Consider the following 144,179-nt stretch of genomic DNA (forward strand, 5'->3'; position numbering starts at 1 on the left):
AGATTACCTGGACTTAATTTCCTGTGGTTTTTAAATAATTGACAAACAGCATGGGCGTGCTGAAATAAGTTGCACATTATGCGCACAGCTGAACGTGTCATCGTTTGATCTCTATGCTTTATTTTACATCTTTTTTACTTTTAAGTTCTCTGTCATTTTTTTTTCCTCCCTTCTTTTCCTTCGGCTGGCTGCGCCATAGTTAACACTTATTAAATCAGCAGTCATCCAGCGATCAAACAACAACAACCCTCCTCCATTGAGCCAACTTGAGCGACGGTGGAGGTCTCCTCGGCATCTGGTTGGGTTTTGTTGCGGGGAAACGCAGAAAACCCTGCTAATTACGGTTTTACAATTCCAGGAGAAAACCGATTCATCTACGGCTTGTACAGTTTGGAATTTGTTGCGAGCGGCGACAAAGAGAGACACGATGCTGGATTCAAGATGCCCTGCTTCCTCTGCAGCTTCCCGACCTGTCATTTATCCTCTCACCTATGTGGATTGGGTCTGGTTTAAAAACGGAGGAACGGCGGAGACGGAGGGAGTAGAGGGAGAGGCGGTCGGAGGGCGTGGGGGGGGTGAGAATGAAGGATTATATAAAGAAGAAGCTGCACTTGACGGTAACTGGTTGAGATTAGCGCCTTAGGGGTACAGCAGTGGCTGTGATTTTGATACTGCGCCCCCAGCTAAACGCTGAAGGCCGCCTTGCCTAGAGGAGTCTGCCTTCACCCACAGGCAGTCAAAGCTTGTTTTTTTTTCTTACCCGGCATCTCTTCCTTTTTCTTCCTCCTCCTCCTCCTCCTCCACTCCACAGACACCTGTCATCTCCAATGTCAAAACTCCACACAGAGAGGAAAAGACAATGCAAAGAATAAACAAAAGAAACATGTTTTTTTTTTTTTAAAGGCACACTCTGCATACAGATCTAAAATGTTTAGGCCCAGGCTTCCCCTGCAGCAGTCTGGATTGAACCCATTCAAATCTGCGTAAGTTAGCAGTGTTTAAGCTGTTTCTTGTGAGTTTTATCATTAAAACGGCGACATCACCAGCTGGTGGGTGCACAGGTTCCTGTCAGAAGTTCACATACACAGATAAATGGTCCGAAATGTCAGAGAATCTCTTTGAGTCATTTGAGCTATGGTTTATATTATCGGTTAGTTGAATTAAACAGAATGCATCTCCAGTTAAATTTAAAAGCAAGATTTGGATACACAAGTTTGAATGAAGGTTTTATTTTTCTATTTCTGTCCATATTGTGCTGATATAATTTCAAACCACTGAACAATGTATGAACAGTCAAGCATGGTGATAGGAGCATCATGCTATGGGACACCCAGCACTGGTGAATTAAACAGCGGATGTCTATCTTTGATCACAAACGGCAAACATTAACTTAAACACTTAGCTTAACAGGTCTGATCTTTCTCCTGTTGGAACACCAAATTGTGTCAAAATGTCATTGATAACACTCCCGACGGTTGAGCCAGTTTAGTTCCAAATATGACCCAGATGACGTTGACAAAAAATAAATAAAAAATAGTCAAACGACTTAAGGGTGAAGGAAGTACAGCAACTTAAATGTTCACGAGACGTTATTAGGACTGTGCTTCCTCCTGTGGCGTCAGTTTCGAAATGATTCCCAACATCACCATCAAATTTGTCTCAATCAGCCATTTTGTGTGTGCAAACTGAAACAATGACTGGTGTTTGACAGGGGATTGTCACTGGATGTGTGTTAAAGTTGTTACCAGACCTCTTCTATTTACATAGAACAGGGGGGTTGCTTCAATCAGCCTGATTAGACAATCAAAACCAAATTGTCATTTCATTAAAAAAAAAAAAAAAACTGTTTGGCTGTTAGTCATAGCTCTGAAACCAGGCAATAGTAAAAATGGTTTCAACAATTTTTGCGGTATTTTCTTTGTTTTCGTCTCCGCGAAGACAAAACAAATGACTAAATCTAATTTGAGCTCACGCTGGCTTAGGAAAACGCATTTTTTATTAAATCTACTGCGAATGACCTTTCCCACCTTGAACAGACGCTGCCGCCTGAAGAGCACGAAGCGCTGAACCGATCCCGGTGTGAAATGGCCCTCATTGTCCATGTAGTTAAGCGGAAATATGAGATGATGTGACAGTGGCAGCCGTGCCAGGAGGTGTTGTTGCGACCAATGGGGGGCAGAGGACACCACAGAGAGTAATGGCTGCTACAAGCCATCAGGGCTTAAAAAAACACGCCGCCACATTTCATCTGGTCTGTTTTCTCTCCGTTTTAATTCCTTCTGTTTGTTTGTTTGTTTGTTTGTTTCTCGACCTTGCCATGTCACCTGACCTTCCGCTGTCCAAGACCCTGACGTGGAAAGGAGAAGGGGGGAGAAGAAAAATAGAAACAAGAATAAGCAAGACGTTTTTGTTTCGAGAGAGAACAAACAGTACACACAACCCCCCACTCCCCCCCCCCCCGCTACCTTAAGACAAATTTACTCAAAAAAAAAAAAAAAAGCGTGTGGTGTCTTCGCCGTCTGAGGCTGTCTGGCCACCACTGCCAAGGAAGTGTCATGGTGTCGTGACAACTTCAGCGACTGCGGTGCGATGCGTGACCCTCGGCCAGGCGGAAGGGGGAGGGGGAGCACGTTGAATCCCCACACCCACACTGGATCTGACAGATGTCACATACCTCCTCCATGGGCACCTTCTGTTTCCTGTTCACCTTTCTCCATCCTGCAGCGTTAGGGCTCCTGTCTCCAGCCCATCAAAGCACACACACACACACACACCCCCACACCCACACACACACACCCACACACCCCAACAGGCAAACAAATAGACAGCGGAGGGCAGACACCAGTGCCTCTACTATAGATGCACACCTTTCAGACATAGCATTATGGCCACCTGCTTAAATTTTCATGTGATGGACTCCACTGGAGTCCTGAAGGTATGCAGTGATATCTGGTACAAAGATATAGGCAGGAGACACTTTACTTTCTGTAAGTTGGAGGTGGAGCCTCTAAGGTGTAAATTTGTCTGTCCCACAGAAGATGCTCTACCGGACTGAAATATGGGGAATATGAAATGTAAGACGGACTCTATTGTGCTCTTCAAGCTAATCCCGAACCCCCAGAAAACATTTGAATCGTCAAATCACTTGCAAATGTGAGTTTTGTCATTTTTTTATTTAAATAGTCCTGTTTCGCTTTCTGGCATCCTGCTGAAAGTGGCCTGAACAACATTCCTCTGGTAAGTGTCAAAGTCCATGAACCCAACCTGTTCCAGTGCTGAACAGTGACAGTGATTGCTTATAGTAGTTCTTTGTATTTCCTGACCCAAAGTTCTAGCTCCAACTTTGAGCTTGGCCAAAGGAAATTTTCTTGTAATTTTTGGTGGGTTTTACAGAGCTGCATCTAATGTGTACCTTATGTACTATGTATTCTAAGACCTATCAGAACTGGCATTAACTTCATCTATCTGAGCTTTTCGAACTCATCCCTTGGACTGGATCAAACAGTATTGCCACATTTATCACTGAACATTGACCCAGTCATCAGGACATTACGATTTGGATCTTGCCAAATCTTTTTTGTTGTTGATTCTAACAGATTCACTTTAAGACTTTTTTTTCCCCTTTCACTGCCTAACATATCCCACCCACTAACAGGTGGCATGATTGGGAGATAATCAGTGTTATTCACTTCCTGTGTGATTATGTCTGATGGGTTCATAAAGATGCATCAGTCATTAGTCTTGATCTCAAGCTTAATTCTTTAGCATCTACTTATTCTTTTTAGTTTAAATATGGTCTCCCTTCATAAACAGCAAATGAGCATTCTGCGCTTTCTGGCATTGATGTCACCTTCTCCAAGGATGTTTCCTGTTATTTATCTAAGACTTTTCTCCAAGAACGGTTGGTATTTTAGTCTTAGCACACCCCACTCAAAACCTGTTTGCACAGATTTTCCCCATCATCCTTCAGACCACAGTTTGACGGAAGCGCTTCAACAAAATGAGATTCTGCCTTGTTAGATTGTCTTACGCTGTTATATCAGAAGTGTCACCAGCCCACTCTGCGAATAACAAGTCTAACAAACCAAAAAAGCCTTATGATATTAGATTTCCACAAACCTTCTGCCGGCTCGCCTCATCCACTCAGAAAGCTCTCCCGGATGGAAATGCGTGGACTAAATCTGATCATGGCACTAGATAATGTTCACTTCTCACTCCTGAAAAACACACTTGTGTGTGTGTGCGTGGGTGCGTGTGTGTGTGTGTGTGGGGGGGGGGATGGAGGGATCCTGTGACTAACCCATCAATCATGTCGACGTTTCGCTCAAGTGATGGATATTCTAATTTCCCTTTTATATACAGGTGAGCAGGGATGGATGGCTGACGATTAATGGACGGGCCGGTCTGTTTCCACAAAACAAAGAGAGACGGAGGGAGGCCGAACCTGCGGAGGCCACGGAGCTGCGTTTTCCCATGTTTTGAGCAGGATGGCTTTCATTTGTGGAAAAGACGTTCCTGTAAACATGCGAAGACGGTGCATACATCCTGAGGTGATAAAGGTGCTGCCAACACGACAATCGTCTCGTCTCCGCAGGGACCTCCAACAGGTTCTGCAGTTGACTCTGCGACAACCCCCGACACCCTCACCTCTACTTTTTCACACAACCTGTTTCGCACTTTCTGTCATTGCTGTCACTTCCACAATTATGAACTAACTTTTACCGACACAGAGTTCTTATGGGGTGTTTTATTTTTAGCATGTCTTTCGACGTTGTGTGCTAGTCTGTTGAGATATTGGAAGTGGAAATAAAGACATTTTCTGTTGGTGACGCAGATTTAAGTCCTCGTCTACCCTGATCGTCGTATTTGAAATTTTACGCACGTTGTCATGTTACAACCAAATCAAATCAAATACAGTGTAACAAGATCTTGCGACATTGAAGCTTCACAATGTTTCTTGTTGAGGTGACTGCTGTCTCTCAAGCTCTAGACAGTTGCGGTCGTCATGACTTTATCTGATGAAGTTGAAATAGAAGATACCCCTATTACTCCTAAATCATCTGTTTGGCAGACTTTTGGGCTCCCAGTAGGAATAATAAATGGCAACAGAGTGAAAGAGGAGACGCGAACAATATGTTAGCATGGAGGTAGAAAGCATGGCTATAATGACCAATGGCTGACCCAAACTAATAAGCCTTTTTAAAGCATAAATTTGAACTTTGAAGTTTTCCTGAAAATGACATTAAAATCTTGTCTCGTTCTTGTGAACTCAATATCGTGTCTCATCTTGTGAGTTTTAGGTATCGCCTCACCCTATGCAAACAAAGTTTGCCTTTACCCATAGGAGACGATGGCAAATGCGGGGAAGAATGTGTACGTCAGCCTGAACACACCATCCATACTTTTACCATGCTTTTCTTTAGCAGGGACATGGAAGCTGGTCCTAATTTAATTAACTGAGCCAAATTCAAAGAAATTCCATTCATCTATTGTCTATACCTCTCGTCCGTACAGGGTGTCTATTTCCAGTGGTCATAGGGAGAAAGGCACGACACAGTTCGGACAGGTCACCAGTCCATCACAGGCCAACACAGTACACACAGGTCAAACAACACACAAACATCAAACCTAGGACCGTCTTTCTGCAAGGCAACAATGGTACCAACAGTTTCACTGTTCAGTCCTAAATTCAAGGCAGTTCTGTAAGAAAACCTGTTTGGTAGAGACACAATCCAAAAGACTTGTAACTCGTTCTATGAGTATTGACTCAGAGGGCTAAATATAAACGCATGCCACAAACATAAATGTTGCACGTTGGTTAGTTCATTTCGCAAAACCACAATAAAATGCATAAAAGTCTGAGACTGTAATGAAATGAAGTGTTTAAAACCTCTGAGAGCATGAACACATTTGCGAGGCTGTGTGTCTTTTCTATCCTAACTATCTCTGTTTAGGCGAGTGGATCTTTCATGTTGGATCTTCAGTTTAACTGTGCAGCAGGATGCTGAAGGTTAAAAGGTTTAACTTCACTAATTGGCCACAGTCGCTGATGAAAGGTAGTTAACAAACAGGGATGCTGGAAAATGAAGAAATTAGGAGAGCTGGAAATGAAAACTTTGCTTAAGAAGGACAACAGATCATGTATAATTTGAACCAGTTGAGTCTTTTTTTTAACAAGGCCTGGTGTTTTATTTGGAGAAGACATGCATGGCTGAATATATTTTCACTGGAATACGAAAAAAAACCAAACATCATTTGCATTCATCTTTCCAGTTCAACTGATTTAATTATGCTATTTTCGCTGACTTTAGTCTTCTAGGACTGTTTTTTCCCCCTCCTTTTTTTGGACATCAGCCACAGAGGAATTCCCTAGCGATCTTCCGGTTTTTCCCTTTCCGCTCTCTTTTCACTCTCAGCTGACATTGAACACGTACCTCCATAAACCACCCGGTGCTTAAGACTTTTGCCAAAGACTTTAACAATCCCGGCTGAGATCTCTCTGTCCGCCGCAGTCCCCCTCTCTCTATCTCACTTTACCTCTCGCTTTTCATCCCTCCCTCCCTGTCCGAAGCTGTCCTCAAGGCCATCTGTCATGTTATGTTTATGGGCCCTTTTGCTTTTGTGTCCTGATGACCACTGTCACAGAGAGCTCCCCATTACCGATGCGGCCTGATGAACGATGTTACCCAGACGCGCTGCTGACACCCCCGTGTCCTTGGCCGCAGAGACACTGCCTCTGTAGCAAGCTGGGGCCGGTAAAGAATGAGGACAGAAGGGGGCCTGAGGGAGCCGGACTGAGGACCTGTCCGTCATCCTGCCGACGGGACGCTCATATTTCCTCCTCTGTTCTTTCCGCCATTTTTCTTCGTCCTTATCCAGCCAATTGAAGGCAGCCTTGGTAAGCATGGTGACAATGCTGTCATTAATCCTGAGCTGGTGAGTGGTGCCCTTGCCTTTCACCTGAATATGTATCTACATCCGCACAGATGCACCGAGGGATCCCCCTTCAAAAGTCCAAATAATGTCCCAAAGTCCGAGACAGCCGACAGAGAGATGATAAATGACACGGAATATGATTTCTATCTGTCAAGTTGAAATGTTTTTATCTTAGATTCAACATATTCAAAGGTAAAATGTTATTTCTTACCATATTTGTTTAGTCGGGGGTTTTTTTTACATTTTTAAATTTCACTTTTATTAAGAACTTGTACACATGCAGCCGTGTTGTTATAAAACGCATATCTCCACCGCATTGTTTAAAATAATATTGTACACGTTATTTTCAGAAAAGTTTTCGTCCACACGAACCCGCACAAATCCACCTCTAAGCCTTGTTTTGAACATGCCGAACCCATAGGGGGCAGTGTAGCGCGAAGCTAAAACCTATGTCAGCCAATCAGAATCCTTCAAAACAACTGTGACTTCCTGTTAGGAATTTAACATGGCGCTAGGAGGTTTATTTGTGTGGACAGATTGATAGAGGTAGCTACTTTTAAATTGCGTATTAGAACGTATAGATATTCAAACACAAGATGATATCGATTGGGAATCGTGTCAAAGCAGGTATGTGGATATTTTGACACATTATTTGTCACAGACTCCGACGCGGGAGATCCCAAGTCTCCGTTTTTCCCATGTACACATGCAAACGCGTATTTACGTGATTTCTACAAATCTTGCAGCAATCAGCAGCATAGGGCTAGTGAAACTGAACTCAGCTTTAAAAAAAATGCAGTTATTTTTTTATTTTTTAAGCTTTTAAAGAGTCCGTAACTTTTTAACACTTTGGTTTGGACAGCTTTTGTTTTCTAAAATTCAATTAAGTCACTATTTCAAAGTTGCTTTTTACATTGATTCAAGACCTTTGGTTGACAAAAACACATGCCCGACGATCTGAAGCTTATGTGTGTGCCAGAAGAAGCAGAAGTAAATCTGCACTGTGTTACACATACAGTAGAAGGCCAGCCTCTCGAGTTGCATGAGCTCAGTGTTCTTAGGACGACGTGAAATAAAACAGATATTTAACAGAGGAAGTTTTATTTTTACAGCTTTGTAGCATAATGTGAGCAATCTGTTGGACAAAAATAAAAACCTCATTTAATCAGCGAGGCCCACAGCCCCACCGCAGCCCCTCCACCCTCCCACCATCCCTTGCTGTCTCTTTGCGAACGTCTTTACTGGCCGGTAAAGCTGCTGATGAATTCTTAAGCAGATCACACTGATAATTGTATTTCATAACTGTCAGTTGTGCGAAGGCTGCCACTGTGCCCAGGAGCTATTTGTGTCTCCACAAACCTCCTCCCCCTCCTCCTCCACCCGGCTTTGTCCAACCCTCCCCAATCACCGGGGACGGGCCCACCGTCTCCAGCCCCGAATTACTCAATCAGGAGGACACATTTACAGATGACACCTTTATTACAATTAATCAGGGGAACTTGATTAAGAAAGTTATTCCTCCCCCTTCGTTGAGACTCACACAAGTGGCGCACGTCGCATATTGTAATTTAGGTCCCACTGAGCTCTCGCGCCGCTGACGGACAGAAGAGACGTCAGACTGCCAGGACGCACGGAGACACGCGGGGGATGTTTGCGTGCGGCGCGTGCGGCCGCAAACAAGCACGTTTCCTGTCTCGTTCTGTCACGCGCGTCTCAGGTTTTGTTAAAAAAAACAACAACAAAAAAAAACTGTTTAATAAATGACTTTAATTGGATGTAGAGATGTGCTTGCAAAAGGAGGCATGAATATTCTGCTCCCTTTCTTCTTTTTACACACACACTAACACACACACATACATACACCGTCCTGAATGAAGCCATCTCTTTACCTTTACTCACAGCTCCTGGGTCTGCTGTGGCTAATTAGTTGAGTGGGGTTTTAGGTTTGGTAATTAGGCAGGGGTAGGAGTGATGGGGGCTCGGGGAGTTGGAGAGCTGAGAGGGGTCTTGACTGACTTGCGGAGGGAAAGAAACTGGACTGTCTGGATGCTGGCAGCACCAGGCAGCAAGCTGGTGTCCCTGAGGCGCCTGGGAGGTAGACTACCGTGCCACACTACGGGGGTGATGTCTTTGTTAGGTGACACATACAAAAGCGAAGGGGGCGGAGGAGGAGATATTGGAATAAAAAGGAGAAAAAGGGGGAATCTTTCAAAAACTTCCCTGCAATTTGAATAAGAAAAAGCATAGAAGTTACTGATAATTTGAGAACCAGGAAACGTCACTCCAGTTACATAAACATATTCATGTTGTGGTTTTACTAGTTGAACTCTGGGCTCACCGAACGATACAAAGAGATGCCAACACCCAAGGGAAAGTTGAATGCCAAACTGTTCACACCCCTTCGATTATTTCCCATTTTGTCATATCAGAATACACAAATGTTTATGTGTCTCATTGGGATTTTAAGTAAAAAGTCGTGAAAATTTCTCAAATTAAAGGAAACTACATGCATTTAACATTTAAGAAAAAAATTCTGAACAGTGTGGCATACATCGATACATGGAACCACATTTTGCTGAAATTATGGCTGCACATCTTTTTGGTACATCATCAGTTTTGCAAACTGACATTTTTTCCACATTCTTTTTTGCAGATTGACCTTGAGAATTTATGCTGCCAATCAGGTAGGAAGAAAAGCTTTCCCGCAGCATCATACTGCCACCATGTCCCATGTGAGTTCAGGTTAATGTGTAATGTTTGTTGTTTGCCACAGAAAGCATTTTCTCACAGCCTTTCATTTAAGTTTTTCTGTTGACTTGTCAGCTGTTTTTTTTTCAGTCGTCTTGATGCTCATTCACTGAATTTATTTTAATGTGTCAGAGGAAAGGCTATTCAAATTTTTAAATGGAGGAACTGTGAAAAACACTTTCTATCCTTTCACTTCACAAATATTTTATAGCATACAAAATATATATTTATATGATGTATAAAAAAAATATATATTTGCATATGTATGCATCATATCTGTTGAGGTTTTGGTTGTAATATGACAAAATGTTAAAAGGCTCAAAGGATGTGTAATGTTGCAAGACATTGAGGTCATTTCACAGTAAAAATGTAGCAGTGGTGTAAGTCTTAAAATTCCACTTTTCTTTTATTTTAAACTTAAAGTTCACAACTTTTCTTCCCCTTTAAAAGTAAATCTCAACATATCTTTATTGGGAGCAATGCAAATCCCCTCCCCCCCTCGCACCACACACACATTTAAGCGCAATAGATTGAACTAAGCGTTACAGCCTGCTTGTTATCTTGAAACGATTCATATTTGCATATAATAGGCATAGATCTCTCCACCTGTTCCACCGTCGCAGTCTGCAGCAACACCTTCAGAAGGCCCCTCTCTATCTTTAATGTCTTGTTTACGCTCGGCGGCTCCACGCTGATTCGGTGCAATGCCAGTTAGCAGCCGAACGCGGCAACACAATCCAATTAAATAAAGAGTGTTGCCTCTTCAGGTTGCTGTGTGTTCTCTAATTGGGGCTGTGACTGCTCACTAATCAGCGGAGGTACAGGTAGGCCCCCTGAGGACGCCGAGACGAGGCCTCTCCTGTTAATTGTGGAAGACGCAGAACTTGGCCTCCTCCTCCTCTTCTCTCCTTTGCAGTCCAGCTCTCGGATGCGGGCTGAACCCGTCCAAACATCTGCGCGCATTGTCACCTCTGTCACCTCTCGGAGCGGCTGGCGTGTAGGAGCTTGCTTTTGTGTTCCAACACCTGAACAAACAGGGGTGTTGCAGAGGGAACCTGTTGTGCGCAGTCAGAGTGATTCCCAGTGCTTCCATTTAATTATAGTCTTAAGGCTGTAGTTTAATTATCATTTTAGTCCCAAAAGTTGCTCGAAGCCTGGTTTGTTCTATAGTCGAGAGAACCAGTATTTCATGGCAAAAAAATAAATAAAAGTATGCTAATTTGAGGTGTTTCTGAAGGTGGATGTTTGCAGGATGGTCTAAAAAATGGACAAAATAAGCAAAAGCACTTTTTTCATATTTTCCGTCGTGAACCAACTCCAGCTTTAAAGACATCCCAGCTGTTTATTGCTGCTGTATGAAGCTATAAAATGTCGTTGCACTGATTATTATTTACATGGAAAGCAGCGGTTGAAGGTAGTGCGCCAAAAACGATCTTCCTATGTGAAACGTACTAATACATGTAAAGTGTGTTGATGTTGGCATCTAATAGAAAAATAAAGTAATCCAAAAATCTATTCCATCTATTCTATCATCCATCTGTTTTTAACATATAAAAATACCACAGCAACAGCGATTTCATTAACATTTTTGTTTCAGCTTAGTGTATTTATATCGTGCTAAACATTTGCATTTACTACTTTGGTGTTATCTTGGTCTATTAGTTATATAGAAGCCAGTGATTGTTTGCACGGCAAAATGAGGTCAGAGGATTCGCGTCATCATTGATCGTCCACAGTGAAACAATTGCAGAACACGTGAAGCATTTTCAGTCACAGTAACTCCCTCATATAAAAGTACACAAAAAATTATGGAGGTTTCCATATAATGATTAAAAAAAGCCTTATTTTTTTAATTGGGAAAAGAATTCAATTTTTCTCAGTGGAAACACTTTACACGGTCTGTCTCAGAACGTCATTTCTCATAGCGAACAGTGGCGTAAATCCTCCTACCTCCATTTCCTGTTGAATAAACACCACCAGGCTAACAGCTGATTCAAAGGGGACCCAAAACCAAATATCCTGAAACAGTTTCCATAAAATGTGGCTTGCATTTGTTATTTACAGAGAAGTCATTTGCTATTCATACCAGACATTTTAACCTGGGCCTTTCTCTGACTAGCCGTTAGCTCCAACATCCAGGACCAGCATCTGGATTTACACCGTCACTTTACAGCTGAACGAAGACACCAAGAGTGTTTTCTACCGCAGGTAAGATATTAACTACTGGAAAGCTTTTATGGGTTATACACTGTGGAAATTCTGGACGGTCCATTTCAACAGTGTTTTGACTTTCTCCAAACCAAAATGGCTCCGTCCTAGTGTGCTGCAGCATTTTGTTTTCTCCTTCTCCCATCTCTTTGAAAGTGGCAGCTTTTGCATGCTGGGGTCACACCTGTAACGCGTTTCACACTGAGTTGTATTTTTGAGCAGCCACCTGGATGAGGAAATAACGGGATCACAGAGCATGAAGACGACAGGGCCTTCCTGCCAAGAAAGAACAGGTGTTTGTTTTTCGACGGAACACATTAACACGAAACAGACTGCTCTGACATTCGAAGACTAATGTCACTATATAGCTTTAAAAATGTCCAATCAGATGAAACGTTTGAAAGCTTTCGTTTGAGTGAAATGGACCGTTGTCGTTTCGTGATCAACGGCGTGTGAATAACCTTGATAAGTAATTTTGTGCGCCTTCGGGGTTTTTTTCTCTCCCAAAAAACAAAACAAAACAAAAAATAATGATAAAGAAAGAAACCAAAATGTGTCAGGGGGCCTTTTCTAAAACATTCACCTTAAGTGATTTGTTTTCCCACTCAGTTTGAGGGAGAAAATAATGACATTTTCTAGTCCAACTACTGCTTAGCTGGACTAATTTATCCTTTTTTTTTTTTTTTTTTTTTTTTTGCTGTTATTACGAGCGGCTTCGGGGGCATGTGAATGAAAAGATTGATTGTGCGAACGCCGTTTCTGTCAGCCACAAACATGGCAATGAAATGCCGAGCGCACCTGGAGCGGCACTTGCTTTTGACAAGCTCGCACTGATGCCAACCCCCCGCACTCTCCACCATTACAAAAACAGTGAAGTCCATCATAAAATATTTATGGCAGATAAAGTAGTTGGGAGTGCTAAAAGCAAGCGCATTACGGCAGCAGGTATAACATAATTCCAGAGGTAGCACTGTGGGGGAGGGTCTGTAACATGGAAATGTTTTGAGAGGCCGAACGTGAGGGCTTTTGTTTCAGGACCTTGTTTCAAAAAGCTACAGGTGAAACTGGATACAGTGTAGAAAAAGACAATTCTCACTGCCAGACTTGAACTCTTGACTCAACGTTTCAAGTTTTAGTTCATCTGGGATTAGTAAAATTATTTCTGTTGGCTAAATGCAAGAATATTGAATTGACAATTTCTCAAATTCAGCTTTCATGTCTTTAGTATTTGCATTTAAACTGTATGACTTCAGTTGAACATTTTTGATTTCCTTCCACAAGTTTCTCACAACCATTTTGACCAATTTCTCTTGACAGAACCAGTGAGCAAAGTCGGGTTTGTAGACCGCCTCGCTCGGATCCAAAATATTGACCTGGTTGTTCTTGAGATGCTTTTTTAAAATTTTAGATTGTTTAGATGTATGTTTGGGGTCCTTTTCCACTTGAAAGACCCATTTCAAATGGGTCTTCTGGACCCATTTGAAATGGGTCTTTCAAGTATTATCTTGGGTCTTTCAAGATAATACTTGAAAGACCCATTTCAAATGGGTCTTTCAAGTATTATCTTCCTGGCTGATGCTGGTCAAATAACGTTGCATAAAATAATTTCCAAATGATGTAATCTAATTACATCATTTGTGAAGTGCACCAGTCCCTCTTGTTGCAAAACCCCCACACAAGATGCCACCACATATACTCCACAGTCAGGACAACTTTCTCAGCCATAATCCCACTTTCTTCAAAATCTAAAAATATGTGTGTCTACAAAGTTAAGGTCTTTGTCTCTGAGGACAATTGCAGAGCTGGAGTTTCACCACCTTTCAACCAGCATCTTCTCAAGGTCTTTTGCTATTGTTTTGGGGTTAACATGTTTATTTTAAATATGTTTACCTCTGAGGCACAGAACCCATCTCCTTTCAGGCGGTATGATGACTGGACATTCCTGTGGTTCATGCTTGTGCAGAATTGTTTCAATCAATTAATATAGAACTTTCAGGCATCTGGACATCGTCACCCAAGGACAGAACAAACCTGTGGAGGTCCAACCTTCTATTCCTTTAACTTGGTTGAGTTTTTTTTTTAGATTTTTCTGTTATGTCACACAAGGAATGTGTTTCTTCAAAATATCCAGATGTATACCTCTATGTAATTTTGGTAAATCTGACTGTTAAACATGTTGTATAATTTAATATCTAAGAAAAAAGAGGTTGTCTTTTTACACAGCTGTTAGCTTTATACAAAATGATACAGGAATTTAGATTGAACACTGTTCAAATCTTACAATCAGGAAAAGAAAAACTTTTTAAATGCTTAATATCTGTTTATCAATCATTCTTTATTGAGCTTTATCAAAGATCTTATGAAAATAGAATCTAAATTTTGAGGCCACATAAAGTTGTTCAGTTTAATTGGATTTTAGTGCATCAAGGTAAATCACAGCTTGCTATCTCCAACATTTGGAGGTGCGACCTCTACCACGACCTTGCCCAGGTTTTTCCCAGCATACATGTAGTCCACTGCCCTGAAAACTGATTCCAGCCCCACAAATCTTCCCTCCTGCGCCATATCCCCACAATCCACCTCACACACCAGCTCCCCTTTGGCAAACATCTTCATCATGCTGGTCAGGGCCTCCCTGTAGTCCCCGAGGAAGTGGGGTAGGAAGAACCCCCGGACGCTGGCCGACTTCTGGAGCAGCTTGACCGGCAGCGTCCCTCCCTTGAAAGGTGGGATGCCCGACGCGGTCTGGTAGCCCGAAATGAAGCCGATCACTATCAGTCTGCCCTTAGTGGCCAAGCTGTTCACAGCGAGCTCCAGGACGCTTCCCCCGACGGACTCGTACACCACGTCTACGCCTTGCGGGTACTCCTTCCTCAGTGTCTTGGCGAGGTCTTCCTTGGCATAGTTGATTGGTCTGTCGCAGCCGATGGATTTGAGGAAGCCTGCTTTCTCGTCGGACGAACACGTCCCAATCACGTGGCAGCCGGCCCGTTTGGCGAACTGCACGGCGAACTGTCCCGTTCCTCCGGCAGCTGCTGTGACCAGGACGGTCTCGCTCTTAGCCAGGTCGCCAAGGCGCTTCAGGGCGATGTAGGCTGTGGCGCCACTCACCAGCAGGGTGAGAAACTCCGGCTTCGCCGAGGGAACGGGCACGCTCTCCTTGGCAGGGACTACTGTGTACTCCGCGAATGCGCCGCTGCCGAAGTAGGCCACTGTGTCCCCGACGGTGTAACGGGAGCTGGCGCTGAGGCCGAGGCCTACGACCTCGCCGATTCCCTCGAAGCCGGCGTCAAAGGGGGGCTTCACCGAAGGGTCATAGCGGCCTGCAGAGTAGTTGATATCAGAGGCGTTGATTCCCACAAAGCTGAAACACAGAGATGCAAAAGTTTATTGTGTAAAAGGTGAGAGGAAAAGACAGCTGCAGCCTGATGTGGCAAGTTAAAAGCTTGACCTAAAATGCCTCATTGGATCATACATGTGGGATATAATTCCTGAAATCCTGCGTGAAGGTTAAGACTCGAGCCTTGTTCTGTTGGGTAAAACACTCAGGTTTGTTTAGGCAATACCGCAACGTTTATTTTTCTTCCCTTAGAAAAGAGCAGTCCTGTACCGACAGGACAATGCTCATATCATAAAACACATGAAATGATGTCATAATTTATTGTCTTCAGAGACACCCACAACAAAACTGAAACTGTGCTGTTTTTGTTTTTTTGTTGGTTTTTGTGTTCAATCAGAACACAGTCGCTTCATGCCTCAACACGAAAAGGCGGTGGTTTTCATCTTACTTTTTGTAGCGACGCTGGGAACAAATCTGGGAGAAAAGGAATGTATAAATAAATCATTTACTGTCTTTTAGAGCGGCGGCGCATGCTGGGCCTCATTACTGTGCATGTCACATGTGTACTTTGAGCTTGTAGATAATGCTCCTGTGGTTTATAGATGGGTAAAGATGATATAACAAAACGCCTTGATTCGACTGCTTTTTTTTAATATCTGTGGGATCAGCTGCCTCACAGACATAATGTGGTTTTATTAAAGAGGAACAATTATTTGGACTTACACAGATAGAAAATACTGAAGCTTTTTAAGTTCCCATTGATATAAATATAGAGATTATTTTGGAAATGAAGCCCGAATCTGTTAAGCCTGCAGCCTTTGAAATTGTGTGGAAAGCTCAACGGCATTCGGCAAGATAATGTGCTCGAAAATTCTTTCTTTCTGTGGCAAACGTGATAGCGTTCATGTAGAGGTTTGCTGACGAGAACAAAAACACAAAATGTTCTAAAACATCATTTACACGTTAAAATTACGGTTTTAAAACCGCAAAACTTCTGTCAAGCCATTTCTAGGATTTAAAGGCTTCTGAATGGGATGCCCCAGGCAGTAATGGAGTGAGCATGGAGGAAGACAGTGCTGCCCCTCCCTCACCTGCTGCTGCACGCTGGTAGACGGCTGTCAAATAGACTAGTGTATTTGTGAGATATGTTCAGAAATATTTTCAGTTGCAAAAAAACCACTGTCGTGGTGTGGGGACTAAAAAGTCGAGCAAAAATCACTTTTATTGTGATATCGCACGTTTTAATACAGATTTTTAGTTTGATTCTTTGCGCTGATAAAGTGAAACTGTGGCGGTTTTTTTTAATCAAAGGTAATGGTATCCACAGAATCTTACACCTAAAATGTGTGAAACAACCAAAGCTAGATGTTTAGATGCACTGAAAACTGAACTTTCTAAAAATATCTTTTATATATTACAATAAAACTAATAATACCGTTACACATCAGACATAACATGTCATCAGAAAAAAAAAACTGATGACAGTGAACTCTGTAATAATGTCTTTCAGGAACAGTTTCGGTATAAACGTGTGTTTTGGGGGGCAAAATCAAAACCTAAAGAATACAGATGCAACGATGCTTTTTGCAGGCCAATAACACCTTTCAACTTTACTTTTAGGTCTGATTTGTATTTTGTGCAATTCCATTTATGTGTTGTTTTTTTTTTACGGCTGTAAGACATGAATAGGATTTCATGGCACTTGATTGCGATTGTGGTTTTAAATGCAACAGAGGCTAAAGAAATATGATTCAAAACGTGTCATTTTTGCTGACTTACTGGTTAGCTGAAAATCTGTTGCAGCTTAGTCCGAGACAGACTTGCTTACTCTGTTTGATGGGCAAACATGATTTGTTCTGATGCAAATCAGTTAATAAGTAAAACTGAAAAAAACTAAATAAAAATGGCCAGAGTTGTTATCTCCGAGAACTGTATCCCGATCTTTCTGCATTGTGCACAGAAACCAGAACAGTGCGACACTATTGAGAACTGCCTCTGAATGAAAAGTGCACTTCAATTTTATTAGACGTTGTCACATTTACTGCTTAGATATCTTACAGAAAAAAAAAAAATCTTTCCATAAACAGAACTTTAACACAACAAAGAAAAATTAAGAAGTAAAAAGAAGTCTAATTTGTGGGGTATGTGGAATAACTTTATTCATAATCTAATATCACCTTTCTCTTTCTTGCTCATATCATTGCTTTAGGTTTGTACTCCACCAAATTGTGTGCAGAGATCGAAGACGATTCGAACACACACTCGGTAGAGATCGCTGCAGATTAAAAACATCCCGCTGCACTGGCTGTGATATTTAAGATAAAATTACTACAACTCTCTTGGAGCTTTAGCTGATTCTCCAACTCCAGTCAGAGGCAATCTATGAAAACGATGAAAGCTCTCCCTTTAAAAATTCATCACCTGCTTCAAATTTTATACAATTTCTACCTCACAAGCTGCACCGATCAATCGGCAGAAGAGTGGAATCAGCCTATTTCCCCTTGTTGATTCACAAATCTAGAGCTTTCAACCCCTACATCTGTTGAATTTAAAACTTCTATCGGCATAAAGGAAGCGACAGCAATTTTGTCTTTATAATCTTCAGAATAAAAGAGGTCAGATTGGGTCAAAAATAAAGGCAGGAAAAACCTGATCGGTGCATCTCTGCTTACAAGCTAACCAGGTTCTAATGCAGAACATTTCACACTCGTTTATGTTCAGCCTAATGTGGGAAAAAAAGGCTTTTTATGGAGAGTAAATAGAACAACAAACATTAAAAACCTAATCAGGCTCCCCGCACATTCGGTAGTGGGGTAGTAAATCAAAAAAAGAGGAAAAATACAAGAAATCAAGCACTATAAAGTATGTTTTTAGTCCTACATCAAAGTAGACAAATGCTTAGTTTAATGCTGCTTGTGCATTCAGGTGCAATCGGTGCTGGTCTGTGAGGAAACATGTGCCTGATTCCACCCAAACACACCGCTGCTGCTCTGAATGGGAGACATGATGCTGCAGCTCCAGCGCCACGTAACGCCGCATCTCCTTCTCCATCATCTCCTGATGCCAGTCTGAGCCCCCCCACCGACTTTCTGTGGTGACGTAGGGAGACAGGAGGACAGAGAGACCGAAAGAGGAGAGAGGGAGAGATGGAATGATAGACAAATGCAGGGAGGGCGGAACTTGGAGTAACTGTGTTTCTCTCTCTCTCTCTTTTTTTTTTTTCCATCTCGTGATGATGATGATAGTGCTGATGATGATCGCGGTCGCCGGATTTGAGGTAAGCGGAGAGCTTTCTGTAACTTCCCCCCCAACAACAACAGTGATAGATCAGACACCGTATCGGTCATCTCCCCCGAACCCCTCAGCCCACCTCTCCCCCCCCCCACTCCACACCCACCTCCCCCCGGCAACAACTCACCGATTCCGGACGAGGAGCTCTGCGTCTCCGGGCGTCGGAACGGCGACGGTCCGCACGCTGACGGCCTCTCTGAAATCCTGACTGAGCTTGGTGACGACCAGCTTCTTCATGCCGCTCGGTATGGAGGAGCCCTTGAAATCCATGAAGTGCGCCGAGTAGGACGTGTCGATGATGAAGCGCCTCGGAACCGTCGGGCGAACTCCGGAAAGCGCGTCGGTGGCGCGTGCAGCGCGAGCCCGGCAGACGAGCGACCCACCGGCTCTCCTCCCCAGCAGCAACAGCAGCCGCGGCGGCGACGGGCTGAGCATGGCTCCGAATTGTGGCAAAGTTCACGGAGCAAACTTGCCAGTAATGAGCCCTGCTGCCGTTAGCCTGCGCTACAGGCTTTTTTTTCTGCCCCCTCTGCGCATTGCGCGGCGCGCGCAGACCGGATCAGGCCGAGCTGAGCCGCAACAAACGCGTTTCGACGAGTAAAAAAAAAATAAAATAAACCGCTTTTGTTACGCAGTGTCTACAGCTAAAACCACGCTCTGAATGGGTATGTGTGTATTTATTGGGATTAAAACGCAGCACCGCCGCAGCTCAGTGGGGAAGAGGCGCAGCGGCGTCCCTGACTTGTCGTCGAAGTCCCTCCCCTTTCCCGGACACACACAGCATTCACTTCCTAGTACATGCAAAGGTGAAACGGATCAATCCACACAAATCCCAACGTCTCCCCTCCACACACACATCCTCCACAAATGCATTGTAACATCTAAAATAATAATAAAAGAATGTGCAATTCCAGGTTGGCCTGTCTGATCGTCAGTTTGTGTGGGTACACCTGTAACCAGAGCTTTCTCACTGGCGATTCGTGGAATTTGCATGTTTTCATTTTGCTGTCATCTGATCTTTTTTTTTTCTGGAAGCAACGGGGTTGTTGTTTTCTCTCTCTCTCTCTCTTTCTCTCTGTCTCTCTCTCTCTCTCTCTCTCTCTCTCTGTCTCTTTCTCTCTCTCTCTCTCTCGGAAGTCCGCCCGACATTTGTAAGGGGTGGCAAAATGATGGTGGGATGTGTATGTAAGAAGAAGGAACAATGAAATTGCAGAAGTGCTATCAATATGTTACGACAAATATTAAAGTGTAACCACCCTCCCATGTGAAACCATAGACTCTGCTCCAACAAATGTAGAAAAAAATTCCAGAAAGTGGGCGGAGCTAAATGAGACTGAGGGGCAAGGTCGAGGGTAAGTGCAGTTAGCACTGGTGCTAATTTATAAACTTTGTCACTATTTTGTGACTTTCCAGACACCTCTAGTGACTATTTAATCAAAGACCAACAAGTGACAAATCTAGTGACTTTTTCTGTGTTAAAGACTTTTATGGACAACGTTCTGCAATTCAGCTGCAACTCTTCTTTGTGGAGAATAAGCGGCATGAGCTAGCATGAGCACTGGTTTAAACAAATGGTAGAATTAAACTTATTAGCCACTGTCTGACCTCAGGAGGCCACTCCTGAGACGGTTTTAGACAAAAATAATGCAGAATTAAACATGAAAATGTCAACATTTGCACAGTAACAAAACCTGTTACTGTGCAAAAACGTGGAAAACTAAATGACCTCTTTAGACTGTGCTGAAAAACATGGTTGATTTAGGGCTACACTTTAAAGTAAAACCCAATACATTTAGCTACGTTTTTAACTCTATATAACAAAAATCAGATGTTTTGATGTGTTAGCATATGCTTTCTCAACCCCTTAAATGTTTTGTGACGAGGATTTCGGAGCTAGCTCAAATCTCATATTTCACCCACAAAATTGAAGCATCTTTTTAAAACATTAACAACTAAATATTATTTGTGTTAACCATAGATGTAAACCACTAGGACTGCTAATAGCTGATTCATTGCTCCAACTTTCTTAGTGTTTTATAGCCTCCATATTGGATACTGTTTGACCTAAAAAATCCTTATAAATGATCTGGCAGTCATTCTCCAGACCGTCTTTTACGCATAGTAAATTTTCTAAATGTGAATTTAAACTAGGAAAAGACATGTTTGAAATAGTTGTAGCATATTTATTCTCGCGGTTATCGCAGCAGAGCGTTATCTAAATTGTATTACTGTTTTAGATTTTTAGGGGTTCCATCTCATCCCCCTTACCTTATCAAAACTTCCCAGTGATACAGAAGAATTTAGCAATCCGAAATTTCTTAGAACAATTTAAAACAAAGAAAAAAAACCCCCAAAACAACACAGTTTATAAGCATAAGTCAGACGATGACACAGCTGGCAGGACAAGATGAGAACACTTCCACGAATCTCCGGTAGCGCCCCCCTCTCCCCGCCCCCCAAGCACAATAAAGTTGTTCACCCCCCTGTCCAGACAGTGTTGTTGCGTTTGTTTGCGTCTATGGTTTTAAGAGAGAAGTTTGAATGAGTTGCAACATTTATATATATATATATATATATATATATATATATATATATATATATATATATATATATATATATATATTTTGCAGCAGCAGCACAATAAAATTCCTATTTTTTCGGGTGCCCCCCCTCCCCCCCCCTTCTGTCTGCCCCTTTTCCAAACTTTCTGGACGCACCCCTGCCTGGATGTAAGTTTGGGTACCAAAAGACTTCCATTTGTCTCTAAAACGGAGGTTTAGTGTTTTTAAAGCAAGAGGAGACAGAGAAAGAGAGAGGGAGGGAAAGAGAGAGAGAGAGAGAGAAAACAAGACAATTAAAAAGATTGACAGGTAGGCTCCTCTGTCAGGGGTGACGCTTGCGGAGAGGGGAGGAGTAAAAACTGTAGCAGGAAAAGCCACTCGATGCGTCTGTCTATCAGTTGAGACTGTCTGAAACAGCTTCCAGATCCACCGCGTTTCCCCCATTTTTTCCCACCTCCTCTCCTTTCGGGAGAGCGACCTCGGATCAGTCCCTTGGAGTTTCCTTCTTCTTCTTCTTCTTCTTTCTAAAAGACGCATACGGTTTTTTTTTCTCTCCTGTCGATGTGATCCGATCAGATCGGATCTGATCCGAGTGGTTTATTTTTTACATATATATATATATATACATATATATATTTTTTTGGGGGGGAGGGGGGCGGGGGGAGCGAAGCTCGGATGCGTCTCTTCACCGCATGAAGCTGAGATCCTTAAAATAAAGAAAAACCACACCGACTCTGTCCGAGATGAGGCGTGGAAATTATTCGCACCACTCTTAAAAGCGTAAGTACGAGAGAAACGAGAGTGCATGTCTCAGTTTATTGTTCCCCTGTTTCTCTTTTCCCTTCTTCTTCTTCTTCTCTCTGATGGGAGAGGAGGGGAAGGGAAAAGTCTCCGCCGGACGGCTGACGCTGGATCCGGGCTGAGGTGGTGTGCAGGGGTCGGGGTTGACATGAACCCATCTTAACGCCTTGCTCTCTGTCTGTTTTCTTCCTTTCTTTTTAGGTGTCTGGGTAAAGAAAAGAAGGAAACGGGAGCAGGAGTGGAGACTGCTCCCTCACATCGGACCTTATTTGTTTGGTGAAATCACCTTTTTTTTTAAAAAAAAAAATATATATATATATATAGTTTTGGCGTGCGTAAAAAGGCGCAGCAAAACTATCTCTCTCCCCCTCCTCTTCAACCGGGACTAGAGATTATTATAGGGGGATTTATTTTTTGCACACACAAAAAAAAGGAGTGAACTGAAAACTTATTTTTATTTTTTTTATTTTTTGGTGCTTTATTTTTGTTTCTTATTATTAACACTGTAATTGTTAAATTTTTTTTATTGCCGGCCAAGGAGAGAAATGAAGGAAGATGATATTTGATGGACACGGAGGTTTCGGGAGCTGGCCGAACCCTCAGTTTCGCTGAAGCCGACCACCAGCCATCATCCACATCCAGCAGAGAAACGAGAAGCCTGGCGCTCTTTTTTTTTTTTTTTTTTTTTTTTTTTTGAGCTTCAGAGAAGGGATGATTCCTCAAATCTGATCAGACTTTGACTCCTCTTTTTTTTTTTTTTAAATACATAAATTAAATAAATATACCTGCATGAGAAGCTCCGTGGAAGGTGACGGTCACTATGCCGAGGAGAAAGCAGCAAGAGCCGCGGCGATCAGCAGGTACAGCCCGCTCCTTCCCTTCTAAACGTTTCCTCTTTCTGAAACATGTCACATTTCATTTTTGTTTCCACGTTTTAGTAGGTTATTAGTCGTTTTAAAAAAAAACAACAAAAAAAACCAACACATTTCTAATCCTTCCGTCTTGTCACCCGTGACTCACATTAGTTTGGATAAAGTGACCCAAACTGCGCAAAAGACGCACGGATCCGGCCACTTTTTCTCCCGACTGGAAACTTTTAAGAATAGTGAGATAAACTAAATGGTATGTTGTTGTGGGGGTAAAAGCGGGGGAGGAGAGTTTAGAGGTTTTGAGAGTGAGTGAGTAATGATGAATAATTGACACAGAGAGTCGGTTTTTGCCCCCTCTCTCTCTCTCTCTTTTTGGTTTTATTAGAAGATTGCCATCCTTGATTTGATGCGTGATTGATCGCCTGTCATGTGGCACTCTTTGATCTGTTCATCCCCGATAAACATCAATAAATCCCCTCCGTGAAGGCTGCAGCGTTGGCCAACCAGACCCACGTGAAGCCCTTCTGTTTTATCGTCATCATTATTATTATTGCATGCATTTTTCATTATTATTATTTTTTTATTTAGGTCAAAACAATTCGATAAAGTTGGGAATTTAGTATAAAAAAAAGAGGGCCAGAAGCATCAGCTTCGTTTATTTTGACGTGCATGTGTAAGTGTAGGACTACTAACTGAACCACAGAGTGAAATAATTTTGCTACAGTCGCTCTGTTCATGTGAATATTTGTAATTTGGGGGACAAAAACAACAACAAAAAAATTAAAATAGAAAAACAGTAGAAAAAGAATCAGTATAAATCACTGAGGTGCAATCTCAGTTAACGCAACATTAGATGAATCTGAAGGTGGCACGTGTGTACAAAAATTAAAAGAAAATAACATTGGAGTCTGTTGTGGTCGTGGTTCTGCACTTTGATGGCCACAGGTAGGAAAGAACTCCTGTGGCGTTGTGTTGGTGCTTCTAAGTGGAATCATTCTTTCTCTCCTGTGATTGGCCAGCACATTGTACAGTAGGGTGTATGCACTACGTCTATTTTTTTTTTTTTTTCTTTCCAGACACAAATAAGAAATTTCTCTTCCGGATTTATCCCACGCTCCCCTCTAGAGCAGATATACCCGTAAGCTGTGATGTTTAGCAAAGTGACCAGCTGACAGAAGCAGTTATTGGGGGAAAAAAGGACCCCACAAGGTTGACATGTACTAGTTTGGATTTGGATCTGAACCCCCCACCACCAACTATCACCCCCCACCCACCCCCTCTGCAGCCTTTAAACAAATGTAAATGAGTGACAGGGGCTTTTCTACCTCTGTGCTAATGAGGCTGAGCCTTTGAAGTTAGGCATTAACAACTGCAGCGAACAAAAGACAGTTACAGAATTTTAAAGAGATTTTTTATTTTTTTTAATATGAGGTGCAGAGCAGGTCGAACGGGAGGCCCGGCTGCCGAGGACTTTGAACTCAGCGGGTTTTATCATTGTGATGATGTTGACGAGGAGGAGGAGGAGGAGGAGGAAGAGAGGGACTGTGAGATGGAGACGATTCTCCAACCGAACAGTCTTCCTGGAATCGCCGGGCCACACTGGGAAGCCGGGGGATTCGGATTTCCACTTCCAGGGCTCGCTGTGCTTTTCCGTGCGTTTTTTTTCGAGGGTTATGAAGAGGGAGGCGTACGTGACATGACACTGTGGTGACCTCCCCGCCCTCTTCTTTTCCTCACATCGAAAACGCACACACAAACGCCACCGATCCAGCTGAGCGTCCGCCGGGAGCCGCGAACATCACGGCTCGTGACGGTCGATCAAACGGAGGGTCTTCTTCCATTCTCCCAGGAAAACGAGAGTCCAGATAAGGACTTCCACTTGTACTTCACACACACACCCCGACACTCCCGCACACACACACACACACTGTAGTTTGGCCTGATGCTCTACTGGGAGCTGCCACTGACATGTAGCTTCCTCCCTGTGTGCCACATCTCAAACTGCTATCGGTGGCAAAAATCAGACGTCACATGATTTAAAGAAAGAAACAAACAAAAAAAGAGTTTTGGTGCAGATTTCTATAAATTTCACACCCACCTAAATAATATTATGTTGGTATTTACATACAGAAAAGATTTTTAACGTTTTACTGTCAAGTTGATGAAACTTTTATGAGTAGATACATTTACTACTCTATGTTTTTCTGCGTTTTCTCTACAACTCAAATATAGTTTCTTACTAAATATCAAATGACAAGAAATTTGCATCACTTTTTTTTTTTGAAGAAATCTATATTTTTTACAAAAGTTTTTGCAACATTCAGGGTTTGTGTCTCAACGCTTTGGAGTTAAAGGAAGGCGACACAAACGAACATGTGGGCCCTTTCGTTTTCGCCGGGGCAGAGCCGAATCCAGTCGCAGGTTTTTACCGAACGCATTCCGTTACCTCTGTGACCCTCCGATCCCGGAAGTGTCGTCCTCCTGCTCCGCGTGACACCTTGCGGCCGTCCCTCCTTCCCCTCCCCTCCGTCTTTCCCTCCCTCTCCGGCGAACCACTTTGTCTTTGAGGCGGCGAAGACGAGGGACAAGCGGAGGACGGAAAAAGGAGTGGCTCTGCCTTTCATCCGAGGCGGTTCTCGGATCGGCTCGGATCAGATAGTCGCTGCTTCGTCTTTTGAAACACGCTGGTTAATTATAAGACAGACAAGCGTGTGTGTAGGGGTGTGTGTTCAGCTTGGAGGGTGGATAAGGGGTGCTTGTGGTGCTGCTGAGACGGAGGGAAGTAGAGGGATCTGTGTGTGTGTGTTTGGAGGGGGGGGGTGTTGTTGGATGTAAGGTTGCTTCCTGTTGGCTTCATTAGAGAGAGCCCTAATTATCTGCGGAGCTGATGGATTTGTGACAGGCCCTAACGATTAATGCTGACAAATTCAGTAAGGTGTCAAGTCCGCAGCTGCCTTGATGTAATCAAGTTGATATTATACAGTCCCCATAGCCCCTAGTGCAGCACCGACTCAATTTACCAGTGCAGGTGACAAATGGACTTTGCTACCTGACTAATCACGTCAGGAGACAATGCCAGTTAATGACCTCGGCGTGCCCCCCACCCGTCTTTTACTCCCACCGTTCTCATAAGGTCGTAATAAGAGAACCCGGACCTGCTCCGACATGTCCCGACCCTTTTTCCTGTTTGCACGTTAGATACGATTTTGTTTTTTTCTTTCTTTAAATGCCGCGTCGATTTCCACAAAAATTCCCCCCTCGAAAAGTTCCTCTAAATCGCCATCGTGGACTTTTTCCATATTTATTGATATTATTATTTGTCAATGACCCGGTACAGGCCGCTCGGTGCATCAACTCGCCAAAGCGATCCTAAGAGTTGTGTTTTATGTTGTTGTTGTTTTTTTCTTAAAGTTCTAGACATCCTGTGGGGGAGCGTTTACGTTTTTCACATGTGTTGCTTGTAAATCAAAACAGTTTCCATGTTCTTCAGCTGAACACACACACGCACAAGCTCCCTCTCTCCAGCCAGCTCGCTGAAGGCCTCCGGTTTATTCCGACCCGGAGAATCGCAGTGCCCAGGGATTAATGATTTTGCATGTTCGGGGCGGATCAGATTACATGGCGACCTTTGTGCTCCCGGTTGACGACGCTGTTATGCGATAGTCCTCCCCTCAAAATAATCAGCAGGTAGAGATTTATGCCCACCCACCCTATACACACACACACCACCTTTCTGATTTAATCCCTCTAAATACCTGTTTTTGTTTAGCTTTTTTTTTTATTTGACCAACTACTTCCTGTAACCATCTGAAAAGGAATCTGCAGGGACTTACAATTTCAAAGGCTTCACAGTGTCTAAGTCAACTGTTGGTGTTTGAGCTTTGCCAAAATAAAAAAAAAGAGGGGAAAAGTGTGCGCATATGTGGGGGTGTGTGTGAAAGAAGCAGAAACAGCCGAGACCACGAGTGTGTGTGCCTCAGTGCTGACCGGTGTCAGCTTTCCTGGAATGAATAACTCAAACGAGCGCAGCGGTGACCACGCCAACTTAGTCATCCTCTTTAGCACGGCCAGCCTTCGCTTCTCATCCCCGCCCTCCCCCCTCCTGCCTCCAACCACCACTACCACCGCCGCCGCCGCCACCGCCTCATTGGAGCAGGAAAACGAGCTGGAACAGGGTCAGGGTTTTTTTCTCGTCTAGCATATTTTTAGCCATTTCCAATCAAAAGCCTTGAAAAAACTGGGACCACCTATTGATCCCCCCACTGCCTGTTCGGTTTGCAGGCTTCCGGTACCCTCTGAGTGCGTGCGGGCGTGGGCGTGTGTGTGTGTGTGTGTGTTTGGCACAGCAAGAGCTTGCGGCGCTGTAGTTAGCAGGTGGGCTTCAGCTGACCTGGTCAATAGCCTTTTTTTTTGCTCCTGCACCGGCCTCTGAAAACGATAGTTTAAATTTACATCTGGGATTCTGGGAGGTCGGAGGTCAAACACGCTCAGCTTGCTCCTTTTTAATGCCTCAAGTAACCACATGTGCCTTTGCAAGCCGTGGACTAGAATGAGATCATGGCTGTGTGTCAACCTTGAGTAAAAATATCACAGTATCACAGCACTTGCACAAAGATTTTATTTGAAGCAAATTGTTTTTACACCTGCTTAAATAATATAACATAGTGCTTATTAAAGTCATAATATAATGCACTCATAGTGGATAGTTACCTTGATGATTAAAGACCACAGGCCTGCTTTACAGATATGTAGCTCGTGTCTTGTCGGATGTTAGCAGAAGTGACAAACGACGGATTCTTTTCCACCAAATATGGTTCCGTTGTCGCCTCCTTTCGACAACGGAAAGGAGGCGATTACTGCTCCGTCCAGTTTGAGGAAAACTTCACGCTGACATCTCATTAGCAGGATTTTGAACTTTAGGAATGACGTAATGGAAAAATCAAAGCTAACTTTCTAGAACCTCGCTTTTAGTTGATAACAGGCCACTTCAGTTAACATTTGTCAGAGCTTTTCTTGTTAGCAAACCTCTAAATTAAGGCTATTACATGCAACGCGATTACTAGCGGAAGATTTCAAGAACATTGCCTTGGCGAATGGCGATCAGCTTTCAGATGTATCTCAGAGGCGGCATTTATAGCAAATGTGTGGCCTTCATTGCCACAAAGTTCACCCTGTTTTTGTGTAATTACACTTAAATAATGCATTGTTCTTTAGTCCTTCCAATCCCTATTGTTGCAGATAAAATGTCATATAACGTGTGACATTTTATCACATTTTTCTGTGGGGCAGCTGATCCTGTAGATTCAAAGAAAAAAAAAAAAGGGGGGAGTCAACTATGCAGTTTTGTTGCTATCTTCACCCGTCCCAAGCTTTTAAACCTCAGAGCACTTTTCAATTCATCATCCAAAGATGGAGGATGACACAACTGGAAACCTACAGAGACAGGGAGAAAACTCCTGCACTTCCTCCTCGAAGTTATGGCATGTTGAAAAATGTTTGTGATTTTTCACAAACTTTATTTTATCGGTAATCGGCCCGTGCCTCACTCTAAGGCTTGCTTTTTTCATTCTAACCCAAAGTCAGCATAGATAAATAATCAAACGGGAAAAACAGCTAATCTTGAGGTTTCTCCGTTCACGTTAGTTTTCACTTTTTCATCTTAACACCAGATTTTGTCTTTTTTTCTTTTTCTATTTCTTTACAATTCTTTTTCGGGGTGTTCTCACTAAAAATCCTTCCCCCCCCCCCCCGGGCGGGCACGCTCCCGCCACCGCTCTCAGTCTGTTGCCCCTCGCCGCACTTTAAAACACACATGCACACCGTGAACCATAAACACCGTCAGACACTCGCACACTCACAGACACACACCTATACCTAGTGCTTAAGTGCAGCCAGCATGTCTCTGTGGGAGGTCATAATGGAGGTGGCTTAGTATGATGGGAAATCATATCATTAAAGCAGCCAGATGTGCTTTGTTGCCTGCCTTGCAGCACATAAAAACAGCAGCAAGTCATGGGATCTGAAAAGGAAAAAAGAAAAAAAAAGAAAAGAAATCCAAGTCTGAGAAAATCAAGTCTGAAACAGATAGAAAGCAGCCCTCTGGGACTGGGGTTGACAAGCAGTCTTACTGCTGACTGCCATAGAAAAACAATTTCCACCCAAATAAAGTATTTTTTTCCCTCTTTCCGTTTTTTTAAAATATTGCAGCAGCAGAAACAAACTCTTCTCTGAACTTTTTTTGTTTTTTTTTGCTGAGAAATTCCGATAAGGAGTGAAAAAAAAAGCTTTGATAAATTGCTTCCTGTCACTGTTATCAGCTCTCCACGAAGTGTGCTTAATTACGATGTAATAGTGGTGTTGTGCTGAGTAATTACATTTTGTTAAGGGTCCACAGCGGGGATGTAAGACTTAAGAGCTCATTAATAGAAAACTGTTGATATGTTTTTTGTTTTTTTTTCTTTCCTTCCTCGTCTGGCACATAGTTGGAGACATGAGGAAGATAAGAGGGGAAATGTTCGAGAGAACTAGTCATGCAACATTTAAGGCTCAAAAATTGATATCTCAAATTTTCTTAAGTAAAGTATTACATTAGCTGTGGGTAAATTTGCTTTCTTGATCAGCGCCGTGCCTCCTCAAGAGGCTGCGAGAAAGTCTGCCAGAGCCAAATTTAACATGTTACTACTATCAATAAAAGATGAGCAATTACAGAATATTTTGTCTAATAAGTATCCGAGTTCCTCGGCGCTTGAAAAAAGCCCAGAAAAAAACCACAAAAAAACATGTAGCTTACCCACTCATTACATCAGTTAGCAGGGGGAGTGAGAGGCAGCCCTTTGATGCCAACAAACAAACAAGACAAACGAGACGGGGCCCTCTACAGAAGAACCAAAGCCCTATCCAGGGACACCATACCCCTGTTTACCCCTCCCTTCCCCCACTTCTTCCTCTACTTCTTCTTCTTCTTCTACTTCGGATCCTCCTCACATCTCTGCCTCTCCATCTCTTTCACGTGTCTCCCGTTTCGTAGCGCTCCCTCTCCGCGTTCTTTCGCGCTTTCCTGCCTCTCGTGCGCCTTTCTCTTCCCTCGGAACCAAAGAGAAACTTTACTTTTGAGCTTTTCGTTTACGGCAAAAAAACTTCCCGTTCCCTCCTGTGTCTCATCAGGCAGAAGTCGAGGCGAGATAGAGAGGGAGTTTCCGCTGGGCGGTCTTTTGAGTTTTAAGCTGCTTTTCCCTGCAAATAACAGATTATCCAAGCAATGTTTTGGTAACACTAAGCGATGAGTAAAATCTGGCTTTCATGATGTCAAGGTGCTCGGGAGTACCGGCTAAATGACGATCTTGGTGTGGTGTTTTTGTTTTTGTTTTTGTTTTTGCGTGGGAAGGAGGAGTGGTGGGGTGAGGCTTTTAGGAAGGATATTTAAGCTGACAGATGAACGGGACGATGGACAAATTCTCCCACAACAGCTGCGACTGCCGCCATTATCCTGACAGGTGTCAATTAAGAATTACTGCCTGGCCGGCCGAGCGCCCCTCCGGACTCACTCACACGTCCCTCCGTCCCTCTAGTGCGCCACCCCACCCCCTTTCCTAGGTCCAGCTGTCGACTTGTGAGAGAAATAACACTCAGATTCTCAGTTTCCCCATCTCTTGATCGATGGTAGCACCCAGGATCACGATTATTGTACATCTGTTGACGACCAGGGTGCTGGTATTACTGCTTGCTAAATACTTCCTGCTTTGCAACCCAAATAGACAGAACCGGTGACCCAAGAAGCAGTACCTTGCCTTACACCAGCTATTTTGAATATAAATCTTTCAGCTCTCTCAGACATGGCGGTTTAACAAGCCTCATTTCATCTCTGGTTGTGCTTGTATGAGTTCTTGGATCCTTTTCGTGCATGATATGTGCTGCACTTGCCTTGCAAAGTACCGTCTACAGACTTACTGATTTGAGTTGTTGGTTCCCCCTCTGTTCACTGGCTTTCATCGAACGAGTTGATGGACATACTTTTGCAAACTTTTTGCACATCTTGATGGCTCACTTTGGCAAACCTACCAACTGACAAATGTGCTCTTGAGTATCGACAGCAAAGATGCTTCAATCAAGCCTTTTCCCTGCGACACCTATTGTGGTCTAACTTTGTAACCCTTAAAAGAGAAAAAATACACCACAGGTTCTTTGAAAGATGCTAATATTTTTAATCCAATAGTGAGTTAAGGTATGGTAGGTTTTTCCGCATTTGATCTGTTGATCTTCAGTCAAACAGAAAATCTGTCTGATTCCGGCGTCTGGTCGAGTGATCGGTGAATTTCTAGTCAACCGTCTCATGGTTTTACTGCAAGAAAGTGAAACGCTAATTTATTTGGCATCTGCCTACCCACTTGTCTCAGTTTATGAGGGTCTTTAGTATGCAGTTGAACTTTTTTCTTTGATTGGAAAGCTTAGCGGAAATGGTTAAGTCAGCGGGACATTGATTCCTGCAGGCATGAGGAATAAAGAGGGAGAGCCTATATTTTCTACATACAGTATGGAATTTACCATCATGTTTACTGATTCTATGGTGATGTGTCATGCCGTTGACTCTGTACTTATTGCTCAGACTCTGTAATGAATGCAGTTTTCACTGCTGCCGCAGAGTAAACACGGGGAAGGCTTCAATCGGCTGAAGGAGGAAGCAAAAACAGCAGCGCTTAAAAAGCAACATGAGAGTGAGCGAGTAAAAAAAAAAAAAAAAAAGCTCCCCAGGAACACACAGATGGATTTGCATGTTCACTTGGGAGTTAGACTTTTGGATTTTTTTTTTCTCCCTAGAAATCATTTGCCAAAAAAAATAACCGGGGAAGATAATATCACTGTTTTGTGTGGGTGTGTGTGTGTGTGTGTTTTCCTGCTTCTCCTGCTTTATTTGCATATCACTTGTTTTAAATAAGGAAAACCCTCTGAGAGATTTCTCTCTCTCTATATATATTTTTTCCTTTAGCTACGGTCGTTTTCATCATGACAAAACTATCATCTCTCTCGGCCTTTTTTTCCCCACCTCACCTCTTCTTCTCCTCTTTTTATTTCATGCCTTCCTCAGGCCTGCCTCCATTCAGTCTCACTCCAGCGTTATGCCGCTCCGAGCGATTATCAAACCTGAGAATTTTTTTTTTTTTTCCCATCCCCATGCAAACCACCTCACCGTGTTCTCTTATCTGCCCCCGCCCCACCCCAGCCAACCCCCTTCCGAACCGTTTTGTGTAATCAAAGTAAACGGCAGCTAAAGCGAAAAGGGAAACGCTCTTTGTGGAGATGGATGGAGGGATTAAATATTAACTGGATGCAGCCGACTTAAGGCGAGTGTTTTACATAGCTGCTCCCGCCACGGATGCCGCACATTGATCCCCCCTCCGCCACCTCCTCCACTCAACCCCCTCGCCCCACATTCCTTCGCCCCGGTGCCTTTACTTGTTGGACCGCCTGCCGTTAATTTTTCACCATCAACTCGCCGGCTGGGTCTGGAGAACAGAAACGGAGCGGGTGGAGGAGAGGGAGGCCAACGAATGGTTCAGCCATCATCCACCCTCGCTCCCTCCCCACCCCCACCCCCACCACCCACTCCTCTGCTTTTAACAGGGGCAGGTGAGATGGATGATAGCAATTTGAAATTTTGTTTGTGCGTGTGATCATGGAGATTGTTTTCTGTATTACCATGGTGTAACAATTCCAGTGATTAATTGAGGCGAATGCCGGGTTCTGACTGGCTGAATGGGGCTTGGGATATTTGTGTGTGCACTTGTGGAGGCGTGTGTGTGTGTGTGTGTGTGGGGGTGCGTGTGCGTGTGTGTGTGTGGTGGCTTTCAGAATGTCCACCATCCTGCAATCCTGGCTCGTGAATGTAGTGTTTATCAGCTGACCTTGGCTACTCCCGGCCAAAAAAAACAAAAAGAAATCGGCCCATACAAACAGCGGATCCAGCCTGCCACACACTGCCCCTTCTGTCATATCGCTTCCTTCATTTCCTCCTTCCTCCTCTGCTCCAGCTGTCATTAAAAGTAGCAAAATCAAACCACTCAAGTCCAACTTTTTTTACACCAAAAAAAAAAGGTGGGATGTGGGGGAAAGACTAAACAAAAACAAAATGGCCACAGTGGCTTCATTATTTGCGCTTAAAGGACATCAGAGGTAGGAATGCTCCTCCAGCGGCGGCGGCGCTGCGGGTTCGCTCTCTGTTTGTTGTTTACATGTGTACAGCAATATCCTGTGGGTTACAGAGGCAGCTTGTTAACGAAGGAGGGAGAGGGGGCTCCGACCAGACCCGGTTCATCCCACCCGGCCCCCCGCCCCCAACACTCATCTCAGGCCAAATACACAGACACTCACAAACACGTACGTACACAAAGTTGTTACACCGGTGCTGGTGACAGCACAGTGAAGGCCCTCTGGCATTTATAAATGTGTCCACCCTGCAGCAGAGAGAGACCCCCACCGCCAGCGGTCCCCTGTCCCTCCCTGCCTCTCCTGCATGCACCCTCCAGCCGGCGCACTCGTCTGACGAGGTCGTGGGCAGGTCGTGACCCCCAGGTGGCCGCAGTCTGGTCTACGCGGGTCCTTGTTTGCTCTCTTTTGTTGTTTCTCTGCCCTGCCGCAGAATTCCGGTGAAATTCCAGTTCAGACAGTCCTTCTAAAAAAAAATAATGTTAAAAAAAAATAATAATAATAACACCTGTGTTTCACAGCTGGGAGGTTTCTGCATGCTGGTAATTCAACAGTTTTCATGCCACAAAACAGTGTAGTTTTTCTCCTTTATTTCCACAGAAAGTACCACAGTGTGGCTCTTCCTTAAATGCGTTCTACCGTACGTGTAATGGGGTACCACAATATTTCTCGTCAAAGCAATACTCATCTAGTGAAGCTTTTATCTGCATGAAAGTTTAGGCTATTATTATGACACGTGTTATGTTCTGTATTTAACAACTCTTATTTTGATGTGAGAAAGGAAGGAGTTCTTGAGTTGCTCCTTTATGTTGCTAAAGGCAATAAATGATTATCGTTTTTAGACCAGTTCTTCTGATCCTTACATAATTGGCTGTTTGATCGTTTTTAAAAAGTTTGGATCACATTTGGTAATCTGTAGTTCAAAACAAATCAAATACAAAGTTTTAGTTTGATTTGAAAGGTGAAGTAAGGTTATGCTATGGCTGGATGGCTGGTGCTTTAAACCTGGGACACTTTATTTTGAAGTAAATGGCTCTATATATATACTCTGGAAAAACTGAGAAAAATCTTTGTTTACTTGTGGTGGCAGGAATGTAGTTTGTTCCGGCCAGGACATTTTATACTTCACAACAAACTCAAGGACAGAACTCCTGGGAAGACCTTCCCACGGTAAAGCGAGAATAAAAACATCACTCCTTTTTTCTTTTTTTGTACAACCAAACCCATTTGAAATTTTCTGACCAATCACAGAACAGTTCTCTGATGCCAACGGAGAAAAGCGCTCTGCCCAGCTGATGTGTCGAGAACAAGCACAACCAAGCACTAAGTTTCTCGGTCAGTTGGTTCGGCGTATGCGTTTTAAGACAGGAAGGAGTTCTTGAGTTGCCCTGTTGCATTGCTCGTCGTGAGCGGCAACACAACAGGTCAACCTTCGGAATTCTGAAGACAAAAGAATTGCTGGCAAAATGAAGAGACAAGACACAAACGAGTTGTAAGCACTGTGAGGATAGACTGGCTAATCGTTAAGTGCTAACAATGCTAAAGTTAGCATCTACATCTTAGGTGACTGTTATTGTCAGACTAAAGGGTTGTTTCCCAGTTTTTAATGGGTCTGGATTGCATATGATCATCTTTAGGTCAGTATCTGAGACATTTAACTTGAACTTGTAAATTCCACAGTAAATACAGTTTTGATTTCCTGAATGCTTTATTCAGTTTAGGAAAACACAAAAACAGAGAGTTTTCACATACATTTTTCGTCTTTTTGGCATTTGGGACTTATGAGAAAATGACACAGGCTAGTAAAAAAAGACTAATATTGTACACTGATTACAGATTCTTTAAAAGACACTTTGTTCTCACTATCATGTATTGTCCTCTACACCCCCATGTTACTAGCTACTGGTAACTCCTCCTCTGTCAGATCACAAACTTCTCCTGCCTCGCTATTCTGTATCCTTCCTAGAGCTCTCCTCCCTGTCTTTTTTTGTGTCTCTGTCTCTTTTGCACGCCTTCAGTAAAAGTAGCCCTGGTCCCCATAGCAACACATGGTGAACTCTTACTCATTACCCTGTGTATGCAAGCTGCTGAATGGCATGAATCCTGCTCCTCATTGCTGTAATTTTATGCCAATGGGACTGTCATGATTTTATTTTTCCCTTTTTTATTTTCCCCTTTTTCTCTTACTCTCTCTCTCCCACCTGACCACCTTGAGCAGAAAATGACGGAAATATTTAATCTCCAAAATGTTAGGTCAGTCGGTTTAGTGGATGCCATCCGTCCTTCGTGTTTCCTTTTCTTTCCTTCTTTTTTTCCTTTTCTTCTCTTCTTTTGACCGTTAAAGCTCCTGTGTGCTGATAACAGGTCAGCCGTTGAGGGCGAAACAAGAGGGTGAGGGAGGAGTGGTGAAAAGTGAAAGGGATACAGATGAAGGGAGGGCAGGCGAGGAGGGTGAAGAATCAGGATGTGATTATTGAGAGTAAGAAAGTGTGTAAGCAAGATGGGAGGGAGAAAAAAAAAGAAAAAGGGAAAGATTTTCTTTATGTTGGCTCACCCGTAGCGTAGGCGGTGCACGGAGTGGAAGAGGTCAATAGGATGCCGTGATAGGCTAATCTGCCAGGAAAGGGAGGGTTAGGGCAGGCCTCACGGGAGCAGCTCATTGGCTAGATTCATTTGCCCCTGTGAAATAAAATCTCACTGTGTCTTTGTGTTGCTTTCTTTCTCTCTCTTTCGCTCTCTCTCTCTCTTTCACCGCTCCAAGATTGATAGTGGAGGCATTTTGCTCTGAAAAGTTCCTTCTCGAGTGTGTGAATATTTAGCCGCTCGCGTACATATCCCGTATCTGCTCGTTTAGCTGTGTGTGTGGCATACTTTTCTCAGTCCATCCCAGTTCCTGTGGGAGCGCGAGTGTGTGTCTGTGGGCGTGTACGCTCGACATTTCCAGAGCTCTGTGAGTGTGCGTGTGTGCGTGTATGTGTGCTTCCCCTATTCCAGTCAGACACATGGATGACAGATGACCCAGTGGGAGACACCAGCCATCCTGCCCAACCGGAATCTCTCCACACTCCCTCCAGCCCCCCCTCCACCTTCTGCCCTCCTCCCTTTTGCCTATTAAAAAGTGTGCTCTTTGTTTACTTCCTCGGCTTTTTGCCATAAATCCCGGATCCACCTCCTATGTGGCGCTGCCCTCTTTTCCTCAGGTTATGGCTTTGAACGCGATCATAATGGGCTGCGTCACGGCGACTGTGTGTGCGTGCGTGCAAGAGGGAACAAACCAGCCGCAACCTGTCTACGTGCGAGCTCGTCTGTCGTTTTGTGTGTGTGTGGGTGTGTGTGTGTGTGTGTGTGGAGGGGGGCTCAGTGGACCAGAGGAAACCTAAATCCTTATATATAAAAAGGCCGTGCACTCAGCCCGGGCCGAGGGAATGGAGGGAGGGGAGAAGAAAGAAGGGGGACAGAATCCGAAGGAGAGAGGGAGAGGGAGAAGGGGAAAAAAGTTGATTTCCTTTTTCAGCAGAGCCATATATCACCGGGCCTCCCAGCTGCAGTGTCACAAGCTGACAGAATGACATGTGTCATTTATCAAAGGGGCCAGGCGGGGGCCTTGGGAAACGTGCACCACAAAGCCTGAGAGAGTTCATTCCAACACTCAACCCTCCCTTTTTCCTTCCCTCCCCTCATCTCCACTCCTTTAGCCCGCCCCCACTGTTCACTCTCCTCCTCGTTCACCCTCTCCCCCCCTCTCAACATCACCACCCACCCACTCACTTCGCCTGGTGCTGGAAAAAAAAAAAGGGCCCTGTAATATTTGCTGTCTTCACAGCAGCTGTGTCTCTGTGTGTATGCAGGGCTACCCCCACTGAGTTCAGAGCTGGGCTGCACCTTAGAGCCAAACTCTGCTCAACTTTGAGGCAGAGAAAAAGAGACGGGAAGAGGATCTTTTGTCGGTTAAGCGAGCGCTCATAAACACCTCGACCTGATGCACTAAATATCTTTCTGAAGCTGTTAAAAATAAAAGCAATTACAGTGGGTTGCAAAAGTATTTATACCCCTTAAAATTCCTAAACGTTTGTTAGATTTGTAACCAAAACAACGTGTTTTGGTGCATTTTGCTGGATTTTTTATGACAGATCAAAGTACATTAGTGCATAATTGTAGCCTGGCCATCGCCTATTCCTCCCAGTTCTAATCTCGCTTCACAGCTCGGTCTGGGCTTTTTCCCGTTGAAGTGGATTCCTCTGGTAAAATTTCTACCGGGCCAACCAGAAAACAGAAGCAGTTGTGAACGATGTTGATTTTCTGCGCTGTTTTAGAATTATAATCTGCCTGTAGTTTTAGAAATTCCAACAATGGAAGTGAATGAATATGTTCAGTCCATGTTGGCCACATTTCCAAATATTGAATTAATATCAGCAGCCATTCGTTCAGCTGGGCTCTTCTCTCCCTTCAGTGGAGGTTGGTTGTTTACAGTGCAGGCAGTTTTTGGTAAGCTTCGTAGCGTCAAACTGGCGCAGTGCATATGTCATGGGCAAATCTTAGCGATTGGGTAAGGAAATGTTTTTGAAGTCTGGCATGCATTTGTATTCGTCTATCCTCAGCCAGTGTTTTGGACCACTTGTCTCTACCAGGTCTGCACACCTAGAGATGCAAAACAGCTCAACATCAATCAGATTGGTTGGCATCCGTGAAGTTCAATGTTCAAGTCTTGCTATAGGTTCATATTTTACGTCTGGACATTGACATGAATGTGCTTTTGAATGCTTAGGTTTATTCTTCTGCTAAAAGGTGAACCTCCACCTCAGGCTCAAGTCTTCCGTGATCCAGGATTTTCCGCCCTGTTGTTAACGCTATCTCTGACCAGCTTGGGCCGCCATGTAATTTGCACAGCTATAAGTCATGTTGGCCAAAAAGTTCTGACCGGAACGTCTTCTTGCCACATGCTTTGTGGAAAACGGAACTCCTTATTTTGCTTTCTTGTTGCTGCTACTACTAGTTGTTTTGGCAACCAGATTTTTATATCTCTTCCAAAAGTTACTAAGGGCCTCTTGACTACTTCTCTCCTTAATGCTCTCCTTGCCAGTGGAAGTTGATGTCCAGGTTTTCAGACCTTGTTTTCACGATTCTGTGTTTTTCTCTGCTAAACCTGAGACCTTCAAAGAACAGCTGGACTCATACTGAGATTAAATTTCACAGAAATGTGCTCTATTTACTAACTAGTTGACTTGTAATTGGGGTAAATGGGACTGAATACAAACACAAGTTACACTAAGAAAATACTTTTTTTTCATTTCTTTCTACTCCAAAATTAAGAGCTGTTTTGTGTTTGTCTAGCACATAAATACTCCCCCCAAAATACATTGAAATTTGTGGCTTTTAACATGACAAATAGTTGATACTTTTACATGGCTGTATACCAAAGCATTGATCTTAGCGCTCTGGCTGTTTCAGTTGTGGTTTCAGACTGTTTAAAAGAATCGCCGTTTGCATCCATCAGCCAAGAGTTACACACTGCAACTTAGAACAAAGTTACAAGAGTTTTTTTTTTTCCCTGAGAGGCTACAGCTTTCATGGTGTGTTAGATACCGCAGCCCCTGATTTAACAGCCCATTACGTCAATGAGCAGAGGAATGCATTTTGTATACAATGTGCCACATACAATATAAAGCCGCGTCAGTCCAGTCGTGGCATGTCTGTCTACCAGCTATTTTTTTTTTCCTCCTCTTCTTCTTCTTCTTCTTCTTTTTTGCCGACGTCTTACCTCAGCGCACAGACTCCAAACCCGACTTCCTCTCATCCATCATCGGCTCACCTTTTATCCCGGGCCTTCATCCACCCCCACACCCGGCCTCAGCTGGGGTAGACTCCATTCTGGCCACTTCCTGAATGAATGACTTAACCTACCTGTATGCCCTTCACCACCATGAGCTCCCCCTTTGTTTGTTAATAGGCCTTGTTGTCGTTTCTGTTCTCTCTAATGTTGCTTCTTCCTTCACGGAAATATTCTTTGTGAATGTTGTCACCAGGTATGGGCATTATTTATTTATTTATTTAAAAAAAAAAAAGATTTTAAGCATTGCTCAAAGCATACATACTGTTTTGCCATCTGTCTAGACGGGCTTGTGATGCTTTCTGATTAATTTTTAACCACGCTCACATGGCGTAATGTCACAACATACACCTTTTTTCTTTTCACTGAAATTGCAACACATAGCAGACTGCGATAAATAACTAGATAATTACTTGAATAGAAAGTTCAGAAGGTGACAGTAAGATTGCAGAATCAACACCTCTACAGGCTGGCTTTGTTAATAATCTATAGGGGTGTGATAAGATTTTGTGGAACAGTAGGAAAAAAGCACCATATTTGTTGTCAAAGTAAAGACTCCCTTGCTAAGCTGCTGTTAGCATTTGTCTTTGTCTTGTGACGCAAGTTTAAACAACCATCATGTGCTTTAATCTTGTCACATTGTGTAAGTTTGAGATTCTTTTTTTGAAGGAAAAAAGGAAGCATTTGTTGATTTGGTGCCATGCTGACAGAGTCAGGTAATCAAGACGTAGTCAGGCTAGCTAGCACATAGTCTGTGCAACATTCAAAATGCTTATTTGGGAGCATTTCGAGAATTGAGTTAAAAATTGACATGGTGGCAGAATGATTGGCAAGAGATGACATAAGCACTAAGACTACCATGACTTTCTAACCCGAGCTGCTAACAATGGAAAAGTTTGTTGTTAGCTTAGAGCTTTCTGCTAGCATTCAACAAAAGGGATATTTTGCTGTTTTTATTGGGTTTGAACTACATTTAATAACTGCAAACTCAAGTAGATAGACTCGTGAAACCTGGATGATTTTTTGCACTGAAAAGAAATTCTTCAAATCGCAGTTGTAGTTTTATGTTACTTGTGTTTGTGAAAACGGATAAACAGGAATTTCAATCCACTCAGCTTTGTTTTTAATCATCCTCTGCCACATACATTTCTCCTTTATGTCGAAGATGTTGAAACTGTAATGTTCGCTTTGGCTTCTTCTTCTTTTTGCTTGACCTTCATCCATCCATTGCCTTAACATTTCCAGAATTTAGATGCTGCCTCATGTTGACATTTTTGGGGGGTTTAGCTTGTGCTTCTTTCTTATTTTTTTCAGTCTCTTGACAGCTGCTGAACTATTTTGGTTAGAGTTTGTTTGAAGTTTTGTCACTAAGTAATACATTAAAGTCTTTTCACTTGACTGAAAAAAAGCTGCACATTTGAAAGCTTAAGCCGCTTGTTACACCAAAATGGTGGAGTGACTGTTTGCACCTGTGCATTACACATACTGCAGTAATTCTCCCGAACAGAAGGGGTCGCTGTTGAGGGCCCCACTACTGCTACACATAAGTAAGTTTAGCAGAAGAAGAGTCAGTAGGACGCAATCTCTACATTAAAACATACGTCAGAAATGTAAACTTATCTTTGCACTTCCGACGTCAAATGTGAAAATCAAAATCGTTTCTACTGGGAACCTTAATCCACAATAGTACAGCTAACTTAAGCTGTTATACTTATATTTTAAATAAATCACAAGTTGTACAGCTTTTACCGGGATTATTACCACAAACATCTTGCAGCGACTTTCAGTATTGAATGCAGGGACATTTCTAAAGGTTAAGAAGAAGAACAATCAATGCAGCATGAGCAGTCAGGGTGGGGGGCTTCCGATACAAACCGTCGAGATGCAGCTTGCAGGAATTCGTCCCCCCCCCCCCCTACCCTTTTTATGCTACCTCGTGATGGCAATTGCAAACGTTTATTCATCTCTAAACAGAAAGCACATCGTTTTGCGGTGCAGACAGCCTCATCCTGGCAGACCAGACAGCCTCAAGAAAAGCACAGGAGCTCTCTCTGGGTGGAATTCTCCATTTAATTATTCAAAATCTAACACGGCGCAGATCGAGGTAGAGGAGGGGAGACGGGGAAAGTGAATGAGAGGTGAGAAAGCAGCAGAAGAAGAAGAAGAGGTGGGGGTGGGGGGCGCCCTACTGACAGTATGACGCTTCTTTGCTTTGTCTGTGGGGGTTAAAAGACATGGTTGATCATTAAGGGGAATATTCAGCGGCTGCGTCACCGAGGAGTGACCCTTCAAACAGGTCGCGGATAGTTTGCTCTTTAGACACTTCCTCCCTTCCCCCCACTGTTCCTCTTTGCGTGCTGTGGAAGGTGTTTCCACTCGCACTGTGACAGATTTTAGGTCTTCGCTCGGTAACCAGCATTCAGACTCAAGTTGATTTCATGACTCAATTCTGGTTGGACGAGCAATCACCTAAAGTCATCTGCATTAATGTAGAATCTTTGTTTTGGCTCAACATATTCATCCTCATCTCCGCTCCTCGCTTTATTTTGGACCGTCTTTATGCGATTTTTGTCTCATTCTGTGTGGGTAAACACCAGAAAAGTAGAAAGCAAAAGAGGAAAACCAGTTTTTTTTTAATCTGTCTCATATTCAGGTTTGCAGCTAAATATGAACTGACAGATGTCACTCAATCGCTCAAAAACCATCATATCCTGCCCTTTCCTCTGTCAGCACCTTTAGGCCATCAATTGCCCTACCTCCCACCCAAACCAAGAGAGCACCTGAAACATCTCCCCCACCACCAGCACCTTCTACCAATTCAGCATTTTAGGAGATGGATGCTTCTTTAAAGCAGAGATTGATTGTGGGTATCAGAGTTATGATGCCATTCATCACAGTAGATATTATTCAGATGAGCAGCAATGAGCAGGGAAGTGAGACCCTAAGCCTATTGATGAGGTGGGGAAGTGGAAGTGGGGGGTGGGGATGGATTCTAGATGAGTGCGGGTGAGTTTCTAGGGGCCAGAAATCTGAAATCTAATTTCAGATTTCTGAAATTAGTACCTCCTTTTTGGGGCCTTTATAGTTTAATTTTGGGAATAATGAGCATAAATCCTCATAAAAATGCTCAAATCTCACCTATAATCTAAATGAAGTTTGTAGTATTTTCTGAAAGACTCCGCTCAGTTTCTGATCAGGCTTTTTCTAGTCCATTTTGATTTCCAGTCTTCCTTAAGGTCAGTACTGTCGATTCTGATTCGGACCTGTTCGTTTCTTCTTAACAGAATTGCAGCACAAAATAGAAATCTGCAAGTTCCTAGATAGATGTGAAAGTACTGAATCCAGCTGAAGATAAAGAAGTATATACAGTATATACTGTATGTATACTGTATATATATATATATATATATATATATATATATATATGTATATATATATATATATATATATGCTAAATTTGGTTGCAACAATATCTTGCCTCTGGGTAAGAGTTCACTGGCAGACTGAACAAAACATCCATGATGGACCCGTCTCCTTAAGTTACCAAGCGACCAAAACTACAAAGCGACAAAATGACTAGCACCTTTTTTTAGGTGGCACATAGTTTTGCCTTTATTGTTGGTAATGTTTCTGCATCTTGCTGTTAATTATATATATATATATTCTCATCGGTGTGTGAGTGTGTCTGTCTGCATTGGTCTCCACTGATCCGATCTTTCTCCGTACCCTCTTTTCACCGGTCTCGGATTTACGGCTTCATTAGGATCCTTGCGCTACCTCCCATCCTTCCTCTCTTTTTTTGTACGCGTCTGCCTCCTTCTGTGCGGCCGCATTTGCAGACAAAACGCACAGCCAGCCGTACGGTCAACATGCCGCGCTCTCTCTTCAGGGAAAGCTGCAGCTAAAGTACTTTTCATTCTGGCACTTTGTATAGTTTGTTTCAGTTCTTGTTTGTCATCCTTATAAATAATCTGTCATTGTTCGTCAGGGCTTAGCACCTCATTGTGACTCGAGAGTTGAGGCGCTGCGGCGGTTTTTCGGAGGTGCTTCCCTGCCCCCAGGCAGCCCCACTCGGCTGAAAAGAGCCCCCTTATTGTGTGCGTCGTCTTTTATGGCGCTGTCTGAAAGAGAGGGATGCACTCCAGTCAGCATTCAAATGCACGTGGTGAAGCAGCCAGCAGAGCAGGACAAACACCACTGGTTGTAAAACGCTTTGAAAAGGAGTGTCTGCATTTGAGTGTGTGAAGGGGGTATGGATGCGTGCGTGGGGTGTGTGTGTGTGTGTGCGTGTGTGTGCGTGGGCATGAGTGAGAGGGTGCAAGCTTGGAACTGAAAGGATTTCACTCACTTTACATCCACTTTTTTAGTTTCTTGATACAGCTTGTGTCCACCTGTCTCCTGTAATCGCCTGAAATGACTTTCTTCTTGCAGGACTAAGAAAAGAACCTTAAAGTTAGGGCTTTTCAAAGTTCCCCCTCCCCATCACCAACACTATTATCAGGAGTCAAGTCATGCAGAAACGTTTAAAAAAAAAAAGAAGGTAATCACACTTTGTGCTGGTGCTTTTGTCGTCAGTCCGTGATGGAAATAGGTCTAAATATGAGATTAGAACCTGCCAGTGACTGATGCTATTAGGCAGATATGCCATAGACTTCACTATCTTCTGCGAAGGATTAACGCAAATTATACTGGGAGACGGGCTTGATTTCTCCTCTGCCTGGCTGGATGTGGGCATTTGAGGCACTCTAAGTTGACAGCGTCTGTCTCCGCTTAGTTCTCCGAGACAGGTTGTGTGACAGCTGATGCCAGCCGAGGGCTTAAAAAGTGTGTATACATGTGGGTGTCGATTTTTTTTTTGTGTGTGGGGGTGTGTGTGTGTTGGACGGCGTTTGGTCTGCTCGTGCGGCGAGTTTGTCTTTGCGTGTGTGCGTGAGCAGGAGAGTTATAAACTGACAGGCGAAAGCGTTTGAATGTGATTGCACGTCAATGACTTTTTCTCTTTCCTTGATGTTGGGAAACAGGTTCTCTTTGAGTCGGGTGACAATTGGGAAAGGCTAAATTTAAGCTTGGTGGCGTCCTCTTTATTTCTACACTTTATTTTCCAAGTGTTTGGTTAAATAACTCCAACGTCTGCAAGACTGTCCAGGTAAAGCTAGATGGGCGGTTTGGATAACTTTCATGTGATTATTTGAAGTGTAGTGCTGTTGATTCCCTTCAGGACTTCTTTAAGGTCTATGCAGATGCTCCCTGTTTTAACCTGAGGGTTTCTTCTTGGTGCACTGATTTAAAAGGGGAACACGTTCTATAATGCTGTGTAGTAAGCTGGAGGGGTGGATGTATAGTCTGAATCCCTGTTTCTCCCCTGAGTAACTCTTGCCTCATCACCCTCATGATTATAACAAAGGTTCCACCTTAAACTAAACTTGGCCAAAGATTGGGCTCGAGATTCACCTTGAATCTTTATCCTTTTGTAATATCATGAATTGGGGGTCACGTTAGCGCTGGATTTAGACATGTTGGGAATTTTTTGGAAAGAGTCTATGTTCTACAGTCAGACACTGTTGTCTCTACGGTTTGTAAAGCTAACCACAGTACTCAGTAAAAGAAGACACTTTGGTCGGTTTAAAATGTGAACTCCATAATGATTTTGTTTGTTGAAGATAATAACGAAACCCTGTTTTACCATGACTGCTCTCTTGAAAACATGCCTTGATCTCCGAATCCTGATTGCTGCACCTTTATCAATTAGTTCGACTGTCTACTTGGGTAAAACATGGAGTTGGGTGACCAGCAGGCAAGCCTCCCATGGCTTCCCAACCGTAGGGCTTTGTTTCTACACTGGAGGTTATGAGGAGATTTCCACATAACTGTCCGTGTATTTTATGACCAGAAATTTCTGATATCTTGAACTTTATGTCTTATATGCAGAGGAAAAGATCTCTACCTTTCTGTCACCCAGATGGCCATCAGAGCACAGCAACTGCTGGGAGAGAGAGGCCTTGCGGTGCTGCTTTGGTTTTACATTTACAGTAGTTGGAGGAAATTGTGGTCACATCTGTGCCTTCTGTGGCATTTCACAAAAAGTACCTCAGACCGTGGGGGAGATGTGACAGAAGCTCTTCAGTGCTTTTCTTTCCTTTGTGCGTGACTTTTTTTTAAAACCTTAGTATATGACCCATGTCTAACGTAGACCTGCGGTGGGAATTGGCCACACAGAAAGCAAACAAAGAAGTTTCTTACAACAGAGGACAGTCGTTTGGGTTAAAAATAGAGACCTCAGTCCAACTAAAGCCAAATCGGGACTTTTGAGCAAAAATGAACTAAATTCTGAAGTTCTATGGTACAAACTCTTCCTTTCTTCCGGTGTGTTTTGCTGTTTTCCTCCTTGAATTACTTGAGATTAAACTAGAGAAATCCAACCAAAACCACCTCAAACGTCTAGAAAACAATATTAACACCTTGAAGTAACTTTCAAAATATTGATCTCTACTGTGAGTCCTTCTTGTTCTAACTTCAGCTCCCTCCCCCCTGAGATTTCTGCCCCTTCCACCCAGTCATCACAGTCCTCTCTCGTCTTCACCTCTCTCCTTCGTTTGTTCTGATGTACGGCCCGAAGCCCGCGCTTTGCTGCGTCAGCAGGACCGAGCGGGTCAAAATACAGAGTGACTCACGTAAGGCTGCAAAGATATACCACATACTGTTAAGGCTGTAAGTCGGCCCACTTCTAATATAATGTCATTTTGACAGCTGCTAAGTGTGCACGGTTAGGAAGAGTTCCCTGACTGTCTGAATGTGGAGATTTCATTGTTTTCCCTTTCAAGGGTACTTTTGAAACAATCCAGCGGATGAAACTGATCCTAGAAGAAGAACAGTAAATATTTCAACATTATAGAAATGATGTTAGCTGTCACTTAGGCACCCGAGAAGCCCATATCTGTCTTCTTATATGTAGCATGTGCCAAATCAGTCTCTTCCTGTCCTAGAAGGGGTTTGACTGATCCGTCCGAGGCACAGTTTGCTGCTGCCAACATGGGACTTGATGTTTCTCTATTTATTTCCACGGCCGATGCGTTTTTCCCCATATAAAGACAGACTATGTCTGACCGTGTCACCCCGTGATGGATTGCATAGTCCTCTTCTCTCAGGAAGAAAAGGGTGGGGGGGGAGGGGAGGAGAAGGATGGAGGAGGAGAAGAAGACGACGGGAAAGAATGAGCAAGAGAGGGAGAGGGAGCGGAGTGGTGCGGTACGGCAGTGAAGGACATGGCAGCTTAGCGCTGGCCAAAAAGACTGTGCTGAACACCTGCTTCTGTCTCCAACGCCCCTTCAACCTCCTCATTACCTGTCAATCTATCACAAGGCAGCCAGATCAAATGTCTGCAGCAGCCAGGACTCTCAGAGGGAGGGAGAGCAGGGGGTGGGCAGAGGGGGGGGCTTAAAAGAAAGAAGGGAAGGACTGGGACAGATTGCGTGTGTGGGAGAGCTGAAAATGAAGATGAAGTTATTAGAGCAGCTGCATGTGCATATATTGAGTTTGTCAGGGTAAACTTTCTTTGGGGCGTGATTATTTGAAACTTCTGGAGGGAGCTTGATGTGCTGCTGCTTTGCTGGCAGAACTTCTAGAACGCTGTCGTCAAACCCCCCGACCAAGTGGGCAACGCATATTTTTAAATAGCAGCAGGACACAACTTCTCACGTTCATGAATAATTCAGTTCATGAATTAAAGGGTTAATACAGAGACCTAAAACTTGTTTAAGATTTTTTTTTAACTTTGAGCTTAAGCAGTATTTCACAAAGAAAAATACAAATAATAAAAAAGACACTGTGAGAGTACAAGGCCTCGCTTACTGTTAGCAGCTAGCTTCGCTGAAATTGCAGTTTGCTTCATATAGCTTCGTCTCCACCCAAATTTCTGACATCTGGCACTATGATTAATCAGTAGGGAATTTAAAAAAGGAATGTGAGAGATACAATACAAGTGATTACCGTAATTAAAAACTACGCTAATACAGTGACAGGCCTACTGTTAGCTGCTAACTATGGTTCGTAGCTCCCTTTTGTCGCAGAAACAAGACATTTCATAGCGTTTTTCACATTCAGCACATCAAAATTTACTCATGAAACAATAAACATTTTCACAATATTATTTTTGATAATATTGCCTACGCTTCGTCCAGATCATTATGGCAGTTCTTGAAAACTGCCATAGTAATATTAAAATAGTATTTTAATATTTACGAGCTTAGTCTCATCAAAGTGAGAAACGTTTGGACAAACCAAGTTTTAGGCAACGCTCCACCATCTCATTCAAGTATGTTCTTGTATATCAGTCATAAAGGCATACTGAACTGGTTAACAACATTATGGTGGCTAAATCCCTTGATGCAGCACCCTCCAGAACTATTACAACCCCTACTAACGACGCATATAAAGTCTCAAAATAGATTAGTTCTCACTGCAGTGGCATAATCTCCCCCCCCCCCCCCCCCCCCCCAATAAATGCTGCAGTTCTCTTAACAGTGAACTATGGAGATTTATTCCTAACCAGGCTCCTCTGTATCCTTGTTGTTGTGGGTGGTGATGGTGAGATAAACTTGACTTCCTATCCCGCCATGTTTGTCACAGTTTCAGTTGCTTTAAACATTTTGATCCTAATTCTCTAGAAACGGCTGAGGACCATTTGTATTTTCTTAAAACCACCTCCCGACTTATGAAGATCAACACACATCTACATTACCTGAATGGTGTGTTCCTTTGACTGTTCCGTTTTGACATTGTCATGTCATATTTATATCCCACAGATATAGCGGCAGATTGCTGCCGTAGTTTGGTGATTGACTTAATTTATGCGTTAAGGTTTATTAGAGTTGAAAATAATGTAAAGGTGCTGAAATCAAAGGTCTGATTTAGGTTTTCTGGCGTTTTAAGTGTGAAATTCTGTTACTCCAGCAAAATATTTTATTTTTTAGATGTTACTGCAGAGATTTTTCCAGAGACACCAATACCTGTGGGGAGTGCTGTATGTTATTCTACGTATATTGTGATGTTTTAGATGTGTTCCACAGGATCTTCCTGTTTTCTTTTCTGTGTCTTAGATTTGAATTATTTGTAAAAAAAAACCAACAAAAAAAAAAAAAGCACATCTGTTTCCAAGCGTGGCCTGTAGTCTCAGTGTGAAACGAATTGCACATATGTAAGCATGCGGTAATATGTGCATTTGTGCAGTCAACACTTAGCATCTGTGAGCTTTAAAAGACAGCTGAATTTCAGCTCATCAAAGTGCATTAGTGCACACATGACAAGTCCCAGCCCTCCATTTCTGAGCTTTTTTTTCCCTGTCTTTACTCTCTCTCTCTCTCTCTCCTTGTTTTTTAACGCTCTCTCGGCCGTCTCTTGCCTTTAGTATGTGAGCTGCGGTGATTTACGGTAATTATCCATCGTAGGGTCATCTATCAGGCTTGCTGTTGCTAGGAGATGGAAGCAGCTGCTGCTTGCTGTTGTCTCGTCGGGGACGGTGCGTGTGTGCGCGGGGGTGTACGTACCTGTGTTTATGTGTGTTTCCTGTGACCTGAGCGGGGACGTGTGCACCGGGTGGAGTGTATTTATTGGCGGCGTGCGAGTGTGTGTTTGCCTTGATGCGGGGATTTAAAAAGCACAGGTGGTAGGAGCAACACAGACCTGTTAGTCAATGGAGGTAAGGATTATCAGAAGGAGACAGACTTTGGCAAGGGCGGGGTCAGAGGTTGAAAGGGGCCAGGTGGAGTCTGAGTGTATGTTCTTTATGGGGTGGGTAGGCAGGGGTGGGAGATGGGGGGCTTAAAAGGCACAGGTGTGGTGATGGACAGAGGAGCTGGATGATAAATTCATCCGGCCATATGGAAGTTTTAAGAAGTCGAACCTTGGGGGAGTAGTTTTCGCGGCAGTGAAAATTGCAAGATTTGGTTTCTCTCCTTGTGTGTGTGTGTGTGTGTGTACGTAGAAGAGCAAGCCGCATTTCCTACGGCAGCTGATCGGCCACAGATGGATGCTGGTTCAAATCCCTGCCGAGGGGGCCCTCTCCCTCTTCACTTTGCCATTGTAATCTGGCGGTAACCCATTGTGTTGACATCGTCTCAGGTTTCGTGTTCCACAAAAACCATTAGATATCAGCGCCCACACACACACACACACACACACAAGTAAGGACACACCAAAAGGTCAGCTGCAAATATTATGTCCTTACAGCGGTGTGCTTTTACTGGGAATCAGACAGGAAGTTTCAAAGAAGAGCAGGAAATTGTCACAGGTGACCTGGTTGAGGGTTTCCAGATGTGAAAGAGAGGTGGGATCAACAACAATAAATAACTTATTTACTAGAGCCGTAACAAGACCTTATAGTATTGAAATGGCCCTGCATTTTCCATTAAGTCAAGTCTAGTTGCTGTCATCGTGTGACATCATCTGGTGAAGGAGGTTAAAGCTGTTATTCTGTTGTATTTATGTTTGAGACTCTCATCCTACAGGAAGAGAGAAAGTAAATCTTGACTTGTTTTGACAGAGTTAGCTTGCTAACGCCTGCTTGACTGACTGGGAGAGACAACAGTTATAGAAGAATTGAGGGATCCTTCACCATTCTTAAATTGTTTGGCATTTCTGGATTTTCAGCAGAAAACTGAAATTTTGACAGTGACTGACAGGTTAGGAAGAATCCGTGAGCTAGCAGCTAACAACTATAAAAGTGGCGTCTGCTTTGTGTCTTAAACTAAAAAAGCTATTTCAACGTTTTTGTCTGGATTACGTTTGATCCTCTCGCTAAGCATGTCGCAACTAGCAATAGCTCAGTTAATCGCTTGATAAATTAAAATGTGCTCGATAGTTTCCTTTATGATTATGGCAGTTTTGTTTAGAGTGATATCATAATTTATGTAAGGTTGTGTGTTGTTTTTATTTCTTTATTTTAGTTGTTGTGTTTTACTTTGAAATTTTAACGTCTTACAGTTCCAATATGGAGCATAAAATTTAATTTACCAGAAGTAGAGAGAGCGTTATAATGACATTTTTATTATATTACTGGAAAATGGCTTCAAAACAACAATATTATTATTTATCACAATAATTTGTGGGACAATTTATCGTCCAGTAAGATTTGGTATCATGACAGGCCAACCTGTCATTTTAAATCAAACCCGAACTGGACAATTCTGGTCTGACCATAGATTTTTTTTTAAAACACAGTTCTGAGATCTTAAAAAAAGTTTAGGTTTTATTTGTAAAAACAGAAAACATAAGCATTTTGAGTGCATCAAAAAGCAAACTCTGGATAAATAAAACCTGGACTTTTTTTTTTTGTTTGTTTTTTTTTTGCAAAAGTATGTGGAGCTCAAAGTTTTTCCCAAAATATTGTTAAAATCTTCTCTCGTGTTGTTGTCATGAACCTAATGTAATGTCTCATGCTAACGCCACAGAGATGTACAACAAATACTACGGGTTAGGGTTGAGTATAACAAACTTTATCAAATAAAATCCTAAAGCTTTTGTCCTGAATATGCGCCTCAACTGTTTTTTTGGGGTTTTTTTGTAGCCTGTCGGTTTACGTAGGTTTTATGTGCTTAACCTGTCAGCAGATCTGAGGGAGGGAACCGAACGCGTCCATATGAGCCACAGCAACTGTAAATACAACCTCCACTCTCTGCTCCCCATACCAGCCTAATTAGCGCCAGTTAGCATTTGTCATTGCAGTTAGGGGTGAAGATTAAGAACACCTCTCAATTAATCTGCAATCAGCCTGTTTGTTAATTAGCTAACCTGTTCTAAGTGGCCTTCGGGGCTCTCGTGTAATTAGCTAAGCTGCTGAGAAGCGGGCTCGTGTGTTGACTTTGACCTAAAACGTACACACGCACAAACAATGCACAAACACACACCCACACACCCACACACACACGCTTTTTTTTTGCTCACATATATTAAATAAGACAAACACTTCACAAGGCATCTGCAGTCGCGTTCAAGTGGGACAAGAGTCGATGTAAATTACATGCAAACACAAACACGGGTTCTGCGTGTTCAGGAGAAGAAAAAAAAAAAAACAGTGCATACTCACACATATTTATTAGAAGTGCACTCAACTCCCATCCACGTATAAATATTTTCACGTTGTCACGCCTGCGCTGATACGCTGATTATTTCCCTCCCTTCACTCCGAGGTAAAACCACATCCCTCAAAAGCATTCTTAGATAAAGCCAAAGGAGGAAAAACTATACAGTCCCCCCCCCTTTCCCTTTCCCTTCTCTTCCAGTGCCCCCCCCTCACCCCCCTCGTGCACGCACACCCTTTTGAACATTTCATCCTTTTCAAGTGCAACTACATCCCAACCAAAAATGAACAGCTTCTTCGTTGCTGTGTCGAAGCGTTTTTTTTTTGTTTTTTTTTTTTCCCTTGCTCACTTCAAAGCCATTTGTTTACTCTGCTGCCTCCTGACATTGTCTGTGGTAATTAAAGGAGCGCGCTGAAATTTATGGTTTAATTATACGGGCCTTGTTATGCAGAGAGGACCAGGATAAGGTGATATGCTCAATAAAAATAAATAAATTCCGTACGGGTTTATTGAACTTTTTTTTTTTTTTATATACGCAGAGGAGGCGTCCCTTTTAAGGCGCGTGTGTGTTCGTGTATTGCATGGTCGTGCTCGCGCGCCCTTATGTATGCAAATGCGTGTCCGTTTATTTATGCATTGCCCCGCAGGACAGCTGCAGCTCAGTGTGCAGCGCGTGAGAGTGAAATATGAAAAAATAAATAAATAAAGAGAGACAGATGAATTGCAATCGATTGGGCGCTGGTTCACTCTATTGATCCCCGAACATGTTAAAGCCTGCTGTACTCCATGAAGGCACTCTCTGTCAGAAAGCCCTCCACCCATTAACACATGCTTACACTCTGCATACCGCGCGCTGGACGCGGAGGCTGCAGCTCATACAGGGGGCTATAAGGGAGTGTGTGAGCGCGTTATTAGTGTGTGTGTTCGTGTGGGTTGTTGTGCGTGCTCGGTAATGGAGAGTGATCTTGGCTCTGGCCCACGAGCAGCTTCTCTGAACTGATCTTTGAGTTGGGTATAAATAGTGCTCACTCTATAAATAAAACAGCAGCACCTTTTAGTCACACACACACACACGCCCCCACACGCGCTCACGCCCTCTCTCTCCCTCTTTCTTTCTGACACACACACTCAGGTCAGGCCTTTGACTTAATGGTTCTCACACCTGTCCGGACGCGATCATGTAGACAAATGCTCCTGTCTATACTCTGCCATTCATCCCCACGTCATTTTTCTAAAGGTCACCGAATCGCAAGTCTTCGGATGTATTGACGTGTTTACACGAGTGCGTGACCCAGACCGACCTTGTTCTGGTTGAGCAACAGATGTCTGACACAAGATTTCAAAATATGCTTCATGCCAGACGTGTCGCATCCTAATCACAAACTTCTGTGTGTCTTACTGATAGACCCATTCAGTAAATCAGAATATTATTGAAAAGTCTATTTATTTCAGGAACTTTGTCACTAGTTGAAGCACATTATACAGATGAACTACACAAAGTCTGATGTGTGGTTGATGGATTTTCTGCTTAAAGTATTGCAAACATGACATTTAAAATTAGAATGTGACATTAGACCAATAAAAAAAAAAAAAAAGCTTAATTCCAGCTTAAGGGTTATTTTCCAAGAGGCACTTCTCATATGACAAATGAGCCTCAAAAGAAAGCACATCCAAATTTATTCAGTATGACTGAATTGGACGTGGACCTGTAGCTTAGATTTTTCAAATTTCGTACAAATGAAAATCTCAAAAGTGTGGCGGTCATTTGTATTTGGCAACTTTATTTCAAAAAAACCCCAAAACAAAATCATGTGTCATCATATCCAGCTGTTCTGCGTAAGCCTCGGCGGTGTATTTGAGGCAAACAGGTCTGCTGTCTAGAGAAGTTTAAGCGTCTCATAGACGCTTAAACCTCTACAAGATGCTTTGAACATTACGTAAAATAATGCTCCAGCCATTATTTTACATTGAATAGCGTATGGCTCAATTTACAAACCTGCCAAGAGATTGTAGTCCACCTAAAGTGACAGGAAGAGTAAAATCTGAAGAGGCAACGGTAGCTCAAGAGGTAGATGTTCGTCGTCTGTCCGTCACAGTTGTTGTGTCACCGAGCAAGGCACATCTGTCGCCTAGCCTGGTTGTCACAGGGTCATGTGGTTACGATTGTATGGCAGTCTGTTAGTCTGTCCCAGGAAATCAATGCTTGAATGGGTGTATAACTGATCCTCTGGATTGGATAAACCACTATTCAAGAATAGGCTGTGAACTGCTACCATGAACTCTCCGTTCCCACCATGAAACAAGGTGGTGGCAGAATCATGCTGAGCTAAATCCAAGACACACCTGAAACGACACTTGTTAGAAAACCTGCCTGAGCTTTTTGTGAATCATTACTTAGATGCACAAAGCTGAAATTATGGCAAAAGGGGTGCTTAACCAAGGTGTTGACTCGATGGGGCTGAATGCAAACGTATGCCACACTTTTCAGATTGAATGTGTCCTTTTTCTCCCTCTTCAGATTTATACTTCTTGTTGATCTACCATATAGTATCCCGACAAAATACACTAAAGCTTGTGTAAATTTTGCCATTAAAAGAGTTTTAACTACATACAATCTGAAACCTATCTGTGAGGGACATTTGTGAAGTTTAAGCAATGGCAACTTCTACCCTTGACTTTCGTTGAATTTGCCGCTCCAGATTTGAAGCAAACTTCTACAGGCTGCTGCTGCCGCCTCGTCACCCTACCTGCTCGCGAGGCGAAAACACACAGTCTGCTGTCGGAAGCATCTGCAGCATGATTTTTCCATAATGCCACAGGCCAAGTGTAACTCGACATGACTTGAAGCGTTTGCATAGAGCCACCAGCGCGAACGATTACCAGGAAAGCCGGCGGTTAGCTCGCTGAATATCTGCCAATAAAATAGCATTTCCACACTAATCCTGTTTGCACAGCACTTATTCACTTTCACACCACTCTTTGCATCAGTCCATAATAGCAGCTGTGTGTCTGAGGAGCAACGTGTCCCATCCGCCGCCGTCTGCCCCGGCTCAAACTCGAGCTAGGGGTGCTTTTTTTTTTTGAAACAGCGGGGAGGGGTGGTGAGATAAATTGGTACAGCGAGCTGGAATGCTGCAGTAGTTATTTAAGGCCCTGTAGGTGCTGCCTAGGCCATATGCTCCCATTATTCCGCTTGGGAGGGGCCCATGTGGGCGAATGAGTGAGGCTGAACAGAGGAGGGGAGGGGGGGTTAGTGAAAAGGAGGAAGGTAGCTGAGGAATTATTTTAAGGAGAGCTCTCCTATGAAGCACACGAGGAATTGTAGGCAGGGAGAGGCCTTCGGATGAGATTGAGAACGAATTAGCTGGGAAAGTAAATGATCACCTTCGATCTGCGTATCCGGCTCGCTCACAATGGTCTTTGCATAATTCATCCGGACATAATGAAGTCCGGATGAAATCCTTCCTTATGAACTTTGTTGATACTTGTTGATAGCCTGTGAACTTTTGTTTTCTTTTTTTCTTTTTTTTTTAGTGGCAGGGATGCACCGATCCATTTTTTTTCCACTGCCAATACCGATCAATATATCTGAGGTTTTGTATCGGCCGATACCGATCCGATACAGAAAAACATTGCTGAATTGTCATCTTTTTAAACACATAGGTAACTGTACCGAAATACAAATTTATTTGATAACTCTGCACCAGTACAACACAATTCAATATACCAATATCTTCACAAGCTCGGTCAAACATGTAAAAACAACTTTTATTTGTTCAGTCAGTGCAGTGTCAGCCAATGTAAAATAAACAATAAATATACTGAAACTGACATAAACAATAAGTTGAGTGCTTTGGTCAAACATGTAAAAAATAAACTGCAAGAAACTTTTCCAACAGTTCAGAAAGTCTGATTAGGAATTTTAAATATGATGCAAAATAAACAATAAATTATCACTCAGAGCACAAACTATAGAATTAGACTGTATAGATCTGCCCCTTAGGGTAGGATATCAATACCCAATATCCACAATTTTTGTCAATATCGGGATCGATACAAATATTACAATCGGATCAATGCATCTCCACTTGAATTCTGACTGGGACGAAACTCCTGCTCTCCTTCAGTTCTGGATCGTCAGACTAAACAGCTTCTCTGCTGCAAATAGCTCAATATTTATCCGTTCAGGAAAACAAGGCCCACACGCAGCTTTTTTGCAGTTTGATTCATATCTCTTTCTCTCCCCCTCTCTTTCTCTCACTCTCTCTTTCTCTCACTCTCTTTATTTCTTCTTCTTCCTCCTATGTGCTCTGTCTCTTGTCAGGATGGGGCCCGCGTTCCTGATCAGGGGCATTGCTCTCATGTTAGCCGCTTCACGGGAAGCACATCCCAGCATTCCCTCTGACACGCCGGCAGCGGCATTACCATAATTGGCTTTTCTACATGACGGGACAGAGGAAATAATAATGTCATTTTATTTACAGCCCTCTTGTCCCGGCCCGAGAGCTATCAGCCCACCCCGCACCCCCCTCTTCCTCCCTTGGCCCCCCTCTCTGCTCTGCACCATGCGCTGACATACACCCTCCTCCTCCACTTCCTCCTCCTTCTCCAGCCTCCGTCTCATCTCGCCCCGTGCCTGCGCCGGGCGTGGGCCTCGTTCTTCCACGGCGTGTAGGTCAAGCGATGGCTTTTTGATCAGCTCCTGTCCAAAGCCATCAGGGCTGAGAGGCACGTAATGGAGAGCGGGGTGACAAACAGAATCTGGGGAAGGAATAAGACTGCCAGTTTCCTATTAGGGGCCCGGCCTAAACGGCCTCGGCCCTCCCCAACCTGTACCCACCACCTTCCCCACTATCCCCTGCCACGGACCCACTCCTGCACTGCCTAAATCACATGAGTGAAGGGGTGCGTGATTGGACATTAGTGCCGCAAATGACTGCAGTGATTGCCCCCTCTTCCCGAACCCACATCAAATAAATAAAGAAATGTGTGTAAATAAATAGAAGGAGGGGGGGAACGTCGGGGAAACGGAGCCCCGGCGGTGGAGGAGTGGGGGGAAGCCGAATCGTTTCATCCCGTATCTCTCCCTCCTTCTCCCGTCTCATCGCCTTTCTGCCTTTCTTATCTGGTTTGTTTGGCTTTGACAGCGGCCAAATGGTGAAGCTCCTCGGGCCTGACAGAGAGTTATATTGATTTAACAACCAGCAGACTCTCAGCAAAGAAAAGGAAGAAGGCAACAGAGAAAAAATAAAGCCAAGGAGGACGGGGAGGATAGCGAAGTTTTGAAAAGGAGTGATATGTTTCTTGCCAAGAGGCTGACGTGTCTGCTGGTTCTGTTCCATTCGGGGTGTTTATAAAATTCAAGACGTCCGATGAGTTACGGCGTGCGTGAGGAGGAGTGTTGCAGACATGACCTGAACTGGATCGTGTTCCAGTGTGAGGTTCAGCCATTGGTTGAGACTCTAGGCCGTTCAGCGTCGTCAAAAACAAACCGGCGAAGACGTTGGTACCCGCTGAACCTTTCCACGTTTCGTCTCACAACCAAAAACCTGCATGTTGATAAAGTTGCATTTTATTGCAGAGTAGAAGAAAAGAGATTTTTTCAGAATTTTCAGCCATTAAAAATCTGATGATTAAATTCCAGTATGGAAAAAGAATGTTTCTTTGTCTACATGCTCATCCGTCCTTGCTTTTGGTGGAAAACTATCATCCTGCCAATGGGGCAACATGGTGGTGGCAGCATCTCAAATTGGGTTGCTTTTCTTCTGCAGAGACAGGGAACCTGGTCAGAGTTGCTAGGAAGACGAACGAAGGTAAAGACAGGGCAGTTCTGGAAGAAAAGATGTTAAGCAAAAGACTTGAGACTGGGCTGGAGGTTCCTCTTCTAGTAAAACAACAAACCTAAACATACAGCCAAAGCTACAACGGAATGGAGCATGTTTGCATCCAACTGAGAACGCATGGCAATGCTGAAAATGTCTGAATATCAATAAGAACTACGTTTTTATTTGTGAAAACAACATTGCACTTTACAATTATACACCTCCTTTGAAGTAGTCCTTCTGGAACACTTTCATTTATATAACAATAAAGACAGGACCCAAACACATACATGGATTCTTTTAAAAGTTCTTATCCAAGGTAGTAGGTGGCTGTATCGGTGTTATTCTATGTAGCTTGAGACATAGAAACCTTTGCAAGTGCAAGTCAGTGTTATTGTGTGGTAGGCTATTTTAAGACATCTCTATAGCATATTCAGCATACGTAGACCTTGACATTTTTCAAAAAGCTTCATGTGATTTATTCAGATTTTATGTAATAGACCAACACAAAGTAGAGTGTCATTGTGAAGTGGAAGGAAGATGTACGTTTGCAACATCCATTTCAGTTTTTTTCCCCCCATAGATTCTCAACTGGTATTTGACTGGGTCTCAGTAACACATAGTTCTCTGCCATGAACCATTCCTTTGCTGTTCTGGCTGGATGTTTAGGGTTGTTCTGCTGGAGGGGAGAATTGCCTTCCATTTACCTGCTTCAATCTGCCCATCAACTCTGATCAGCTTCACTGTCCCTGCTGAAGAAAGGTATCGCCACAGCACGATGCAGCCACCACCATGTTTCACTGTGGGGTTAAAGCTCCCACACACTTCCTCCGAAGTGTCGAAATGGACAAATTCATCAATTTTCAAGTGATGAATATTGTCACTTTATTCGACATCAGACCTGGGTCAAACTATTTCCACAGACCTATGTGCAAAGTGTTGTGATTGGTCAGAAGTTTGCTATTGTGTGTGTGTGTTTTTTTTTCCAGAAATACTCACGCACAGCAAAGTTCATATTTCTCTTAAACTAGTCAACTTCCACTATCCGGTTTTTGAATCTAGACATGAGTAATCTTGATGAATGTTTGTTTGACACAGTGAGCCATTTGTACGATTCTTATTTTTCACTAAATAACTACTATAATATTAAGAACGTCAAATGGCTAAAAACCCAGGATTAAAATTTACTCATCGTTGTGCTCAGAGAAGGTTGTCTGGAGAACAGTGTGGCAATACAAAAAGCAGAACAGAGGATCTAGGGAGAGACTGGGAAATCTTGTGGGTTAGGGTCGTGACTTATACTGAAACAAGGTGGAGGGTAGGGTGTCTCCTAGGTGATCTGCACTGTTGTATGAAAGCTGTGCCCAAAAACAAACATGCCAAAACCGCGTTACCGTTTGTCGGCTGTTCACCTTTGACTGAAGTACATAGGAACGTTTAGTCATTTTAGGGTAATGAACTTTGCTTTGGATGTAGACCCCAGGTCTCCAACATTGGTCCTCGAGATCTACTGTCCTGCAGGGTTTAGACGTAGCTGAATCAAATGATTGCATTACCTTGTCAGCATACCATGAAGTTTGGCCAAGGCCTTCTAACAAGCCATTAATTGATTCAGCTGTGTTGGAGCAGGGTTGCATCAAAATATGCAGTGCAGCAGATCTTGAGGACCAGGTTTGGAGGCCCCTGAGGTAGACGTCTTGTCCCGTGAGGTGGAAGAAACACCAAGGGCTGTGAGTACCTGTGCAAGAAACTCGACTACAAAATAATTTGGTGTCGTTTTGTGTTCCTCTTTGTCAATACAGCATTAGTAGTAGGTCAGTGAGAGAGGGGTGGTAATATGTATATATTTATGTATTTTCTGGGTGTGTGATGGTTCTGATCTGGCTTGGCTGGTGGCGGCCTTGATCGCTGCCGCTTCTGACAGCGATTCCGCCGTCCCGTCCTGGCCGCACTGCCGCCTGTCTACTTGACGCCGGCGTGTCCCCGAGCAAAAGTGACAGGCGCTTTGGCGCCCGTGCAGATGGCCCTGCTCACAGGCATCACCCGCTCTGCAGACCAAACCATCAGGGACGGCCTCTGCTAGCCCCGTGCCCCTTCCCTGAGCCCCATCCTCATCGCTGCCGATGCTCGCTGTGCATATGTGCGCCCAGAACCAGACAAGAAGGGGTGGGAGTGAGACGCCTAATCTGCTCACCAGTCAGAAGCATGCATCTTCCAAGTTGCAGTGATTGAGCTAATGTGCAGCTTTTGATATTCTCTCTTCATCATGTGCCGGGTTTCATCGTCCCGTCCGAACAGATGCAGATGAAGCGATCAGGCTCACGCTAACCACATTTCATCACTAATATCGCTCGCTGGTGGCATGCAAAGCCGCCCACTTTGCTGCCTGTGATTCTTACAGATGTCGGTTGCTGCCAGTCTTTTGTCTGCATGCTTTTGATATCTCCTCTCTTTGTTGTTTCCATGACAACATGGCAGGACAGGAATTGATTGACAGGGATCGTCAAAGGGTTCCCTGGTGACCTGCTCATCGCTGCAAGCCCCTCCCTGGCGCATTCTGTTTTTTTTGTCACTCACCCAGGGATATCTCTGATCCGCCGCCTCTCAACCTGCTCTCTGTGTGTGTTAAACACTGCCAAATATTGGGCTTTAGCTTCTCTTTTTTTAATTATTTCTTTTTGGCTACAGCAGACATGAGTTGCTCACGTAGGTAATTCCTATCGCATGTCTCCACTGTGCCGCCGAGCTCGTGAAGAGCGGACAGCCATTCTCCAGGATACGTTTGTGTTTTGGTTTTTTTTGTTTTGTTTTAAATGGCTAATGCGTATTGATAGCCCGCTTCTCTGGCAACGTGTTATGGGAGAGGAGAGGTGCTGGAACAGAAGACGCTCTGCAGATGTGTTGTAGGGAGAAGAGCACATAATGCTAATCTGCTGTGTTAGGGATTTTCAGGAGTTTTAGAAACTGTCTCGGTCTCAGTCTGTCAGTTGGATTGAAGCGCAGCCAGGTTCTCCTGTAGTGCTCTCATTTCACAGAAATCTTGTCAGGCGTTAGGGGAGTATGTTGCTCATTTGAGGGAGGGATGTATCACTGGGTACCCGGCGAACTCAGACTTATAGGCAACATTATGGCTGGTGGCTGCTGGGTTCGCGCTCTACAAGCAAACGTATGAAGTGTAAAAAGTGCATACACAGATATGCACGGGAAGGTAAACGTGCGGACAAACTCGCACTTACAAAGGCGCGCGCACACACACACATGCGCATCATCATCATCATGCAGTCACAGTTGATGGTGCAGCTGCTCACCTTCCCCCACCCCCTCCTCCACCCATCTCCTCTCAGGCAGCAGTAAATGGTGCCAGTGTATATATATCAGGTATTATGTCCACTTAGATTATGATGTGACAGGTTAGCGTGCCGTTTGAAGTTGACAGCACATCTGTTTCATCAGGAGAGACTGATACTGGCATCTAGGACGCACATCTCACCATGCAGGAAGGAGATAAAGGAAGAAGCTAGGGGGCTGTCTTTCCTGTCTCCCTGCTTCACTCACTTACTCCTCTCCCTATGTTTTTTTTCTCCCTTCTACAGCCCTTCCCTCCACCACCTCCTCCTGCTCACTTTTCCTTTCTTCCCCACATCTTTTCATTCACTTATCCCTTCCTTACTCGCTCACTTTCTTGCTCTGTAGCTTACAGGATGCTTAGCTAACTACCACAAGCATGTGGATGCACATGTCTTTTGCGGGGACGGGTTTTGTGGCCGATTTCCGGTTACAGAATTTACATTTTGAGCTATTTTTTAACATCTACGCTTTGCCTGATTAGCATTCACAATTCTTAGTCAGAGAAGTGTATCCTACCTTGACTCAGATGTAGGAGACTCATTCGACTCTTAAGACATTTTGAAGACTTAAAAGGATAAAACAGGACAAGTTTGTTGTTTTACTCTTACCCTTCTTGTCATCTGCTGATTAAGATGTCAGCACGTTCATTCTTACTTTTTTGTGCTTCATCTCACTTCATTTTAAAACTCCTCACTCATTCTAAAAATAACTAGTTTTGAGTCTCTTTCCCATAGTAACAGCTTCCACCCAGAGGACCGTTGTTCATTCACTTTACAACCGCAAAGCCTGACAACATGCAGGTATTCTGCATTCAGGATTAGCTTTAGAGACCAAGATTGTGTGTGCAAGCAGGGAGTTTGACCTCAGTATTCAAGCTCAGATTTACAAATCCAGACTTGTTTTCCTTGACCAGTTTTTTGTGAAACGTTAACCAGCAGATACAGATTTTAGCCAATTCTAGTTCTGGTTGTGGTAAAGGGTAGGCTAATCATTTGTGATGTCTCACCCCCTGTTTAAATCAAGATGAATTGTGAATGAGTGTATGAATTAGAAATAGCTGTCTTTCAAATGATTTCATACACATTTAACTTCTCCTGTTTTTGGTAAAAAGTAAAAGTGCGAGTCTCCACACCAGAGATTGTGCATCCTGGTAGAACTTGAGTAAAGTGCATTTACAGATCAGCAAGAAAAAAAAAAAAAAACTAGCTACGGGTCAGGGCAAATAAAGTGGAACATTTTCTAACTCACTTCTTGATACACCTGTAAAAATCAACTCAAAATTTGTGAATTACAAAAAGCTAGACTAGCTCCAAAGTAGAATTTTACTTATTTCAACTACCAATTTCTGATGGAACTTAAGTGTGTGAAGATGTGGACTTTATGAAACCTGATGAATAAAACGAAGTAAAAACATTGGAGAAGAGAGAAAGAATGGGGTGGGGGAGTGAAAGAGGAGTTGAGCATGCGAGCATGCAGCTGGGCTAACAAGGCCAAACAGCCAGTGTCTTCCTGGGGAACATGAGACACGTGTGGAAGAATAGATAGCCGAGAAGGAAAAGGACAACTGTCAGAAGCTCAGCGATTTATTTTTCCCTCGGAGGCTTTTTTCACCACTGCCTCTCAGAGCCACATGTGTGTAAAATACACACAAGCTCACGCCTGCATACAGTCACACACACACAGACACTCTGGAAGAGAATAAAAGCCTGCATTTTCCACCATTGAGTATTCATTCCTTGTTATTTTGTCAGTGGTCCTGTTAGCGTGGCGTTAATTTTTAATTTCACCGAGCTGACCTCTTTTTTTCTCTTTCTTTTCTGCATTCCAGCATACATGCCCGAGGATGAGCTTAAGGCAAGCACTCATGATGAGGAAGAGCACCTGCAGGATGATGGCCTCTCTTTAGATGGACAGGACACAGAGTTCCTGTGCAATGATGAAGAGGAGGATGCAGATGGAGGCCAGCCACCTAGCTACAGAGACTCTCCACTTAGCAATGGTACTAACCCGGACGCCGGATACGGGTCTCCACTCAGTGATGCTAGCGACAGACTTGCAGATATCAAGAGCACCTCTTCCAGGGATGGTCAGGAGAGGGAAGGCTCTGCTCCGCCCTACCGTCCCAACAACGGCCTGTCTTTCCAGGACAGCCTGGCACAGATGAAAGCCGTCTATGCAAACCTCATCTCAGATGCCTCTTGGTCTAGCATCACAATGGACATCATGAAATCAAAGCCTGCTGCAGCTGGCAGTGTCAACGCTGCCCACACGACTCCAGAGCCTGTCTCTGCTGTCTCTGTCTCGCCAACTACAACCACAAACAAGAGCAGTGTGGTGAACATGGCCAACAGTCACCACAATGGTAGAAGCTCCACCAACACTGTCAACCACACAGGCAACGCGAGTGCCAACACCAATGGTACGACAACTAGCTCTGCAAGTAGCCACAGTGCGACGAGCAGTAGTGGAAGCAGTGCCGGTGGAGCCAGCAACGGAAGTGGTGTAGCCTACGACTGGCACCAGGCAGCACTTGCCAAAACTCTTCAACAGACCCCATACCACCTTTTACCCGAGCCTAGCCTCTTCAGCACAGTGCAGCTCTACCGGCAGAACAACAAGCTCTATGGCTCTGTTTTTACTGGTGCAAGCAAGTTTCGCTGCAAAGACTGCAGTGCCGCTTATGACACGCTAGTGGGATTGACAGTCCACATGAATGAGACGGGCCACTATCGCGATGACAACAAGGACAAAGAGGAGGACCAGGGCAAGCGCTGGTCCAAACCACGTAAGCGATCCTTGATGGAAATGGAGGGGAAGGAGGATGCTCAGAAAGTACTGAAGTGTATGTACTGCGGCCACTCGTTTGAGTCCCTACAAGATCTCAGCGTACATATGATCAAGACCAAGCATTACCAGAAAGTGCCTCTCAAAGAACCCGTGCCAGCCCTGGCTACTAAGCTGGTGCCAACTTCAGCTAAAAAACGTGCTATTCAAGATGTTATAGTCTCTCCATGCTCCCCAGACTCCATCCATGCTGGTAGTGGTGGTGGTGGTTCTGTGTCTCTTGGGGATATGGGCAAAGACTCGAAAGCTACCGCTAACCCCTACGTGACGCCGAACAACCGCTATGGCTACCAAAATGGTGCCAGCTACACATGGCAGTTTGAGGCTCGCAAAGCGCAGATCCTTAAATGCATGGAGTGCGGGAGCTCGCATGACACACTCCAACAGCTGACTGCCCACATGATGGTTACAGGTCACTTTTTGAAGGTTACAAATTCTGCATCTAAGAAAGGCAAACAACTGGTCTTTGATCCAGTGGTAGAAGAAAAGATTCAGTCAATCCCACTACCACCAACCACCACCAGACTCCCTGTTCCCAGTACTGTAAAATCCCAACCAGTATCCCCTGCCCTCTCCTCTGGCTCCGAGGATAAAAGGGAGGGGTTTGAGGATGAAAAACTTGAAGGATGTGAGCCTATTGAGAAAAAAATCAAGGAGGAGAAAGATGACGCAAGTGAGAAATCAGAAACTGATACTACATCTTATAAATACCTTAGAGAAGAAGATCTGGAGGAAACGCCTAAAGAGGGTTTAGATATACTAAAGTCTCTTGAAAACACTGTATCCAGTGCCATCAGCAAGGCCCAGACGGGCACTCCCACATGGGGTGGCTATCCTAGCATTCATGCTGCCTACCAGCTGCAAGGTGCAATTAAAAGTTCAGCTACTGTTCTTCCCCCAACCGTCCAGAGCGTTCAGATGCAGCCAATGTTTAATAGTGGGCTACGAAGTCTTGTGAGTGACTCCAACTCCGTCATCCACTCCCCTCGTAGCCCTTCCTCCCCGACTCTCCTCAGGAGCAACGTCACTGCCATGGAGGAGCTTGTTGAGAAAGTGACAGGAAAAACTGCCACCGTGAAGAAAGAAAAGGAGGAAAAGCTGGTCAGTCTAGAGCGTTGTAGGCCACCGTCATTAGTAAAATCGCCCTCTCCTGCACTGAGAGAGCAGAGGGAGCAATTACCGTCTCCAAACGACCTTTCTGTAGGTAAACCGTCCGGCCTGAGAAGTATCAGCCCAGGTAGTGTAGACTCTGAGCTTATTTGTAAGAAGGAGCCCAAAGAGAGTCTGTTGGATGGCCACAGCAACACTTCAAAAAATGGCTCAGAGGCATCCCAGTCTCCAGTAACAAATGGGAACAGTCTTGGCATCATCACGGACCACTCACCTGAAAGTCCTTTCATCAACCCTCTGAGTGCACTCCAGTCAATCATGAACACGCATCTGGGAAAGGCTTCTAAACCTGTGAGTCCAGCAGCGGATCCGTTGTCCATGCTTTACAAAATCAGCAACAGCATGATGGACAAACCAGCTTTTACCCCAACTCCTCAAAGCAAGGCGACTGAGCCCGTTAACCACTTTCAGCTGTATGAAAGTAACGACCAGCCCATAGACCTGAGTAAAAATAAGGCCACCACTCATAGCAGTAACAATACCAACAGCAGCAGTGTGTTGTTGACCAACAATAGTGTAAACGGCAACAAGCCCCTTATCTCCCTCCCTGAATCTGTCTCCTCTCCTCTGAGAGAGAATGCTCTAATGGACATTTCAGATATGGTGAAGAACCTCACAGGACGACTGACGCCCAAATCGTCAACTCCCTCCTCCATCTCAGAGAAGTCTGATGCCGATGGCAGTGCGTTCGAGGATGCCCTGGAGGACCTCTCGCCGGTACAGAAGAGGAAAGGGAGGCAGTCCAATTGGAATCCTCAGCATCTTCTCATCTTGCAAGCACAGTTTGCCTCTAGCCTGAGGGAGACCCCAGAGGGCCGTTACGCAATGACTGACCTGGGCCCTCAGGAAAGGGTCCACATCTGTAAATTCACAGGGCTCTCGATGACCACCATATCTCACTGGCTGGCAAATGTGAAGTATCAGCTGAGACGGACTGGGGGCACCAAGTTTCTCAAGAACATGGACTCATGCCAGCCCGTGTTCCTCTGTGGTGACTGTGCCTCTCAGTTCAGGACTCCCTCCTCCTACATCGGCCACCTGGAATCTCACCTGGGCTTTAGCCTGAAGGACCTGTCCAAACTGTCAGCGGAGCACCTACGGGAGCAGCAGGCTGCCTCAAAGGTGATTACAGACAAAATGACATTCGGCAGCCCACTGTCAGCCTTGACCACACCGGAGGACGACACGGGCTCTGTGTACCAGTGCAGACTTTGCAATCGGACATTCGTCAGCAAACACGCAGTCAAACTGCACCTCAGCAAGACCCATGGCAAGTCTCCAGAGGACCACCTGGTGTTTGTCACTGCTCTGGAGAAACTGGAGAAGCTCGACAAAATGGAAAAAGTTTAATCAAGCAAATCCGTGAGCTGCTGAGGGAAAAGACTGACAGCTGTGGAACTGACTAGAATTTCATTGCACTAAAATGACATTGTTCACAGTTACTGCACTGGGCCGAACTGAGCCGCCAGAAGAAAGGATAAAAAAAAAAAAAAACACAAAAAAAAAAAAAATCAGTCTTACTATTTTTAGTTGACGACTGCCTGACTGGACCATTTCTTTCAATGTTGTTTTATTTGTTTTGTTTTGTTTTGCCAAGCTTTTTTACACTTATTTTGTAAAATATTTATATGCTATTTGTCTGACCTGTGCATGTATTTTAGTGAAACAAGGTTAAACATGAGATTTGAATCTGTTCATGGCAAAAATACAACTACTGCTTCGATGGCGAAAGTGGCATAAATTGGTGGAAGTCAGGACTGTGTAATACTTGATATCAAGACGAGGGACATTAAATGTGTACGCCAAAAGAATGAAAGGAGGATATACCCTGAAAGACTGAAGTACAGTAGCACCTTAGACAGTTCAATTTGTGAAGAGGACGTGTTTTCAAATGTCTCGCATTTCTTAAAATCTGATTTGGAAAGATCCGAGGATTATCATTCCCACCTTCCCAACTCCTCTCCTTGTTATTATTTTTTTTCTCCACTTTTTTTTTTTTTACCATTGAATAGCCTGCTCATAAATCTGTTGGTGTATTTAAAGAAGAAGAAGAAAAAAAGATAATTTGGAAAATTAAAATGCTGCTTCTTGGTTACAAGTCAATCGGTGAAAGTGAACAGCCATCGGTATGCAAAGTTTGCTCTTGGAAAAAAAAAAAAGAAACTTTCCTTGCTGTGAAGCATCACTTTATAACAATTTTCCAGTTGTATGGTTTGTTACGAGTTTCTCTTTCTAAATTGTGTCGCTTTCTTCAGCTGTAAAGAGAACAGTCCGTTACATGTAAATGACCACCAGTGAAATGTCAGTGCTCCATGAGACATATCTTATACCATTTAAAAAGGCTCCACATTCTTTGTATCTTAAGGTGTGTGCATTCTCTAACTTTTATATTGTCATTTTATATAGAAAAATGATTAAAAAAAAAAATAGCATAAAAACAGATGGTGTACACAAATATATGCTGTAGAGCTACAAAATGTCATTTTTTAAAGAAAAATACGAATTAAGCTACTTTGGCTCGGTTTACAGAAATGATTTTAATTATACTTGCATCCAATTTGATGCATGAAATGGTGTGGAAAAATAAATAAGCGATGCACAATGACTATACATTTCGATGTTTTATTGACAATATTGTAAAAAAGAAAAAGGAAAAAAAAAAAAAAAAAAAAAAGAAGAAACAAAACAAACTTTTTAGCACCAGATAGTTTGTTTCCTTTTCTTTCTCAATTGTAAAATAAACCCCAAAGCAGTTGTTAACAGTCAGATATTTGTGGTCGTGTGTTCTTTTGGTAACGGTGGTGAAATAAATCTCAGCTTTGTAGATATTTGCTCTCGGGCAAATTAAAGCATTCACATCCCATGTCAAATGCTAACCCAGTGTAACCGGATTTATTTTCATGGTTATTCAAAACACGGGCATTGCAGAGGTGCCATTTAAAATGGACCCCCCCCCCTCGTTTGCTGCCGCTTTTAACTTTTAGCCAGATTTTTTCCTTTTCTTTTTGTGGCTAGAATAGCAAAAAAGAAAAGAAGAGGGGGAAGTCGTTAGTGTCATACTTCTAACTGATGACGGAGCTGCATCATACCGCCAATGATTATGATGATAAAAGTGAGGAGGATGATAAGCCTGTAAGGGGGCCTATTGTACTCTGAGAAACCCATGCTAGGCTTGTGACTGACTTTCAGAGGGCCATTCTGAATGAATCAGTGTTGTATTAATGGAAGCTGTGTACTTTTGCATTTCTTCTTAGAACAGAATCAGATGGGATGTCTGCCTAAGACAGACTTGGCAATAAGGATGTTATTAAAGACGATCTCAACAAATACAGACGGAGTCGTTGGCACCCCTGTTACAGACATTAAAGTATTTTTTCTTCTTCTTTTTTTTAGCATAATCTCATTAAAAATAATAATAATAATAAAAAAGAAAAATCCAGCTTGGTTCATCCAATAAAAGCATTTTTAAATAGTGGGGGGGGGGGGGGGGGGGGGACATGTTTTTAGCTAAATCAGTGTTGGAAGAATTGTTTCTTTTGCCAGTAGTGATTATGCAAAATGTCACAATGTAAAAGCTACACAGAGAAGGATCTTTGCATAATCTTGCCAGAATTTCACTTAAGCTGTTCTGGACTGAGGTTAATATGTATCCGAATGACAATATATGTGTCAATTTTACCATATCTATATGTTTATGAGAGATTTTTTTTAGGTAAAAATATTTTTTGTCTGCATCTGCAGACACTTAAATTCCCATCAACTTTTAGCAAACACCACAAGTGTTTCCTAAAAACTTACAACTTAATATGTGAGTGATCACAACCTGACAATTCCCCCTTGCTTGGATCTAGTTTATGATTGGACTCTATTCTGTTTTTCATTGTCTTTTTTATTAATTAAATGCATCAAAAGTTTAAGGGAAATCAGATAAAGCTTAATACAGATGTATATGCATAATGCATAAACCGGGATGATCTTGTGCCGCCTACATTTTCAGTTGGATTCAGAACTGCTACCTCTATCAAGGAACCATCTTTTATGCGTAATAGTCCTTAAAACAAACAAACCAACAACAACAACAAAATGTTCAAGGTCAACAAGTCCAAACTACAAACGACACTCACTGAATAAATTTTCAGAAATGTTCAGTGTCCAATTACACAGCTGTAACAAGCCACATTTAATTTAAACCTTGGTCCACGTCGCAACCTTGGGTGCCAACAGCTTTGTCTCTGTGCGATTTCATACTGCGTCATCAATAATCCGAGACAAATATCTGAATCATCACAAAAAAAAAAGAAAGAAAGAAAGAAAGCTCCTTTGAAAAATGTCCTCAGAATTCCCAGATTGAGATCAATCCTTTCCACCTCATTGGGAGGGAAACTATGCAAACGTAAAGAAACGTCTGCACAAAGCGAAACCTGGAATCTGTTTTCCACTCAGTCTTTTTGTTTGGTCATAAGGTTTTTTTTATGTCCCCCCCCCCCCCCCCACACAAACACACACTATTACTATATTTTTTTTAAATGCTGAAGGGATTAAATCCACATCGGGGCCTTTAACATTCAGCTGCTGTTTGAGCAGAAGGTATGCACGGTGACCTCTATTTGCTCCCCCCCGGCCAGAGAGCGGTACAGGCAGCCAGTCTCCCCTGTTCCTCCGGCGGCCCTGCAGGTGAAGCGTCCACATCAGGAATGTGATCTCTCATCTCGCCCTTATGTCTCAAGTTCCTGACAGAGAACTTACAGTGCCGGCCTTTGTGCGGAGGAAGCCATGCCGCAGTGTTATGACTGCCATTCCTCGCGATCACAACACGGCCTCATGTCAGTCACGCGCGCGCGCGCTCTCTCTCTCGCGCATATTAGCATGAGAGTCTTTGTGCGGCAACCAAAACACCTCCTCAAATCTGGCTGCACCTCGCTGTGTTGGTACACGGCTTCGGTGACAAAGGAAACACAGGCAGAGGGGCAGATTAGCCCGGCTGAAGACGCAGCCTCCCCCGGAACGGAGGGGCCGCCCGACTCGGGCTCTAAAACAAACAAGGCAGAAAAACAAGCAACATTTTGGCGGCAGGAGGGGGAGGGGGATAGTGTTCCCTGAACACCAGACACCTTGTAGGTTTAATACCCCACAGCTAAAACCTGTAATTTTGCTGCGCCGTCAGATAGCTCCTGAGCCGATAGAGGCTCCCTTTTTTTTCTCTCTCCCCCTGCATTGTTAGAGATCCGCGCGCTGTTTCCTGCGCGTATTCTATGTAAATTACATGCGATAATCGCCACGCGAGGCACAATGCTGGTTCCCGTGGTGCAAGCGGAAACCGAGGGTAGATAAACGCAGGCTGGGTTAGATTTGCATAGCCTTTGTGTTTTGGGCGCCGGCGAACGTGAGCCCTGAGGATTGGTAGGGATTTCCTCCAGGTTTTGTATAAGTAAATGCCTGCTTCCTCCCTGGGTTGGGACCATTATGTACAGCAGACAGGGGCGGGTGGTGGAGGCAGAGGGCACGAACGGAATAGCAACGATCACCTGGGCTGGTGGTGGGAGCCACAACCTGCGTAAGTTGCTCCTGTCGAAGGTAGCGCCGTGGTGACGCCGGGGCGCGGATGTTAATTCGGGCGCTCTGATTCGCTTCATTACGCCGAGAACAGGTGTTAGTCTGTTGGAGGCCGTGATGGAGAGGTGTCACCTTACAACTGGGGCTCACAGAGGAGTAGGGCTAAAAAAGAAAAACGAGAGGGCGTGTTTATCTTGTGATGTTTGATCTCCTCTCTGAGGTCCCTCTTTAAAGGTGTGGTATTACCTCAGAAAGGACACCTTTCCCTAGAAGGTCTTTAGTTATGGGGTTTGTGTGTTTTTGGTTGTTGTTTGTGGGTTGTAGCTACGTGATAACGGCCTGGAAATCGTTGTCAAGCAGAAAGAGGAAAGCTTCACGTTCGTGTCTGGGAAGCTTGGATCGTACGGCTTAATACCCGTCCCAGAGAACCTCAGACTAAACAAACAGCGTCTGACAGAGAGTCAACACAAACCGAGCCTTTATTCCGGATCAGAAACTAAAGTCGTAGGAATCTGTTTCACTCCTGATAAGATGCCTCATTGTGGAGATTGCCTTTCAGAAGGTATCAGCAGCCATTGTTTGGACTTTTTCAGTCTGTTTAAAAAAAAAAAAAAAAAATTCAAGTAAGTTTATAGCACACCAGACCGGAAACCGCTGTTTTAAAACAACCCAATTTAATATGTCTTCGTATTAAAGCATAAGCTGACTATGTTTGAGTGATATTATGATCTGATAATTATCAGCCACATTAATCTGACAGCAATTCAGTTCCACTTTCAAGTATCCAGCATCTGGAGGTGAGTAAACAATCTGCATAGCATAGTATGGTGATAAGTAATGTTACCATTATTCCAGTGTTTAAGTCGTAATTTCATTGATTCTGCAGCAGTGGTGGATGCGACATGTGAGAGCGGTGGCACCGTTGGCAGACATTTTTGAGCCTTTTCAAAAAATCTGTCAGATTGGTTTGTAGTAATCAAATTGTGTTTGCAAAGGTATTAAATGCTTCTAGCGAAGTGTGTCCAGACTCTGGGTTTTTTTTTTTTAAACATGAAGGGAAAACATCGGATAAGAGGGATGGGTTTACTAACTGGATGCAGGCAGAACTTTCTTAAGGAAAGTCATGTGTTAGATATCAAGACAGCAGGAGGAGGAACTGAATTGATTTATAATTCCTTCGAGGTTTTTATGGTTGAGTTGGTGACTTAGCCATTTTCTTTGTTATTTTTGATCATAGTATTGATTTTGATGTTGTTGCGCAGATTAATCTTTTTTTTTCCCTTATTTCTCCGTACAAAAGTTGGCAGAAGACAAATGTAAACCTAGTATGGAAAATCAGGTGCTACATAAACACTGTACTTAATATATAACACCATAACAAAATATTAACTGTATTGAATTTGTGACCAAGCTTTTGGCCAAAGTGTGAATGCTAACCAAGGCTAGCATAGCTTATTCTGAGCACTTCACAAATAAAAGGTCAAAAGTTAACTAACTTGTTCTCTAGTGTGACCTACTCTAGTGACGTTAACAGAATTACACAGGTTAGTTTTAATCTGACCTGGTCTTGTACCGTTGTACAAAGGATTAGCGATGTCTGATCAAGTTTTTCAAAATGGCTACCTGTGAAAAATTACGAGGTTCCTTCCGGTCTCCTCTCTTAACCCTTTGATTCAATGTTTGGCTAAAGCTAGCTTACTTCTGGTCCCGCAGTATAAACACAGAATTTGGGTGAAATGAATGACTCAGCAGTTATTTGTTTACAATATATAAATAAAATCTTTATTCATAGGAATGTTTCAATCCTAGCAAGGGAAGTCTTTCAAATTTGAGTCTGTCCGCTTCTCCTCTCGGCTCCACAGAACCGCTGTATAATTTTGAGGCGACGTGACAACAGAAACACCATTGTGGGCGTCCTGTTCTGCTGTTCATTCTGTTATTACTCCAGTTTTACATTGTCAAAACAAAGTAATGTCTGTCGGCTCCGTAGTGGCGGCGGAATTCGTCGTTAGCTTTATGTTGCTCGTAGCGTAGCTTTGATTAGAGCGAGATCCGTGGCTCCCAGCGCACTTTTTCACTTCCACAAGAACGCCTTTATTTTATTAAGTGTATTCTTCCTGTTCATCAGAGCCATGCCACATTGTTCCAGGCAGCACACTGTGATCCTCAGACAGCAGCACCCCAGCTGGTGTCAACCGCTGTGTATTTGTACTTGCCCCCCCCCCCCCCCCCCCCCGCCCCCCGTCCCTCTGTCTCTCTCTCTCTCTCTTTTTGATAGACATGCAGCAGTCTTTCATCAACGTGGGTTCATCTTGCTGTGGGACGGCTGATGTGACAGAGTTGTCTTTAGAGAGGGATGGTGTTTGACAGTGGCAGGCTAACGGATGTAGGAGATCATCTCAGTCTGCCGAGGCTTTAGTTATGATGTGGTGCCGGGTGCGATCTGCAGGTGTGTGTCGCCAGGCCCTTCATCCATCACAAGTCCGGACAAAGCATTGGGGGAATGAAATGTTTCTTCCATCCTGGCGGATGAGGGATGTGGTTTTACAAAACAAGATAGGATACCTATCCATTCTGTCCTTGCCCTGTCATTATTCTATCTTTGTGGGGGAAGGAGGATAAGGGGGTAGTCCAAATCTGTTTGTTGGTCTGTCAGTGTTTGTTTCTTAAAGAGAAACACTTCAAGAAAGCGTCTGCAAAGAGCGTGTTAAGTGAAAAGTGAATAGGCTCAAAAATTACTTTAATAAGTTACAAGAGAAAGTAATAAAGTCTCTCCGGCTCTACAGACAAAGGAGGTGATGTGCTCAAGTAAAAGTACAGGAAATTTTACTTGCATATAAATGTAAAATATTAGTCAAATAAAGTTAAAAACTGCCCCATCACATTTTAAGTGACAGTTGAGATTTTTTTTTTAAGTGTACTTGTGTTTAAAGTAGAAAATCCTATTTTATTCATCTATCGACATATAGGTTAACCTGATGCCAAATTTTTAAAAATCAAAAGCAATTTCAGCGCATTTTATAACAACCATGTTTGCATTTAGTTAGTTAAGGCCACAAAGGTGTAAAAAAAAATAATAAAAAGGACTTCAAAGCATTAAAATACAAAACGGTCAGCAGGATGAAAACACAAAAAGAAGCACTTATTGCATTTGAACTCCAAATAATGGAGATCCTGTACTACAAAGTCAGTAGAATAAGATTAATTCAATTTATTAGCTGAATTCTGCTTTAAACATTTTAATTGAGATTTCATAATTTTTTCCCCCCCCACATCTTAACCATGCTTAAACTAGCAGAAAAATAACATCAGCTGCATAAAATCAACACAGAGACACTCAGAGCGACAAAGCTTTCTATCAGACATGGGAATAGACGCTAGTCTTAATGTTTCTTCAAACATTTAGAGGCAAAGTGTTTGGCTTAATAAGTACCAAAATACTTGGAGATGTTATATTTTTTATACGTCATCATGAACACTAATGCTGTGAAATGACAAAGTCCAAAAAACTTTAAGTGTCCAAATCCTTGTTTACCATCTCTTTACTTGAAACACTTCCAAACTTCAGGCTCTTTAAAAACTTTAAAGGCCTCTAACCTGCTGCTGCATCCTGCTGAAACAAGACACACACTCTCTTACAAGAAAGACAAATTTGAGTGTTTGTTTACGGTTGGAAAAAAAAAATGTTTTAGAGACTGAAACAGTGTCATTAACCATTCGTATCGTTAAAACCACAAACGGCGATCTATTAGCTGCACGTCTGTAAAGCAGCAGACTGCAGGCTGGCTAACGGAGGAGATGAAATGTCCGACATCAGCCGGTTATTCTGCCGGTCATCACTTTACAGAGAGCAACACAGTAAAGATGTCCTGCCTGATGAGTCATTGAAAATAACATGTACATGTAAATATGACATAAAAACACATGCAAATGTTATTATGTTTCCAAGTGTAGTAATTTCCTAATTATTGTTTTTGCTACATTGAAGGGTTTACTATTCTGTATTTTTGCTAAACTCCATTAATCAAAATCAAAATGAATATATATGGCACTAATATAACTGTAATATGCTATGTTATGCTTCATTTTAACAATTGTGGTGATATCTATCTATCTATCTATCTATCTATCTATCTATCTATCTATCTATCTATAAATTCATGATATCATGTTATATTTACATGTAGTTTTCTTGTGCCTACTTCCTGTATATGATCTTCTTTGCAGATCTGGTCTGTATTGCAGCTAATCCGTCTCTATTTGTCTGCTCACCTGGGGACATGCCTATAGCCACAATAATAATCCACACATGAAAGATTAATGATATATTTTCCCCCCCATATCCGCCCAACCCCAAATGCTGTCTGTAGATGTATGTGTTGTCTGCATGATTTAATCATTGACCTCTCAGGGATTTTCTTTTTCTTTTGTGCAAGAGAACAACTACCATGTTCCTGTCATTTCCTATTTCGAATCAAAGAGGTCAACGCAGAAAATGTCTCAAAACCAATTTGTGTTTCAAAAAGACCCTTGAGAAATAGTGGCTTGTGCTGCGTTTGATATGTACAAAGACACTTATCGCTTATCTATCTTTTCAGAGAGAATGAGAGAGAAGGAGAGAGAGAGAGGGATGGAGGGAGAAGTGCTCCAGGAATCAGTGCTGCCTCCATGAGATATGATGCTGCTCGATTTTGATCATTGACATTTGCTTTTTCATGCATCCCGACAAAAAAAGAGGGGGAAAAAAAAAAACAAGGCCTTCCATTAAGGAATTATTCAAATGACCTTCAACAGTGCATGTTTTCGTACAGTTTTGTTGTGAGAATATGAGAACACATACTGACATCTCAATTACTTATGCAAGGCTCAGAGTGGGCCCAGTGGATGCAATCACCGTGTGTGCAATCCTCAGTCACTCCAAATCACCAAAGCTCCCGGACAGACACACATAATTCAGACAAGTCAGACAGGATTTGCATACAAAGACTACCCCAAAAAAAAAAAAAAAGAGGAGGGCATAAATAAAAAATGCACTGTCTTGGGTAGGAAGAGAACACAGGAAGGTGAGGAATACCGGAAAAATTGAAAAAAAAAAGAAGAAAGATCTTGCTTAAACTTGTTAAAGCAACATGAGAACATATCGATATGCTTCGAACGTCATATCTTGTCACGGTTCAGCGACGAATTTCAGTGTATTTCATTTGGATCTTATGTCAGAGGCTAACAGAAAGAGACAATATCGATCCATGGTTTAAAAAAAAAAGTGGCGTCTATATGTACTTTGCCTTCTTTGCAGATTCATTTGGGTCCCACAACACGTGGAAAAAGGAGTTCCGGTAGGAAGTCGGCAAAAGTTCAACTTTTGGCCCATTTATAAAAGGCATTTCACTTTGTGCGAAACGTGGGGGTGGCATCATCACATCACGCTGATGGGCGGTTGGATCGTGGCCCGATAAAATAAAGAATCAGTGGCAATGCTTGAAAACTGATGTTCATAGAAACTTTCCATTCAGTATAACTGAGCTTATAGTAACTATAATGATTTAAAAAAAAAATCTTTAGATGTTCAAAGCAGGTTGAGGGATGTTACGGATTTTATTAGTAACTAATTTTTAATTTCAATTTTTCTTCCACTAAACCATTACCTAATACTTTGTATTAATCTATAACATAAGATCCCCAAATATACATACATTTATGATCTGTTTAATGATAATAACAACAATAATAATAATAATAATACAGAAGTTAAACTTAATTTAAAGCGAAATTAAGTTTTGAATGTGGAAATAATGCTCGACATGACAAAGTAGAAAGTCAAAATCTCTTATTTTCAAAATTCCCCAAAAGGCCCTCAACAGCCATCCATCCCAGATTCACACATATAGGACCAAAAACACTGTTGTCCCTCTTTACATTTTTTTTTTTTTTTAAAACCAGCATTTTTTTCTTCTTCTTCTTCTTTTTTTTTCATTCCAATCTTTTGCCCTTCTTGGAGGTGACACACTGTCTTACGGCGGATGACGGGTTGTGGGGGCGGGGGAGGTAGTAAGGGGCTGAGAGAGGGGTTGGAGTTGTAGGGGCATGCAAAAAAGCTGGGGTGGAGGGCTAACCCGGCATCCCGTCATTAGCGTCGCGCGGCGAAGATGCAGGGGCACCCTGACACATGTCACGGACAGCCACCCGAGAGCCCACGTATGAAGCTGACACGCCGCGCATAATTTATCCCGTGACACGATCTGCATGTCGAGTTGTTGATCTGTTGTGTTTGGTTTGGACATGGGCGCTCTCTGGCAGGGGAAGACAGAAGGGGCTGTTATTATGCAGGTGGGGGGGGAGGGGTGCGGAGTATCAGGGCAGGAGGAGGAGAGCGAGGGCGAAGAGGTGTGTTGTTTTCAAGGGACGACCGAGGGGTTAGGGTGGTGGTGGTAGTGGAGGGGGATGAAGTAGCATCTTGGTGTAGCACACACTGAAGGGGCGACACATTTGTCATGTCCACTGTGGAGCAACATATACATAACAAGTGCATTCAAATTCACTAATGCAGACAGCCAGACTGTCTCTATCTCTCTATCACATAAACATGCAGGCCGCCCCTCCTATCGCCGCCCCCCCCCGTTCACTTCACGCTTTGCTGACATGCACATTGAGCCATCTTGAAATCGCAGCGATAATCTCGCCCCTTAAGACATCTGTTCATGAGTGAAAATGACTAATACAGTTGAGCTGACCCTGCGTCGTTCTGTTGGATGCGAGTGTTTCCCGGGCGCCACCGATGCTACGTCTCATCAAGCTAAAGCTGCAGTTTGAAACTTTTACAGAAATATGTTTGTTTTTTGTACATATTTGTCTAAACCGTCACTTTGTGGTGACAGTGTGAGACAGATAATATGTGTAAAAACCAATCAGGCTCCTTCACTTTCTCCCCCGGTGCTACTGTTACCCTCTGCAGAAATGCACCGCTGCTGGTTCAAAACACCCAATCATCCCCATGTACACGTTCCTAAATGTGCTCATGGCAGAGAAACGACTTACCACTGTAGGAAAACTGTGTATTTTCTGTCATTGGTTTCCATGCTAACTAGCTTTAGCATTGATAGCAGGCCCTGTGGTGGCAACCCAGCTGTAGCATAGCAAAGAGCAAGGGGGAGGATGTGGGTAACACATACAGGAGAATGATTGACAGTGCCAAGACCCTCCTCTTGGCTCTGATTGGTTGTTTCTGGGAGTAGGTAGAGCAGCTTTATTTTTTTATTTTATTTTTTTGTCATAGATTATCTGTCTCATAACATGCTGTTGTAGCATAACTGCTATGTTTATGTTTATTTCAGATAAATAATGCAATTTGTAAGTACATCCGTTTTTCTTTTTTAGGACACTTCCAGTTATTTGATTTATAGGTGATCTAACATTTCCACTGATTAAAACAGATTTTTTGGGGGCAGCATCAAGAGACGACCGAGGGACATGCACGTGACTTCAGGTGTGACTGAAGTCACGTGAACGGTAAAAAAAGGGGCGCGTGAGTCGGTGCGCAGCGGCCCAACAGGTGAGACGCACCTGCTATCAATGCTAAAGCTAGTTAGCAAGGCCACCGATGACAGTAGAGACACAGTTTTCCTCCAGCGGTAAGAACGACCAGGTCCAGGCGGCGAGATGAATCCCTTTAAGGACGTTAAACAGACAAACATGAAATGAAAGAAAAAAGATGTAAAAGGGTGAGTTTGCCCTCCTGCGACACGGATCTCGGATCAGGAACTGTTGGGAGTTTTCCGTCCAGGTAGACATCGCCAGGTCTGAGACGCCAACGAGGGGGGAAAAAACCCCCAAAGCTCTCGGTGAGATTCTGAACTGTCTAATTTTTTGTGGTATCATAATTCTTTTTCCTAATCTTTTTGAGGGGATTTTGCTCTTTTGGAGTTTTCATTTTGGATTGAGAAGTTGTTTTTTTTTTCTTTTTTTGAGCATATGAGACTATGGATTTTCTTTCTGATTTAAATCAATTGGATCTGGGTCACATTTTGCTGACATAAACCGAGTTACGTAAATTTAAGCTGATCATATTTTGAGAGATTTCTGCTACTACTCTGTTTATTCTTCAGCATAATCATATATTCTTACTACTATTATCATGAATCTTTGAATAAGTCTATTATTAGATTTCTATATGAGGTATTTTAATATTTATTTTGTCAACAATTTAAGAGTGATAATCAAATTTTTGCCTGTTTTACTTTATAAAGTCCCCCTTTAAAGTCAAGCTTAAAACTGTCATAGGGACAGTTTTAAGAAATATGTATAAAAAAGACAAGACATTTTTACATGCTGGAATTGAACATATACTTGTATATCAATACTGTTCAGCCATAAAACGCCACACAAGTACACGGTTATGTCCTGTAACAGCATTTACAAATGGGCGCGTTTAACTAACTTGTGAGTAAACCTCATGCTGACTGGTGAACAGTAGTGAGGTGTGTGTCCTCTGAATGTTCTCCTCAACTTCTCCTCCATCTCCATCCACTGTTCGTTTACACGAATTATGCATATGACTAGTCTGTTAGAAGGCCCCTCCCTTATCACGCTCCCTAATCCCTTCTGTTGCCATGGTAACCAGATTAGACGTGACTGTGATGTACAGTACAGGCCCTCGAGGCCTTTCGTTTTTCTCCTTCTTTTTTCCTGGACAAGTCGTCATTTGTGCGGCAGGCGGGGAGGGGGTCCCGGAGCTGTCCGGTCACCTGTCCGGTTATATTACCATGATGGTGCTGGTGTCTGACGGAAAACAAGAGTTTCAGTCTACTACTCTGTGGCTGCGAACCTCAGATTTCACATGAGTAAAGAATGCAAGAACGCATCTGTAAACATGAAAAAGAAAAACTAGCGATTAAATCCGTTGGGTTTCAGATTCAACCAATTGGGAAAGTGATTTCAAAATGATCCCACCATACATGGAAATGGGCATCCAAAAAAAAAAACAGGAGGATTTTGGATCTTTTAGGGGTTTCAAGACACTCGAGGACAGTGTTGTTGCCAGACTGGGCGGGTTTCCACCCAGATGGGCTTCTTTTTTGAACATGTTGGACTGGGGAAAAAATGTTTGCGCTGCTTTTCACAACATTTGACGGGTTTCTAGAAAGTTTTCACTGGAAAATTCTGGCAAATAATTGTTATTGTGTGACAGAAAAGCAAAAATAAAACAAAACCATGCACACATTTTATTCATCTATTTTAAAAAAGCAAAACGCGTTCGAACAAAGACATCAATAATGTTTAATAGTCATTAGTTAATCAAGTGACGGAATAATAATAGTCACTTGGAAGCTTGTAGGTTTGATTCCAGCTTCCAGAATGAGAATTCAGTTCATCTACTTATAAAACAATAGTTCACAGACATGTAGCATATTATCACAATGATGTAGAGGCAAAGTGGGCCTCTACGTCACCAGTGTTAATAATCTTTGGAGAATAATTTCACATGTAAACAGCACACAAACAGAGATTCTTTTTTTTTTGTTTTTTTTTTTAATCTGTTTTACTAATTGGTGTAGATTGGATTGAAAATAATCTCCAAAACAAAAAATCCCCTTTCTTTCCTGAAAATAAAATTTAAAACAATATATACAATTTTCCAGCCTCTCGTCTCCCGTCTACATGGCTTTTGGTCGAGTCCGGAGGTCCAGTGCAGGGTGAGAAAGGACGGAGCCGGTACCTTGAATAAACCAACCGGTCTGCTGGTTTTAACCAGGTTGCTGCGACAGAGTAGAGCAGAGCTTCGTCCCTGACACAGACATTTCATTTAGGCCTTAGACAACAGAAATAAATAATTTAAAAGAGGGGATTATGGTTCTCCTTTACTGCAAAAGGGGGATGTGGCTGTTAAGGTACCGAGAGTGGAAATGCAGAGACAGGCTGTCAAATCAGCATTTACAGAAACTGATGCACAGGAGAGAGAGAGAGAGGGGCTCTGCCAACATATGTGGACGTATAGTGATGTTTGATTTATCACAGGATCATGCTTCTCATACCTTTTATTAAAATACGTTTTACAAGTGCAATATGTCATGACATCCACATTTATTTGCAGCCCTAAATTTGTTTTTAAAAAGTTATAAAACCAGCTTATGTGAAACTGAAATATATTCTGCAGTTTTCTGTGGGAGATCTTCAGATTTCATTGTTTCATGCTCTCTAATAGTTTTCCTAAAGCTTTTGAAAGAGGATCAGTCCCACAGCATCACAGATCCTCCACTTTACTTAATGGTGAAAATGCCAAAACCACCCGGGAGGATTTGTAGCAGAAAAAGTTTCTCTTTAAACTCTTTGTTTCAGACTTTAGATGTGTGGAGATTTATCTGTGCAGATGCTTACATTGTATTTGGTTTATAGGATATTGATTTCATCTTCACTGACGTGAAATGTTTAGCAAAACGGACATTTTCAATTGCCTTAGTTGAATATCATTGTTTTCCCTCCTTCCCTTTTCTGAAGCATGACAAAAGGAGGCACTTGGTCCAGATCGAAAATTTCAGGAAAACAAACGAGTAAAATTGCTAATTAAAAGTTCTCAGACTCGCTGGTCAACTTTTAAAAGATAATAACATCAAAATGAGTTTCCCGATGCTTTTAGTTTCCTGAAATTGTTGGGCTGTGCCTCTTAATTGTTTCTGCTGAGATTTTGTAAAGAAAAATTTCTTCTCCCTTCCTAACTAAAAAGAGTAGTTTATTAAAAGTTGAATTTTACCAAAGAAATAAAGAAAAAATGTGATAATAGGCTCCAGCAATAAAAGTTTTTTTTTTTTTTTTAGACACTTACCAGCTTGAATTGCATTTAAATCTAAGAAATTTCCCTCTGAGGAAACTCCTGTTCATGCTGCTAACTCCATCTTAACTATTGCTCCAGTTTGCTCTCCAGTTGATAAAGGGACGACTGTTTTCTTGTGATGACTCCATAAACATCGAACACCAAAATAGACGTCGGCGTATAAAAAACCAAGACGTTGACACAGAAACTTGCACGACTGCGAATAAACACCATCTGATCTCTTCCGGGCCTTAATTCATCCCCTGCTCCGCAACTAATCAAAATGTCTTCCCCAATATTCCTTTGAGATCAAATGTGAGGCCACATAAATAACCCCCACTTTAGTGAGGGGATTTTACATTTCTGGGGGTCCAACAAAGAAATTATTTACTGAAGAAGCTTAGTGTTCTTTAAAAGTCAGACGGCTGTTCATGGGAACGCCGTTAAACGACTGCTGCCGCAGGATTTAGAGGGTACCTATTGTACATTCATCCTCTGTCATTAATGTTCAACCATGGGTTGTTTTTTTTTTTTTAATTTTTTTTTTTTATGGAGGCTGTGTTCCCACATGGCCCACCCCCAGCTCAATTACTGCTCCCTTGTGATCCTTATTACCATTATTCATTCAAGTTTTTTACATGTCAACGGAATAAAAGAGAGAATAATAAAAAATAAAAAAAAACTGTATTGAAAGCAAATATATTCTTTTTAGCTCCGTGTACAGATCTGGTGGGGCGTTCAGGCTGTTATAGTGAACCGGGTATTAGAATACATTTCGTCCACGTTCATGCAGTACGTTGCAGAAATATCTTCAATTGTCATGTGACGACGGCAAACTTCATCATTTTACATTTGGATATCATGTGACATTTCTACACAAAGAAACAAAAAAAATCAAAGTTTTTTTCTTTCTGTTTTTGCTAACAACTTCTCAGAGAGAAAGTTGGGGAGACGTTTAGCTTAAAGTTTTGCTAGGTTTAAAAAAAAAAAAAAATGGAATGGGAAAACGGAACTTAAAATGTCTACAAATTATCAATGACCTAGTCAAAGTTTGGATTTAAATCAGGCCGATAAACTGATATTCCTGCATGCTCTACATCAAATCTGACTGAGTTTGTAGCTGTTTCGCAAAGATGAATGGACAAAGAAAAAAAAAAAAGTCTCGGCCTGTGTAGGCGTGCACAGCTGGGAGAAACGTACAACATACCCAATCAAAAGTAATTCCATAAAAACACCGACTCTACATAAATCACAAATATGTACCTCTGTTTGCAAGCATTTATTTGGTAAACAAATGATACCAATGTTAATGTTTAAATTCTTTGCAATTATTTGATACTCTACTTTCTAAATGTAACATGGCAAAATGTGGAACACATCAAGAGAATAATAATGATGAAAAAAGAAGGGGACATAAAATCATGCGCATTTATTAGACAACACATTTTTATTCCCCCTGTGTGTGTGTGTGTGTGTGTGTATATATATATATATATATATATATATATATGTGTATAAAAACAATTGCATTCGGGCCATCTAATCTTAGAATGCATTTTGTGTTTATGATTTACACCTAAAATTCCCCATTGCTTCTCCTGAAGGAGGGATGAGTGAAAGCTTTGGTGTGGCGAATACAGATTGGCAGTCACCCCAGTTAATGACCACCATAGCAGTACTAAGGTTGGAAGCTGCAGTTGGGTGTTGAGTTAATGGACAGCCTGTCACTTCCTTGTCACTTCACCAAGATAATTTTACCCTTCTCATTGTTCCCATTGCATGCACTGTATGTGCAATGAATTGTACCGGTTGCAAAGTATTCCAAAGTCAATCTCACTGGGAGCTTTTTTTTTTTTTTTTTTTTGCTCCTGCAGTGGTTGGTTTAGGAGAATGAATGCTGCTTTGGTTTATTTTCTCCATATGTTCTGAGCACAGTAATAACACTAAGAAGAAAGGAGCTTTTTGACAGCGTTTCCAGAGCAGCCCTGCAGAGCTTTTCTGTGACACAAAATCATGTGATACGTTTCCTTAAAACGTTTTGTGAAAAATGGCTCAAGGCAAGTTTTTTTTTTAAATTTTTTTATAAAAGGCCTTCCCCATACCTAATTCCTGACGAGAGAGAGAAATGACTGCTGCTTCTTGGCACTTGTTGACAATGGGAGGTTTGAAGGGTTTATCTTTTTTTTTTTTTTTTTTTTATTGCTGTGCTGAACACAAATGAACAACTAGAGAAACTGAAAAGATTAGATCTAAAATTAACCAAACCTGCAGGAATGCGGCTTACTATTGCATGATAATGGCTAATTGTGCAATTGCAAACTCATCACAGGCTTATGTGTCATAATGCCTTTGGTCCCTTATCTATTTTTTTATTTCTTCAAGATAAAGCAATTATAAAAACATAAGATTTCTTTTAACAAGAACTGGTTTCACAGGTCTCAGCTTATGTTTTTATTTTATTTTTTATCTATGCAGGTTTAAATATACACACTGCTGTTCTACTATCTTCACCAGCTTTAGCATTGGTTGTTTCTCCCCTGTCCTAACAAATCTAACGATTTTTATTTTATTTATTTATTTTTTTCACATTTTGAGTCATGTACTCACCAAAGCAATTTCTTCATTGGGTAACACAGGATAGCGTTATGCTTCTGCAACTTCCACAATCTTACCCCTGTGGAAATTTACACAAAAAGCTCAAAGGTTAGCCCTGTACCTGAAAACCAACCAGCAATTTCAATTCACTCAACCATTTTTTTTAGAAGAGTGGTTAAATATCCAGCCAGAAAGAATCCAGAAGCTTTTTGTTGTCAACAAAAAAGCTTCTGGATTATTTTTTATGTATTTACAACTTATTAATAGAACAAACTACCAGGAAACTGCAAAGATGCTGAAACTCTAAGCTCCTTTAGAATAGCTCAGAGTTTTAAACCCCACCTGTTTAGCGTAGCTAAATATCTGGAACATTGATTGATATACATTTGCTTGCCGATTTTGATGATGGCATTGGGCAAAATGTCATGTCTATTGCTTGTTTCACAATTGGTTACTATATTTTGTTTTTAAGCTGTAAAGTATTTTGAACATTCTTGTTGCTGGAATGTGTTATACAAACAAACCTGACTTTGTCCAATTAGGGGCCTCACACTCCAGTCCCAAGGAACCACCACCTTGCGATGTCTAGACTCATCTGTGACTCATGGCCAGGTGTTTGTAGGACTTGATTACACTCTAAGGAGGTAATTTAGCCCATAACTAAAGTCCATCAGTCGGGTTGCATCAGGCTCAGAAACAATGATTATCGGCTCGGCCTGGGTTGAGTTGGATTTTTTTTTTTTTTAGGCCCGCTCTAAATTCTATTCCAGATTGAGAATAAAAAACAGAGCGGCTCAAGCGTCATTAAAAGCCCAGGATTTCTTTTTCAGCAATGCCCACACTGATTACTTACACCGGTACGTTTCCACTGAATCTGCATTCTGCTTCCTGTTCCTGATGCATGGATGGAGGCGAGACCATGTGACTGCGCTGCCATCACATTTTCTCCACGGCTAGCCCCACCCAGCCTCTGACAGCCAGCACACCACCACACCACCCTCCTCACCTTCGCCCACCCACACCCTTCTCCACCTCACCTCCCCACCCTCTCCTTTGTTAAGCCAAGCTCAGAGTGCCATAGACACAAATGAAGGCGTGGAGAAAACACATGCCAAAGAGGCCCCCCTGCCACTCTCACTCTTGCACAGCGACAATGATAGGCTGTCATCACACAGCGATCAGCACCGTCACCCACAACATTGCGGTGCACAAATAACACGCGTGTATACAAGCGCACGCTGGCGCACAGGCTGCTGCGGACACGCACGCGTCGCGCGCGCGCACGGGGCGGCGGAGAGGGGACCCATGGCTGTGAAAATCCGCACCAGCCTCGACAACACTGACAACCAAGTCATTTCTGTCACTTCAGTTATTTTTACACCGGGGCCTGACAACACATCAGAAATCCCGCTCTCTATGGGAACAACATGAGACCACTGCATCAAGCCCATTAGACGCCACGTGTCACATCAAATATCTAATTATCTGCTGTTCAATATTCCCAATTAAGTTGGAAATGTTTACTCCTGCACATTCGCACAAATCATTTAGTGCGGCGTTGTGTATGCAAAGTGAGATGATAAGCCCGGCCTGGCTGTTAAGAGGAGAGACAAGAGAGGGAAAGAAAAACAGCTGCATGGCTGTCCTGGTGACAGTGAGGAGGCTGAGGAGTGTCCTGGAGAGTGATCGCTTGCTGCTGTTCAATCTTGCTTCCAGCAAATAAAATCTGACCGAGAAATTTTTGTGTGTGTTTGTGTCCAGACTGGCGGAGTAAGAGTTAACTTTTTTGGCCCCGGTTGCTGTCAGGAAGCAGAAGGCAGCTACATGATGAGTCTGATTGGCGACCGATAGCTGCGAGATCAGTGGCAGGGCTGTGAGATGGATGCCATCTTGGCCGGCTTGTGATGTGCAGTTTGTTGCCCGGGCTTCACGAGGAAGCAAAGCCTTGAAAAATACTGCTGGCTGTCACTCAAAGAGAAATGTGCTGAATTTCCAAAACATACACTCACCAAAAAGAAAGAAAGAGAGCGCAGCCCTTCACCAAATACCTTTAGATTCTCTCTCCCTGCCACTTGGATATGAGTATTATAGTTATATATTTACATAAAAGAAACAGAATAATGTTCACTGTCGATTGAAGTTAAAAGGATAGGAAACTGACATTTACAAAATAATGCATTTAACAAATTCCATATTGAACATTTTGACCGGACAAGCCCCCAGATGTCAGAATTTCTCACTAACCACATCCTCAAAATCCAACATGGGTGCCATGCATGAAAATGTGTTTTACGTTTTACAATCCCAAAGACTTCAGAGTTCATCAACAAAGATCAAAATATCAGTGGAAATGAGTAAAACGTTGGGCAGTTATTATGCTATCAAAGATCTTTTTCACTGATTATGGAGAAAGGCATAAATAATATCTGGTTTTCCACAAGCCTTTTCAGTCAAATGTAAACTTTTTTCCCCCAAAATGATACCCTTTTAACAGTATTTTATTTTATTTTTTTCAGAGATTCCTGTCTCAACTCCAATCAGAAATACCATTATTTGTTTAACGGATCGTTTTAAAGCTAAACATATTAGGTGTGTGAAATTTTTTCTGTCTTAACTGTAAATACATAAAAGCAAATCCTATAAAAATGATTACATTTCTTTTTTTATTTTAAAAAGTAAATCACTCTTGAGGCTTATAAGGACTTTCAGCTTGACAATTTTGGGCCACCTGGCAAAAAAAGTTCAGACAGCACTGGTTTAAATCATGTTGGCAGAAGTAATCAAGTCATGGCAAGTAAAATTACACCCTAAAAATGTCTAAAACTTTATAGATATTCAAGAAACATGGAAAAGTTACAGCATGATTATACAAATATTATTTTAAACAGATAGAAGATTATTTTAACTTGATGGACTGTTAAAGAAATTTGATTTAATTAGAGGATAATGACAGATAAAATAGTTTCCAGTGACTAAGAATGACTAGGACCTACCTAGGGTGAACCCCGCCTCATGGCTTCTGATTGGTGGAGGTAGGTGCTAACCTCCCACAGCCCTATAAGGAGTAAGCCGATGAGGAAAGATGACATTTTTACATTACATTTCCACTGAAGAGTGAATGATCTCCTTATTTTACTGAGTGGAGAATGCAAACAGCAAAGCAAACCAGTCAACATATTCCCAACACCTCAGGGAAAACCTTCCCAGCGACCCCAACGTGTTGCCTCCCTTTTCCCCGTTTAGCCCCTCGTTGGCCATGACGGCGTGGGATTAAGCACAGCGGATGGTGCTCCACTTCGGAGCATCTCCCTTTTAAAAGTTAGTGACAAAACGGGCAAATTAAGCCCTTGCCCCCTTGTAGCTTTTCCGCCTCCCCTCCCCCTTTCCAGATCCATCCATTCCACCCTGGTATGTTTGTAGCCCGAAGCCAAGATCCGCGCCGCATCACAGACAGTCGGAAGAGAACAGTGGGGTCAGCTTTGCCCCCAGGCATGGAGGCCCACTCAGAACCGCAGCCGCTTCTCATTTCGACTCACCAGCAACATGTACAGAAAGTGCGGCAGTGGCTGCGTCTGCTGACCGGGAACTAACACAATAACGTCAGCAGACCAGTGCAGACAAACTGGGAATGTGAAAGAGGTTACGTTATCATTAACCTAAGTTGACATGTGAAGGGATATTTGTGACGTTTAAGAAATATCTGGTAACATTTAAGGATATTGCTCATTTGGGCGGTAGGAGTGAGAGCAGCACAGGACACGGACGTAAGTCACTAGTTCAAGGTTTCTGCGGGTTTCACCAACCCAATTTAAAAAATGTTTTTAATACCATGAGTAAAATGTATGACTTAATATCAGGATCATGGATTGTTCTGAGTTTGTGGTTTTTTTGGGGGGTTCTTAGTTCTAATTTATTATCTTTTCTCATTCATTTTGATTAGATCGACCTGTTTGTTGTTTGTTTTCATTTTAATTCTGTCCTTTAGTTATTTTTTGCTACAGTTGGATTCAATTTTCTAATTCCCCTGTTTGTACTCTCCTCCCCCCCCCACCAATTTCTTTTGCTCTCTCACCTCAGCCTCTCCCCTCACACCTGTAACCCGTTAGCTAATCAGCTCCAGTCTTTTGTTCCAGCACTCACTACACTACACTACGCTCAACACTCTACTTGCACACCTCTACTGGCTGGTTTCTCATGATACCCAGTTATGTTCCTCCATGTACCTAGCGCCTTGTGTTCCTGCGTGTTTGTGTTCTTATTTTATTACACTATTTCATTAAAATTTCATCATCTACTGTACTCAATACCTCTGGTGCATTTGGGTCCAACTTCACCTCGGCACAATCATGGTACCTACTGTATATCTCCAAAGAAATGTACAAACATCATCCAGCCAGCTGGTGATAACAATGCACTTACCCATGATAGATCCTCAAAATGCTAGCTAGCTAGCTACCACGAGGTAGCTAGTGTGATAGCTAGCCAGCTAGCGTGGTAGCTAGCAAGGGTATGTTAGCAGTGTGTCACAGAAGACAATGAAGATATCTGTATGTGACTCAGTCTGACCGAACGGTTCCATAAGAAAAAAAAAAAAACATTCACTAGTAGAGAAAAAATGAAAGACTTGTGGTCACGTTTTAAAATGAATTTAAGACATTATGAGCCCTTAATTTAGACAGCTTAGTAGTTCCTTCATAAAAGCAACATAAGTTTTGTGTATTATATTTGAATTGCCATTGTTTTCAATTGTTTTTCTTTCCTGAGGAGTATCTCTGATGTCCATGCCTTTAAATCAGTGACACACTTGTCTGGTTATGTCAAGAGTGCAAATTTCGGTTCTTCTATTAAGCTCTGCTGCCAAGTTTAACAAAAAATATGTCACACATTAGAGTATCTTTTGTCCAGTTGATGACATTTCTGTTCACCAGTTTTATTTTTTTTATTTTTTTTGCTTTATCTGACCAGGTTGAACCACACCTCTTCCCCATTTGGGTGCTGAAGACAGGAACCAGCCTGCGTGGAAACAGTAGTTCAGGTATGTATGCATTTTCTTCACATGTTGTAACCTTTTTTAGGATTTTGTGGATTTTGTTTTTATCTGTTACACTACACTTAAACACTGACATAACTATTCTTAAGATCTCCACACTCAATAGTACTTTCATAACTTCAAACACGTATAGTTCCCTGAACTTCAGGGTGTGTCACCACAAGCTTTTCTCATATAAAGACTGAAACTGCTGTGCATTGTGAACATTCATCTCAGTCTTGTCAGATTTTCACCTGGATTTAGGAATGTACTTTAACTGAGCCGTTCGAACACACGAGTAAGTTTTGATCAAAATCATTTCACAGTTTCTCTGGCTGGATGTTTAAGGTTGTGTCAAGTCCTTCCCATCTAACATTTTCTTTTACACTCGCTTTACATTCACCTCCCCATCAACTTTGAATGCTTTCCCTGTACCAGCCGTGTGGGATGAGCCACCACCGTGTTTTATGTTGAGAATTAACGTGCAAAACAAACAAATTTCTCCCACCTGAGCTGCGAATCTCTGCAGCTCACCCAGAGCTAGCTGCTTATAATGGCAATCTCTTTGCCCAGCCTCAGTTTGCAGTTGTGACAGACGCTTTCCACTTGTCCATTATTTTCTTCCAGGCTGCTGTGTTCTTTATGATGTGATTTATTCACTAAAGATTAAATAACAAACAGGTGGATTCTATTAACTAATCCCTTGGTTTTATTTTGGGGCATCACAGTAATGAGTACACTTGTGTATCAGTCTCCTCCCACTTTGCAGGATCTATTTTGTGTAATCCTAGTTAAGGGGGATGAATACAAATCTATGTCACATTTTCTGATTTTATTTTTATATATACAAATTTGAAAACTGCACCACCCAATTCAGAAAAACTTTATGTTGCTTTATCACACAAAATTCTGAAAAAGAAAGTAAACTGATGTTTGTGGTTGTAGCATAACCCAAAGTGAAAAGGTTCAAGTCATGCGTATACTTTGGTGGGGCACAGTATGTTAAATACAAGTACAAAATAAAAGCCTCCAAAATAATGTGCGCTAAACTTTTACCTCACGATAAATCTGGTTAATATATTCCTTATATTAACCAATAAGCAAGTGATTATATTCTACTTTTTCCAGTCATTGTTTTGTTGTTTCACTCTGTGTAATGCTAAATAAAATGAAGGGCAGATCTATAGGACGTTGGTCCTTAATGAGGCCTGTTTAAGCTTTGTAAAAAAAAATAAAATCAAGATGAGGTCCTTATCAGACGTCGTCTTCCCTGGGGATTGTCACCCCTTCCGGAACACGTTTCCACGTAAGAGATTTCCCTGACACAAAGGCATCTCTCATCTATCTGCAAAGCTTCTTGAAGTGTTTATCCACCAGAACTGACAGAGAGCTGACTTTAATTAGCACCATCTCCCTTTTCTTTTACCCCCACCCACCACCGCCGCCGCCGCCGCCGCTCTCCACTCCTCTTCGTTAGATTGCGTAACTTCGAACAGAGTAGTGCGTTAGGCTTTATTCACTGATGTTTTTGAAGGACCGGTTCACAGAGAGAAGGCGAGCGAGTTGGCTGCTCTCCTCATTTATGGCATGTAATTAAAACTAAATGACAATTCCACTCTGCTATTTAATTAACCACTTTAGATAAATGCAAACACACATACAGTACGGAGCAGGAAGGCACATACACATCACTCAGAGAGGCACAAATGAGTAATTCCACTCGGATACCAACCAAATCCACAAGGCAGACACACACACACACACTCTCTCAACCCATTGCACCGAGGCAGGTCACACCCCCACAAGTCTTATTAAAACCCATAATATTTCAATCTGGGGCTTTACTGACTTTGATAATGTTTAAAAAAGGAAAGCCGCCCCTCCCAAGACTCCGGTTTTTTCCCCCCTAGCGGGGGAGTGTCAGTCAAGTTGACACCCTGTAAATACTCTTTCAAGCTCCCCGTTTCAGCTATCCCCCCTCTGTCCAATCATTTGAGAGGTTTTTTTCTCAGTGTTAATGATGAAGGGTTTAATTCATCATAACAGTATTCGCACAACCTCTAATTAGCGGCAACACTCGTACAACAATGCCAGCGTTATCTCCTCATGCAAATGAGCTCTCAGTGTGTTGCGTTTGCTAATTTTATGAAACGGTAGGGCGATAACTACGCAGGCTGTGCTAATCTTCCCTGCGTTTAACCCTGGTTTTTCTTTTTAATCCGCCATCCATAGCAAACACACAACAAACAACAATAATCCTATTATCGGCTTGATGATTCTTCTTCTTATTGCTTTTTTTTTTTTTTTTATTCTCTAATTTAATCTCAATTATGGAGTGAAAAAACATTGATAAGCACTTTCTGTGTACATTCCGATTTTTGCTTAAGATGAGCTTACCGAGTTCATCAATGAAATTCCCATGGTAATTCCACCCAAACAGTTTTGTTTCTATGAAAAATGAGTGATTAAGCATTTGTACTGCTGCGGAGTTTGGAGTGTGAATGATGAAATTCAATTAGTATCAGACTCTGGGAAGCAGCAGCTTGGAAGTTGCCACATTTTGTCACAATACGATGGGAAAATAACTATTTTTGTATTTTCATGGGATTTTAAGTGAGACAAACAAGCAGAAGTGCAAAGTTCTGAAGTGGAAGGAAGATTTTATACTTTTTACCAATAAAAACTGACAAATGTATTTTGGTACCCTTTAATAAAATGTAGTGGAATCAACCTTTTTATTCAAGTTTGGTAAATCATCAAACTACTGAATTTTTAGGGGGTTTTGTGGCTTTTGCTAAAATTATTTATTTTTTGGGGGTTAAAACCTAGGACATAATTTGGACAGTGTTTGTGTCTGCAAAATACTTTGATAACATATTGACGTCATACTCAGGAACAATAGAAAAACCAAGCAGATTTGTGTACATCTTTTCCTTCAAAACAAAATCTTCTCTGAGGTAGAGGATAGGAAACTACAATATCAGAAAAATAGAATAAAACATCCAGAGAAAATATGAAACTAAAGTATCTATCTTACCATATCAGTGTCGATTTGACACTGATGCCAATTTGGTTTCAATATTATCGATATCTTGGATCAATCTGTCTATCTCTGTTAACCAGACAGAAGTCACACATGCCCAGGAAGAAAATGTGAATTTCATCCATCATCCAGGCCAGGATTGAAACCCTGGACCTTCTTACTTGCGAGGCAGCGTCATGCAGCCATCACAGTGTTGTGCTTTAAACGATATTTCCAAGCAATGAACTTCTCATGGAGCGCAGTGAAAATCATCAACCCAACAACAATAAAACCAAGAAGCCGTAACTGTTCACCTAAACTGACTGGATGGACAACGAGAGCATTACTCAAGAACTCATCCAATCGGCCCCTGATAACTCTGGAGGAACTCCCATCTACTGACAGAGCATCTATTAATCATACAAATCTGGTATTTATAGACACTTGACCGCAATGCCATTGTTAAAAGAGAGACTCAACAAGTCCTGTTTGCAGTTTGACTGAAGCCTTGCAGAAAACTAGCATCGGACATTACCTGATAGGAGCATCTCTACCGAGAAAGATTGTGGCAAAAGTTTTCTTTAGCAGAGACAGGGAAGAATCTTTTGGGTGATGAGATGGATGGAGGTAAACACTGGAGCACCTCGAAGGGAAACCTGTTGGAGGCTTTACGTGATGAGAGACGAAGCAGGGAGTTTCAAGCCTTTCAGTCAGGAAAGTAATCCTGAAAACACAACCAAGGCTGTGCTTAGATCAATGGATGTCGATATGTTGGAAAACAAAACAAAAAAAACCCCAAATCAAATAATCATCTATCGACCGATACGAAACACTTATATCGCGATATGTTTTTCAGCTGTGTCCAGCCCCACTTATTTACTTCCTCTGGTTGGTCTAACACATAAAGTCCCAATAATTTGCATTAAATTTTGAGTCCATACGCGACAAAATGTGAAAAAGTTTAGGGGAGGATTCATGCTTTTGCCGCGCCCAGTGTAAAACATTCACATTGATCTAAACTTTTCAAGTATTTTAAAAATCACATTCATTATATACGGTCCACGCCGGGCGCTCTGCTGCCAACGTGCTGTTTGTATTTATGTGGATGCAGAGTGTGCATGTTGTGGTGGGTGGTAGGGGTCTAGCTTGTTATGACCCCGAGTTCAGTAACCTTGTCCGTATTGACAGCTCCTGCTATTTGGGGCCATAACTGTGAGGGATCCCTGTGGTTAGATTAGTGAGAGATGAATGCTCTTTGCCTGTGTGGGAACATGAGAGGCGGTCTGTGTGAATACTATGTCTGTTGCTCATTACCCACTTTACCTGTTGTCTCTTTGGGGGGTGAGGAGGACTTCGGATACTGTCTCATTTCCCTCAGTGTCATGGGAACGGAAGAAAAGGCGTCTACGGTAGTTTACGCTCCAATTTAGACATTTTGCAATCTGATTAATTCACTGTGTAATGCCTTTAGTTCATTGTTTATAGTAGTTTCATAATTTCCAGAGTGCATGCATTGCTGTGTGGGCAGAAAACCCCTTCACACTGTCACAGGATACGTAGATCTGTCCACAATAACTCAGAGATTTTGCAAAACTGTGATTTTTCTGCTGTGTTTGCACCTCACATCCAAACACAAGATTCGGAGACAAAAACTGAAGTTTTTAAACACTTTTTTTTTATTGGTTGTGAATCCATTCACTTTATGCACATTGTAAAACTTTATAGGATAGAAAGCTGAACAACATCTGAGCCCAAATTGTGTGTGTCCATTACTGCATCTGTTAACCATGAGCTTCATTTGAATTTTGATGTAGTTCATGTCAATGTTGCTACAACCTACAGGCATCCAAAAGGTAGAACAGCATTTTGATTCAAATCCCAGTCGTAACTGTTCTTTCCATAAACATTTGCAACAAAACATTCAGCTCAAAAAGACGTGACAGTGTGACAAGTTTTGGATTCTTGAGTAACATAACATTTCAGCAATACTTTTGAGAAACACTGAAAATCTATTTTTTTATATATAAAACAACAAAATATCTTAAAAATCTGTAATCGGCATAGAATCAGTCATTCAGCCTAGCTTTGATGTTCTCGAGGCTTACACATCTACACTATTCACAGACCTACAACTGGGCCTGTCATACTGGATAAATCATCCCAGAAATTATCGCAATAAACAATAATATTGTCATTTTGAGACCATTTTCAGCAAATAGTGGTGGCATATTAATGCAAATATAACCACAAAGTTAAAAAAAAAAAATTCTTAAAAATGTGTAACTTTGGAACTGAAAAACATTTTTAAATCTCCAAAAACAAAATAATAATTAAAATTGATTATGAAGTCTATGTAACTAAAATTGCATTTCAAAAAATCTTAATTTTTCAACTTAGTCATGGAAAATAGGCAAAAGTGGCAATTTGCCTGTTTATAAAAACTTTTGCCCTTTCTTTGTAAACAGGAAAAAAAAAAGTTCAAACTGGTCCCAAATGTTAGCAGCGTTTTTCAAAATGCCGTCTTTTCTGCAATATTCTTTAACCTTTGTTCAACTGGAAATGATCAAGCTCACTTCAATTCACCATGAGATTAATTCACTGAATGTTATGTTCATACCACCCATTTTTGTAAATCCATACAAAAACCAAACCGTGTGACCTGAGAACATTCTTCCCACATTTAGCTACCAACATGACAAGACCTCTTTACTTTTACCCTGAATTTCTGAAAAACCCTCATTATGCAGCGGCGTAAAACATCCTGTTTCAATGCGCAGCGCGTCGGTCACCAGTATTTTTGTCGCATGACCGTTTGCTGCTGCCAGGTCGTGTTTTGCAGGCTGGGCCAGACCAGACAGCTGCGGGCTTTCGGCTGCCGGCGACAACTGAATGCAGCTAAAGAGGCAGGCGAGGGAAGGAGGGGATCATCAGACCGGACGCCTAATGGGCAGAGCATGTGTTTATACGGCTTCTGACGACATCCTCCTTCCTCCTTCTGAGCCCACCAGCCATTTTCCTTAAACGTGTAATGACTCCTCATAATTAGCATAATGTGCCAACTTGTCTGCTGCTTTAAGCTGTCTCAGGGTATTTGTCTGAGCTCAGCCAATTACAGCCACAATGAGAGGGTGGGGGTCTTCAAGCGAGGGCAAATAGAGGCTCACATGATTGGCCACATCCCACTCACTGTTAGTCCAAATCCAACTATAATGCATTGTTAATAACATTAAACTTGACAATGGATTGTAAATCAGCTGAAGGGGAAGCTTTATTTCTTGCACTGGCTGCGCGCGTTCAGTGGATTCAGAGTTTTAATTGCAACACGGAAGCGGCTACGTTCATAAAAATCTGAACGTTTTTTAGTCAAAGCAACTGATGTATTTGATGATTTACGATAAAATTTATAATATAGTATGAAGTGGCAATATAAGTTTTTGGCTTGAGATTTTTAACATGTTATGTCAGATACAGTAGATTCTTTTAGACTATGCATGACTCCATCCATTGTTACAGTTGCGATTTATTCAATCTGAAACACTCAAACACCCACATGATTACAATATTAGTTGTTGATCAACATTCCAACTGCAGATCAAATAAATTCAAACCAAAGTTAAATAAAAATAATTCACACGTGTTGCACAAATCAAAAAGGTGTAGGCTGAGGCCATTCAGCGTATACGTGCACAACCCTTATGTGTTCGTTACGAATAAACCATTTCCACTCTTCATAGCTTTAGTATGAGAAATGCCAACAGATAACAGAGAAGCAACACTTTAAATCCAGACATGAGAAGAAAACATAACAATCAAGAAGAAAGATTGAAAAGTAAATAAATTTCCATCATGTAAGTTTCGATCAGATTTCAAATGTTCAAGTCCCTTTACAGCTTTTAATCATCTCAATTCCCTTTTAAACTAAATTACTTAATTTAAGAGATGCACATAGGTTTTAATGTGGTATTTATGCTTTGTTGCTTCATGTTGAATTTATTTGGTTATTCTTCAAGACGGGAATGACAAGAGAGCACATAATTCTTGGAAGGTACATTTATTTAGATACATCAGAAAACTACCACTACAAAAAAACACCGACTTTCCCTAACTGAGAATAATCTAAGAGTTGAAAATGCTTTAAACTGTGCCACTCTAGTTTCTTCTTTCTTCCTATACAGAGAGAATGGCAAAAAAAATATATACATGCATATCCAAAGCTCACTGGAGAACTGCAGTTAGGATTGGCATCCTGGAGGTCACCAAGTCTCCATAGCAACAGTTTATTCAAAAAATATCGTACACATCTTTACCAGATGTGCAAATATTCGTGGGGGGTCGCTATAAATATCCATCTGCTAGGTTTGCTCCCTGTCACTTAGCGCCATAAAACCAGAAAACATGTGGCCTGAAATAGTTTACTTGAAGAATCTCTCCAGTGTCTGTGAGAAGTTTCCTCCACTCCCAGAGTTCAGGTAGTGGATTTCTGAACCACTACTGAATTCACTGCAGCTTATTTCAGCTAGTCTATGAAACAGAAGTTCACGATCTGCAGACATGAATGTTTCAGACGGGTGATCGTTAATACAATACATATCTCTGTTTCCTTCCTAGTCATTTCATAATAAGTTCTATCGCCGCAGCTTCTTTCTTCTCTGGCCTGGAGTGAAAGTAGCCCAGGTTACGTAAACTGATGTCTAGACAGAAGTCGAACTTTAATTGACATGAAAATGTCACTTCTGTAAAAATACAAGGGGTCAACATTTGAAAACAAAGCTGATTTACAGAGACTGATGCTGCTAGATTGTAATCTCATATTACAGTTGGCCAGTATTTTGCAAAAGCATTCACATGCACACTCCTTTAACCTTTCTGCATTTTATCACAAAGAGAAGCGCAACTTTCAATATATTTTACAATAATTTTATGTGATGGACTTACAGAAGTAATGATTAGTGGCGGTTGTTAACAGTTTTCATAAAAGTCGACGACAAAATCCAAGCAACTGGCCACTACATGTTAATCCAAGGCATTTTTTAAATGTTATAACACTTATAACATTTAAAAAATGCCTTGGATTTAAGAAATGTTATAACACATTTTTATAAAAATGTTATAAGTCTGCCAGCGGAACTATAGCTATTTTTAAAATTACATTTAAGAAATCATTGACTTAAAACGAGCTGTTCTGCCTTGCTGAAAAGTTATTTGTAAGTTAGTTTTGCCTTATTTCAAGTGTATATTTGCACTTGAAACTAGGTTAACATTTGCGAAGATTTTGTGTTTTTTGCAGTGCATTAGAGTTGGTGGTTGCAAACGAGGCAAAACCTGGAAAAGCTCAAGGGGTGCGAATACTTTAGCAAGGTTTCTGTATTGTACAAAACAAAAAGCACATGAAGGCATATTCGACAATAACAATAATAAAAAACGTCGTTCTTCAAAACCCAACATCAAACAAAGTCCTCTGCCTTTATCTGTACATCTAAGAACGTGTTATGTAACCGTCGGCCTTCTGAGGTTTATGTAACCGCGGTTAAAATCTGATTAATCCGATCGCTGCGGTGTGTTCCATACCGCCTTGTTTATACGGAGAGACAGCCTGTCCAAACGGCAGAATAAACTCACGACCGACTCGTCAGACTCCGAGGATGCCGCATTCATCCGGCTCGTTTTAATCCATCACCGTATGATTCCCCCCTCCCCACACCCTTCTATACATCCGCGTCCCGGCAGCAGCGTTGAATATAATGTATCTGAACAGAAAAGAAAGGGAGGTGACAGAGTCAGTAGTTACTATGATCAAATATCATAGCTGGAGGCTAACTGGGCATCAGGGCCCACTGACAGACACAATCCGCAGGGAGTGAAGGAGTAGAGAGAGAGGATATCTGTAGCATAAGGTAAAGGATGGCTGTGTGTCGATATAAATCAACTTTGCTGAGGCTAATCTCTCAGGGTCTCTGGCAGGATAAATACTTTGCTTATAGATCCAACACGCCTCAGTCCCCGCCGCTCATTGGGCACGCTCGGTAGGCACAAGGCCTCCGTGGGCACGGCGCTGCCTCGCTCCCTTAAATCATTCCTCGTTCTAATTCCCATCCTTTTCCACTCTTTCTCTTTGACGCGGTGCGGCTGAGCGGCTCTCTGGCTTGGTGACTGAAAGAGGGATGAGGGAGATCTTACCCTCGTTTTTCTTTATTTCCTCAACGCCTCCCGTCGGCGGAGAAAGCCCTGCGAGGCCCTTTAATCTCACAGTTTGTGCGAAGGTCTCGCGGCGTTTATCGCCACAAACGGAGGCAATCTTAATGACAAAGACGAGTTTATTCTCCTTAAGTGAAATGGATTGAGAGGACTTGATCAAACTGATGGCTTGTGCAGGGTTGAAATTGTTCGGCTTCATCTGCTTTCTCCCCAAGGGGGAAATATTTGACGTCTTGTTCTGTAGAAACATTACATGCAGTTAACGGCTTATCACTGATAACGCTTGTTCATCAAGTTTATCTGTATCGCAACACGGCAATTTGAAGTATTTGTCATGATAAAGACATGACAAAATAAAATAGACAACGTGTATCACATTGGAGTGGCAAAATAAAGTGAAGGAATGAAAAGTTATGATCCAGATGAACCAACAACGTTCTAATTATCAATTAAAGTCTAAACAAGTTTAGCCTTGATGTAAAAGAACTTGGTGTTTCGGCAGTTTTGCTGTTTTCTAGAAGTTTGTTCCAGATTAGTGGAACTTAAAAACTGAATCATGCTTCTCAATGCTTGGTCCTGATTCTTGAGATGCAGAGCAGAGCCAGAAGATAATTGGTGGTGCACCACCTCCAACCTTCACTTACTGTGAACAATTTTCAACTTCTGCAGAAAGACAAAACCACAACAGTTCGAGGGATTATGAAACAGTGTTGGCATTAGCTTCTGTGATCTTTTTTATGTTTTAGATCAGGGGTCTCAAACTCCAGTCCTCGAGGGCCGCAGTCCTGCAACATTTAGATGTGCCTCTGCTGCACCACACCTGAATAGAATAATTAGGTCATTAAGGCTCTGGAGAACTGATCTACACAAGGAGGAGGAAATTAAGTCATTTCACTCCAGCGTTTTGTACCTGTGGCACATCTAAGAACTGCAGGACAGCGGCCCTTGAGGACTGGAGTTTGAGACCCCTGTTTTAGATGCTTCAAGTTACTTCAAGACTTGAATCTGGTTCCCGCCCTTCTCAGACTAGCATTTAGCTTCTGCCTGTGTGGTACGAACTAATCTGAAGTTATACTAAAATGAAGAGACGGAGAGAATTAGCCACTACTGCTTGTCTATAACCTCTTAATTGAGCCTTGCTTCCCAAAGAAAACACTTTACTGCTCCTTTAACTTTTCCTGCTCACGATTGGCACAGCGGAAATAAAAAGTCGCCTCGCCTCCTTGTGTCTGCAGTGACAGGGAGCATTTTCTCATATCCACCACGGTTTACTCCATTGTTCCCAACCCTTCCATTTACACCCGCCTTGCACTCTATTTTGTATCTGCATGTCCCCGGCTTCACCCCTCTCATCACAGTCATTGGTGAGAGGTAAAGACGTCCTCCCCCACAGCCGGCCTACCCCTTCCTGCCTCTCCATCCCTCTTCATCCCTCCCCTGTTTCCCTCTCTCTCTCTCTCCCTCTGTAATCTGGTCCTGTCTGTAACAGTGGAGTCGCTGGCTGATTGAAACAAACGGCCCCTGATTGCTGATCAGCCAGCTGTAAAGCCTGGCAAGGATATGAGCTAATGAAAAAAATGGAGCTGATTTGAGAGGCACAGAGCGTCGCTCACCCTGCTAGCCCCTGCTAGCCCCTGCTGTCCCCTGCTGTTACCCTCTATCCCTCCATTCCACCCATCACCTCCTCCACCTCACCCTGTCTGCCCATCATTGTCAGCTGTCCTTACTGAGGTGGGGGAGGAAACACGGGGAGATGTGCAGGATGGGCCGGGGCCGGTTGTTTAATGGAGGTTAAAAAGTAGAATTAGCAGTCACAGAAAGGTCCGGCACTTTTAAGGACTCTGCTTGCATTTACGTCAATGTGTGTCTTTTTAATCTGTGACATTAAAAGTAACATTACAATATCCAGTGCCTACAAAATAAGTATTAGTGTCTTCTGCTAAAGCCCAAATCCAAAGAAATTAAAGTTTCCTTACACCTTATTGGAAAAGAGCAGGTTTTGTTATAGCAGTTTGATAACTATGCCTTGCTTCTCTAATTTAAAAGAACAATCTAAAAACTCTCCTGGAAGATTTTTAATGATGAAAAGCAGGAGGGCAAGGGTATCGGCAAACTCAAAGTACGACCAATCCCGAATAGTTATTTTAAAAAAAGAATTGTACATCAAACATCAAAATAAATCAGGACCAAAAATGGAGCCTTAGGGTACACCATAGCAGATGAGGCTTTAAGTGGAGCAGCAAATCTTTATGTTCAAATGTAGTATTAAAGATACAATGAGTAAACATTTTCTAATGAATGATTTCATTTATGGGTGAAAATTCAATTTGAATATTTCTGAAGCATCTCGAGACACTTGACAGAAATGTTATTTCAATCCATTCACATATACATTCCAGTAGGTCCTAGTTATCAAACAGTGCATTAAATTCAGCTTTTCATACAAGTTGGCTTAAAAGGTTTACTTAAACAAACCCAGCACTGAGTCATTGACTTGCAGCATTTACTCCAACTGGACGAGAACATAGAGACAGTAGGCCAAACTCTCACGTTTTCTCATCGACTTTGTTGAAAATCTCTGACAAAACACACAAGTGTTCAGATGAAACATGAACTCAAAAAGTGTTCATGATTCAGCAACAAGAAAGAGTGTGAGCCAAGGCATACATCCATGGAGTTTCAAGTTGAAAACCATTGTTTTCCAATAGGAACTAAAGAAAAAAAAAACCCATCAAGCATCTGGATGATCTGCAAAACCTTTGGGGAAAAATATTCATCGTATTGAAGAGGCCATCTGGTGTAAAGCTAACACAGCATTTCAAAAAAAGAACATCATACCTGCAAATAAACATGGTTGTGAGATTGTGATGTTCCAGGGAAGCTGGACTATAATTGATGGAAACATGAATTCTGCTTTCTACAAGAAAATCCTGAAAGAGAATGTACATTGGCCATTATGTTGTCTTAAACTCTTAACCTATGCAGCAGGACAGCGACTCAAAGCACACCAGCATGTTCACCTCTGAAGAGTTCAAAAAACAAAGCTGGTTTTGGAGAGGCCTACTCAAAGTCTGGACTTAAATCCGACTAAAATGTTGTCTCATGACCTAAAACAGATTGATCATGCTCAAAAAGATGCTAATGTGCCTGAATTAACATAGTTCTAATGCAACAAACTTATCACTAGTTGCCACAAAGCCTTGACCTACATGTGCAGAAGAAGGACACAGAAGTGTGATGTGTATGTTCCCTGCTTATGGAAGTTATAATGGATGCCGTCATCTATGGAACAATTTTAAAGATCCTGGTAGTATTTTCAGTAGATCATAAGACAAAGGAAGCTAAGAAAAAATAAAGTTATTGATTGAGCCATTGTCTACATCCAGATTTACTGTATCTGTCTCCTTCTGGTGCAGAATTAAGACGCATGTCTCAAGTAAGTAAATGACGTAAAAGTTGGAACAAATGCAACATGGTCGTTCAGACTGCAGGTGATTTTGAAGCTATTGTATCCAGTTTAGCACCACATTTTAGCAATCCGATTTTTTTAATTTTAAATTTTTTGGCGGGAGAAAAGATCGGAATTAGATTATTCAGACTGCCAGGAATAAGTCGTATGTGGATTGTCTTTGCACGATCAATCTAAATCTCCTCTGACTCTAGCTAAATTTAAGGTAGAATTTAGCAGCACTCTATATTTATCTCGGTCAAACAGAAAAAGATTTTTTCCTGGCTTGTTTTCTAAAGTTTGACCCGTCACAGACGGCCTCTAATGGTTGTTATGGAAACTTGTTGATCTGAAGGTGCCACTTTTTGCTGCTGTTCTCCAACGGTGAGCGTTTGAGATTTATTCCATCTCCGTTACCATCCTACTGAAACTGGGTCCTCATTCTGTGTAGAGGCTAAAATAAACAGGCCTTTGTGTGCCTCCATATTTATTCCCCCAGGAAACAGCAGGTCATGGATTACTGATTAAAATGTTCCAGACACAACTAAAAAAAGAGAAAAAGATAAATAAATGCTAATGTTAAATTTACTTTAGGAGGATTGTTTGGGTGCCAATAAGTGTTGTACCGTAAATTTTCTTTATTTTAAAATTCTTCAAAAATGTTTGGTCGCTGCAGTAAAACTCTATGGTTACCCAAACATGTCTACCAGAGGCTGCCTTAACGTGGAGAAGCGGCGTACTTTCCTCCGTCTAACGTAGGGCGCTATTGCAGCAAACAAGAGTAGATTTGTGCACATAATGGCTCGCCAAGTCCACAATGAGCGTCTTGTGTTTGCTTTTCCACATTTTGATAATCTCCCCTCCCCGTTTTGGCGCGCACAAAGACACAATGTTGCACACTCTGACCCTCCCATCTTGTAGGGTCAGCTGCAAAGTGTGCAATAATTGCCAGTGGCAACTCATTAGAATTGGTGATTTGGTGAAAGTTAAGTTGGAAAAATAGGAGAAACACGGAAATGTACACAGGCCCACACACAAACGCAACAGCCACCACAAAATACACACAGACACACGCATGCAGTTCCACAACGAGAAGACGATAAATTAAAAATCTTCATGACCCTGTGTACACAAAATTAGCCATGGGGCCAACAGACCTGCATTAGAGCAGTGTGCGCAGTAACGGAGAGGAACTTTAATTGGGGGTCATTATTTAAGCCGAGAGACGGAAAAAAGGCTGAAGACTCTCATTTTCACTCCTCTTTCTCCTTCTTTTTTATTTGACAGGCGCAGTAAATTAAGAAAGTGGTGATATTTAATACCTTTTAACCTCCCCAAGACAGTTTTCTGATCAATTACTAGAGCAGGCTGTAATTGTTAGCCTGGATAATGATTCCACATGTGAGAGAGCGGCGTTAAGATGAAGCCCCGAGTGCAATTACCTTAAGCCCTTCAAGTGTACTGGTGTCTAGAGAGGACATTATGGAAGGAGCGAGCTGGTGAGACAGGCGGGGGCGGGACGGGGGGAACCTACAGAGAGGCTGGCATGGGAGGAAGAGCCGTAAACCTAAAACATCTCGACTTATCACATCAAGTAACATGTTCAGATTCGGCTTAGCTTTTTGTTACAGAGCATTAGTATTACCCTAACAGTAGCTGTTGTTAAATAGACATAAGGAAGATGGTAGGATGAATATATCTGTTTGAAACGGACAACTGGAGAGTAGCAGCGGCTTGAATGCAGGGTGAGATTTACAACAGCAGATGTAGCAGCATCAGCAGACTTTCCCCAGAAAACCCTAGATCCTGGCAGTATATGTCTCATAATAATGTTTGGAGGAAATGGATGGATCAAAATATGAAAGTATGTGATGAAGATAGGTGGCTTAAAATGTTCTAGGTGCCTCCCATTCCCCAATGTTCTTTTGGTATTTATTTTTCTTTTTTGAAGAAATTGAGAAAATTATATATATATAAAAAAAAGGGAGAAATAAAAAGAAAGGAAAAGATCCGGTGATGAAAAGGATCAAACTCTGCAGTGTGTTGTAGAGCACATCCAAAAAGGCTGATGATAAATGAATGCTTGTGAAGTGGGGTGATGGGTGATTTTGGGCAAAATTGTAAATCCAAACACGCCATTGGTTCAAGCGCCTTTATTTTTATAATTCTGTCATCTTTGGGAAATCTTTTTCTTAACTTGTCTCGGCTCAAAAAGCAAACTTTTGTGTAAAGGTGAGATTTCAAAGAGAGCCTTTCTGGTCTCGGCACAATTTGTCTGATTTATTAGCTTAGAGTTGCTCTTGAACCATAATAAATGGGATATTGACCAACATATTTTAATGACGATTTTAATGGCGGCACTTGACAAAATGTAATGTCCATTATTGGTTTTCGCCACTGTTGACTATATGATGTGTTTATGATGGGTTTTTTTTTATGTTTTCATGATGTGAAGCATTTGAACTCCCGTGTTGCTGAAATGTGCTGTACGAATAAAGTTGATCGATTGTATCTCAGTAGTGACGAAACATTTTAATTTTACATGTTTTTGACCCTCGCCAGATTTTAACTGGACAAATAAATATCAATGGGGAAAGTACAGTAGTTGCTAATTTTCTGGTTTTTCTCATTTGAATTGACGTTTTATATCTCCGGTACTCTCTGGATGAGTGGCACAAACATTTCCCCCTTTATTATGTGATCATAAAAGGAATAAAGATTTCATTGACTACCAACTGCCTTGTTTATAAAGTCTCTGTTCAATGTGAAATAATCCTGTCCACATTTGCTAAATCTAAAGATTTGAGATGTTAAGCTTGAAATGACCAAATACATTTCAGCTTCCTTAAAAAGTATGAAATAACCACAACTCAGGAAGTCAAATCCTAACTTTATGGCCATAAGCCCCCTGCATTATAAGGCAATATAATGCCAGTAGTGTTTACATCTTACTGTGGACTCTGAGCATGCAATAAGCAACAGTAAACTCATTCAACCCTAACCCTATCCCTATTACTATATTTACAGAAAGTATTTAAGTTGTCCCAAAGTCTTTACAGACCTGTATGGTGAACCATATTACTCATATAAAACTGGGTGTGTATCCCAAAGGTTTAATTTACAGGTGACTCCGTTAATGGGGAGATTTCATGAGTTTTGAAAATGAGAAAGAAAAAAAAAAAACTCACACAATGCCATGTTGTAGAAGATAAAAGTTCATTTCGTGCATTATTTACCATGTGGTGCTCAGACTTCTGAAGTGATCTTGGAGAAAACTGTGAGCTGATTTTGAAGAGCTGCTGATGCCGAGCAATTCAGATTATACTCAGGCAAATGTTTCTCTTTACCCGACAGTCCTGCAGAACTTTGATTTTTGGTGTAGAGGCTTTAATAAAACTTTTTTTAAAATAACACAGCACAACTGCATGTTTTGTTTTTTTTTTGCCAGTGACTGCATTCGCTTATTGCAACAAACAGAAAGAAAGATGCAATAAAAGACACTATTGGACAGCTTTACTCCTCACCACACTCGGCGTTAAAGCGACGTCCTCTCACTTATCTACATGTGGTGCATAATCAATTTTTGAACCTGGAACAGTTCTGAATATTCATGTCGAGTAACGACAACAAAAAAAAAGAGCAAAAATATCCTACTCGAGTGAATGCATCTTTGGCGAAGCTGTATTGTCTTAAAATAAAAGGTGTCTTCCAAACAAAACTTGCAGGGAATACATATTTAATGTCAGTTTTAAATGTGGCTGAGCTGTAACTTAATGAATCACTGCCACTCTGGCCTATTTTTTTCTCTTCCAAAATCAAATAAGATGTGTATTCCTTCACAAAAGGCCTTCAAGGAGCAGGAGTCAAATGACACGTTTACTTCAGTTCACGCACCTCGAGCATGCAAAAGACCTACCGCTTAACAGACTTTAACGCCCTAATTTGTGACTTTCCAACCTTGAACTAATCCACTGTTTAGCATAAAATGCTAACTTTGTCGGGGGAGGGAGGAGCTCGGAGAGAACGCGAGCAAATAGTACAAATTTCAAAACAAACAAAAATGCTTGATTTCTTCAAATCTTGAACAGTTGGTGGTGGTATCTGGCTCTGTGACCCGGCGCTCACAGCAGGCAGAGCGGAGTGGCGTGGCCTGACCTCCTGTCTGCGGAGAGGCTGGCTGGAGGCTGAGGAGAGTCAAGAAGGAGACGGGGGGGTTGGAGGGGCGAGGAGGAGAAGAGACAGGCAGAAAAGGACGAGGGCAAAACAAAATACCGTACGCCCGCACAAGAAACACACAACACGTTGAACCCACAGCCACCCTCCCCAATATGAAATATGTTGAGGCCATCTGGGGTTTTTTTCTTCTTCTTTTTTTTTTTTTTTTTTTTCCATACAAGTAAACAACAATACACTGTCAATACCAACAGGCCTGGGTGAGTGCACTTGTTTAATACTGCATGGATATAAATTACTGTTAGAAGTTAAAGGTCCTGGGTTTACTGTATGAGACGAACAGGATAGCCTCGCTCGAGTGTCGTTCATACCAGAGTTGTGTTGGCAGTAACACTTTTACTTCTCGCTAATGCACTGTATGAATTAACCGTGCTGGGAATTTGTTGCGTATTATCCTCTCGCACCGTGCAACTTCTTATCGAGGGAAAGTGATGGGAAAACCGTCCAGAGTGCTTCGTTTGATAAAAGGTTTATTATGTTACACGTATCAACATCGTGCAACGTTTGACTCGTGGACTGAAGCAGAAATATGCAGTGGTTCCTGCCTGCAGTGGTTTGCGTTAGCTTAGTAAACCTCCGTAGCCTAAGTTTTCAAATCGTTTTTTTTAAATTGAGAAAAGTACATATATTAAGAATCAAAATTTTTCAACCAATGTTATGAAATAACTGGGATTTTTTTTTTTTTTTTAGGAAAGTAATAGAATTTTAACAAGAAAATGTTAGTTTACTTTAACATTTTTCTGGTTACTTTTATGATGTAATCTGTGGTATAAATATGATGCTACAGGTCAGCTTTTTTACCCTCTAACAGAGAACATGCCTTTTAAGTCGGACAGTTTGTTAATCTGGAGAACAAAACCTAAACACAAATGCAGAGACAGCAGGATAATGTGGGTAGTAAAATAAGAAATCTTCAATAAATTGTTGAAAATTTGGGGTCACCAACTCTCAACACCAATGTATTTCAGGTTTTTAAAATTTTTTTTTTAATGTGTAGAGCATTGTAGCTACCTTCATTTGGCCAGAGGTGTTCCCCAGAGAGCCCTTCTCGAGTCTCTTATAATTATTCTACATACCAACTATTATAGTAATCAGGTCTCAAATAGTTACTTGAATTATGTTACAGATTGACTTTTGCATCTACACATTATTCTCCAAAGCAAACTTTCTCATGCTAAGAAAAAAAATTCTCCAATTCAAAAACAATATTTAAAAAAAAAAAGAAGAAATTTATATGTTGAGGCAAATCAAGGTTCTGTTCTTGATTTTAGTATCTGAATGCAAACACTTCTGTATTCTGCTTGATGTACTGCTTACTTTTAAATACAGATTCAGCAGCCGGTCAAAACCGGCTTTGAATCTTTTTTCTTTTTTGAATCGATCCTTTTCTTTCTTATTGCGGGAAAAAAAAACAACAAAAAAAACCCCTTATATCTGCCTTTTGCCTCAATTGAATGATGATGACTCATATTCACGCGGATATGAATGCCTGTTCACAATTCATACATGCCCTTGATACAATCTGCCATGGAGGTTTGAGATTCATTTCATACATTAACAGTCTGACTCATCTTTGCATTTTCATACTGAATGGCCCGTTTCACCTTGCGTAGACGAAAGGTCAAATTCAAAAAGCTGTTCCTCACCTTCTCTCTTCAGATCAATAATCACAGTTTGGAAACCAGATCCTGTACAAAAAAACGTGCACGTAAATTCATTTTTATTTCACTGTTTTAGTTTGACCTAATCAGCTTTACCTAAAATGGTCAGAAGCGTACACACCAGCAGCAGACAGTTTATGGTTTTAGAAGCCGAAAAGCGAAGTGACGCGGTGGAACAAGTCAGTGGAGTGATGCTTCACGTTCAGTGGAGTTGAGGTCCCTCGACGCTCCTGCCTTCATAATAGAAACAGACGAGGATGATTTACCTCCGCAGCCACGGAGATGATCCATGCAGCAGATGTTTTACACTTTCTGACCATTTATTTGTGGAGTGGTAAAGCAAAAGCTGGGGGGGAATCGGGGAGGGAGCATAATTAGGATTTATGGACTGAATCTGCCGAGTTGCAAAGGCGACTGATGATCCCTTCTGTAAGAAGTGTCTTTGTGTGCTAGGTGAGGGATAACGGACGGCGCCATGTTGACAAGGGCAAGGACGAGAAGTTAGATGTTTTAACGCTGCTCAGTGGGCCCCTCATCCGCTTAGTGCGGGAGCAAAGGCATCGCATGTCTGTGCAAACACACTTCCCTCTTCAACACACACTCACGCACCCCGACAGACAGAGAAAAACATGTCCGTCTCTTTAAGGAAAGGATGAAGTGGCGCTTGGGTGGATGCTAAAGCTGCACGGGTAGCATGAGCGCTGACAGAAACACAGGCACGTTTCTGCAAATGTTAAACACGCAAAGAGGTTGATTAATGATACACATGAAAAGATGAGTACACTGCAAATACACACAATCCTACCAAGTCATTTTGGTCAAGTTTCTAATGCAAAAATCTTAGTTGTAATGTTGATGGAGAAAGTGTTTGTTCTATTGGCAAATAAAATAACTTTTAACATGGCAGATTATTTTTCTTACATTAAGGAATTATTTACTTAAAACAAGCTTCTCTATCTTGCTGAAAAGTTACTTGTAAGTTTTGTCTTATTTCGAGCGCACTAAAGCATTTGAACTAGAAACTAGACCAAAAATACTTCATGACATTTTGCATTTTTGCAGTTTAAGAGTGGTCATCTAAATGCAAAATATTTCCGGAGCTGCGTTTCCATTACAAATGTGCGCTAAAACTTTGTCAAGATTACACGAATGTCGGGAAAACACAATTTTCTAATTGCTGTGTTTATGTTAAATAAGAAACACATTTAAAATCACACGTGAATAACTATGTTCACATGACAAGTCATTAAAGACATGAAACATGAAGAGACTCGTGACGAGAAGAAAGCGTTTCCGTTGCAGTTTTCCAAAATAAACCAATTTCGATACGGCCAAACAAAACGCCTCGTCCTAGCACCAAAACTGTTTAGCAAAAAACAAAAACAAAATTGTAGTTTCCATTAAGCAAATTCATTTTCAAAATCTCAAATTGCGCATGGAAAAGTCAAATATAATCTGAAACTGTAGTGACAACCGAAAAACCCAAAAAACAAGATTCTTATTTCTTCTTTAATGTATTTTTCAAATCTCATTGTCATCAACACTGTATTATGAAATGCCTCATCTTCTGTGTAATTTCCCCTCTAAAGACCACCAAACATCACAGACACAATGCGGTTGGTACAATCCCCGATGTCCTCCAGCTCGACTTGGCTCTCGAGGTCGTGGAGGCAACAGATCGCCCTCAGACACTCAGCATATGTCCGAACAGAAACTTCTTCTAATGCAAGCGATTCCATTTTATTGGAGCGCTTTTATTTCATCGCTACATCGCACAGCCGCGCATGATCGTAGCTCTGAAGTACCTCGGCTACATCGGTCTAATGGGGAGTCGACCAGATGACTCCCATTTTTATCTCCGTTTCTGTTTCCGAGCCCCTAGCCTGTAGCCCGAAGCTTGCCAATGGCCATTTAACTGGTTATTTACAGTAAACATGACTATATCCCCTCCAAGGCGTTGCCAGCGTTTGGTGGCGAGAGCAAAGAGTGTTAAATTGGTATTGAAATGTCGACGTCTGGATTTCCTTCTCTCCCTTTTTTCCCCCCCTCTCTGCAATCGATGTGGAGCAGGGTTTGTTTGTCTAAATGTTAGCACTTTGGAAGAGCTCCACAGCTGTGGGCGCCCAGATCACATTGGAGGTTTCGCCGGATACACACACTCACAGACGGACACGTACACACACTGCTCACTCAAACTCTGACAGGCAGCCATGTTGGGCTGGCAGCTGAACAACACAAAGCTTTTATCTGTCAGTGGTCAAGCCTGACTGAACCCCCGCTACATTATAGGCACTCACACACATACACACACACACCCGCATGCAGTCTGTCCCCTCTCTCTCTCACACACACCCACACACCCCCACACCCCCACACACACACACATGCGCTTTGAAAAAGTGCCATTTCTATTTTTTTTTCTCTTTAAAACCTGGCTCAAATCTGCTCTTTTCCGGAAATTAGCCATCTGTGCTGCCCGTGAGTGACAGAATGTTCATATCAATCCTTCCAGGAGATGATGAGCACTCCGTCTGCACAGACAACACCCACACACACGCGCACACACACCCCGCCACATTTCCAGGAGCAAGTCATTCGTGAATTTGTTTTCACCATGGATAATGGCACAAAGTGAACCCTCCATTTGAAACAGATGATTTTTGTACTCATTCGATCGGTCTGTCGTACCAATGCAGTACTTTCATCCGCAAACACACGAATTTGACATCATGCCACACGTGACAGAATGCAAGTGGAAAGGGGGAAACGGAGAGCAGGCAAACACAAACAGACTTCCAAGTTTCCTGCAGGACAAAGATGGCTGGTGGTTAATGAATCTTAGTTAACACCATTAGACTGAAAGATGAGAGCTGTCCGAAAGCTCCTTCCTGTGTGTGCGGACTGTTTCTTCTTTTTTTTTCTCCCCTTCCTCTTTTCCTCCTGTCTCTCTGTCTTCTTCTTCCTCCCTGTCTCAATATTTTACGCTTGAATTTCGACGAATGGCTTTCATCAGCAAAGCGCATCTCATTAGCGGCGATGATGCACCGTATGTTGATCATCATCATCTGTGAGTGGACTGATGAGCGATGAATGTCAGCCGTAATGGAGGCGACGGCGACGCGTCCCGTAAACCCGCCGCGACACGCACCCGCGCTAATTACCCCGCGTAGCGCCGTTACCGGCAGCAAAATGACTGCAGCGGGCCCCCGTAGGAGCAGAAGTGGAAATGACAATCATAATGAACCATATCAGGTGCATCAGTTCACTAAATGCAAGCTGTGTCTGGTATGGAAGAAAAAATAAATAAATAAGATAAAACATTCTCCAGGCCTTTACGTCTGGGGACAAATTTGCGAAACTGATGACGGATAGATACGATTAATCTGATGGAAACGGCTTTGGAACAAACAGGTCTATATCCCAAAGTAGTATGTTGTACTATCTTCAAAACTGTCTTAGGATGTTTGTTGTATAACTAATAACTTGGACATATGTTGCTTTTTTATTTCGAGTTGTTGAAATTTCAAAGGTAAATATACTCCTTATGTTTTCCTCCATTCATTCTAAACCAGATTGTTCTCATGTTTGAGGTTGCAGGGAGTCAGTGAGACATATGGGCTGCAAATTTGCAATAGGTTATACATTTATGTAGCAATATAATACAATACTACATCAGTAATTATACTGCTATGAAAATGATTCAGCTATATAAGATATTAACGGCATTTAAAATAAACACAATTCAACCCACAGCTAATGTTGCTTCTCAGCACTTTACAAAACAAATAATCAAATTTATGTACAAAAATATGAAATTTTGACCAATTTTACAGAGAAATTCTAATTTCAACAACTTCATGTTGTTGAAACACAGAAGTACAGTAAAGAGTTAAAATACGGTTAAACAAGGAAAGATGGAACAATTTATTCTCTATCCAGAGAAAATACTAAAGGCCTAATAACCTTAGTGTATGTAAACTTCTGAATTTGAAGAAAGCAAAAAACTAAATCTCCTGCTGATCATTCTGACATTTGTCAAATAGTGACCGCTTTCATACGAAATGCTAAGTTTGAGAAAATGGTTTTTATGTATTGTTTTTTTTAACATTATGACAGGAGACACACTCTTCAGAATGGGAAAGACAGGAGAACATGCTAATTAATAGAGACATGTGGGTTGATTGATCTTGAGTCAGGAGATGACTACAAGAAAATTGATGTCTCAACTGCTAAAACAACACAGGATATATTTATATTTATTTCCCAACAGGACAATTCTGATGTTGTAAAGGACATCATCAACCCTGCCAAGATGTTTCTCTATATGGCTAAAATGTTTTCATATTAAACATAAAAATCTTGACGTTAAAGAAACCCAGTCAACACTGAACAACCATCTGGTTTTGTTGAGTGAATTGCTAATGTTAGCCCCTCTGTCCAGACAAAATTATATCCATGTTTTTTTAACGAAAGCAGTGACGAGTTCAGATATTAGACTAGCATAATTTAACCCACTAAATCTCTTAAAGTATGCTGCATTGAGCTTAGGCTGCTGGAGAACATACTGACCACATTTCCTCGTTTTGTTAGTTAATTCGACTACTGTGCATTACGTCCAGTTATCGCTGCCATTAACTTTATATCCTCTGGGGTGTGCAGTGGTGGCGTAGCGGTTAGCGCGACCCATATTTGGAGGCCTTGAGTCCTCGACGCGGCCGTCGCGGGTTCGACTCCCGGACCCGACGACATTTGCCGCATGTCTTCCCCCCTCTCCTTCCCCGTTTCCTGTCAGCCTACTATCATATAAGGGACACTAGACCCACAAAAGACCCCCTGGAGGGGTAAAAAAACAAAAAAAAAAAACTTTATATCCTCCATCTCTTTGCTCTCTCAATAAGTCACATGTGACCCTGATGATAACTAGCTGTGACACCTTGCTAGAGGGGGCCATTGCCTGAGCCGTAGCTGCCAATAACTTAAAGAACCTTTGAAAGGCTTGATGACGATCCCTTGGCTTCGTTCGCATCAGTTAAATGGAGGCAGCGTGTCTTAAGGAGACGCCACAAACGCGTGGCTTTCTTGTGTGACGTCATAGAAACGGCCTAAAAAAACTGTGGGCCTCAAAGATTATATTTGGGTACAATTTCCAGATGCCTGAAGGAGTCGCATTAATCTGTTCAGACATTTAAAGTGTGAGCACCATGTGAATGTCCAACTGTCTTACACTAAGTTGAGGACAGGTTGTGTATCCCAAAGATTTATGTTTGGGATGTAAATAAATGCGGTGGGCACTCTATTGACTTCTGGGGATAAAAATGTAACGACAGTGAACGTGATGGCCGGGAGAGGACAAGTTTAATACCTGAACATGTTTTATACCTGAACAAAAGCAAAAGAGCTAAAGCTGCTGGTAAGGGAATATCATTATCAAAACTAAAACGAGTTTTGTTCATAAAAAGCAACTCTTAATCTCCCGTTCAAACCAGTCAGCTGTGCAAAACACTCAGTGGGAGCTAGCTAGTTTCCAGGTTTCTGAGCTTCTGCCTCACAGAGCACCTTTCCCTGTGTCTTCCCTACTCAGCTCCTTCAGACTAGCCAGAAGCAATTAGCAAACAACTGCACATCTACTGAGCTCATTCTACTAGCTACCACTCAGTGCAACACTGCTCAAAAACAATGCTAAAGAGTTAATAGAGGAGTGATGTCATGATGACTTCCTGAAGGCAGAGTTTCAGAAGGAGCAGGAGCCTCTTAAAGAGACAGATGCCCAATTTCGAGGTGTTAAATTACAAATTTCTTTTAAGTCATTTTTGATTTATGTAGCATTTTGTAACAACTGAAGGGTAACGTAATGACTTGATTTTGCTATAACGTGGCAGTATGTACATAATGCTGCCCTGTTTAATTTATGGAGACATTTTCTGTTGACTGATGAAACTAAAATTGGAGTGTTTGGTCATGGTCACATTTATATAAAAAAAGAAAATTACAAGTCAAAAAATTATTATTTTGCCGCAGGAGGGACTGGTGCACTTCACTAATTAGGTAGAGCTTCTCAAAAAATCAGCCAAAAATGGTGAAGCTTGGAAGTCATTGGGTCTACAAGATAACCCCAGTCATAATGCCAAATTGGTTACAAATTTAGCAACTTAAACTCAACAAGGCCAATATTTATCAAGGCCATCACAAATCCCCGATCTCAGTCCTTCAGATAATTTTTGGCCAAATCTCAAATAATGTGTTTGAGGAATGCTGCCTACAAACCTGACTCAGTTACAGCGGTTCTGTCAGGAGGAACAGCCCCAAACTCCAACAATCTACTGCGAGGAGCTTGTGAAACAATTCGACTGAAGTCATACGTTTATTTTAAGACTGTTTAAGCGCCAATAAATGCGGTGGGCACTCTATTGACTTCTGGGGATAAAAATGTAACGACGGTGAACGTGACGGCCGGGAGAGGACAAGTTTAACTTGTGCAATAATATTTCTAATTATTGTTTTATGACAGACCTTTGGGACTCCAGACTGTGGTGAATGATTGTGACTTCATCACTAAATACATAAACATGTTTAATTTACTTCAGTTTTCACAGCATGATGGAGAAAAGATCTATAAAGCATCTCAGAATTAGTTTTGATTGTCCGTTAGTAATAACAAACCCTACTGTAGAAGCACAAAGCGAATATTTACAACAAAGTCATGCCACCACAAAGCACCAACTCTTGTCCAACACAGGTGTTTCCCTTCACAGGTGACAGAAGGAATGCCGAGGTAGCACTATATATTTTTTTTCCCCCTTTTGTCTGAAGGCGTTATTTTGTGATATCACACCTCATGCTAACTTGCAAATTATTGAGAGCCAGGGTAACAATAGCAGACGACTCTTTTGTCCTCTCACCACTCAGGTTTCGACTGCTGATGCTGTGATTCTCCTAAAAAAAAAGAGAAGAAGAAAAAAAACCCCACTTTGGCTGCCACACAAATGAGACGGAGAGAGAAAACACCGTCTGTAAAACACCCTCGGGGCTCCAGTCTCAAAACCAGTGGTCAGTCTGGAAGGTGTGGGCGGTTTTTGGCCAAGGTACTTGTTGTTTTTCAGCAGCTTCAAACTTAGTTTTTCCCGTCGCTTTACTGTTTAGTTGATCAATAGTACCTAAGAGCACTTTCTTTTATCTTTGTATTTATTTCAATAATTATTATTTTAGACTTAAAATGTAACATTTTCGTTGGTTTGCAAACATTTACTCCCCCCCCCCAAAAAAAGTAATAATAATAATTGCAAATTCTCCTGTAGCTCTCTTCTGCCCGCATGTGTTTATTCCCAAAAGTCAGCTGGACTATCTGGTTGTTTTGTCTAATCCGAAGTCTCCGACTTGTATGGAAGAGTGCGTTGGAAAGAAAGAAAAGCAGTGTGCGTGCACCTCCGCTCCAGTTTGGAGAGATTTATGAGTGGACCAAACCAAAGAGTCTACGAGTGTGTACAGAGGCAGAGTTTGTGGGGGGAGAGATTTACGATCCCCTGTTTGGGTCATAATTCAAAGTTCATGCTCACATATATCACATTTTGAATCACATAGATTATGAGAGGGAGCAGATTTATCATACACAAAGGTAGCACATGTGCAAGCTCCAAAAAGGCAGAGAAAAGCAAAAAAAAAAAAAAAAAAGACGCTCCCAAACTCTCACACCAGATGCTTGTTTCATTCTAAGGCAACATGATCCCATACTTACAGTTAGACTTGTAATTTACTGACCCAGAATGTTCCCAGTGATTGCTTTTAAAATACGACCTATTCATCTTTACTTGCATCAAAGCAAAAGTTGATATTATATAGAGTATATATACTGCATATATATACATACGTACTGTATATGTTTCTCTTAAAACTTCCTTTCGGATCGTAGCGGCTGCAAGACTTTATCGAGTATTAAAAATGGCTCGACGTTGACGTCACGTTCAGCGCTTGAGAGCCTCCTTTACAAGTCTATCTTGATGTAAACTTTACTTTTCTATTTCCAATGATTTACTGTTTGGAGTGGGTTAAATATTTCATGTGCCACCGAGGCCGCTCTGCTGAAACCCATTCTGCTCTCGGCACACAAGCCCATCTATTTCTGTTCCCGTTTGTTAAATATTAACCACACATTCCCACCGTCTCATCCACTGTGAATAGGCGTAAATGTGTTTATGTTTGGGAGACGGAGATGCCGCGCATGAAATCTCTCCGTTTGTGTGTTTGGGTGTGTATGTATGCATCAAGTGTTCTAGAGGTTCTGGATTTTAGCTTCGACAGTGGTCTGCTTGGTGTCGCAATAACAACAAAACAAACTCATGCTAGCTGTTTTGATCCACCATTTAAAAAAAATAAATATTTAAAAACAGTTTATAATAAGCAGTAATTAATTGTGTTTATTACAAGGGCAATTGTTGTTAAACATAGTTACACCAATAATTTTAAATAAATATTATTGCAAAGTTAAATACTATTATAGGAGTTGGCACACTTAGCAGTGGTGGCGTTATCAAAGCAGCAGCGTTTTTCCCTGCGTGTGTTATAGACAATGTAGATCCTTACCGTGTCTGACAAATATTCGACTTAAATCTCAGCTTATTCTCTGATAGAAAGCTGCTGAAAGTCTGGCTCTCTCTCGCTGTGCTGCAGTACTAATAGACCGCAACACCAGACTTGCTATGAGCGGCCATCTTCTCTGCCCAGTTGTTTTAAATAAACATTAATAAGAACAAGGACAAAACAGAAAAATGGCCAAATGAAACCTTCGCTACATGCATCACCTCGGCCAGACTAAAAAGGGGCAGTAGCCCAGGGCCCTAATTTTTTGTGGGGCGGCTCAAAGATATGCGAAAATTGTCCTTTATATGGAAGTCATGGATCCAAATCAAGTGCGTTGTATTATTTTAGGATTTTTAGGAATATAAACAATGTTCAAGTATTTGGAAATTATTTAGTCAATTAATTTGGGAACAACATGGAGTTATTGGCTAGAGTATTTATTATTAAACTACCACACATCAATTATTACCTCCTGATGTAAAGGATTAGCTATTACTTTACTGTAATCTGCATCAGTAAAATCATTTTTCCTTCGTGTATAAGACACCCAAACTGGCTCCAGCCCACGGGCCCACATCCTTGTAAACCCGGTCCTGAGTATCACAAACAAGTCTATGAAAGGTCTGAAAATTTGCATCCCTTTTTCTGTAGCTACTTTCTTTGTTCTGTTTCACCTGTTTCTGTTTCTCCGCTCCTAAAAAGCAACTGACCTTCATAGCAAGTAGTTTGTTTAAATTTCCTCCTTGAAGATGAGTGGCTATTCTTCTGGTATCCCAATCCTCTCTCACCTTCTCACAGGCTGGAGTGTACACTTGTGCTAGGTACAAAATCAATCAAGTGCAGTCATATGTCTGTAGTGCAGGCAGCTTCTTGCTCATTGATTGATGGGGTTGAAGTAAAACCTGCAGAGTAAAAAATAATTTCTTGACTGAAACTTAACTTCTTACATCATACTTTTAATTGTTGAGTGCTTTTTTATCAAGAAGCGTGTCTTTTAAACTCTTTACTATTTCACCATTCATTTGCAGTTTTAGTCTTTTTGTCTATGGCAGAGATTATCCTGGCCATTGTTGCAAACCTGTTGCAACTTTTCCTACCGTCTAGTTTAAAAAAAAAAGGGAACAACTTGGCTACCAACTTTTTCTGGTGTAACGACTCTAACTTGAAAGCTCATATCCATTGAAACCTTACTGCTTTAAATGAGCTTCTCGCCATCTTAAAGGGCCAGATGCAGCAGTCCCTCCCAGCTGCAGTCCAAAGAGGTGATGTTTACCTCTTCACATACAGAGACCAAGGACATTTTCAAAAATGATAGTCTGACGGGCTCGATTCAGTTGGGGACCAAAATTGCAATATTTATATTTTCAGATGGCGTAATTTGCTTTCATAATGCAGCGTGTCAAACGATCTAAACCCTTCAGAAAAACTTTTTCCAAGAACTGAGGGAAATTACACAAAAACCCCACGAAGAAGACCTGAGTGCAACTTCCTTCCTCATGAAATGTAAACAAAAATGGAGTGGCGTCAAATTTTAGGAGTTGTAACGGATACACTATTTAAAATAAATTAAGAGTTTTCTAAATTAAGTATGACAGATTGTTTATGGATGTTTGTCTGTTTTGATTAGTATTTTTGGTTTTTTTTTGTTTGATTTAATGGTATTTACACTTTGTAATGTTTTGGGGTTTTTTTTTGTTGTACCTCTTGGGCTGCCGTAATTAATGAGGGCGGGCCCTTTAAAAGCTGGTAGTATCTCATGCCAATCAACGACTTGAACTGTCAAGCTGAGTAGCATGCAGAAATCAAGTGTTCCCCAGTGAAAGCAGCGAGGTACGTTTTGTTTTGTTGTTTGTATTGTAAGTTTATGTTTGTATTTTAATATTTGTATATGTTTTAGTTTTCACGGTGACTGTGGTGACTGTGGTGACGAATCACCCGAAGAAAAAAAAATAAAAACGCTAAATTCACCCGTTGAGACTTGCTGAAGAAATTCAACTGCTGGGGAGCTGCTACAGGAGTTGTAGGATTTCTCTTTTGTCTTTGGTAAAAGACCACAAGCTACTTCTCCGTTAGCCCTTGCTTTGTTTATATTTACCCAGAAAGCCTTCGCTATAGTCCGCTTCCTGTTTTTGGAGCAGTCTCTGGTCCACTTGGGATTCACATATACATTTTAACTTCAACATCACTTCAACTGAACCGAGAGCTAGGTTTTTTTTATTTCCATTTTTTTCTCCAAAGAGTTTTTGCAGACAATAGGCAGACAGAAAAGAGGGCGAGGAGAAGGGGGAGGACATGTGGCAAAGGTCGCCGGGACCGGGAGTCGAACCCGCAACGTCCGCATCGAGGACTAAGGCCTCTAGTCGTGCTAACCCCCTGCGCCACCGCAGCACGCCCCGAGAGCTAGGTTTTAAGGCAGACTGAAGTTTGATTTTTTTTTGTTTCACTTCAGAATTTGATCGCACATTGACACCTTCCCAATCAAACCGAACTTTCCAATAAAACAAACTGGAGTTCCATAAAAGTGGACTAAACAGGTGTGGTGTGAATACACGCTAAATGAAGGACATGCGCACAAAATTGTCCTTTTTCAAAGCCATTTGTCTCAAACACTCTTCAATTTGCAAAATAATGCAAACTAAAAGTAAAAAGTCATCAAAAATGCTGTTGCTGACCAATTCTATTAAAAAATTGAAATGAATTCATAGGTTTTGATCATTATGTAAACTAGGGGATGATGTCTTTTGATGATTTTGAGCGACGTTTTTTGGTAGCAGCATTTCTTGCAGGGTCTGTCACGGGGCGTTTCATACAGACCATTCAACAGTTGGTGCACAGCGTGTGGATATACTATAGCAAATATTGATATTTTAAATGTACATCAGATTTTTAGAAAGTCTCAATTTGAAAACTACCAAATTTCTACAGTTTAACATCCAACTTGAATTAAAAAAGGGTTTCTGGTCAAAAACTAGCTGGGGAGAAAATAACCGGAGCAACTTTTTATTTAACATTATAACAGTTTTTTGTTTTGCATATCGTGTGCTCAGGACAGATAATAGGACTTATAAAGGAGCATTCCCAAACCTCTCCAGCCCCTATAAGTTTAAGTAGAATAACAGAACTCGTCTTATTATCCCATCTTGCGTAACTCACAAATATATATCTTTCTGTAAAAATGCATTCACAAAAACAAAACAAAAAAAAATCTTTATTGTTTTCCTGACTCAGGTAGAAGAACACAGTGAGAATCCCCTTGTGCCGCTGATGCAATGCTGCCTTTTTTTTTTTTGTGCGAACCCCTCTCGCCGGCCCACGCCAGACAATTAACGAGAGTGTTTTGTTTTCTGGAGGCTCGGTTCTCGTGAAAGTCAGCGTGATGAAGCTCTTGTTTTTTATCTTGACCTTGTAGGAGCCTCCATCACCCTTCCAAATTAATATTCAAAAGCCCTTAATTAAAAACCCGCCACCCCATCCTTCTCTGGAGCAGGATAAACAAATCCGGGGCTGTGTTTGTTCCCTTCTGGCCCATCCCATACTCTGTTTTAATGATTTCACTTCAACCTCAGAAAAAGGGGTTGGTTAAAAAAAGATGCAATGTGGCACAATGCAGCAGAATGTGACATAAAAAGATGAAGACAAGACATAGCTCCGGGTGAGTGAGGAGAGAATGGGAGTTTGAGGGGGGTTGGGGGCGGGCTTGGCGGGGTGGTGTACAGTATCTCAGAGTTGTAGTTAATTACAAAAAGCATTAATGTTTTATTAACCCCTTTATCAGTAATTAATCACGGGTCTTTGATGTAAAGTTCAGCTTACAAAAGCACAAGAAGGGGAGAAAAAAAAAAAATCTCTCCTCCGTATTAGCCCATTAAGCTGGCTGGTACGGACCAGTCTCGCTAACTGCAGAGTGCAGGACAGCCTCCGCAGGCATTAAAGCATTTGTTTTGACAGCGCTGTTTGTTTTCTACTCCCAGAAGCCATTGCAGTGCACCTCGAACTCCCACTAGTCTCTCACCAAAAGAGCCAGTTTGCATTTCAAATATGATGGAGCAATTGCATATTGTACACAAAAATTCTACCTTTCCAAAATAATGCCTGCCTGCATTTCTTAGCTGTGTGTTTTACCTGACTGGAGGACAAAATGAGATTTTTCCCCCCTTTTACAACGGCAAAGTCCCTGTTTTTCCTCTTCTTCTTCGTTCTATGATGTTTTTTGTCTTTAGAATATCATTGTATAATATATACCTGGTGTTACCGGGACTGTTGTTGCAGCTGTTTAACAGGGACGGTTATTTTTGCAGTAACACATATTTCCAAACTAGCTGCTCAGGAGACTCAAGAACACACATATGAATCTGTCGTTCAAGCAAATAAAGGTATGATATAAAACAAAAACCCAGAACAAAAGTTGTTTATGCATGTCCGTATCATAAACACAAACCTTACTGCTCTTCGTATGATGCAGTTTTTGTTTGCTCAAAGACGACGCCAAAAACCCCCAACTTTCTCAAATGCACTTTCTCATTTGAAGGTTTTATTTGTGATTGTTTAGACTGAGTCATTTCACAGCATTTCTTTTTATATTTGACCTTTTTTTTTAACAAAGGTTGATCTTCTTGTGGCAAATACTGTTGATGTCAAGAAAATTGTTTTTTAAACTTAAATGGAAACTATGCAATCTTTAAACAGCTAAACCAAGAACCGTGTGTGCATTATAAAACACTAAGATCTTTACTTTTTGCAGATGATGTGGTTCTGTTATGATCGCCAAGCCCTGCTCTGGTCACAGCAGCTGGGATGAAAGTTAGCTTCTCCATGTCTGTGGCTCTGATCATTTGTATTTTAATTAAACTTTTACTGTTTTGTTTTTTTTTTAAACCACAATTTGAGTATACAGTCCAACTTCTACCGTCTTTAGCTTTTGTTTAGCATCTTTCAGCTCCATTTTGTCACTTGTTGTAACCTCAGGGTGAGTCAAGTGCAGATCTGGGATTTGTGGTTGATGGAGACAGAGGTGTGTGACAATTTATTATGCAGTTTGCTGTGCTTGTTACAGCCTAATGAACGCCGGCACCTTTCTTTCTTTCATCACTCAACAGGGTAAGCTGCCAAGTCGTCTATTTAGACTACAAGAAGTAGATTAACAGCACTTTATGCTCATTCTCATTACATTGGCTTATAAAACGGAGTACGAGCCCGGTCAAACAAATAATTTTGCCCCAACCTTACCTGAATTTCGGGTCGGGTTCAGGTCCAGGTTGGGTCATAAATTGAAACTCTACACCATTTGTTGTGCGTCCAGTAGGATATTTTATGATGCAAAGACCATGTCCTGGTATCCTGGTCTTGTTGATTGATGGTGTGTTTGAGCTCCATATACAGTTTTGTATTTTTTATTATTTTTTTCCATTATCATGGGGCAAGAGGCGAGGTACACCATGGAAAAGTCTACTTTTCAAGGGTGTTCATAAAAACTAACCATGAGTGCCAACAAATGTGCATTGTACTGCATTTTTTGGTTACCATTTAATAACTTCAGTGTGGGCTAAATATACACTTAAGGATTTGAAGAATGTTGGGAAAAAACATGTTTTTTTCCATAGCTTGAAGTAAACAAAGGCAGTTAAAACAGCAGGACAGAAACCTCGCTGCCAGCGAGCCTTTGGCGCGCGCTGTCACACTCGTATAATCGCTCAACACTGTTCAGTCCACTTGGGTAAAACACACAAGTAAACATATCAGGTAGATTTCAAGTACAGTACAGACCAAAAGTTTGGACACACCTTTTAATTCAATGAGTTTCCTTTGTTTTCATGACTATTGACATTGTAGATTCACACTGAAGGCATCAAAACTATGAATAACACATGTGGAAATATGCACTAAACAAAAAAGTGTAAAACAACTGAAAATACCCCTTATATTCTAGTTTTTTTTCAAACTTTTGGTCTGTATTGTATGATTTAGACAGAATACTATCACATCAGTGCCTGTCTTTAATAAGAGGCTGGATGTATAAATGAATCCCTAGCTAAAACGGTTTCAAGATAGAAAACATTAAGGAGCACTAACTGAACTGACACATTGAGTCTGTGGACATGTGGACTATTCCTTTAAGAAATTCACTGATTTTAAGCAAAGCATCATTCAAAACCCTTAAACTAAGTTAAGTAAATGAAACTTACTTTCATGTCCAGTGTTTGGTATCGGAAAGCTTAATGTAGATGACAGGCCTTGAAAATATCATTTCACACAACTGTACATATTTGCATAATTAGATTTCTGAATGTCATTGGTAGTACAAGATTTTATTTAGGGGCATTTCTGATGTTTATTTCGAAAACCGAAAAACACTTTTCCTTCAATCTTCGCCATGTTCCACTTTTTGTTTGTCTGCTATATATCTCAACACAATACATTGAAGTGTTGGGTTTTATTTAGTGTGATATGCAACATAAAATACATAAAGCAAAGATGCTCAACCCTGTTTAATTCCCATCAATTGAATGTAAATATTTTCTATAAAAAAAATAAATGTAATCCTGTTGCGTCTTCCTTCTACTTTATTATACACTACTCTGCGTTTTTCTGTCACATAAATCCCACTACAATACATTGACACTTGTGGTATATAACATTACAAAGTGTAAAAAAAAATAAAATAAAAGGAGGTATGAACACAAGCAACAGGCCACTGTCTCTATCCACCTATGACCCCGGCCTCTCTGCCTCTCAGGGGGCCGTCTGGGGTGATCTCGGGGTCAGGGGGTGAAAGAGAGGCCAGCTGGACTATGAGAGGGTGATGATGAGGTCAGCAGACCGAAGAAACTCTGCTGTCTATTTGCGTCCCTGTGTGGTGTGTTTGCGTGTTTCTGTGTGTGTCCAGTGGGGGGCCAAGGGGCGGCATGCAGGGGGGTGCTGGACTGATATTCGGGGTGAGAGTCAGGTCAGGTTGCCTGTGTACGCTGAGGCCGGGGTGTGCTGCACGGGTCACCCACTGGTCACCGAGGAGCTTCCTCCCTCTTCTGGTGCCTTCCCAGTGGCTAATTATTACCCCTTTGTCCCACTCGAACAAACACTCCCAGTTAGCAGCAGATGGATTGGCAGCCAAGATTGTTAGAAGAAAGTGAACTAAATGCTCCTCTCTTGTTTTTTTCGTTCCCACCCACCACCACCTCCTCCACCACCTTCCCCAATCCTGAAAACACAGGCATAAACACACATGACCCCCCCCCTTCTCCCCCAATCCAGGCACATTCCCTTCTCTGCAAAAGTACAACAAGACACTAGAGGCCATGTTACCATTGTTGATGCTTTTGTTGTTATTGCTTCTGCCTGCCTTGATTAAATTAGGAAATCCTTTAAGTCGGCAGAAAAGAGGGGAGCGCTGTTTTATTATTAAAGAGGAAAGAGACACCCCGGCAAACGTTGCGCCGGTTAATGAGAAGTACAGCACAGTGCTTCAGGACTTGAAGATTTCAATAACATGGCACAGCAGAACACCCCCCCCTACATCCCTAACCCCCCCAAACCTCAACACTACCCCGCCCTTCCACCCCTCTGTTGGGGGGAAAATACAACCCCTCACCCCATTTCCCCCCAACTCTCTGTCTAGTTGCTCTTTCCTTGTTTTCCTTGTTGGCAAAGCAGGCTATAGGTGCTGTCTGAGAGACATATGTAGTTCAACAGTTTGTATTTCTTTCCTCTTGTTGCCTGTAAGCTCCCCTTCTGTTCCCCCTTCCCCCCCATCCTTCCCGGGGTTTTTTTTACACATACAATTTGCCTGTTTTTCTTTTGATTTCACCTTGATATTTTCATTGCATGGGAAGACGTGGATTGATGAATTCTGTTTATTTCAATAAAACCCTCTGTGGTGTTTTTTTTCCAAATTTGTGCAACAATAACAAACTACTTACAATGTGAAATAATAATAATAATAATAAAATGACTAAGTGTGATTTTTGTTGAGGGCTTTATTATTGGTTGGTCTCAACAATTCCATTTGGTAATATTTTTGTATTTATTTTTTTGTTTTTAGTCTGTAACTGGGCACTAAAATCCAACATACCACACTAATAACTAGAACATTTTCCTACTGTTACTATTTATCCTTTGAGAAGAAATGGCAAAAAAAGTGCAAGCTCTTGCATTCCAGTTTCACCCGATATCCTAAATCAAGTTGTAATCCTCTGAAAGCTGCACTCTGTTCTCCACAAAGGCACTTTTACTAATATCCACGACATCTAAAGGTGGAGCAAAACGAAAAGTATTCTCTTATCAACTTCCCTAAATTCTCAAAATAAGCAAAACAGTATGAATTACAGATTCGAGAAACCATTTCACGCGGAGCCGTTTAGCCCTTCTTTCGAGTACATCCACTGCCCTTTCCACGTCTACTATCAGCTTACATGAAGGAGATTTCTGTTTCGGTTTAGCAGTTGCTAAACGACAGATTGCAACGCTGCCAAGAAGGAATCCAAACAGAAATGCCAGTTCCAGAAGAATGAGGATCTCGTCTTTTATTTTCTTTATTTCTGTCACACAGATTGTCGCGTAGGTGGATGCCACTGGCAAGGCAAGGTCACAGTCGCCGTGCGGATTTAGCGTGTGCGTGCGCTGATTTTTTTTTTTTTTTCCGTCTTCTTTTTTTCGCGAATGTGTTTTAACTTCTGCTGTACGGAGTGGGAAGCAGGCGCATTTCATTGTGCATGAATTTGCCAGAGTGTGAGCGGCTGCATCTGTTGTTTAGAGGGTCGTGTCAGATTGTGGCTCCATCAGACATACTGCAACTGCACAGCCTCCTACACGAATGCTGTTTTCCCGTACAGCCAACACCGCGTGTGTGTGAGGAACGCACCGCATTATGTTTACGTACACACACTGGTAGTCTTTGACCAGGGAAAGCGATAAACAGACAGCAGTCTTAAAAACATGCTCTTGATCGCTTAATGTGTCTAATCTCCTGAATGCGGTAAAGGAAACTAAGAATATATCATTATAGCTGTCTGTCAAAGGTGCTTCTACCTTTGTTTGTAGCGTCTTTAATATCGTGTCTGTGTTTCAAAGCTAAAATCAGAACTTTATCACTTCAGAAGAATTCTGCTTTCTCGTACTTGTGCTAATTTCAGTGATGTATCACACATTGTCAGGGTCGGAAGAGACAGAGTGACTGCAAATAATATTTCTCCATAAAGTTCATGCTGGTTCCAAGTGAAATGTGTCAGAACTACTTTCTCTTGTCGCTTATGGAGCTCCGTACATGCAGATGTATCATGGTGACACTGATGACGTCTTGTCACATTCAAAAGAACCAACAAACGACACATAAGACATCAGAACTGGGAGGTAAGACAATAACAGTCCAGTTAGTGTTTTTTTTTTTATGTCACACTGCATGTTTGTTACTCAACTGGGAAGCACTACGATGAGAAGAAGGTAAGGCAGCAGAGGCTATATGTTGCTTTGCACAAAGTTACCTTGGGAAACCTTGGGTCCTGATGCATGACATGGAACACTTATCTAGGTGTTGTGGACTGTACACAACCTTTCGTGGAGAGGCATTCACCGACTGCTTACTCTTGATTTGAGAAGGATTTCTGGTGTTGACTTGGTAGCAAATTCCCAAGAGCTCAATCCAGGCCAGGATCTGTGGGACATGCTGGACAGATCCAACCCAAGCAGGCCCCACTTCACAACTTAAAATACTTTTTCTGAACATCCTGGTGCCAGATTTGACAGCATACCTATAGGGAGTCATTGGAGTTGGTCATTGCTTCAACAAGTCAGGTCTTGTTTGGAAACGAAAGTCATAGACACTGTTGTAGATGGTGGTGATATAATATTGCACTGATCAGGCATAATAATTGTATGTGTAATTAGTGTGTTTGCCACATCTTTACCACTATTGAGGAAATTTACACAAGGCCAACTAAAATACTGGAGTAGTCAAACTACATAATTTTAGTCTGTTCTATGTTTTCTGCAGCCTGTATAAAAAAACCCAGCCCTTTGTTCAGACTCTGTACGCTTTGCTTTGTACAGAGAGTCTTAACTCTTGGCTTTTGAGAAATGATTGCTTGCTGGAGGCGTGGTCTCTTGTTGAAGTTTTAAATGGTTGGATGTGATTTTACTCGATGTCTACGTTTGGCTCGATGAAGCTTTCCGTAATGTCTAAAACAGTCTTCTTGCACCTACTTTAACCGCTCAGTGTTTGGAAGCATGGCGAACATGGACTGAATGGCTTTCTTCACTTCCTCCACTGCCAGGAGGAAGGAAAGAAAATATATGGAAAATATATACTTGTTTACATTTTTTTGCACAATTTAAGTGACTGACACAGCTTCCTTAATTAGCCTCTAACAATTAAGCTAACAGTAGAAAGCACTAGTAGGTAGTACGATAAAGAAATACAAACTAATTATGGTCAATATACATTCTCGTCTTAGTCTTGGCATATAGTGAGTTTCATGTGCAAAAGGGAGCAACTCAAGTCATACAATGTTTGATTGTCCCTGGAGAGAAGGATGAGAAGAGAAAGATGCGACTAAAGCAGCTAAAGCAGTCAATACTACAGAGGCAAAAAAGCCCCCCCTGTTACTTTTTCTCTTTTACTCATTCCACAGCTAGGTTATCAGTGAGATACAGTGTCAAAGGTCAGACAGGACTCCTCTCTGTGAACCCCCGACCCTGTCGTGACCCCTGGACAATAAGATTCATCAGGCTGATTTTCCTGCTGAGTTCACACAGGTCATCTTCTCTTCAAAGACGCGCTGAGCTCCCGGCAGCCAGTCAGGTCACTGTTCCTGAAAGAGCCACCAAGCATCCGGCCGCACAGAAAGGATACGCACCGCATAAAAACGGACAAAATCCAGAAAAAAAGAGAGAAGAAAAACAAAATGGACAGTGACACAAATATTCTGTGGATCTCTGGTGTTTCAGGTTGACAAATCTGCAGAGATCACCCCTTGACCTTTTGGCCGAAGCGGCCCTTATGGGTAATGATGATACTGATGGCTTGACAGCCATCTTACCCGGTGGCCATCTGGAGCAGCTGACATGGTGGCTGATTGAGAAGGAGACTCGCCACTGGCCATGAATTGATTTTTTTTTTCCTTTTTTTTTTTCTATGATCCCACCCCTCCACTCAGGCTCAGGAGCTCTAAGGAACGTGAACTCTGACCTTTGATAGTTGAACTGGAGGTCACTGTCAATGCCTTTTTTCACCGTCTTTATCACATCCGAACAACAAAATATTACCTCATAGCATAATGTCATAAGCAGACGTTTGCTTGGCTAGTCGCAAGAAGATAAGAAAAACCTACATTTTGACATCACTGAACTGGAGGACCTTGCTCCTCACATTTGCTGGCTCACCTGATGATGATCAAGGCTCAAATTCTCCAAGCTGAATGATTCTCTGATTGGCGGGTTTCACTTTTGATAAGAACAAATATGGCTGTCTAATATCCAATCTGACGAAATGACTCCCTTTTGAGACTGGGAAGTGATCTGATGATCAGGGTTTTTTTGGGACTTCTTATGGCCTTTTTCAATAATTGCTTTCCTGATTTCCCCCCTCATCTGTAAAGTAAAGGAGCTAATGGTTGTCAAGTCAAAAGATTCTCCCACCAGAATCCCAGTAGGCTGGTTTTCTGACTAACTATCTTCTTGCTCGTGTTTTCCTATAACTTTAGGTGAACAGCTACGTCTTGCTAAGGTTTGTGCCTTTCTCTTTTTATTTCTTGTATGGCTGGATCGTGAAGGCCTGACTACCTTTGCAAGGCTCTATAAGAACAGATTACCTTCCCTCAGTCTCTCGTGGCTCAGTGTCATCCCCGGTAGTGGTTTCTCCTTTTAGGAAACCTTTACTTCATAAGTAATACGCTGCTGATCTTCTGCCGATTGCACATGCCGAGTGTGTGGAGGAGCAAAGCAGGTTGTAACCATTACTAGCTCTGTTGCAAGACCCACTTTCCTCTCTCCTCTTCCCCCCTCCTCCAATTGTTGCGACACCTCTAAAATCCAGAACCGTCCACGCCCCTTAAACAGACACCTACACATACCACAGCGGCTGTATAGTGATCCCCGTAATCCGACAGGCTCCGGCAGTGACTGATAGCTATTGTTGCGTCGGCAAGCTTTTGTCATCTGACAAAGAGATGTGGTTTTGGCCCTCATCCCTCCGCATCATCCTCTTCCTCAGCCTCTCTCTCTCTTTCTTGCTCTCTCACGGGGATATGCAGGGGCCTTCTGCACCCCTATCATGATGAATGATGGAGTCTCGAGGATTGGCGGGAAGGAAGAGGGTGGTGCTCTCAAAGACTGTCTTCATCCCAGGGAACCCGTAAAAAGCTTAATGGCATAAAAAAAAAATATTCCGAAATGCCGTTTGTTCGCTGTCAAAATCGAACAAACGAACTTGATTAAAACGCTGAATGAGACGTCGACTTTACGGCACAGGCGTTAACCAGCAACTGACATGTTTTCGCCGCTCAGACGATTTTATTTAAATTTTTTTGTTTTTTGCTCATTTTGCTTGTTTATTATCATGATAATGAAGTCACAGTGTCGATGTCATCAGGAGAAATCTAGCATTTTGGCCTGGTTCCACTGCTAATATATGCAAGAGTTGCTTCCCCCCCCCCCTCCTTAACGTCTCTGCCAGGGAGAAGCTACTAACCAAAATGGCTTCTAATTGAGCGAACTAGAAACAATAAAAAACACAAAGACCTGACAGGAAATATATGAGATTCGGTGAACATTTTGTGGAGTTTTAAATGTAGCTTTGAAATTTGCTCCTTAATATGTTCCGGTGATCACCAAACCACTGCGAACGATAAAAAAAAGGGGGCTTTGTTTTTCTTTTCTTTTCCTTCGTGACAGCAAGGATTTCAATGTAATGAGTGGGAGTGACGGAGCACTACTGACAAGCTTAAAGCACTATAAATGTTAGGACAATACGAACTGGCAGACTGAATGCGTGTGATTTCGCTCTTTTGAAAGGGAAAGACACATTTTCTTTCCGCTTTCCTCCCTTTCTTTATTCTTTTTTTTTTTTTTTTCTCCACTCCTGTTTTTTTGTACTCGTGCCATTTGTCTCAATGGCCCCTCAGTGCACCGTGGGGAATAGCAGCAGCACTTGCGCCATGTGTGAGACAAAGAGAAAGGTCTGTTTCAACACCATCAATCCCGCAATCCCACACAGTGACGAGCGAGAGATAGTCACCATCTGTGGACGTGTTTCTCGTCACTTTGCCGAAAAGTAAAAACTGCACCAAGCAAAAGTTAAAAGTGTGAACGCCTCAGTGTGGCGTTTTGTCTAGGTGTTTTGGAGATACCTCCCACTATATTCCGCCTTGCCTTTAGTTTTAAATAGCACGGCATTTGCGGCGCACATCCACACGCGACATGGTGTTAAGTCTTTTTGCATGTTAAAAACACCGTTTTTTTTAAAATTTCTTCTTTCCTCTCTCTGCACTTCCGTGTCACTCTGCCTCTGCTGTCTGCTTTTCCCTCATTCCCTCTTTTCCTTCATTCCCTGTCCCTGGCTGCAGCACAGCAGCCATTAGCTTTACAAATCCAGCCTTTGATCTCTGATTTGGGCGGGTGCCTAGGAAAGAAGGGGCACTTCGCGTGTGTGTGTGCGCGTGCGCGCGCGTGGGGGTGAACGTGCGTGTGTGCATCGAGCTGTCGATGTAGGCCATTTGAGGGCTAGCTGGCACTGCAGAGGAGGAGGGTTCATGACCGGTCCACTTCTGCCGAGGTATTACAGAGGGAGTCGATTTCCAGGGAAGAGGCCATGATGATGATGCCTGTTCATTTGCATTTGTACTGAGCGAATAAGCAGCCTAATGGTTTAAATATAACTCACTCATGGCTCACTCCTCACACCGGTTTCTCGTGCTCAGACCACAGTTTGTCCAACATCCTGCCCTGCAAAATGCTTTCCCTTCACTTGCCTTACCCTTCACAGACTCTTGTTCGGTCTCCTAGCGCCTCATCTGTGAGGGAACATCTTCGTTCCGCAGTTACGTGTCCGTGCGCTACATTACCAGGCTCAAATCACTTCTTAGGTCTTTGATAATTGTGAAGGAATTTAAATTTGTCATAGACAGCTGTTATTACGCATGCCAAATGTGTCTGTCGCGGATCATTACCATGTCCTTTGAATACTGACTTAGGTTTTATTGGTTTGTTCTCAGTGAGATATCGTAGTCTTTTCAAAGGAAAAAAGAAAACTTTACTGACTATACTGTAATCTTCATAAATCTATGATTTGGAGTGTAATCTGATAAAACAAAATTAATGTTTTGGCAGTTTTAGGTTGATTTAAGGACTATATCAACATTTGAGGTTTTTAATGGTAGTGGACGGATTGGTCTGAAATATGGATAATGTCGATACCAAGTCAGTATCATTATCGGATTACTAGCTTACTAGTGTGATAAGATCAATACTTAAGCTTCCCTCTTCAACTTTTTAAAATGTTTGTATTGTAGCTGTTCTACCTCAAAAATATATTTTTTGAACGTTATTTTCTTTTCAATTGTTACAGTTTAAGTTAATATATTAAAGTATTTTGTGGACACCTATAAACTTTCTACAAATTCTGTTTTCTAATGGAAAAAACTGAAAAAATACCCAAATGTCAGACGTTTTATGATATCAAACTTCAATAAAAAGCATCGGTATTGGTGATACTGACCCTTTTTTTTTTACTTGGTATTAGATCGATACCAAAATATACAGTATCGCAGACATCTATACTCTAAAACAAATGATCACATCTACAAAATATAGCTCAGTTGGTTGAGTTCTTGAGTTTCAGACTTAAGCTGTACTCAAGCAAATGGCAGATTGGCTGAATGCACTTTTCTAGTCATCCTGACAACACTGTAGCCACATTAGCAATCTCACTCTCTAAAGTCCATTCATTCATGCATCGATACACAGATCAGCACCTTGCCCAGGAGCTTACCGACATGCAGCAAGAGAAAGTTGAAATCAGACTAACAACTTTGGATTCGCTGTACTCACTGACCCACAGTCTCAAAAATAAAGACTTCAGACGTGACTTGGACTCGTGATTGGAGTTTCGAGGCTTACATTAAATTTTTGCCTCATGTAATCAGGAGACGATGCAAGCTGGTATATAAGCTGCAGACTGCAGCTCTGACAGGTGAGACATTACATGCCATGTTATCCTCTGAATGGATGCACTTGATTTACCAGCCGGCGATGTTCACAAACTGAGTGCTGTTGATGCTTAATAACAATCTGTTCATGTTTGCTGTAGTTTTATCATTTTAACTGTGCAGATGTTAAACTGAAATAAATTTGGGTTGCATCGGAAAAAACTGAACTTATTCGTTCGCTGTTAAGATACCTGCATCACATCCCACTTGATGCTCAAGTGGGATATGATGCACTTGAGCATCACAAATAGCACTTCCTATTTTGTTTGATTAGAAATTTGATGAGATTTATTTTTCACCCTATCAATTTTCAGTAATTAAAAGCAGCTCATCAGAGGTTTTTGAATACCAAATTAAACACAGAGTTGATTTAACAATTCTGTTTTCCTATTACACCCTAATCCTAATTATTTTTAACATTTACAAAAAATATTAAGCTTAAGTATCCAATTCTAATAACTTTGTGTCTCCATACTGTCAAATTTCAGTAGGAGAACAACTTAATCTGTAAGTTTGCACATGTTTTAATAATGATCAATTATTAAAACAGAGTACATATGCTAACATTAGCCTAGCATGTTAGCTAGCATCATCAGGAGGGAAACAAATGCTTGTTTCTTGACCACTGCAGGCTTATGTTTCTATATCCTCTAGTCCTAATAAAAAAATATGAAAATATGAGTCATCGAAACATGGTTAGGCAGAAATATTGAATCCATGTTGAAGCCTGACATTTAACTTATCCAAAAAGAGGTCGGTGACTTAAACGTTGAATACACGTTGGATTGTGTTTTTAAAAATATCTGACTCGTTTATGACTGTGTGAACAACAGTCTATTGTCCGTGGAAGAACAGCGTCCATGAGGTTAAGACTTGTACTTTCTGAACCAGGACAGGAAACTGTGAGTTGGGTTAATTTAAGCTTGACTCTGGTTTGGTTGACTTGGGTTTGGGTCTCCTTGGCTCCTTGGGATGCCTGCCTCACGCTCTGGTGCATAACGAAGCCGCTTCTTGACAGACTCACTGTAGTCCTGGTCAGTCAGCTTTGGTCAAACTGCTGAGCAGCAACTGAAAAACACAAAAATAAGAACGAGGAACATGGAGTGTTTATCTGATTAAAATTTTCATCCTCCTTAGTTGAACACCAAGATGGCTGCCACAGAAGACACACCCACATGGTAATAAACATTTCAGCAGTACGTTGACGCTCAGAATGTTCACATTTGCACACTCTGTAGATAAAATGGAAAGGTTATGGAATAACATAACAAGAATTAATCATTGCTTGTGTAGCATGATCATGTTCTGTGGAAACCAGTTAGGACAAAATATCTCTTACTATCAAGAGATGAAGATAGCAGCTGAGTTTGTGCATTATTTGTTTTACTTTAGACGTGTCAAACTCTCCACAATAGCACACAAATAAAGGGTAAATTTCTACCAAAAAAATTCAAAAATTTGGAGACATTTTCTAGAAAAAACAGGGACATTGCTAATTTTGAAAAGTTGAAAATTTCTTAGAGAAAACTAAAATTTTGAGATTGATCTCAGAATTTTTATAGAAATAAAGAAAATTTCTGAGTTTGAGAAGTGGAAAATTTGTTGGAGATAGCCAACAAATTGAGATCAATCTCAGAAATTTTCAAGAAAAAAAACTTGGACATTTTCGAGTTTCAAAAGTTGAAAACTGGACTTTTCTAACTCAAAGTTCCATGTTTTTTCTAGAAGATTTCAGTTTTTTGGTGGAAATTTAGTCCTTTTGTTTCTATCTACAATCACCCTAATACGTTGTCATACTCATGAGGTTGTATGAGTTAAGACACACATCTTCATCCATCCGATAATGTACAAAATTTCATCAGATTTCCGTGCTTGAACACCATCAACCATTGGCGGCCTGCATTTTGGAATAACAGCACCTGTCCTCTCCTCTCTCCTCTCGTACATCCATTTGTTCATCATCCTGGCCTTTTCTCCTGCTCTCCACTTCTCCAGAGAAGTAATGAATGGCTTCCCTCAATGCAGCGAATTCACCTGTTTCTGCTTCATCCTTCCTCCGCCGTATTAAGTGGGGATTTATGGAGGCGGCTTCCCATTGAACAAAACTATTTGTCTTCCAGTTTGGTTTAACAGCACTCTTTATTCCCTGCAGATTTAAGGATAGCAGGCCAGGGGTAGGTTGGTGGGGAGGGTCAGTGCCATTAAGGCCTAAGGCCCTCCCAATTTCTCTCACATTTACAAGGCGAAGGCAAACAGTCCTGAGCAGTCTGCTCCTAAAGAGATCTCTGTGAATAGACGCCTGATGGATCAACCATAGTGCTAAACTATGCAAGAACACCATCCCATTTCTACCTGTTTAGCTTTGCATTTTAAAAGCAACTTGGAGTGCTTTGAAAGCATATGCATTCCCTTTCAACTTTTCGCCGTATTCAATTTTATTTGGATTTTATGAGAAGTGTGGTGTGCATGTGTTTGGCCCCGTGAGGAAACAGCCATTATTGCTACTGTTCATTGCAATTACAGCTCTGCAAGCTTTGCACATCCAAGCACTGAAATGTTTGCCTATTCTTCTTTGTGTCCTAGTTCAAGTTCAGCCAGAATAAGCTCGAGCATGTTCCAGTTCAGTTGGACAGCAGGGTCTTGGTAAATTTGGGCTCTTTCATATTTTTTAACGATGGGTTGAACGGGGTGATTCTCAAAGTTTGCCATAACTTTTCCCTAAACTTCATTTCTGACCTTTGTGGGGTTCCTCTCGGTCCTGATGCTGCTGTTTTGCTCGTATCCTAACGCCATCTCGGGTGTACAGTAGACACAGACGTCTAGGCAAGTGTAGACGAATATCTTGGAAGACAAATTTTTATGCGTTTCAGCATTTCATCCACACAGAAACTCAATTTAATATCACTACAAATGATTATTTATAAAAACTCCAACTAAAGTGGATATTTTAGAAAACTCTATTTGCATTTGCATGTGCACATGAGAAAACAGAGGTTTAGGGCCCTGTGCATTACAGGCCTGCAGCAAATGATGCGCCAGCATATCCACATACTTGTTTTGACATAATTCCCAATCAACATTGTCTTGTGTTTTATTAATGTTGTATTCTAATAGGATATTTAAAAGTAGTTATGCCTATTGTATAACTGTCTTTACATATGAACCTTCTAGCACCGTGTTTAATTCCTAACAGGAAGTTGTGGTTGTTTTGAAGCATTCTGATTGGCCGATATAGGTTTTAGCTTTGGGCTACACCGCCCCCTATGGGTTTGGCATGTTTAAAACAACGCCCAGGGTCGGATTTGTGCGGGTTCATGTGTGTGAAAACATTTGAAACCTTTCTCATGTACAATTTTAATATTTTAAAACAAAATGGCAGCGATATTAGTTTTTATTAAGTGTACAAGGCCTAACACACCTATGAGGCCTTTTATTGTTGGACTCTACTAAATTAGTAGTAGAGTAATTAGATGTACTGATTTTTTTTTAGTTGTATCAAAGTAAATAATCTGAATGCAAAAACAGGGTAAAAAGTTTTGAAAGCTACTTTCCTTTCCTCCTACTTCACAATTATGACCTTCGTGTTGGTTTATCACAGAAAAAACTCCAATAAGATAAAGGTAAACAGACATAGTAAATACTTTAGCAAGGCATTGTAGAGTTCGAAAAGCACTTAGAAACACACAAAGTAAGGCACAGGTCAACCAGAAAAAGTTGCTACAAAGACATTTGTTGCTAATAGTCCTTAATAGAAATTAAAGCAGCCAAAACGGTGGTGTTTTGTAATTACTTGGTGGCAGTGGATCTGGGCGACTTTTATATGTTTTTTATTTTATTTTTTTTAAAATGCCAGCGACTGTGTCATATAGCTGCATTAGCGTCTCATTACTTTGGAGATAAGGGAGAAGATTCCTTAATGCCTCTTGACAGGCCGTGATGTAATTACACAGTGTTTGTTGCGAGTCTACATGATAATTTGTGTTTCCAAGGGATCTGTCGTGCGCTCGGGACGCCGGGTACATAAATGATTCAACCCCTCATAAATGTCCTGATTGAAAGCAAAGCTTGTTGCCCGGACTCCAACTCGAGCATCTCGTCATCGCCGTAACTTGTGGCCTTAAAAACACAAAAATAAACACACACAACAACGAAAACAAGAAGAAGAAGAGAAACACACACACATCACAGCACACTGGCTTGGCACCGTGAGGCAGAATTATGCATGAAGCTGTAAGAAAAGCTTACCTTTCACTTCTTGCTCTCTAACCGCGTGCGCGTACAGAGGGGCGATCGAGACGGGGGCGAGCGTGATATGAGAGAGAGAGAGAGAGAGAGAGAGAGAGTTTAGCGTGTCTGTGAGATTGTGCGGCGGATCCCCAGAGGCTGCAATTGTTGTTGAATTTACCCATTCCCACCCTCTGAGCCCGACCTAACAAGGCTGCGCTACATCTGCATGGGGGCCGTGGAGTTTATGTACACGGTGGAGGCTGTTTGAGAACGGCGTGTGAGCGAGTTTGGGGGCGTTGATTTTTTCCCTTTATTTTTTTTTTCTTTTTCTCTTTTTTGTACTTTGTTTTGGACTATCTGTTTTGAAATCTGTGCGGTGGGCAGGCGATATTAAAGGCAGAGCGAGGTGTTCCTGCGTAGCCGCCGGGCTCGCTGCGCCGCTCCAGCGTTCAGACTGTGACCCCGGCCTTCGGGTGTGTGTGTGTTTTCATTCTCTTTGTACACAGTCCCAAAGATGTTTTTGCTCTTCTCCACTTTTCTCCTCTCTTTTCCTCCCTCCCTTCCCTTCTTGTGTTTCTTACAGAACAGGGCCCCAGATACTAAAAATCGCCCCTGGTTTATTTGGCCTGTCTCCGTCTCTCTCTCTCTTTTTTCCGTCTCCGTTTTATGCAGTGTATATCTCCTGATTTTCTTTCCTCTCATCTCCTTTTCTTTTTCTCTTGTATTTATCTTCAGCAAGTGCTCTCACTTTTGCGATCAATACAATTTATTTTTACTTTTTTTTTTTTTTTTTTTGCTTGAAGGTCCCGGGGCCGATGTGAGAGGCGCCGGGGGATTTTTGAAGTTAAAATGCTAAACATGTTAAACAGCAAAGATGTTTTGAACATTTGGGAATCATCGGAGGGATGTTAAATGTCTGATATTTTTTATTTTCTACTTTCCTGGCCTCCAGCTGCTTACTGTACATGCATCCGACGTTATAGCTTTTTAAAAGCTCCCTTTGATCTTCCTGTAGTGTTTTATATAATATTTTTTACATCCTGCATTTAAATCCATTAGTGAATCACTAAATCAGGGATCTAGCAGCTGCATTTAGAAAAGTGAACGTGTGATATGCATATTTTCCTATTTAGAAATTTACTTTGAAATCAGCTTGCTTCATTTAAAAGCAACACAGAACCACTTCACACTTGATGGGGAGATTTTTTCCCCCCCCTTGATTTCTGCAGAGACTAACTTACTTTTTGAAATTAAAAGTTTAGCACATCAAAAAAAAAAAGATCCCAACAACCGTCCGTGGTGGGTTTTCACAGATCAGAGTTTGTATATTTATGATCTGAGGGAGTTTATGAGAGCCTCAGATTAAACGTGTCATCCTGAAGCCAGGCAGTGTTCAGCAAAAGTATTCACTCCCGTTCAAATGTCTCACATTTTGGTCAAGTTAGAACCACGTCGGTGTCTTTTAGTTAGAATTTAAACGATGCATGAACACAGAATGTGCGTAATTTGAACATGTAAGTTTTTTTATTATTATTATTTAGAAAGAAAAATCTTCAAAGTGTCATGCGCGTATGCCAAGTTCTTGAGTTGCTGCAAGTCTTTCTGGGTATGTCTCTATCAGCTTTGAAAACTTGAGCCCATTTTTCTTTCCAAAAACTCTCAATTTCAGTCAGACTGGCTGAAGAGACATTAAAACTATTGCTTTGTTGCATTTACTGTAGACTGTCCAGACTTTGACTAGACCACTCTAACACATGAATATGCTTTAATGTAAACCATTTATTTACCTCGGACCTTTACCCCACAATTATACAGTATATATATATATATATATATATATATATATATATATATATATATATACACTGTATATAATTTTTATTTGTCAAAGAGGCCTTTAATCCTTGTCCTTTATCTTCACATTTATTGCGTCGATCTGTCACCAAAACATCCAACAGAACACATTAGGACCTTCTGGTTGTGATGTCTCACACTATTCAAAAGGTCAGAGGTTAGGATTACTTCTGACCTGTGAAGGACCTTTCAAATTTAAATTGCCTAACTTTGTAAAATATTTGACTCATAAGACTTAACTATGAACATTTAAGCCAACAGTGACACAGAATACCATGGCACAACATATCTTGATCTAAGGCTCATTGGGTAGAGAGTTAACAAGAGACCATCACCCATCTGGTGGCGTTTCAGTGTTCACTGATTCACATATTCATGGATTTTCCTGTGGAATGTAACTCCAAATTATTTGTGGAAAACTTGCCTGTTCTAGATACTATTTTCCATAGGGGAAATCTTAAATATTAGGAAGCTGAAATACGGAGGCGCAGTGCTGCTCGACACAATATGGGCTGGCGTTTGCAAAGGCACCATTTATTTTCCTTTGGGGCTGATTGGCTGTACCCCCAAGGAAGCAAGGGGACACTGTTTGTATTATCTTCTGCCGCAGTGCTGACACTGTTTTCACTGTCCACATGAATGCATATTAAGGTATATTTGGTGTTTGAAATATTAAACCATGATCCCCCTAACCTCGGGCATTCAACTGTTTTGGCGAAATGAATTTTGGGCATTTTTAAAGTACAGAATGATTCTATTTTTTTTCAACAAATTTTAAGACATGAATCTCCACCATCTTGAATTGTATTCAAGAAAACCTAAAAAGAAAAAAGTGCTGCACAGCCGGAAAACTGTAAGAATTTCTTTTTGTTATCATCTGTGATCATCCGCTTTCCACACCACACACACCCTCCTGCTAATTCTTGATTTTTCAGCACCTGTTTGTTGCACTGCTATGGTCAGATGGACAGGTGGAAGGCTGCTTCATCCCTGATGACTGTCATCATCATTGTCTGTCTGTCCAACCGGTGTTGACGAGCCAGAAAGGCAGCGAGCCAGGAAGCCAGAAAGCAGAACTGGAAGCAAATGCAAATTGCCCCAGCGCCCCGTGCTGGAGAGCAACTGCTAAACTGAAAACATGCAAACCTAAAATATGTAAAACAATATGGGGGAAATAGACGGGATTTCAACAAATGGGTGCAATAGCCTCATCAGTTACAAACCAATTATAATTTAATGGATTTACTTATTAAAATGAGTGATGCGCTAAGCACAGATCCGTTTTGTGACTAATTTGGGATCTCAGGAATGAGAACAGCAGTGAAAATATTTCGTCTGGGTTCTTTTCCTCGAGAGCAAATGCAGCCAGTAGATTAAACAAAATGGAGGCAGCAAGAAGTTGTGCACTGTAGTTTAAAATGTGTGTAGACAACATGATATAGTTCAAGTCAAGTTGATGCAGATAGACTATTTACTGACAGTCTTTTGAGATGGAAAACTTTAGGTACTACACAAGGTATTTTACTAATCTTGTCTTCTGCTCTCTTTTGGATTTTATAGTAATTAGATAGATAGATAAATATCCATCAACTTTTATTCAAAATCAGACACGGGTGCAACCAAATCTCCATTTTTGTTTTTTTTACTTACAAAACTAATAAGAACCAAACAGAGCAAACATTTTCAAATCCTGTTATTGTTGTTAATAATAGACCAAAAAAGTTTTTTTTAGATCTCATTTTTGTGGCTCTCCAGCACTTCCCACGTGACGATTTTGGCCGACGGGACAAAAGGTTTGGACGTCTCTGGTGTACTTCAATTGAAATGCTCACCAAGGACTCATCAATAAAGCTGTGCAAATTTATATCTTCAAATTATAATCTGGTCTGATCAGCGATCATTTCAACAATGACTGAAGCAAAGCAGAGCAGCACAAAAAGTGAAGCTTTTAATAATCAATACTCTGTAATTGGCCAAATACACAAAGAGCTCTTTTCATGTTGTTTTAACATATCATAAACCTCGGTACTTGAATTTGATGGCTGTTTAGTGCCTGTTTTTTTTTTTTTTTCTTTTTAAGATACAGAACAGCATTCCAAATATTCTTGCAGCCCTCCTGCTGTGACGGCTACAACTCCTGTTTAAGGTGGGGCCGGAGGCAATGCCAGGCCACGCTTGAGGAAAGCAGTCACTTTAAAACCGGCTTTACTGATATTTCTGAAGACAAAGGCAAAATTATTACAGACATGAAACTTTAAAGCGTTTTTAGTATCTCGTGTTAGCTCTTAGTGCGTCAATAAAAACCGGCGCGTCGATAAAAACACACTCTTTGAGTGTTTTATGTTGAGAATGTGCTTTTGGACTTCTTAAAGGCTGGCAACATTTCCAAATCAAGCAAGTTCCATAACAGACGTAAAACTTAAGCAGATAAAACGGAGCAACTTTCCTGATCTCTGTTCTGCCTTCCAGGTGTTTGCTGAAAGTCTCAGGGCCTGATCTACTAAAGGTTTGTTCGGTATGATGCGCAAACCTGATCTACAAACAACGTGCAAACATACGCTGATCATCAGGAAGCGCAAAATACTGGGAGGGGGATATGTAAATATAATGACAATATATAAAACTGTCATTATTAAACCTGAACCAGATTGCTAGATTTGCTTTAGCGCCTTATATTCAACATTTTTGAATCGTAGGTGTAAGCTGAATGCAATGTCGCCTGCGGTCACTGTGGCGACCACAGCTGGCGTAGAAACAATGGCGTGCCATTGTTTGTCAAATATTTGGAACACACAAACTATATCAAATAAGAAATCATAAAAATAAAAAAAACCCATTAGAAATATCATCCAGCAACGCGGGATTATTGAATAACTCCAGCGCACCATCATGTCGTGGCAACACGCCGTTATGTTTTACTGCTCTGCTAAAGTGTGTCTAGTTGGTCTATTTAATGCAGGTTATATTTTATCTGCTTCATGTTCGGCTTGGGTCAGACTAATGTCGGTGGACTGCTGACAGTATTTATGCAATTAAACCAAAATCAAATAAAGGTACAAGTCCCCCCCAAAAACACAACCACACCACGTTAAACCTAAGACAGTGCACAGAGTTAAATATGGCGGTTTAGAGCTTTATTTTTATTGACCGTGAAATACTCTTATTGTTGAACCACATTGGATGTGAATTGTATTCTTACAGTTATCATTATTATAATTCCAGCACAATAGCATTCTAGTTTTTCTTTTCTTTTCAGCTCTGCTCTCCGACACGCTACAAGATGACGGCCTCGTTGAAACAGGACGGTCTGCACCACTAGTTGCTCCTGCAATCATTTACACAGCCGATCCTAGTAGACTGATTATAACGCTTTCTTTTGTTCTTCATGCATGAAATATACCGGTTCTTATTTGGAATCTTTGTAGATCCGACCCATGGTCTCTTGCTACAGCAATGAACTTCAGACATATCGCTCTCCTTCCTCTGATTTGACTTTTAAACAGCACGCTGATACTGAAAACGGGTGACATTGCGTCTCCGTCACTCAGTGACGGCATCCACACTGAAGAGCGTCATTGGTGTAACTCGGTCACACTAATATATGGTGTTAGTGGGGAAAAAAAGGTAGAAATTTCCAGTTTCTGTCCAACAGGTCACCTTTCCAGACCAAGGAAGTTAGAAATTAGCTGATGACTGTCAACAAATAATTTCTCAGTTCATTTCTAAATTATATAACGCCAATCTGTTTGTAACAATTGCTCGTGCCCAAACCTCCAAGCTCGTGCCAAGCTCGTGCTTGGAGGTTTGGGGAAATTTTGTTGTTGAAGATCTGACGGTAGGTTTATGGGACAACAAACCTCAGTAAAGCCGCACAAGTCAAGCAACAGAAATTAAAGACCGCTTTTTGGATTTGCCTGGCAGCACACTATGACCACAACATGTCGTCCTTGCCTTAAGCTTCTCACGGCACTAACACATCAGTTATCTAAAAGTAAATTCAGTCTAAATAAGTTTATGTAACTAATGTTTGGAATTACATGTGTGCAACAAGGCATCAGATTCTATTTGTTAACCAGCTCATTTTCACATCCTCCTAATGATTAGTGCAGTCATATCAGGTGTAAAGGATACAATAATTTCTTTACATTTTGTGCTGATAAAAAAAGAAATTTAGAAATAAAAACACTTGCAAGATACAAGACCATGATGCATTTTTTGGAAACAATAGTAGTCACTACTTTATGATGGGCACCAAAAACTTTCTCTCCTTGTATAATACAGTAATATTGCAGGAGCAAATGAAGTAAGAGGTAGGAGTTCTTCCTCTCATCTATTTTTGTCCGTTCATATGAGTGGAGGCAACAGGTCTGGAAGGGAAACCCACACATTCATCTCACTGGAAGAACAATTTCCAGTGAATCCTACGGCATTGCAAAAATCTGAAGTGATATGTACTCCTTCCAGGGAGTTGTGGTTGTCCTACCAGAGGGATATGTTCAAAAATAACGAGGGGAAAAAACAACAACTCATGAGTTATTAACAAAAATAACATCAGCATGTTGTAAATACCGACTGAACCCCAAAAATAACCTGATGTATGTTCAAAAAGGATGCAAGTGAACATTCTTTTTATTTTGATTCGTGTGAAATTGGCCCCAGCTTTATCTCAAAAGAGAACAACTCAATTACTTACAATCGTAATGAAACCTTTCAAAGCACAAAGTCAAATGTGATTTTGAGGAAAACGACGCTCCGTGAAGAGTCTCCATAATTGTTTCTGCAGAATCCACATGTGCGCATTTGGCTCTTCTTGCATGCAGATTATTTATATGCACTTTTTTTTCTTTTTTTTTTTTACTTCATGGACAGATGAGAGGTAAACATCAAACCTCTTCTCTTGATGGTCGCCACGGTGATCTCTGTGAATATTAAACACAGAGTTTGAGAATATGACAATGTAAGTTATGTTGTGAGGAACAAAGAGAGACGTGAAGGAATGAAGGTGGTGGTGGTGGTGGTGGGGGTGTAGAAGGGGCAAGAGAGGCGGAGGAGACGGAGAAGTGACGGGAACGAGAGAAGAAGAAGAGAGAGAGGGAGAGATTCAGGCATCAGTGCTTTTCCTCCAGGTGTCTTTGGCCTGCATGATTTCATCTGCGCGGCCATAATAAACTTCCTTAATGAAATAAGTAATTAACATATTATAATTGTGCAGCGGATGATTTTGACAGAGATCATTTTCCATATCTAATGCTATGCTAATTTAATCTGTTCCCCTCCTCTGCCCGACACGACCCTTTCTATGATTAAGTTTCATGGCATCTCGCTTTCGCTTTTCCTCACCTCTTCCCTTTTTCCTTTCTTTTCCTTTCTACCACCTCTCTCCCTCTCTTTGCCACCCTTCACCTTCACCCATCCGTTCTCTGCTTTTACTTCCTCTCTCCGTCTCCCGCTCTCCCTCTCTCCGGTGATGGATTGACTCCTCGGCAGAGGTTCAGGGCCTTGTTGTTGTGGAGTTGCAGGCAGAGGGACGTGCACAGATGGCGGGGGAACTGGAGGCTGGGGGTGGAGGCCTGGATCTGTATGTGTGGTCTGATCTCTCTCTCTCTCTCCGCCCTCCGCCTTCTCTGCATGGAAAAAAAATAGGAGAACATGGAGCAGGAAGCGTAGGAGGTGGGGGTAACGGTGCTGATTGAAATATAGCCATAGGCTGGTGGTCATGTGGAGTTTTCTGGCCTTGAGTTAGGTCTCCTGTACTTACAGTTTGGAATGAACACACTGATATCCAATGAATGCAGCTTCAAAAAGTCTGAAACCAAAAAGAGTTATACATGCGCTGGAAAAAATAAGGTGTTCGCACCTCCTTAAAAAGACTTAGATTTGTGATGTACTGTAGATCTAAAAATGTCTTCATTTTTTTTTTTTTTTTTTTTGAAAAAGTAAGTTAATCACAGGTCTTACATGTTCTGGTGGCCAGGCTATTTAATCTCATTTATGTAGTCTTTTATTTATTTATTTTTTTCTTGTTGGATTTTTCTGTCAGGCAAACGTTTGAGTCATGTTTATGTGACTCGAGGTGGTTGAAGCTAGTGGCAACTAGCTGCTAATATAGCACTAACATGCTAGCAAAGGTATATTAGCAAGAGACATTGGTTCTGGTTCTTGCAGTGGAAATGGAGGGAGGAGAAAAACTAGCTAGCAGGCTCACGTTTTTGCATCTATTATGGTTTTATTCTATATTTATTCTAGACAATGTTTGTCTTTGCCATTGTATCACCTGACAACCCATGCGTTGCTACATTCGTTAAGGTTGTTGGTCTTATACGTTTCTGACACGATACTGGTTTTAAATTTGAATTGGTGAAACCTGCAGAAACCCTGTTGAATGACATATAATACAAATATTGTATGACGCAGCATAATCCAGTTCGGTTTGGCTGTAGTCGCTTTTATGAGCAGATGGTTGTAATAATTTTCCCGTCAGATTCATTTTAATCCACCTGACAGTCGACGATCCTCTCGATGCTGCTGCCTTTTCCTGCTTCTTTATTGGTTCTGACCTGTAACGCCAACTTTGATAGGCTCCCGATTTGTATTCCAAGTACTACAACGCATAACAGAGAAAAATGCGTTGAAGTATTGATTTAAACGGAAAATGTTGAAATTATAAGTTGATATATCAAAGAATGGGTTATTTTCAAGAAGTGGAAAATAAAAAGAAGCAATAGGAAGAAAAAGATTATCAGATTTTTCAGTATTTTCAGAGTAAATTATGGAAAAGTTTAACTTTTCTCATTTTGAGCTGATTGATTTTGTGATTTGCTCAATGCAAACAGATGGAGCTGCCCAAGTAGAGGTCTTCATTTGTTATTTATATAGATAAACTTCCCATCTTTAGTGTCTTCCTAATGCCAAATATTAACGTGTTAGTAAACTAGCATGGTTAGGTCGTTAGCATGCTACGATTAGCTTTGATTTGAAGCGCGACAGGAAAACTGTTTAAGTCACCTTTAGAAAAAGATAATTTTATTGAACACTGTCCATCAACACAAGATCAGATTTCTATATTCAAATCCCAACAGCATGGTTATGTAATGACTATCGTTTTCTGAATCTGGATCTGAGCCAACATAAAGGAGGTTCTCTCTAATTATAACGTTTTAGCGGAGCAAGAAGTGTTTATATTTGTTGATTCACTCTATACTTCAAAGATTTAGATGTGAGACGTATTTTATTAGCGTTTCTAAGTGCTGAAGTCATGCAGTGTTGACGAGACATGATCAGCAGGCAGGACTCTGGGAAAACGCTGCGGTCCTCTGTGTTCCACACGTTTTCTGACAGAAAGCAGCGAGACATGGAGGGAGGCGCTTGAACGAGACGAAGGGTCGGATGTGAAGAGTGGGAGGCGAGGGACGAATGAAACCACCCAGCTGTGGTTTGATCCATCCCGTGTGATGGCAGGACCCTCTTCTCTCACTCCATTTCTTTAACTCTCCGAGTCCCCAAAGTCTTTCCATCCGCTGGCTTTCCAGAGCAGAAGGAGTTATCCTCTGGGGACTCTCCAATTTCTGTCACCCATGAAATGATGCACACAGCTCAGCCCAGTGCGAAGAGCCCCCACCGCCACCGCACCGCACACAAACACCCACTTTTCCTTCCCCTAAATCCACAACGTAAGTACACAGAGAGGAGGATTCCCAGTGTACACCACTGGAATAAAAACGTGATCCCTGTTGATTTCTGCATCCACGACTTTT

At 41.8% G+C, this 144,179-nt stretch overlaps 2 protein-coding genes and 3 long non-coding RNA genes across 5 annotated transcripts in view; 2 read left to right on the top strand and 3 right to left on the bottom strand.

Annotated features, from left to right (window-relative positions):
* Positions 1-14,197: 14,197 nt before the first annotated feature.
* On the bottom strand, positions 14,198-19,377 carry LOC116717774 (prostaglandin reductase 3). The gene is made up of 2 exons (XM_032559373.1): positions 18,651-19,377; positions 14,198-15,256 (listed from the first exon to the last, which is right to left on the bottom strand). The coding sequence occupies exons 1-2, from the start codon at positions 18,956-18,958 to the stop codon at positions 14,326-14,328; spliced, it is 1,239 nt and encodes a 412-aa protein (XP_032415264.1). The 5' UTR covers positions 18,959-19,377; the 3' UTR covers positions 14,198-14,325.
* A 1,961-nt stretch (positions 19,378-21,338) lies between these two features.
* tshz1 (teashirt zinc finger homeobox 1) lies at positions 21,339-66,805 on the top strand. The gene is made up of 3 exons (XM_032558114.1): positions 21,339-21,864; positions 22,087-22,745; positions 61,854-66,805. The coding sequence occupies exons 2-3, from the start codon at positions 22,706-22,708 to the stop codon at positions 65,387-65,389; spliced, it is 3,576 nt and encodes a 1,191-aa protein (XP_032414005.1). The 5' UTR covers positions 21,339-21,864; positions 22,087-22,705; the 3' UTR covers positions 65,390-66,805.
* Positions 66,806-101,047: 34,242 nt separating this feature from the next.
* On the top strand, positions 101,048-117,506 carry LOC116717576 (uncharacterized). Its single transcript, XR_004338764.1, has 3 exons — positions 101,048-101,058; positions 105,233-105,238; positions 117,392-117,506. It is a non-coding gene; the product is annotated as an uncharacterized LOC116717576 (long non-coding RNA).
* A 13,346-nt stretch (positions 117,507-130,852) lies between these two features.
* On the bottom strand, positions 130,853-135,517 carry LOC116716223 (uncharacterized). The gene is made up of 2 exons (XR_004338415.1): positions 134,590-135,517; positions 130,853-131,412 (listed from the first exon to the last, which is right to left on the bottom strand). It is a non-coding gene; the product is annotated as an uncharacterized LOC116716223 (long non-coding RNA).
* Positions 135,518-138,103: 2,586 nt separating this feature from the next.
* The window catches only part of LOC116715017 (uncharacterized), an 8,474-nt gene continuing 2,398 nt past the window's right edge, over positions 138,104-144,179 (bottom strand). The window contains exons 1-2 of the long non-coding RNA XR_004338153.1: positions 141,856-144,179; positions 138,104-141,344 (exon numbers count right to left, since the gene is read on the bottom strand). The exon at positions 141,856-144,179 is cut by the window's right edge and continues 2,398 nt beyond it. This is a non-coding gene — a long non-coding RNA (uncharacterized LOC116715017). The remainder of the gene's footprint in view (positions 141,345-141,855) is intronic.

This window comes from Xiphophorus hellerii, chromosome 3 (genome assembly GCF_003331165.1).
Source record: "Xiphophorus hellerii strain 12219 chromosome 3, Xiphophorus_hellerii-4.1, whole genome shotgun sequence".
NCBI classification, from domain to species: domain Eukaryota; kingdom Metazoa; phylum Chordata; class Actinopteri; order Cyprinodontiformes; family Poeciliidae; genus Xiphophorus; species Xiphophorus hellerii.

What these genes read in the sequence shown, in the direction of transcription:
- LOC116717774 (XM_032559373.1), bottom strand. Translation starts at nt 18,958, where the DNA reads ATGCTCAGCCCGTCGCCGCCGCGGCTGCTGTTGCTGCTGGGGAGGAGA. An exon ending in GAGCTCCTCGTCCGGAATCG is followed by an intron (nt 15,257 to 18,650) that starts GTGAGTTGTTGC and finishes TCTGTGTTTCAG; the next exon opens with CTTTGTGGGAATCAACGCCT.
- tshz1 (XM_032558114.1), top strand. Translation starts at nt 22,706, where the DNA reads ATGCCGAGGAGAAAGCAGCAAGAGCCGCGGCGATCAGCAG. An exon ending in AGAGCCGCGGCGATCAGCAG is followed by an intron (nt 22,746 to 61,853) that starts GTACAGCCCGCT and finishes TCTGCATTCCAG; the next exon opens with CATACATGCCCGAGGATGAG.